Source organism: Lipophrys pholis (genome assembly GCF_963383615.2).
Source record: "Lipophrys pholis genome assembly, chromosome: 19".
Lineage (NCBI taxonomy): Eukaryota > Metazoa > Chordata > Actinopteri > Blenniiformes > Blenniidae > Lipophrys > Lipophrys pholis.
The window spans coordinates 19154224-19276791 of record NC_137647.1 but is presented as its reverse complement, the minus strand read 5'-3'; the positions used below and the strand labels follow the sequence as shown (position 1 = coordinate 19276791).

Below are 122568 nucleotides of genomic sequence, written 5' to 3'. Positions count from 1 at the left end.
ACTGAATGACAATGACTTTCTTGAGGAAGAATCTTTTGAGAACTCTGATTAGTCTGAAGCAGAAGACGTCCCTTTGCCAGGCCCCACCTCCACTGGACGCTTCAAGCGTGTGAGAGAGAGGATCCGTAGGGCCTTCAAGAGGATCCAGACCACATTCTGTTGTTGTTTCAAGAGTCAAACCGACTAATTCTTTCTTTTTCCACGATTTTTTTTTAGAGCTTATTTTTTCTATCCTGGGTTGGTTCTCCAGCCTATTGGGTACAGGTATGTCCACGTCCTGGTTTCATCCTCACTACCTGGCTCCATGTTGATCAGTTCTTCAGCTCTTCTGTGTTTCCTCCTCAGAGTCCCGGAGGTTTATCTTGGCCTCCCTTTCACCGAGGCCATCGATGTGTGGGAGGTGGGCTGCGTCCTGGCCTACCTCTACCTTGCCGACAACCTTTTCCCAATGTGCTGCGAATATCAGATGGTAGGTCTGCTTGTTCCAACATGTATCCCAAAGAAGCTTGAAACCTTTTAAGAACTGATGTGTCTGTGAAACAAGGGTGCAGACAAGGCTGTGCAATCTCACCCCTCCTTTCTAATTTAATAATAGAAACACTGGGTCAATCAATAAGACAAAATCTAAATTTTAATAGTATTTCACTGTCAGGAGTTGAACACAAGGTGGTGATGTTCACTGACGATGTGCTGATCAGCCTGGGGAGCCAGGGAGTTCATTCACTTAATTAATGTCTACCTTGAGTGATTTCGGAAAGCTATCTGGCTACAAAGTCAACATTTCAAAACCTCAGGTGATGACCCATAACTACACACCCCCTGCCACTTTATGTAAGGAATTCAAGGTAAACTGGGAAAATGAGAATATTAGATATTTAGGGATTCACCTGACCTCTCAAGGCTCTCCCCGGCAAGCTATGAGCCAATATCCTCAAAATAAAAGCAGATTTATACAGATGGACTTTGATCCCCTTTCTGAGCCTAAGTGATTGGATAGGTGCAGTCAGGATGAATGTGTTGCCACACCAACCTTACCTTTTTAGGAACCTGCCCATACATGTGTTGCCATGCCTACTTTACTTTATTAGAGAAAGTAATTACCAATTCAGGTAGTGGGACAAATGGATCTCTAGAGTTATTTGGCAGGTTTCGGTGGTTGTGCAGTCTGAACACAGGCAGGAAAACAGGCAGCAGCAGCTCTCAGTAGCTCTCTGGCCATCATTAGCTTCCACAGCTGAATCCGCTTGGCCTTTATCAGCCAGTCTGAAAGCGACATGGGCGGGTCTAAACAATGGGCGTGACCTGCACACACAGGAGGAGAGGGAGGAGCAACTGGAGGTACACACAGACCTTCCCAACCAGGAACACAGGCCTGGAGAGCCAGGGCCATGACAGTTCTTAAATCGACTTTTCAGGAACCTGTGCATTCATTTTTACTTTACTCCATATATTTTTACACAGACCTCTGTTCTTTCTATTACTTCCAGTTTTCTAACTGGTTTTTCACTTGTTTTCGCCTTAATTGATGAGCATTCGTTACAGTGAAAGGGTATATGCAGCTCACTGTATAACAGTCATCTACACTGAAGCTGCGGAAGTTGACATAGTCAGTGAAGGGATATTAATATGCCTAGCAAGGAATTAATAGTGTTGTTTTATATGAAGTCCAGCCAGATTGTTAGGTTTGTTTGAAAAAATTATTTAATTTCAACTCAAAAATGTGATACAAGTTGATTGACAGTAGGTGACAGATTCCTGCAAGATAAGATAGTTTAATTTAACTCTTTTTAAAAACCTGACTAAAAGGAATATTGATCATTTAGCACTATAACCTGTAAAATGACTCCGATAGCAAAGTAAGTTATGAATGAGAATGGTTGACTTCCTGCTGTTTTTCAGTGTGAGTGGTCTAATGTTAGTCCAGGGTACAATGACATTTTAAAGCTTTCCGTGATGCTCCATGTTGTCATTTGTTGTCCATTAAAAAAGGTGCAAATTCTGCTCCTTTTCGCCTGTTTCAGGCTGCTGTTTTTAAAATTGGCTTGGAATTGCAAGTTGTGTTGGAAGATAATGCACACTTATGTCACTTCATGAGAAGGGAAAGCTTGTTGAAGAAACATGTAACTCACTGCTTTACTCAGCGATTCTTGTGCCTGCCTAAGAAGCAAGGCAGCAAAGATTCCTATCCTTGATGGCCATTTAATTTTATTACTATTTTTCTTCCCTTACTTTCAACGTGAACCTAGTCCCGCACCGTTGGGAGCACGGACACAAAAAGCACATCAGAACGTGTGGAACGTTCAGGATAGGTAGCTATGGCTTTTGTTAAAGATTTGGCTAACCATTTCCAAATAAATCGCACAAAACGGTGAAAAATTTACCACACAAAATAGATGGGAGAGACACCTCATGGAGGAGCTCAAATAGATCAAAGGAGTTCAAAGGAGATCAAATGTTAATGATGTCACATAACAACCCCACTAAACAAAGACCTAGTTAGTTGGCAGCAAGAGGCAGCCACAGACTTTTCTCTGGAATTTTCTAGTGAACTCCTTCCATTCGGTTTTAACCACTACGACCACTCAAGCAATTGACAAGCGCTTGTAAAACTGAAAGTCAATTACCGTTTCACCTTTCGTTGCCATTGGGAAGCTTGTATTTTCTTTTTTTGAGAAGAGAACATTGTCTACAGCATGAGGTAAGATCCATGTGTTTAATGTTTTCTATTCATTGTCATTACCATTTAATGATGATGTCTTTTGTTAGTTATTGTTGATGCCATTTTTAGGTATCTGCTTCTAGAGTTCGGGTATCCATGAGATTACATTTGACCAATATCAATGTCTTAAAATTGTTTTGCAAACTGCTAGTCGGGGAAGTCAGGGAGCATCTTAAGTCAGCGCTTGGTTTATGTTGGCCAAGCAAAATTGCAAAACATTATACCAAGGTTTATACTCAATTTGTTCTCATTTGTTTTAGTTCCAGTAGACTGGCGTCAACTGTTCGTGTTGCTCACCCTGAACAACACAGAGTGAGGATGTCCTTCAGGACATTTCCACCTACAGAGAATGGTATGTTGCTGCAGAATGTTTTTGAAAGTTGGTTGTCGTGGGAATTATATTCCAAACAAGCACATCTTTTTGTGTGTTTAATGTTCATTCAATTTTGAATTGATCATTTATGGTTCTGCCCTAAAGTTTAAGCTAATGAGCTTTGGCTATTCATTTTGTAGGAGCTGTTTGTGTTAATTAATATTGTTTATTGTGATGCGACAACTAAATTATCTATCAATCTATCTATCAATCATTTGCTGGGTATGTTAAATAATTTCTTTTTCTTGTATTTTGCGAACAGCAGTGTGCAAGGTCTGGATTGTCGGGGACAGTTACATCCGGCGTGGTGCACAGGAGGCAACTCAGACCATGGGGAACAATCTGGGTGTGAACTGCCAGATCCAGTGGTTCGGCAAGGGAGGCATGCGTTGGGCTGACTTCCTGCCCTTCTTTTACAACTGCCTTGGAGGAAGAAGCGCTCCAGATGTCCTTGTCATTCATTGCGGTGGCAATGACCTCGGACAAGCGAAAAGTGGTCCGCTAATCAACACAATGAAGAGAGACCTGGGAGACCTCCATGTGGAATTTCCTCACATGAAAATTATACTTTCCTCCATTAATCAGAGGCGCCACTGGAGATATGCTCCACCAGTGAAGGTGGAGAAAGAGAGGAAGTTGGTCAACCGTGCCATGGCTAATTTTGTTGTTCGTGTCAAAGGGAGCATTATTTCTCATCCAGAAATAATGTTCAACAAGCGTGAACTATTTCTGAGGGATAAAGTTCACTTGAGCCCTCAGGGATATCGTCTCTTTTTGAGCAACATTGCTCATTGTCTGAGAGTCCAGATCGATGCCACCAGATCCAACCGCTGACAATAAAAACTTTCCTCTGGCTTACTGATGTGATGACATTGTGTTTATTGATAAGACCATTGTGAATGTTAAACTCCCCAAAAGGCACAACTGCTTTTTCTTTGTTTGGCAACTTTATTTGCCCCGGAGCTAGATATTTTTTAGATTTTCATTCCGTTACAATCCACGCTCCACACACTACAACTTTCAACTGGCGTAAAACAGATTTGTGTCGTGCTGCTTGTCGCGGGGTCCACCCAACAACCTTCCCAAAATGGGAAAAACGATGGCGTAGTCGTCAGCCGTGTTGTTTTTTCTAATTTATTTTTCAGGCCTCTCCAAAACAGTGAATCATAATATTCACAAAGTGCAAAGCAAATGGAAAAAAAATACCCAAATAGGAAAATAAACAAAGCAAAGAAAACTCTATATACAAATCTGTACAGGTTATACAGGTACTTCTCAAAAAATTAGCATATTGTGATAAAGTTCATTATTTTCCATAATGTAATGATAAAAATTAGACTTTCATATATGTTAGATTCATTACACACAACTGAAGTAGTTCAAGCCTTTTATTGATTTAATATAGATGATTTTGGCAAAAAAGTAAAGAAAAACCAAAAATCCCCATCTCAAAAAATTAGCATATCATGAAAAGGTACTCTAAATAAGATATTAACCTAATCATCTGGAGCACCACACCCACCCTTGAATCAACGAATTAACTCTAAACACCTGCAAAAGATTCCTGAGGCTTTTAAAACCTCCCACCTGTTTCATTACTCAAACCCGCAATCATGGGTAAGACTGCCGACCTGACTGCTGTCCACGGCCATCATTGACACCCTCAAGCAAGAGGGTAAGACACAAAAAGAAATTTCTGAGCGAATAGGCTGTTCCCAGAGTGCTGTATCAAGGCACCTCAGTGGAAAGTCTGTGGGAAGAGAAAAGTGTGGCAGAAAACGCTGCACAACCAGTAGAGGTGACCGGACCCTGAGGAAGATTGTGGAGAAGGACCGATTCCAGACCTTGGGGGACCTGCGGAAGCAGTGGACTGAGTCTGGAGTGGAAACATCCAGAGCCACCGTGCAGAGGCGTGTGCAGGAAATGGGCTACAGGTGCCGCATTCCCCAGGTCAAGCCACTTTTGAACAAGAAACAGCGGCAGAAGCGCCTGACCTGGGCTACAGAGAAGCAGCACTGGACTGTTGCTCAGTGGTCCAAAGTACTTTTTTCGGATGAAAGCAAATTTTGCATGTCATTCGGAATTAAAGGTTCCAGAGTCTGGAGGAAGACTGGGGAGAAGGACATGCCAAAATGCCTGAAGTCCAGTGTCAAGTACCCACAGTCAGTGATGGTCTGGGGTGCCATGTCAGCTGCTGGTGTTGGTCCACTTTGTTTTATCAAGGGCAGGGTCAATGCAGCTAGCTATCAGGAGATTTTGGAGCACTTCATGCTTCCATCTGCTGAAAAGCTTTATGGAGATGAAGATTTCCTTTTTCAGCATGACCTGGCACCTGCTCACAGTGCCAAAACCACTGGCAAATGGTTTACTGACCATGGTATTACTGTGCTTGATTGGCCCGCCAACTCTCCTGACCTGAACCCCATTGAGAATATGTGGGATATTGTGAAGAGGAAGTTGAGAGGCACCAGACCCAACACTGTGGATGAGCTTAAGGCCGCTATCAAAGCATCCTGGGCCTCCAGAACACCTGAGCAGTGCCACCGGCTGATTGACTCCATGATACGCCGCATTGAAGCAGTCATTTCTGCAAAAGGATTCCCGACCAAGTATTGAATGCATAACTGAACATAATTATTTGAAGGTTGACTTTTTTTTCAATTAAAAACACTTTTCTTTTATTGGTCAGATGAAATATGCTAATTTTTTGAGATGGGGATTTTTGGTTTTTCTTTACTTTTTTGCCAAAATCATCTATATTAAATCAATAAAAGGCTTGAACTACTTCAGTTGTGTGTAATGAATCTAAAATATATGAAAGTCTAATTTTTATCATTACATTATGGAAAATAATGAACTTTATCACAATATGCTAATTTTTTGAGAAGTACCTGTATACATAAGAGTTAATCCTCAACTTCAGGATATAAGAATAATGCTCAACAGGTCAGTACTTGTCACCACCTCTCTAACCAGAGTCCAACTTCCCCCATCAGGCCCAGCGAGGCCCGTTTTATCCGCTTAGCCCCTCCCACTGGGCGTAACCTTTTGCGGACAAAAGTTATTATTTTTTCTGAAACCCAAATCCTAATATATAAGTAAATATATTTTCTATAATTTATCTTAGCAATAATTAACTATAAATTACCCCTTACTGACAGGATTTATGCATTCTTACCATAACCCCTCAGTAACCCCGGCAATAAAGTTTTAAAGAAAATAAATAATAATAGTGTTCACGTGACTGCGAAACCTTCCGGGCCCACACCATTTAAGCTGACTGGTGGTATGACCCGGGTTCGCCAGTCACACTGCAGGCGCGTCACTGCCGGCTGCCCTCCGCTACACCGGGAGGCGAGTGAAGGTGTGTGTGTGTGTGTGAATGTATGCGAGAGAAATCGTAACGCTACAAGTGTGCACCCTTGGTCACGATACTGACAAAAGAGGGAAACTGGCTTGTATGTGAGTGCAGGTTATTGCAGAGTAGGTAAGTGAGTGGGTGTCCGTGTGTGTGTGTCCGGGTGTGGGTGTGTGTGCGTGCGTGTGCGTGCATTACGCGGCGGGTGCGCCGCGATGATATGCGCCACGTCAGCGCGCGTGATGGAGCCGCTCCATCACACTGCTGCAATCAAAAAAAATATGTTTCCTAATATTTTTATCTTAGGTTATTAAAGAAACAAGATATTTACAAATGAATCCAAATAAAATAATATTTTCTATATTTCCAGGTCGCAACATAAATGTATGCCTGCATCATTTCTGGAGGAAGAGAGAATGCTGTTGTGATTTTCATTTTGAGACTTCATCAGCAGGGTGGTACTGTGTGAAGTCCTGAGAGGTCTGCATTTTTGTTTGACCCCAAATTTATTGAGGCAGTAGGCAATTATGTACATTCATACTTTCAGCTTAAATCAACACCAATCAATAAAAAATAGAAAAGAAAAAAAAACCTGGCCCACCAACGTACCTACATTTTCATCAGTCTGTTCTCTCTCGCTTCCCTCAAGCCTCAGGTTTTCCTGTCACATCGTTACAAGCAACCCACTATTGTTGAATACAGCACATGAAAACAATAAGCATATTCTAAACTGCCAACATTTTACCATTTCGGTAAGATGGATCAAATATATGATTGTTTATTTAACGTTCAAAGGTTTGAAATGTTGAAATATTCTATAAAAGACTAATCTTTGTGTAACCCTCTCACCATAGGCTCGTACTGAGAGGAAATCTTTACAATTAAACTGATAACGTGATTGCCCCTTTAAATAAACACTTCTAACTCAATGGTGAAAGGGACATCTCAATGTAATGTAACGTGTCTAGGGTAATGTAGCTGGATATACAAATAATATCACAACCACAAGAAAGAAAATCAAACTCAGTATTGAACACAAAAAACAACAATGATTTGAATGAGAATAAACACTTTGAATGAACCAATAATAAATGAGTGAAAATAAAATAGACCCTGGATTTATCAGATACTAGTTTGTCAACCAAGGTGCACTCTCGGGAGGTTTAATGTTCGTTGGCGCGCTTTTTGTTGGAGCTCATGGAGAGAAAAGATGACCTGAGCACAGTTTCAGAACTGGGCAAGTCCTACTGCAAATGTAGACTCCCTGTCAGCAGGCTGGCCTCCCTCGTGGCAGGACGACCCCAGCTGACAGGCAACTCTGACACACCTGCAGGCAGACGTTCCTGGACACAGGCAGCCTCCCTGTTGCCTTGCAGTTGTTCCCAGCTCTCGTGCCGACTGGAGATCCCCACGTGCGTCCTGTCCTTGTGGCTCCGGTGAGCTAAGCTAACGTGGCTAGCTTGCAACTCAGAGACAAAGACGTCCACAATTGGCTCCGTGAACAATGTATGATCAGTGTGATAGTGCGGGTGGATAGAAAACCTCTTTCACAGGAGTAAAGAATTAAGAAGGCCACAAACTCTGAAAAGACCTGAAACTATCTTTCTCCCCTTGTCGTGTGTCTTCTCCGGCTCGTATCTCTTTTTCTTTTTTTTCGGCCGTGCTCACCGTATCCCTCCGCACTCCCCTTAAAACAACAAAGTAGTCCCTTCCTGTTTTGTCATCAGGAACAGATAAACAACAGATAATCTTTACCTGGTAAAAATAACATATACAAACTAATAGTAACAAATAAACTGATTTTATCAGGTTATTACATTTGTTTTTACCAGTTTATGCCAATGCAATATTTTGCTAGAGGAATTTTGCCTTGGTTGCCCTCACAGTTTTGTTTCAATCTGTAATCTGTGAAAAAGTTAGAACACAACTTGTAAATACACTTTTCCATAGATTTTTGTTGCGCTTGACTTACAATATCTCGGTGGGGATTTCTGTTGTTCACTGAAGAGTAATGCAGTTTTTGAACAATGTGTTTCATTTGGAGTGTCCTTTTGTAATTAAACACATTTATTAAAATGCTAACGGAAAGAGAAGAGGTAGAAAGAGAGAAAGGTACAAGTAGAGAAATGAAAGGCAAGTAGAATAAATCATGAAGGTTGGGATTCCTTCCTCAGTTCACATGAGCATGAAAGCCTCAAGTTTCTTCTGGATCAAAATAATCCTGAGTCTGTTTTTAATTAAATTTACTGTTGAGAAACTTCTCATATATTGGAAGTAATGCTTGATTGTTAACACACTGTTCCAACAGCTCACCTGTTCCTTCCATAGTGACGGGATCAATCCCATCATCACACATGGGTCTGCTTCTCACACTAAATCACTTTTTAAAAATGATCTAAATTCTCACGACAAATCTCCCTTTTTATGAAGTTCTGCTCAGTTTCATTAATGTAGAGCTGAATCATCTAGAATCTCAGGACATTTCTCATGCAGCAGGTCTCCATCCTACTCTTCATTATATTGAATATAATAATATGATCTCTCCTGAGATCAGTTCTTCCTGCTTGGTGCTGCTGGATCTGGTTTCCGAGGAACCAAAAGACAAAGTTTCCCAGTTATCTGGCGTTGAATCGTACTATTTTTCAAATGATATCATTTTTATGTTATATGCCACAATGCCACAGAATTCATTGACTTGATAATTAAATTGAACAATGGTGTGGATGTAAAGTTAAACATCTTACCCGTTCCATTGTCATTTGTTGTTTCTCACCATGAGGCTGGTTTTAATGAACAAGTTGCCAATCTTAGCACATTTAGTTGCATCAGTTTCCAGAACTTTCCTCTTTTTAATTCTAGCCTTCTCTGCTCCACCTTGTTCTTTCTATCCATCTTTCAAACACCACTGACCGAGTGCACAGACGTGTTGCGTCATTTGCAAGTGGCAAACTTTAAATAAAGACGTATTTTACTTTTGTTTTGCTGGAAAGTTGTTGTTGTACTCATTGAACCTTGACATCTTCATCAGGATGAGACTCACTAGTAAAATAAATGTGACATTAACGTACAATAAATCTTAACATGGGAGTAAGTCTGCGATTGAATGTCTTCATAAAAAAAGAGGCTTCCAGTCAGAAGGCCAACCTGAATCTAACAAAGATGCTTTGGAATGAGTTCAGAGAGCTTTTCACAGCAGACGTCTTAAGAATGTGACTGAACTGAAGCAGTTCTGTAAAGAATAATGGCTCAAAATTCCTCTTCGGAGTTGTACAGCTCCGATCAGCAGCTACTGGAAGCACTTATTTGAAGTCATTGTTGTCAAAAGAGGTTCAAGTAGTTATTAATTCCAGGATCTACTTACAGTATGTCTCCGGCTTCATGTCTGTATTATCTAAAGACATGAAGTACTGTATTTGAAATGTCTGCATGATATCAGATTGTCTTGATATAAACTTGTGATTGGATGCAGATCAGGATCTAAAAACATATTAATGCTGAACAGAATCAAACTAAAAGACAGTTTTGATAATTATAGGAATAATTCCCAGCCATTGGTTAATCATAACAGACTATAGGCGTTATAAAATTCAAGCGATGCATTCCAGCACCGGAAAAATAATGATTTTGCACCTGGAGTTTAAATTTTTTGCCATTTTAAGTTGTACAAGCCAATACCCTTTAGCCATTCACTATGAGGTGAACGTAATACAGTGCTGATTTGCTGTGATGTATTAACATGCCAATAGGTTACTCTATGTTTGGCGGGGTCCATAAATTCAGCAGATTTCCACAATGTATTTGGATGAGTGGAGCCACCGGGCTTTACCTCGGTTTGACGGGAGACGCTCCAGCTCTGTGGCTTGAATGACAAGGACCTGAAGGACCTGAAGGGACGTAAACAGGTGATCGGGATGCGTATTGTGTAAAGAGAGATATGCGCTGGTGCCCGCGAGAAAATTTGTTGAATTAAGGAAAAAAAACAACAACAGCACAAGAACTACGGATAAAACATGCAAGTGAATACATATTTTTGCTTTACAGAGAAGAATTGGTGTAAATGGGCCAAGATATATCACATGGACTAGGAACATAAGCAAGCACATGCACACACACCAGCGAGTGTTTATTTAGTCTCTGTGTCGAGGATTTCCAGGACATTAGGAGCCAGACTTGGAAGCCGGTTGAGTGGATGTGACCTTCGCGAACAAGGTTACGGCCTTTGATCACAGCCAGCATGAGGGGATGGAAATGTAGGAGAGCTACACACTGACACACACACACACACACACACACACACACACACACACACACACACACACACACACACACACACACACACACACACACACACGCAAAAGTCCTGCAATCAAATCAAGATGAGGAAATACCAAGCTGCGCATACAATCCAGCATGAACAAATAGTGATTACAGTAATTAAGGCCTTCATTACTCTGTATTATTTGATTGTATTGAGCTGTTTGTGGAAGTCCAGAGCTCTGGAAGATCCCATTCTGGAGGTAAAGGATGTTCGGAGGAAGGTAGAGGAAGAGGATCAGGTTTTATATGATTGCTATTCAATATCTTCCATCCAGCTAATCGTATTACTTCTCTATTCGGTGGCTGGCTGTCAATACACATCCTCGGGTTGCTCCGGGTAAACAGTTCACTTTTTTTTCTTTCCCAGCACAGTCTATTTGCAAGTTCTTTACTGTTTTAACACTCTTTTTTTATTGGTTTAGAGCTTCCTCTGGGCTTTTGGTGTGAGGCTCTTCCTGCACTTGGTGTTTGCTCAAACATCCGTCACCTTTACGATCCCGGGGCGATTCTTTTAGAGACAAAACAAAGTCCGAAAATGACGTGAGTCTTCTTTGATCCCACGACAAAACGTGCGCGGGGGACTTGATTTCTGGCTGCATCATCTGCAGATGGAAAGCCATTTCCAAGGAAAGGATGTATTTACTGTCTGAAGTGCACGCTCTCGAAGAGCAGGGATTCCAGTCTGCAAACATTCAAAATAAAATAAATCAACAACGCTATCAATATTCCATCACTGTCCCTTTGACTGAAGCAGCACATTCATTTGGATGATTATAGTGGTTAGAGAGGAAGTGTGAAGAGGATGGAGAGACGCAGGTGTGAAAGTGGATAAGAACTACTCTCTTTACAGTAGATCACAGGATGATCTTATCTCTGGGAAGAGGCTTCGCTTCATTTCAAGGAGAATAGAGGGAGAGGAATAAGGGAAGCGCTATTACTTGCTGGATGAAAAGCCACTTGAAACCCCTTTTCCAAATTTGTCATTTACTGTCATTTTCACCATTACAATCACTCAAAACGCCAACGGGAGACAACTAAATTTGAAGCTCCCATGTGGACAGATGGAGAGAAGATGTGTGTATTCAGAAAGTGTAGTTTGAACTCCAGACACTCACAAACACAACGCACAAATAGATGATTTGAGGAATGTGTTTAAATGACGTTGTACTGAAGAAATAGTTGTATTAACAAACTGGATACATTAAAAAAATTGCTAAGAAATTACACATATTAATGTACTTTCTTGACTTATTTGAGGTTTCACAAAACTAACTGCAGAGCCAAAAGGTGTCTTATTAAATTATATTAATCTATTCTGGTTGAGATTGTTTTTGAAACTTAAATAGTTGAGGAAAAATGATTAATCAAAACTTAAATATTGGAAAAAGTGAAGATACCAGATTAAATAACCCACATACTCCCTATGGTATCACATTTCTAAAATGAGATGAGATTAGATGAGATTATTGCACAGTTAAAAGAATAATATATTTTGCTCACAATAAAACAGTGAAGGACATCAAAATGTAATATTATAAGCATAGAACCACTTTATTACAGAAGTAGTATTTTTTTGTGTGCGAGGTATAATATAATGTCGATTGACCCATCCATCCATCCATCCATCCATCCATCCATCCATCCATCCATCCATCCATCCATCCACCCATCCATCCATCCATCCATCCATCCATCCATCCATCCATCCATCCATCCATCCATCCATCCATCCATAGAATGAAGTCACTTTTGGCTAAGTTACCGATCAACCCTTTAACGTTTTTGAATTGTGGCAGGAAGCCTTAGTGCCCACAGAAAACCCAAATTAACCGTTTTTAAACAATTTTACGTTTGTGTCAAAGGTCCAGAAGCATTGTATACAAAGTGTCTTTCCCCAATTCCAGCCTTGGTCCTAAATTTGAACGCATCTAAAAGTCCCTCTCGTGGGCTCCGCTCAGAACAGACTGTTTCGGTGTCTGTACCTTTAAATGTTAATGAGGTGTGCCTGTCCACATCTAGTCCATATCTGTTTGCAAGGAGAAAACCGGAGGGTGGGAGGGTCAAAGGGAGAGTCCAGGGTTATTCCATCAATTGATGTCATGAAGTGACAATCCGTGATTTGCCTGTATGAACACACCTTCATTAAAAAGTGGAGCAAGCAAGTGAGGGAGATGACCGACTTTCTTCACTTCTGGGGCCTCGTACGCAGGCTATAGGGACACACATTACTGTTCGAGAACCATTTTAAAAGGGAACGTTGCATAATATTGAATCTTTAATAAAAACATTCAGTTTTTCTTTTCCTTCCTCTTGGAGTATTTTAAAGTAACTTCAGTATTTTGTAGACTTGAACCACTAACTTTCCTTTCTATACATTGCCCTGGACAGTAAATGTTGAACGGCAGATGCTCAGCATATGTGGCTCTTTGTCCTGACTGCAAACTGGAATCGGCAGCATGCGCTTGAACCCCTGAATGTTAAAATTAGCCGTTCATCTGTAAAGAAAGTGGGAATCTATTCTAACTCTCACTGATTACCGCAGCTATAAAAGCCATCGTGTCCAAGGACCGGTTATCTAAAGCCTCGCCGATGACCGATCTGTATCTTCCTGCTGCTGTGGGGAAAGAAAGGAATTTTGTTTGTGTAACTCAAAGCCCTGAAAAAATAGAAGAAAAAAAGAAATTTGAACTTAAAATGACATTGTCTGTCCCAAAATAATATTTTGGTTTCTCCGTCTGAAATAATCCACTGACCTCACTGTGCACAGTTTGGCAGTTTTCACAGGCACTTTTTTTTTTTTTTTTTCAATCTTTGAAGGAAAGCAGTTCCAGCTTCAGGGTTAGCTTTGGGATTATTCTGTGGCAGCAGTCCATTGTTTCTGAAAGAACAAAATGTTTTTTCTCAGATTATATAAGACAAAAAAAAACAAAAAACTGTCTTATTACTCTGATGATCATGATATTACTGACCAAATATTCAGTTCTTTCATGATTTGTTCTGGGTAATTTGTTGCTTATTCCCTTAACAAAGGTGAATGTTGGATTATGTTCCCTGTTTTAAAGTGTGAGGACCTTTTGTCCAGGTACGTCTGTTCATCCCACTCTCTAAAACCATGGCACACACACATATATACGTACAGCAATACACACGTCTAAGAAATACATTCTATTAAAATGACTTTTAAAAAGGTAACTAGCAAACCAATCACATCTGTCCACCCTTCTGGTTTAAGTATCTAATTATGGAATGCTGCACAGTTTCAGTTTTCCTATATGTCAAAAAACAGTTGGTATGTTTTATGAAACTCGCCACACAAGCGTCTCATCTTCTACAGATGGAAGAAACTCGTATCATCTGCAGCCCACTGGAGCTTCCTGTCTCCACAGCACAAGTATAGGACACAATTCTTTCAAAAAAAGGTTAAAAAAATAAAAATAAAACAATGGCTTTGCAATAATATGGAGTTTGCAGGCAATTTATGTTAAAATGTCTCACATTGAAGGCACACACATATATATATATATTTATAGTGTATTGAAAAACATATTAAGCCAATAATTTGTATATTGCCTCCCTCTCCTTTTTAAATATGTTTTCTGCATAATGATATTGGATTTTCTTCAATATTCAAAATAAATAAAGTTCTTTCATTGATTTATTTTTCAGATTTGCAGGTGGAAGCTCCTTGACAGTCTCCCCTTGTTTCCAGAGATGTTCCATTCAAACTGTAAATATTGGTTTTAAACCTAAACATGGGAATGAAATGACTTGTTAAGCATCTTTGCAGTGAATGTGTCAGCTGCCGGAGCGTCACCTGTATAAATACAACCTGTCTGGTTCCCAGGTACATCTGGGTCACCTGTTGTCAGAGGTCACATGTTTTACAGCCCCCGACTGTACGCAGTGACAGCGGGAGATCTGACGGGGAAAAATCTGGACGTAAGCACGCCGGGACCACCAGGTGCGCCGAGACCGAGACAGGAAAACGTCTTTTATTTCCTATTTTTTACGATTGCTTATAAATGCACCAGGGCACCTGCTCAGTGATAGTCTCTCCCTGAACGTCCTGTGCTTACTTTGACCAGATATAAAAAAGGCTTGCTGTTTAGTAGCTGTGCGTGTCGGGTCACCGTAAAGACAGTGACCCGCCGCAGGAGCAACAATAAGACACGGGCTCAGATGTTTTACTGCTCGTCTGCTGCATCCTGTGGTACTCGAGAAAGAAAAAAAAGCCTATACTCTCTCATGAAATATAAGCTTTCTGACAAGATATCAAGGTTATATGTTGTGCTCGGAGGGTTGTGATATTACTGAAACTAACAAATGAATCATTGCCCACCTAAAAGGATTTATTACTGGCGTATAATACAGCTTTCAGATTTGAATACTTGAAAACTTTATTTGACTCCAGTGAAGCGTATGTGGACCTTTGAAATGTGCTTGTTTCTGCACTAATGTGCATCAAAATCACAAATACCGACGATATGCTGGAATTGAACTGAATTTAGTTGAATAAAGTTTCACTCTACTGGAGCATACAAAACAGGGCCTGTAACAGCAAGGCAGCACCAAATTCTGATGATACCGCCACCTTGCTTGCTTTTTAGGTCTGTGCCATTCATATTGTCAAACAATGACTATGTAATACTAGTTTTAGATCATAAAAATATCTATTTTCAGACATTGATTGTTACTAAATGTTTTAAAGGTTTCATGTAAGAGGAAAACTTGAAAGGGTTCGCACACTTTTTCTCTCTATTCAACGTCTTTTGTCTGGATTTATTTAATGAAACAGTTTGTTTGTCCGCATGCTGAAATCTTTCTTATTGTCTGGAATCGCACAGGAAGTGACATAATGAGGTTTAAATGAAACCTTTGCCCGACATGAAGCGAACCTAACAAAATGATTGACTATTTCCTCTCCGGGGTTTGTTTGCTACTTTTATTCAAACATTACTGCTCATGAGTTTTTAGTTATTTAAAAAGGGGCATTTGAGATATCAGTGATGCTGTCGTGAAAACTAGCAGTTTGTAAAAATATGCATACAAAATGCAGCAATTAAAGATGTTTGTTAGTTTTTTTTTTAAAGACATTTCACTGTATCATTAACATTGGCCTTCTGTTGAGACTACAGTAAGTTTTGCAACTAACTATAAAAAAAAAAAATACACACTTTTTCAAAATGTATACTCTGTGCTACAGCAAAGAAAAACTTTAACATTTGAATTTAAAGGTTATTATAGGACTATTTTACCAGCCACTCAGGATGAAATTGGGTTGTACGTGGACCCCTGAACTAAAATGTGTTTGACATTCCGGACTTTCATCTTTATTAGACATTGCAGACCTAAAACACAGAGTCTGTTTGAAAACTAATCCAGACGAAAATCCTCTTTCATGAGTGTTGATGATTGCTACAAACAAAACACTTCACTATCAGAAAAGTTGGGTGCAAAATATACTGTTCGCTCCGTAACAGATCAATTGTTTCATACAAAGAATAACCTCTGGAGACCTGGTGTGCAGTTCTGCTGCAGCAATGGATCTTTTCCCTCTGATCTTTAAAGACGGGGGAACTTCTAATAAAAAACATTTGAACAGAAAACACATAAACAGACATTAATATTGTCTCTCATCAAAACCAGATTTTAATGAGCCTGCATGGTCCCCACAACGTTGCAGATTTACTGTATCAAAAAAAGAAAAAAAAAAAAAAAGCCATGGTCCTAATAAAGTCCACACATGAGGAGCTCTCTAAAAAGAAAGACAAATAGTATAAGCATGCCAGATCCTCTGAGAGAAGAAATTGTCTTTAGACTACTCGTTAACTTTCTAATCACTCCCCCGATCTGACATTTACGCCAATCTCGTATCAGGATTATCCAGCTGTTTGGAAGTGTTAAAATAAACTTTTCTCTGCAGCTTGTTTCTTTTCTTATGCAACTATTTCTCTGCACAGCCAAGAAGCGCATATGTTTTCCTGGAGATGCTGTCTCTGTGCAGCGTTATCCACATTTTGAAATGATATCACGTCTCTGCAGAGGCGAGCTGCTCGGCCTTTGACAGAGACCATTTGGAAGAGCTACAAACACTTTCTCTCTCATGCAGACGACACATGCAATAACCAAAAAGCTCTCCACATGACCGTTACTGGTCATTTGTTCTGCTGTCAAGAATGGCTGACAAGAATGTGTTCAGTCTTTTGCACAGTGGCGAGCCTCCAAATACATACTTGATGTGCTGCGAATGACTTTGTCAGATGAAGGTAAAGCATTATGAAGTGGTGTAAATGATATATCGGTTTTTAAATATGTAAGACAAAGATATCAGTGTGTTTGTTTCTGTTTAAAAGAGATGAACTGCTACTTTTCTTTTTCAATAAAAGAAGCTGTTGTTCCTAATCTGTCCACCGGGGGTCAAACTGTTTTCGTACGGGAAGACAAATCCTGACAAAGACACCCGAAACTGGCCTTCTTGTGACTGAAGACTGCATCCTAAATATGGATGGATAAATGCGGAAATTGATAGTACAGTAATAATATTAGTAGTATATATCTTAGTATATGATTAGCATTAGCATCTAAACCAAGGGGAAGTTTGCATACATTGTGTGTTATTATGAGAAGATACAGAATTCCACCATCGTTAATCCATTTTAAAATGAAGGACTTGTTTATACATCTTTGCTCTAAAATAAAGGACATGTTGGGACTTCTTATTTATAATCTTTTGTCCCTGATATACAAAGTCATCATCATGAGATGAACTAACGGGAATCACTGGAAAACACTGCACGGTGACAGCAATTTGTGATTAAGGCCCCATTTGCACAACATTGTTTCAATCCAAAATACATCCTTTTTGCGTTTTCGTTTCAGAAAGGTTTCGCGTTTACATGCCAATGGGCGCAGAGGCGCTAAAAACATGAGCAATGGCGAGTACACAAACATTCATATGAACGGATGACGACCTGCCCCACTATTGATTGTTAGTAAGTTAATTGAAAGCCTCTTGTATTTCTCCGTGGCTTAGATAAAGTCGAATTTCTGGAGTTTTGTGCAAAATAATATGCAACCAAATCTCCTTCACCTCTCCTGTCTGCCTCGAACTTGGCGTCCGGTGCAGACTGTTGGCTGCAGGTCTGCTCTCCTGCTCTGCACCGTGGTACGTTCAATGGAAGCACACAGCTGAGAGCCACGCTTTGAACATCCGAGCACAACAGATGGGAGAGAAAATGCAAAAAGCAAAGTCGCCGCATTCTTACTCTGAGCTTTGATTTTTTGCAAGCCTTGTGTGTTTCCAATATTTAGGTGGGTTTTTTTTTTGTCTCAAACTCTGGGAGAAGAATCCGGCTTTGTAAAAATGCTTAGTAAACACTAGTCGCTGAAGCCCATTACCCCGGGGGGACTGTTCCTCTCACAAACAAGCTCACATTCAGACATGAGTGTCCCCCTCCTCGTGAGACTAACAGATGGAGAGAGAGAGAGGTTCATCCCGCTCTGTGGATTCACAATGCGGTGGCAGTCATTCATCAACCACCGACTGTGATTAACAGAGGACTAACTTTACCTTAAGATAGTCACCTAGCTCTGCTAAAAAGCTCATTCATGTGGAACATCTAAAGTCTTCATCACACTGGGCTGCAAACGCATCGCTAACCCTTCTCAATTTAGACCTCAGGATGTCCTTGTGGTCTTCAACCAGATTGGGATCCTCAACGCTTAGATCTGCGATCAAATACCATCATTTTTCAGTAAAAACGGACAGTTTTCGTTGTGTTTTGGGTGTCCGTTTCTATGACAACCGTGCTCGGAGCCCCTGAAAATACAGCTTTTTGAAAACTGATCCTAAGGTGGAACTTTTTGAAAATGCTGCGACTCCATACCTGTGAAAATGGTGGGGACAATGTAACTTTTTGAAAACTCTCCAACTGTCTTTGTGTAGATGGAGGAAAAAGCTACTTTTCTTAAATGCTGCTACGGCACATAGATGGACAATTGATGTTGATTGACTGATTTCGATTTTTTTCATACACAAAAAGTAAAATAAAAAAAAATCAACACAAATGAAAAACAATCTTTGATACATAGTTTTCTGTTTTTACATGATCGAAAAGGAGTAGGAAGGAGTATTAACTTATTTTATCTTACCCCTTTAACTCTCAGTCCATGTTCTCCTGGGACTTGGTAGTTTTATAGTTGACAGTCACTGTAATAACAATCCAACTAGGTCGTCTGGCCATACACATGTCCGTGTAATTGCCATTGTTAATGTTTATAGTATATTGTTCTCTTTGCGCCTGTGTGGGTGGTTTCATTACAAAAACGACCAACAGCAGCCACTAGTGGCCCTACCGGAAAACTACATTGTTGGATTTGTTTGGATAATTAATAGTGTTTTGCCTTCATACAGTATGAAACCATACTTCGAGAACAACTACATGCTGTATATATTACATTTTTCCATGCTATATAAAGTCTTCTAATTATACAAGAGTGTATCTGAGTACATAATTTGGCCTTGAAGACGTAAATGTGACATGAGTGTAAGATGTGGATCTTTACTTATTTTCTGGCCTGGTGTGGTGGAAGTGCGTGGAATATGATTTTTGATAGATGTTGTTTGTTAATGAAAGGATGAATAAAGAAGGATTTGTTAACTGTCACTACCAGAAATCTGTAATTTACCCAACAAATGTTGGACATATTCTAGTAAGCATGTCTTGAGTGGGTGAATGCAGAATGTGTGTATGTCTGTGTGTTGTTTTTTAGAATAGACCACAAAAAAAACTTTTTTACAAGCATTTACACAGATACATAAAGTACATGTACATTAAAATAATAATAAAAAAAAACCCAGTTTGATTAGACCCCTAACTGCTAATAATTGTTATATTCACTCACATTTTGTGTCTCCGACTTTTCACAAGTTGTGCGACTTGGTGAAACATGGGCTTTAAACCAGCCTGTAAAATGTATGAAGGAGCGAGCAGGCTTCATTTTTCTATATATATTATCAGGAAATGTTTATTTTCGGGAAACCACAGAAAAGCGAAACCACTGCATGCAAGCCATTGATTACAGTTTTGGGGCAGACTGCTTAAAAATAAAGCAGACACTGAGAGATGAAAACGTTTGGCTGGTTTTTACTGTATCTGCTTTACATAAATATAAAGTGATATATGGGAACATTTTGGGGAGAGTAAATCTCAAGGTTCCGCACCGATGCTGTAACAAAGGCTGTTAAAATTCTCTGATAGCTTTAGAATCCACGTCTATTTTCTTCTTTTGAACCTCTGATATTTGAGTGCATTGCTCAGGACGTGGCCAATCCTTCAGAGTTAAAGTGAAGCAAGGAGAGGAATAAAGAACCACCGCGAGGTTGACAGCGTAAAGACAGCCTGCCGGGAGGGAAAGTCTACGTCTGGCGGGGCTCCGGCTTTCGCCGCGTACTTTTTTGCGGTTTCTATTTGCAAACGATTTGTGAAGGGTGAAAGCATCTCCTCCTCTGTGCCGAATCACAACTATAATTCTTGTTTTCAGATCCGTAATCAGTCACAGGTGATGGACTATCCCCCACTTGGCAGTGGGCTCACAACATGTGGTGTCCACCCCCTCCTCCCCGATCTCAGCACATGCTGGGCCTTAAGGTTTTTACAGTGGCCATCCAACGCTTATATCTGCCCCGACCTGTCACCACAGCAGCACCGAGATAAGAAATCACTGTGTGGTTGTAGCATCACACCGGGGTCACGCCGGCTTTAAAGAGGAGCAGAAGAGAGCTCATGTCTTGACCAGACTTATCTGTGCCCTAAAAAGCACAGCATCTGTGTTTTATATCCACCGATGTGCGAAGAATACATTCCTGTAGTATGAACACGCTGTCTGTCCTTCAGATCTCCGGCCATGTCTTCACCGAGGCGACGTTAACCTAAGTGCTATTTATCTTATGGCTCTGCAATCAGGATGTGAACTAACGCCAAGAAGTGATGAACGACTCGGGTCGCTTTCATGCTACACCCTCCACCATGTTCTGATTGACCGGAACGAATCCTTACAGGTGACACAAATCAAACAGACTTCTTCTTACATGCAAAATGTGGTTTCGATGCAGGTTTTGAGACTTCTTGAACATACAGAGAGCTCATTTTGATTTTCTACCATCAGATTTAGAGTTCCGAAGGTCATCCAGCCTGTAAGCGTCTCTGTATCCTTCCAAACACATGCAGACCACCACTGCCCCGCCACCAAGCGGCTGATTGATATCACTTGTGCCATAATATTCTCTACAGCATCTCATTTGTTTGTTTTTTAAATCCATCACATGTGTGCAAGGGGATTTCATCAAAGGGTACCAGTGGTGGATCAACCAATTCCTGTGTCCTATGGAAAATGCCAATCAAGCAGCTCACTACAAGACGTTCAGTAAACTCTTTTCACAGATGAGTAACCTTCTTTCTGTGCAGCTCTCCTCTGCATTCAACCCAAGGAGGAATTAAATCAGCTGAATTGGACTTGGTCACGAATCTTTGAGGATATTTTTCCATTTATCGAGAGGATTCATCAATTCAAAGTGTTCAGTTGACAAGGCTGACTTTTCAACGTATGTCTTTCAAGACTTCTGACCAAGTCCAATTCACATGATTCAATTGCTTTGACATGCCTCCTACCTGGACGAATGAGGATATACTACCCAATTAAGGAAGCAGTAGTGTGTAACCAGAGAGCATCGAGGTGTTTAGGGACCCACTATAAGATTAAAGTGGAGACAAGCTTTCAGTTTTGCCCAGATTTATTTTGCTGGTCCAGAGGTTGAAAACTTTTGTTCACAATTTCCAAGTATTGATGCACCATAATGAACCATCTGTGTAATGTGTGTAGGATCCAGGTAGCTCACCAGGGTCGATAGTTGTGACAAGTCAAATACAAAACAAGTGACAACGATGGAGGAATTTCCGTGGTCTTCACCTGTAAAACCATTCCTGCAGTTGGGGCCATTGATATAATTTACACCAACATTAGCTGAAACTGACTAATAACCCCTGACCAGATTATTAACCCAGAAGATTGACTACATCCTGTACTCTTAGGAAAAAAGTGTTCCCTCAGATTTCTTTTCTTTTTGAAACCACTGCTTGTCCTTGGGACTTTCGCTCAAGTCATGTTCATCAAGATTATATCTTATTTGTGACCTTGCAGCTTGATGTGACATTTCCTTTGTGCTGACCAATCACCGTATGGATGAAATGCGATACGACCCGGGAAAAAAACACACGTATCCTCCTCCCGAAGGCTTCGTCAGCACATATTAATCCATCCATAACACTACTAATAGAACACACATCCAGAGGACTTATTTCTATTTCCGGCTGTTGCGCGGATACATTTCATTGGAGAGTTGTAGAACATCTTTGTTACACTGTTGGTAAAATCAGACAGGCTCAACAACGGGGCTGAACACTCTTGAATTATTTGGATTTATTTGACCTGTCGGTGGCAGCAGCACATTCATGAGTCGCCCCAAAGAGTGAAACCATGAATATAATATCAGAAATGACAATAGTGATGAAGAGGAGTGCTGTCAAAGTCATGTGAATGGGGAACAGTCATAGGTGCTACAGGGGGGGAGAGAATCTCAAAGGAGGATGTAGGAAGTGGGAAAATTGATGTGTCCCAAGATCAATACTGGAGAGCTTTCGGATCTCAGCGGTGTAACTGAATCGCCCTGCGGCTGCTGCTGCTGCCACTTCAGAAACAGCGTCCCCCTGAGCTGGCGATTGGCGTGAAAAAGGAGGCCAGGTCAGGAGGATTGTACATGATGAGATTTGGAAAAAAAACAAAAAAAAACAAATATCCACGGCAGATAAAGCAGTTTTTTGGTGACTACAAACTGCTTCATTGCCACATTGTCTTGGATCAATATCCATCAGCGCTGGTTTCTCCTTGAGTGTAAAGGCTAAGTACCTCAATGAGCATCAAACTCAATTACACTGCTTATGCACGCATTAGTGGTTTTGGAGTGGACTCACCAAATTTGGTGTCATCTTGAGTTAAAAAAAAAAAAAAAGGCTTAATGGATTAATGTGATACAAACTTCAACAAACCTCAAAATGCTCAGCAGGTTTCCAAACAGGAGCCTCAAAACCCAACTTTAATAGTCTCTAATGGATGTCAGATAACATGATAGCGTACTATTTGCTCAAAATGCAGGACTGAACGGATACCACTGACTGTCATAAGATTTGAAGTCAATGTAAAGAAGGGTGTGCTTTGCTGTGATGGATGGAAAAGATTCGTACCACCACCTGTGCATGCCTCTTTCTGTTTAACTGCAGCAGGGAGGCATAAACATTTAAGGAAAGCTTCTCCACCAATAAGCAAAACACAAAATACAGTAAAGAAATCTGGTACACAGGACCACAACACAGACTAAAAGACCATTAGAATGAACACCATGACGGAACTATACAATAAAACATCCACACTGTCCACAACTGACCATTAAAAAGTTTTAAAATCATTAATGATGATGAGTTCCTGTAATTTTTGTGACTTTTGAAGAATATTCCAAGAAAGCTCAGTCCATGTTCAGGGGATCGAGGCGGATAAGATGTCTGTATGATGGATTTGATCATCAAGTGACATATATGCAGAAGCATGACGGGAGCAGACCTATAACTGCTTATAAATGAAGGTGTCTGCCATCCTACCGTGGCGTACAGAGTACAGTGATGAGTGAGTGATTTATAGCCGATAACGAATCTTAAGGCATGAGTGGCATCAAACGTCATCATCAAAAGGTCAACATTTAATGCAAGTCTCAAAGTCAGAAGTTGGTCTTCTCGGTTCCAAGTGCTCACCAACACAGTGTCCCCTAAACAATACATGGCAGTATCATCTGCATAAACAAAGAAGTTTACAATTTGGACCCAATACAGAGCCCTGCGGCACCCCCTTCAGGACAGAGATGTCAGAAAAGCAACTATAAACTTTTACACACTGAGTCTTTTTTGATAGAGAACTATCATTGACATGATCACAGGTAGTAAATTACAGCTAATGATGACTGCTTTTCAGAGGTTATGTACAATGGAAACTTAAAGTCACCTTAACTTTTCAATAAGGTGTTGCATTTAATTTTTTCTGCATTATAACATTTAAGCTTGACTATGAAATGAAGTTAGGATGCGGTTTTAAAACTCTGTTGTTTCATTTGGCGGTATGACGGTATGGCGGTTAGCGTTGTTGCCTCATAGCAAGAAAGTCATGACTTCCTGTGTAGGCCGAGTTTTGCATGTTCTCCCTACGCAGGTGTGGGATATTCCAGTCCAGAAATGTGCATGTGAAGTTCATTGGTAATACTTAAAAATGCCCTAAGGTGTAAATCTGTGTCATGGTCTTCTGTTTCTCTGGGTTTGGAGTGTGATGGATGGATGACGTGTGTCCAGGTGCCTACCACATTTGTCAAAAAACAAAATTTTCTACACCTCGTCTAAATGCATGTGCTGCATGGAGAGCGCACAAGTGACCGAACTATAATATCACTTCACAAATGATGTATTTGTCAGAAATCCCCTTTTACGCTGACACCACCCTTTATGAATACACACAGCACCACATTGTTCTGTGGAGACACTTGAGGTTTAAATTCAATAGAGCCTCTCCAGAGTGGAGCACATATCTTGCTGAAAACGCTCCTCTTTAGGGAAGAAGAACATCTTTCACTGTTAAACTTGAGATCAGCACATAAAGAGCTGCTGCTGCTGCTGCTGAAGTGAGCTCAGCTGAGTCGCCCTCTTGTGGCACATAATGGTAATACACTTTCAAAGTGGTTAGTGGGCTGATATGATTTTTTTAACTTGCAGGAGCAATTGTGACACAAGATTTCAGATAAATACTAAATGCTGCTCAGTTATTTTCCTTAGACAATGAGAAACTGGTCTTTTCTGTCTTGATTATGTGCCAATTTCTGAGACTTTGTAGTAAGGGCTGCTTTGGATTTCATGAAACACAAACATGTTTCTAATATCGTGACCGCCTCATTTGCATGTGGAGGAATTATAAACAAGTTTCAGCAGGATGTGATGGAGCACCACAACAATGCATACTGCAGCTTCAGGACAAACTGCGGCAGAACAGATGAAAGAGACACAATTTAACGTGGATTTTCCACAGGTCACACTGATCGAGTTTTTCTACTTCAGACTGAGACAATACTTAGTTGCTGGATCTGGATTTTCACTTATTCAGCAGTGAATCATAATAATCCACAACTTGCAAGCTTCACAGTAATGTCTGAACTATGACCACAGAGATGGTATATTTAATTTAAGTTCATTCTAGTAGTGGGGATATCAGTTCGGATCCCCCCGCCCCCCCCACACTTTCTGACTGTAAATTGCTTAAATTTTGTTTGTGCAGGATTTACTTTTCTTTCACCCTCTGATAGCTTGAATCCAATGATAGAAAAGGGTAAAATAAAAAAATGTTTTGCAGCGGATAGTATAGGTAATGAGAGGTCTGTAATGAGACATCACGTGAGTTTTAAACAGGAGAGAGACGGAGTGGGTGAGGGAGGGATGGATTGAGTGAGGGAGGGATGGAGGGGGGGCAGGGAGAGGAGCAGGTTGTACTGCAGGAGTATCAGGGGGTAATAAACTGTAGGGTGGACGTGCCCCTCTCTCCTCTTCTCTCTCGCCTCCTCCGCAGTGCTCTTGCAGCTGAGCAGGACTCCGGGGCAGGACGGTCTCTTCTTCTTCTCCTCCACCTCCTATTCCTCCTCCTCCTCCTCCTCCTCCTCTTCTTCTCCTGTGCGTGTTTTGGTGAGGCAGTGCGTAACAGTGGCAGCGGGAGAAGCACCGGCTCCTGCGCAGAGGTCCCGGGTTGACGCGTGATGGTGCGGCGGACTCATTCATAAAAAAAGGCAAAAAAAAAAAGAGAGAGGGAGGGAGAGGGAGAGAGAGAGAGAGAGAGAGAGAGAGAGAGAGAGAGAGAGAGAGAGAGAGAGAGAGAGAGAGAGAGAGAGAGCGAGAGAGAGAGAGAGAGAGAGAGCGAGATCTGTGCCGCTGGAATTAAAATGAGCACTCCTGCTGAGCGTCTCTCCTCCTCCACGTAGCGCTGCCGTCTCTAGCACACGCTCAGTTTCCCGTGAGTCCGAGCACACCGAGCAGGATGACTGCCACCTTACCGCTGCTGGTTCTGTGCGCTCTGGTAAGTTCACCGCATCTCCCGGAAACTCCCCCCTTTCCCTTCACACCTCCGCGAATCCACGCAACACTTTTCACTGATCTCCAGCACTTTTCCATCATTCCACTTTGACATGTCTATTTGGCAAAATATCATCACCACAGATTCATTTCCAAATTTACGCATCATTGGATTTACCCAATCCAAACCAAAATAACCACGTAGGGACGTCTTTGCATTTTTCACACGTTTATTTTTAATTTTTTTTTGCCTCATATTTCTTTTATATCATGAATGCAGTTTTAATACGCACTTAAAAGTGCCACACTGAAGGACTTACGGTACTTGTTTGTGCACTTGGAAGTTGCATGTAGCAACACACCAGCTGATTTCTCATATTTCTTGAATCAGCTATACACATGCACACACACGCACACACACGTCCGTGCACACGCACTCCCATTCCCATGCATGTACAACTTAAGCCTCCCTTGTTGGTTTTCAGCCAAGCAGGAAAAGTTAAGACAGCGCCGCTGGGATTTGTTTCTGGAAAATTGAGATTCCTGCTTCACATTTGACTGCACCCAGACATCCAAGAATATAGGAACCACCTCCCCAAACTCACATTGACCCGGACCTTATTAGAATCAACAACCAGAAGTAATGTATTCCCACTCTTCAGCACACTTTGAGAGTATTTTGGCTATAGATGCTGCAAGCAAATGGACTTATTATACATGTGGACCCAGCGAGAGGTTAAATTATCATCTTGATTCTTACATTAAACATGAGGCTCTTGTGAAAACATGACAAAAGTTGATTTTGGAGCTTGGTGGTAATAAGTCTCGGAGCAGAGGGCACATCCTCCCAGCAGGCTGGTATGTCCACAGCAGCTGGTCTAATTGGTGTGTGTGTGTGTGTGTGTGTGTGTGTGTGCATGTGTGCGTGTGTGCGTGTCTCAGTCATCATGTGAACAGGCCCGGGATGTGAGGGGACACTCTGTTATGACAGCTGCTTTGAAGGGTGGCGGTGCACTTTGGGCAGAATTAAATTTAGAAATAAACTCCCAAATCAAGCGCGAAATTGTGGAGAGTACAAACCAAGCATGTCACAGCTGTGTCACTGTATGTTGTGCATATGCATGAGTTCTGCTGAAACCGAGCCTTAATATGTGCTCGAGCTAAGTGATATTCCAGGGAGATGTCAAAGGAAAGTGAGCCAGGGACATGAATCATGTGGGAATGCATCCAAAGGTCGGAGTCTGCAAGACTCTAAATGCAATAACATGCTTGAAGATAACAGGCTGCAAAGTTATTAGAAATCATAATGAGGAGAGATGAGCCTCAACAGACAGGAATGAAATGGAGAGAGAAAGTGAGAGAAAGTGAGAGGGATGGATGCGATCTGCTCAGTACATCTGTTTCTGAATGAAAACGCAGGGACAGCAGAGAGGGGAGGGAGGGAGAGAGAGAGAGAGAGAGGGAGAGAGAGAGACAACAGAAGTGATGTTTCGGCAAATGTGAATTAAGTGGAAATGAGCTTTCTGCTTGTTGCATAACAAAAAACCCACAGGACATGAAAGCGAGTCAGTGTAATGATATTCTTTGTTGTGAACCGTGTGGATGTAAATTTTTTATTTTTTTTACTTTCCTCTGATTCAACATCGTTGTAGACACACGGGCAGCAGTTTTCACCAGCGAGGCTGCGTAGTGCATGTAACAGAGAGGACTGAGAGAAGGCAACAAGAGAGGGAGGCAGAGAGCAGCTGATCAGACAGGCGCATGTCAGAATATAAAACTGAACTCCATTTTCTATAAATGCTTTTATCAAAGTGTCACGGCGAGCTGCAGCCGGTCTCAGCAGACTGTGTGTGTGTGAAGGCTTTTGTGCACCATCACAGGGCAATCACAGAGAGACAGACAGCCAAACACACTATTGTTCATACATATGCTCTATTTAGAGGAGGGGCCCACATACAGCTAAAAATGTCATCTTGAGTGGGCCAGACAAGTAAAATAGTGGCATAATAACTTCAAATTTAAACTTTAAAGGTTTTCTTTGTTGTGGCACAGAGTGTGCGTGATGAAAAAAACCAAACAATTATGACTGAAAATGACAACATAAAAGCAATTTTAATGACATCTTCTGGCGCAAAATACAGTGAAATGTCAAGAATTTCTCCTATAGCTGTTTTGCTAGTTTGTCATAATGATCTATGGGTGTCAGTGTCGTTTTGTATTTGCTACTCCTGAAAAATTTGTTTAAAAAAGAAAAATTCTTGAAAATTTTTACGATTTGTGGTTTGGCCAGATCAAACTTAAATGCAGGGTTCTTTTGGACTGTGTGCCGAAACTGAAATACCCAAAGAGAAAAACTACAAAATGCACAAGGAGAACATGCAAACCCGGACTCAAATGCCCACTAATAAATTGACAAAATATGCAAATTATCATTATTATGATTATTATTATCTCATATGTTCATAATGAGATTTTTGTTGAACCACATTGAAAATCACTTCACATTGTCCCATTATATCCCATAATGAAAAGCAAACCACCACAAAGTGAATCTGACATTCCGTGTGCATCACCCATATTTTTCTACCACTTTGAGATTGGAGTTGTTTTCCAAAAGGGAATTGGACTTGTTGGAATTTTTTCACAGTATTTTATTTCAATATTTCATGAAAACTCCGAAGCAGTTCTTCGCCCTCTTAAAGAGCGAGCGATGAAGCTTACATGTGGCGGGTGAGGGTGGAACATTTTTGTGAACCAAACCAGAAAACCTTGGTTTAAATGAACTTGGTTTGGAAAGTCACTTTGTCTTCGCAAAGCCCCTGCCCACACCAAATCACGCACTTCCATGGCAGCTGTGCGCAAAGATTCTGGGTTCCCTGTTAAAATCGAAAGAGGATAGAATTCGTCATTAAAGCGCACATACTTTAGCATCTATATAGTGGCGACAGTAGTGGCCAGTAGATCCTCCCTTCTGCTTAAATATCTTATAACAGGGTGGATTGTACATCTCTCTCAGTTTTTATAACTACCAGTACCAGTAACTACCAGTCTGCTCTGTTATTTTTCCATTTTGTGAAATAAAAAAGCAAGTTTTTCAGTGTTACTGTAGCAGCATTCGGTTGCCATACACCGCCATCTAGTGGCACCAGTACGCAATGGTATGTTTTGAGATATGTAGGAGAAATTTTTTTACAGATATTCTAGAAAATACTGTATTTCTACCAAACATGTTTTTTCAATCTTTAAATAGAGTTTCCAACTCTTATCAAAGGAGAAACCTGTGCTTAAAACTTTACAAGGATTTTCTCAATTGAAATCACAGTAAATGATTTTTTAACAGCTGTTGGACTCCAGAGACAAAATCAGACAGTTATTAGAAACATATGACAAAGTGTGTCGCAAACGGTTGGTGAAGCAAGCTGCTACACCCCCAGTAGTGGGTGAAGGGAGACGTCAGTGGAAAGGGTATTCACTGTTGTATGTGTGTGTATAAATGAGTATCTATGGGCTTCTAAGGTGGAGGGGATGTCTGCTTGATTACACACTGATTTATGGGAAATCATGTCACTGTTGGGACCAAAATGCCTGGAGTGTTTCAAGGTAGGTTGAGGATTAGTTTAGACTATTTGTATTTCCCTGGAAAGCATGGAAATGATGCATTTTAGTGTGTACATGTGTGTGTGTGCATGTGTGTGTGTATTCGTGTGTCACCACAGGTGATCGGAAGCAGAGGCTGACATCCACAGCAGTCCTCACCTGTAGACAGTAATTAGGACGGGCATGTGTGTAATGCTGCACACACATGATTTTACGGTTCCTGCCTCAGCTGCAGCGTGTCATAAGTTCACTATTAGAGCTGATGTGCCTTCAGGGGCAGTTATTAGGGCGGTTTAGACGACTGCCTCATTTCTAAGTGAGCCTAATCCCGGGGCCGAGACGACATGATTTATGATGAATCTTGATGGCGGCTGGTTTTAAAAGGTCCAGGTTGGACACCTGGCTGCAATTTTGCGGTGTCGTGTGTGTTTTTGCGTGTGTGTGTGAGTTCACTCTCTCTGAGTGTGTGTCGCTCTAATGAACGCCGTGCCGCTGTGACCAGGTGGCGTTGGTGTTGGCGTCCAAGACGGAGCGGGCGGTGGAGGTCCCCTGCGACTCGGGCCAGTTCACCAGCGGCGGGGAGTGCTGCATGGAGTGTCCACCTGGAGAGGGAGTGGTGAAGGAGTGCGGCAAAACCCAAACCGTCTGCGCCCAGTGTTTGGACAGTGAGTCAAGACCTTTGATTGATTTGTTGAGGAATTAGATTAATCAAACTATGATCTTACAGATACAAAAAGAATTAAACGAGGCACTCTTAATTAACTCAAATGATAAATCACCGTCTATATAAAGGCCTGTAAATGGCTTTCTTATTACCTAATGAATTATTAAATCGTGCTTTTTTTTTTAAGCTGTTAGTCTCCATTAATAATCTGCTGATGAAACGTTCAAATTCTATGCCTGCTTTATCCGAGTTGGGACCACTGGGGGGGGGCTGGAGCGGAGCCCACTCTGAGCACAGGGAGAACATGCAGACTGCAAACAGAAAGGCTCGAGACCAGAATCAAACACAGGTCTTCTATCTCACAACATTATAACATAGCAAATATCTGAGCCATCGTTTTCCTATTTATCCTACAGAAAAATCACTTTTTGTGAATAGCTGACACCTCGATAATCTTAGTAGTAGCTCAAGTTTGACGTCTCCTCGCCCTTCATCATGTCTTACTCCTGTGAAAAAAACAACCCTTTTATAAAAACAGAAGGTGTAAAAGGTGATAGAAAGATACCTTTTGTACAATCTCAGATATTTTCATATTCAGGCTTATCATTTGAACACTTAATTTTTACATTCTTCACTCAAAAACGCATCTAACTTTGAGAAATTGACTTTGAGAACACAAAATCACTAATCCCACTTTGTTCTCATTTACAATCCAACAACATGTTTTTTCTAGGGAAATACTATGTTTAAATGTTTGTTTTCTTTAAATTGGTTAGAGCTTTGGGCTTCTGGCCTATTTGTGGGGCTCAAAAACACAGTCAAGTTCCTTTTAACAAAATCCAACAACAATGAATGTTTACCACAAACCTCACTGTCAACAGTCTTCATCTTTGGTTGTCTGGTTTTAATGAATCAACCTCAAATGATGCTTTTATGCCAGTTGTTTTGGGCAAACCACGGCTAATGGATTTCTAGGCGTAACCCTAATTTATGAAAAAAAAAAAAAAAAAAAAGAAATCAACCCAAACTTGACTCTTCAGAAACAAGACTTCCTGCGACGGGTCAAAAGTAAGTGGATTAAAGGCAATCTGGAAACGATCAAATCAAATATAAATACATGCACAGCTGCAGAACTGCAAAACATGCATGTCGCCACCTCGTGCTACACGACCTGATTAATGCAAATCTTTTGCACTTGCCTAATCCTTGTTTCCACATGTGCATTCACTGGTGCCTTTCGGAGATGCTCCGACTCCGAAATCCAAACCAAAACGACTGTCACAAGCAAAGCAAACATCTCTTCAACAATTTACTCATTTGTATGAAGTGTATGATTTCAGGTTCCAAAGCAAACAGGACAGGAATTCTTATGTTTGATGCTCCTAAGTGGGTCCAAATGTGTTCGCTCGCAGCAAACACACTCGGGCTGTGAACCATTAGCCGCGCCAGCTGGGAGAGCTGCCAACAACACAACTGCAACACGAAGAAGAGACGGAGAGTCGGCGCTGCAAACAAACGCGCTCGTCTCGATATATAGAGGTCTCGCTGTATCTTGTCCCCGCAGCTCTCGCCCCCCTTGCCCTTTAAGATACAACGCCGTAGCTTTATCAGCGACGGCGAGTCAACGTCAAGGTATAGGTCACCAGCTTCGCTCGGGGGGAAAAAGCTGCTGGGATGGCAACTTGATGTAAACCTGCTGGAAAATCAAGTCGGTCAACAAGATCTGCTGTGTAAAAGGTTCTCCTGAATCAAACCCCCCGAGTATCAACTGGATGCCATTAAGAGGGAGATGCTCAACCTTTGGAGGAATGCCGGGAATTCTCTGCGTCCCATGGAAAGAGAACCTGTTTGCTTAACGGGTGCTAATCTCTGCGTTGTGCCATTTTTATTAACTGTCGCGTCTGGCGGCGTTCACCTCTTTGAAGTTACTATTTTCTCCATCCCCGGAGTATCTCAAGAGCTGCAGCGGTTGGGGACGAGGGCAGCGAGCCAATTCTCTCCATTTCGAGCGCGACAGAGCTACAGGGCAGCGTGAGTCAATTCCACATAAACCAACTCTGTCAAACTCGAGTCGACGTTAGAGGAGGGCTGGTGTGAAATTGAGAAAAAATAAATGAATAAATGGAGCACGGAAATAAAAGAGAAGTTCTGAAGTGTTTGCGTCATCGTCGCTGAAAGTGGAGCGCTAATAGACCTCATGAAACAAAGCGTCTGATAGGCTGGAGCGCCGGCGTCGCCCGGACTTTATCTTCGACGTCACGAGAGATGTGCGTGTTGTATTCCTCTTTCTTTTCCAGTCTGCAGACGGGGGCAGGCGATGCAGGGATGCTGAACTGCAGCCGCTCTGTTCTGTTCTAACGTGGGCCGGCCCTGACGACTGTCACTCTGATTGAAAAGCTGTTTTCTTTTTTTCACCCCGTCCTCCTCATCTGCTCATCTCCAACACCCCCCCCCCCCCCCCCCCCCCCCCCCCCACCACCACCACCACCATCTCTTGTCGTGTCTCCATTCTTATTCTGAACTCACTTTTCTCAAGCAGCATCTTTCCCTCCTTCTCCTCTTCCTCATCCTCCTCCTCCACCTCCTCCTTGTTGCTATGACTCATTCTCTGTATTAGCGGATAAAATGGTATTGGAGAACCAGGCACCAAAGGGCACGATCTGCTCATTTATCATGCATACTGTTAAATCAATGCCTCTTTACTCATTTGATCCAGCTAATTAAACCATATTGAAAAGTCTATTGTGTCGGCAACAGCGAACAATTATCTTGCTCCGCTGTACGGAAACAGTATTCACCGCTGATAAACACTCAACAATTAAGCTCAAATGCCCGAGAGGTTGGATTCAATTTCCGGTTGCGAGTGCATTTTCCTACATTTCAATATTGTACCGGTTTCAGACGATAAAAATCTTAATGGACCTGGTGGGCTAGTGAAGCACACGCACTGAAATAAGTGGGATTCATAAAGGTTAGAGGCTAAAACACTGACCTTACCTGGGAAGCTAATGCTATAAATACATTTTCCAAAGTGCAGCGGTGAATAATTGAAGAGCGAAGCCGAACACGTTCATTTCCTGTTTCATGGTAAATAAGAGCAAATCTGGAGCTACCACGACCACCCGTAATTTCCCACTTCCTCTCGACGTAACCCTTCCAAAGCCCTTCTCACCCCCCCCCCCCCTCCGCGGCCTCCCCATCCCAGCTTGGGATGAGTGCCAGCGTCAGCAGCACTGAAATATTTATCAGCCTCCTCCACTTTTCTCTGCTGTCATGGGAGACAAGACACCAGGGTCTGCCTCACTTAGTGAGCCATTCAGAAAAAGCAAAGTGACTTTAAGATCTGAAAGAGAGAAAGAGAGAGCGAGAGAGAGAGAGAGTGAGTGAGAGAGATAGAGAGAGAAAAGACAAAAAAAACGTCAGAAGCCTCATGAGTGAACTTAGGATTGACGACGAGGGTCCGCTGGCTGGATGGGCCGAGGCTCACCGGGGATTTAGAGAAGGAAGGAAAGTAGAAACACAGCCTCGCCTGGTGAGAGGCCAAAACTGAGCATCGGGGATCGCTTCCGACTCTGGATCACGAGGGATGAAAGAGGAGGAATGGAAATGTTCTCTCCTTGGCAGGTCTTCGAAGGCCAGTCAAACAGTCTGGTTTACTGTAATCAAATTACTTCAGCCTGAAACACAGAAATCAAACACTTTCCTATCGCAGATACTCATTAGTCACACAGCGTCTGATCATCTGCGTAACAGGGAGATCGGACTTGAGTTTCGTATACTATTTTGTTGCTTGGGGCATAATAGTTTGGCTTCTCATGTCATTACTTTGGCAGGAGTTCACACTGCAGGGAGCACGGAACTGTGAAAGAGTTACTACTGTTCAGACTGGAGCGATTTAATGTCATTGTGACATTTCGCTCTGCTCTTTCGGTCAATGTAACACACGTTGAATAGAACAGAAATATTAAATATGCACCATATAAGTGAAGCACATTGACTAGTTATGAATTACCTCAACTTTCATCTTTCATCTTCTTTAAATGTTAATTGCTCTTTTGTTTTCATGCGCTGTAATATTTTCCCCATATCATTGCATTACATAACCGTTCAACTATTTATCTCGTATTAAAATGGTACTTTCTTCATTACCATTGCTGTAGTATTGCGGGATAGAAAAGTGGAAAACTAAAAAGCATTACGTTTATATTCTTTTGTCTTTTCATTTCGCTGTGGTAATGTAAAAACCCAACTTTACCCACAACACAGAAGGCAAATAAAAACAATGATCTTGCTCTTATTATTCACTTTGCAGGAATATAATGCCAAAATATGGAAACTGCAATTATTTGGAATAAACATTATGGGGATCTTGAGTGAGATTCGTGCATATTTCCTTTGAGCTTTGTGGTTTTACTTGAGCTTAAACCAAAGATCTTTTGTATTTCCTCTAATTATGGGTGTTGATGGGTATTTTTATACGTGGGCATATGGACGGGTTAATGGTATGTTTGCAACTGGCAGTTAAGTGGAAGTTTTTCTCCAAAAGAAGTTGTGGAAAATTAAGAGTGTAATAAATTACTTTACCACAGGAAGTAACAAACTGAAGACATGCAATATTATTTTTCTTTGCAGATAATTGATAATTGCTTTTCTTTGAGCAATAGCCCCCGCAGCAACATTTGTTGTTGTTCTTAAACAATGACAATAAAGTAAATTCTGATTTCACACTGCTGAGAAATAATCTTGTGGGCGCAGCACCCCTACAAGGGAAAGCAGGCCGCTGCTACTTGCATAGGACGCAAGTTGATTGTTAAATTACAGCTTGCCTTCTTTGGTCTGCTAATAACAACTCTGGTAATATCCTAAAACACCTGTTTCAAATCTGTAGGGAAGCTAAGTAGACCAATGAAGCGGGGCGATAATTAGACACAGAAACATTTGGAGTTTCTGAAGACAAATAAAAGCTGTCACGCAGCTTCCCTCAATGTTTATAATTTGTCCACAGTCAGCAGAGGGTCAGTGGATAGGGTGGGAAGGAAACCCCTGCAGAAACGTGGACCCCGACATTGTGCGTGGGAGAAGCTAAAAGCTACACCTAAAGTGCTGATTGTGAAGATCATGAAGCCGTTTCAAGGCCATCCAGAGCTACATTATTGATGACACTAATGGGACTGAAACACATCAGTGTCGGGGGGGGGGGCTGAAGTGGCACTTTTCCACTGGTGGCCGGGTCTCCCTTTACTAACAAGCAGTTCAAACATGAAAACTGGAAATGCTGAGCTGCACTGATCATCACTCGACTGGGGACAATTAGAACGAAGCTCCTACATTTTTAAAGAACGCACTCCCCTCCTAATTCTTGATGGCCTTTAGCTTTCGTCTTTTAGCTGCCAGATGAAAGCACCGGCACGTAAATTAGACACACACACACACACACACACACACACACACACACACACACACACACACACACACACACACACACACACACACACACACACACACACACACACACACACACACACACACACACACACACACACACACACACACACACACACACACACACTTCAGTAGACTTACATTAATATCCTGTAGACTTACTCTATCATTAACCATAATTATCACTTGCCGAAACACCAACCTCAACCTACCTTTACTCCAACCGTGAAACTTGTCATTACCCTAAAGTGCAATGGATGATGTGTGAACTTGAACTCTCACCCTCAGATCTAAGGCTCCATTTACACATTTCCAAGTGAAAACAGAAAAAACTTTTGTTGCATTTTGGGTTAGGGTTAGTTTACATGACAACGGTGCTTAGAGCCACTGAAAATACAACGTGATTGTTTTTGTAATGAAATCACACACACATGCATGCACAGAATAATATGATAAAAAAATATTAACAAGGTCGAGTGCACAGACATTCGTATGGACAAACAACGAGGTGGGATTTCTATTACATGTGACTCTCGACTATAAAGTTGTCAAGTCTCAGAATCTGGACAAGGAGTCATGACACCCAGTTGGCTGCCATTGTTGTTATTGTCCATCTACTCCCATTGTGCAGAAGAATTATTGACTACAGCATGTGCAGTTGTAGCGTTCTCCTCCGTTTCCATAGAGACGGAGCATTTTCGTAAAGTTCCACCATGGGAGCCGTTTTTAAAAAGTCGCATTTTCAGTAGCTCTGAGCACCGGTGTTGTGTAAACAGACACCCAAAGCACGACAAAAATGTCTTATTCTATCCTCCATCACAGACATGGACATGGACCCCTATGACCCTTGTTTCTCAGTTCAAGAGCAAATTTTTAAAAGTGATTAAATGATTAGTTTGATGGCAAAACAGCCACTTAAAGTGAACTAGGTATCAATTGAAATCCCTGTGGAGTTAATTTCATGCTAAAAATATAAAATGTATTCATGGTAATTCAAACTACTCACATACAATCAGCCCGGGTCAATAAATCAGCTTCCATAATTCTCAAGAATCATTATAGTAGATATGCTTGGTCACATTTCAGACAATTTGCACCATAACTATTAAAAACTGCTAAACTTGAGTTTGGTCCCAACATCTCAAACAACCCCTCATAATATGAATGTGTTCAAGCATTTTGGTATTCACAATGTAGGTAGAACTCACCCACTCACACACACACACACACACACACACACACACACACACACACACACACACACACACACACACACACACACACACACACACACACACACACACACACACACACACACACACACACACACACACAGACGCACCTCTTGTGCGCCCGTTGAACACTCACTGCATATGGTCACGTTTAGACATGTTTACACGCGAGGGCGGCGGAAGGGCTCACGCATGCAAGTTGAAATTAGCGGGGAGGCCTGCGAGCTGTGGGATAATTGAAATGAATGAGGAGGAGGGCTTTGCCGGTCGAGCTTGAGCGCAAAGAAAAACAAAAAGCTTGGGGCTCCACGAATTCAAACCAGCGTTCACCTCGGAGATCTGTTGTTCGTCTGGTCCTGGACCCGTCAGAGTGTGTCACTCTCTCCTGTCACCGCAGCCTCCAGACGGCAATAAAAGAGCAGCGTGATGACAGATTCAAAGGAAAAAAGACTTTGGATCACCCCCCGTCACCCCCCCGACCCTCACCCTTCCAGCCGTGGATCAGCACTTCCTCAATACTTTGATCACTGAATCATGTTTTGGATTTGCACCAGACCACCCTCGCAGACCACTTCCGATTAGGCTGCTTCAGACAGTCTCCAGGTTCATTTGAGCCCATTGGAGCCGGTCGATCCACCTCTCGACCCGACCAACTACCTGCCCTCATAGCGCTCCTCCCACCTGCTCGCCTCAGTCTTGTGTGTATAATATGACGAGGCTTGTCGTCGGCGAGTTTGCCGTGCTGCTGTTTACAAGGTGTTTAGAGCTTCGGTTGGTGCCAGTGTTTACATGCCGGCGCCGTTTACAACGCAAAAAAAGCAAGTGGTGGGACTTTGCTGCAGGGTTTTTCACACTGACAGCACGCCGTTGCTCAACGACGCACCCGCCGAGCCTGTTCTCACAACAGTTAAAAAAAAAACACCCCAAAAGAAACAGAACAAACACACACATGTGGATGTTCAGATAAGAGTTGCGCAAACGGCCGGCACACCCACGCAGTCATGTGGCTTTATTTATTGTTTCAACCCAATCCCAACGTATTATTTCAGTTAAAAAAAAACTAAACATCTGTACCCATGAAGGAGGTTTTCAACCGGCGTAAACCAGCCACATGCTTCATTGTGTGTTATAGGTGGTCTCGAGCATAAACTAAACAATTTAAATTTGTGTATATATGCATTGTTATCTTAGAATATCATGTTAAGAAACTTTTGTTCTGAGCTTCCAGCTATGCCTGGCCACTCCTCTAATCTTCCGTGCATACGCCACTTATTGAAATGTCATGCTCAACTCTTACCTTCCAAGGTGACTGCTCTCATGTTAAGCCCATCACAGGAAAAAAACAACAACAACAAAAAACCCTGTATTTGAGAACAGTGAGGCTGCCTGTGTAACGAATATGAGCCATAGTTCACTCTCGCTCTCACACCATGCATAATTCAGCAGGCGTCCAATTATATCTGAAAATAATTCTATATGAACATGCAATATTAATAGATTACTCTGCGCCCCCCTGGAACTCTCACTGGAAGAATAAGTTAATTCCAGGTCCTCCAAATGATGAACTCTCTCAAATCCTCCTGACGCCAAATGTTCCTGGAGAGCAAATCTGAAGTGTTTGCAGTAATTGAAAAGCAGCAAGCAATTAGTTGCCACGGCTTTTACCTCGTTCTGTCCGACGGCTCGACTACGTTCTGCTCCTTTAGCCCTCAAAGAACAAATATGTACAACGCAAACATAATGCCTGCTTTTGGAGAGTTGCATTGATTTCTGAGGCCCTCGTAGTTATTTATTCTGTAGAAAGAGGACAAGGTTTCTGATACAAAGCGGCACGTTAATGCTGCTGAGATGGCCGTTCATTCTCTAAACTCTGCCTGAAGTATCTCAAAACCAGTTAATGGATGCATTTGAAGGATTACATGGGCAAATATGTGACTGTAATCACAGCATGTGCACATAAACTCACTTTTCTTTTGACAAATGTTGAAATAAATTACTTTGTTTTTAGCGTCAGCACCTCTGTGGATCTTATTATTTATATATTATTAGCATGAATCAAATGTTGACTTTGTATTTGGCCACTTTCAACAAAAAACATATACCAATTAAACAGTAGTGATCGTGACATCTGCAGCCCCGAACAGCTTTATGTTCACGATGTTCTCTGCTGTCAGAACACGCCCTCATGTCAAGGATAAGTTACATAATGCTGTCATTTGCATAAGTGCATCATGTCATGCTTTGCAGATGTACACATACCTTTTTGGTTTGGGTAAAAGTAGAGAAAATTAACCCACAAAATGCTGTGAGCAACAAAACACAATCATCTCTTCAAGTTTTTGCGTCATTAAAAATCAGAGAAAGCTCTTCCATTTGCAAGTAGATAGAATGAGCCTGTTTAATAGTGAAGCCTCTGCTTCAGTAGCAGTGAGTGTGTCAGGCCGCACTTCATTTCAACCCATCATGGGTTCACTGCTGTTGGCAGGTTTATTAGCTTCATTAGCAATCTGATGGAAATAATGACAACTGAAGCTTTCAAAAAACATTTTTTACTGGAATATTTGCAATGTGTCTGTTCAAGATCAGTCCATTACTGTTGTTACTATTTTAAAATGTAAAAATGAGTTCATAACATTGCGAGCACTACTGCTTATTTAAGAAACAGGAAAAGGTGGAAGAGTAGAAAGAATTATTTCGTTATACTCCGGTACAGTAGCAGTAGAAGATGAAACATGGACTTCTTTAAGTTCTGTCACTGAAAATTCACAGGATGGATATGATTGAAGTCCAGGTTATTAAACATCCCATTCAGTGAAATCTGTAATTCGGGGATAAAGAACAGTGAAAACGAAGAGATTTATACAAAGAAATCGAGACGCTTTTTCAGTTGACAAAAGGCCAGAGGTGTTGAGTTAAGGAAAAAAAAATGAAAAACACATTTTTTTCCCCCAATTTTTCACTAAAAATTAAGATAATACAGGAAGAAGAATTTTCCTGTATTTATTCTAACTGTGAATTATGATCTATTTATCAATTCATGACATCCAGATTCCAGAGCATCGGACAAGACCACGAGACTGATACTGATTGTGTCACATACTATTTGCTGGTCTGGACGTGTTACTGTTGTTAGATATTGTCAATGGCTGAATAACGGCAACGACTCAATATAAACCATTTTCTTTCTACAGTCGCTGCCATTGGCTTTCAAGCCTTGTTGGACACCAAAATGGGAACATGTGTGCAAAGTTTAGAGAAATGTTTTCCAAGCCTTCGGGAGATATTTTGAGAAAAGCCTAAAATTGAATGCTTTACACTTATTGCTTTTAATAGGCAGAGGCGTGAAAACATCACTGACGTGTTGCGCAGACTTCTGGTCTCTCTGGGCACCACGACTTCGTCCAAAATGACTAACAAGCTACCGCAGTTTTTCTGAACATTAATTAGTCAGAAGCAGGAACTGTTTAATGTTGTTGCTGTTCCTAATACATATTCAACTCGGTGTTCCAGAATGACTTTCTATTTACATACTTAGGGTTTAAAGTTTGAATAAATTGGTTGAAAATTCTTCCCACAGATTTATTTGAGGGATGTCAGCAACTCCGCAAAGTGGCCGCCTCGCTCTGAAAGCAAAAAACTGCCTTTGATTAAGTCCACACTCGGTAACTTTTGGAGACGGGTCTTCAGTGTAAGAGCTTCGGGGATGCACCTGCACGTTCCTCCCCGACAATGACTGAGATTAAAGCAGTTTACTCGGCGCAGCACAAACACGTTGGGATCGATATCGTAATGAGCGCAGCAGGCTTTTGACTTGCTCCCCAACAAGAGCACCTTTCTTGTCCCGGAGCACAAATCACTAAGAGCCCAGTGGATCAATGTGTCCTTCCTTCTAATGAATGTGCAGTAAACATGATTAATGTCATCAGACTCACGGTTTATCTTCCTGTTTATCCCCTCGTATTTCCTGCTCCTTCCATCTTCCAACCCTCTTCTCCCTTTGCCCTCCTTCTCCCATTTCCTCCTTCTCATTTTTTCCGCCTCATCTCCTTCACGACCTGTCCTCTGGTCCGCAGGTGAGACCTTCTCGGAGAACTACAGCCACACGGAGCAGTGCGCGCCATGCACCCACTGCACCGGCCTGATGCGGATGGAGACGCCCTGCACCGACTCCAACGACGCCAAGTGCGTCTGCAACTACAACTTCTTCTTCAGCGAGTTGACGGGCAGCTGCGAGCCGTGCACGGTGTGCCCGTGGGGGCAGGGCGTGTATACCCGCTGCGAGCACGGTCACGACACCGTGTGCGAGGAGTGTGTGGACGAGACCTTCTCCGACCGGGAAAGCTCCCTGGAGCCCTGCCTGCCCTGTACGATCTGCGAAGAGGAGACGGAGACACAGTTGGCCTCGTGCACGCCGATGAGTGACGCCGTCTGCCATAGTAAGTCTGACACATGCTTTTTAATGGTACCGCTAAAAGGCTTCACTGATAGATAGCATTTTTACTGCCTTACACACTTTACAATCGTTGCATATTCCCGCACACACTCGCACGCCAATGGCCGCCACACAAGGCGCGCGCAATTGAGAGTTAAGTTTACACGACAATGCTTTCTAGTGAAAACGCAAATGCTTCCATTGCGCTTTGGGTGAAGAACCGTGCTCGGAGACACTTTCTGATAACGCAACTTTATGAAGACGGCTCCCGAGGTGGCACGTTTTCCAAAACACTCTACTGCTGCCACTATGAGTAGATGCACAATGACAATTGCGGCCTCCAGAGTGTCATGACTCCCAGTCCATATTCTCCTGGTAGTTGGTAGTTTTATAGTTGAGAGTCGCCTGTAAGAACAATCCAACTTTGTCATCTGTCCACACAAATGTCAGTGTTCTCCCCATTGTTAATGTTTACAGCTTATTGTTCTCTGCATGCATCTGTATGTTGGTTTATATAAAAACAACCAACAGTTTTCAGTTTTTCTGCCATTTCCATGTAAGTGGACATCGTTTTCAAGACGAGAAACTTTTCCGAATGGAAAAATGCAATTTAAAACGCTGTCGTGTAAACATTCAGTGTCTTAACAAAGGTCGGGTTGAACAGAACCATTCACCTTTGGATTGATCCACTCTTTTGAAAATCACACTGATAATTCACAAAATAAGAACTATGAATTACAGTTAATTTGACAACTGGACCCAGGAAATGAAGGTACCTTACAACAGTTTTATTGGGAGAAAAAACAAACACTATATTGGTAAATCTTCTGGACTGTGAACATTAGTTACATTGGGTTTTACGTCATTGGTTGGGTAAGAAATTGACTGAAGTGCTACCTTTGCTTTCAGGTTATGGAGACACACAGCTACTATATATCTATAAAAGTGAACTCACTTGACAGATAGAGCATCTAAGAGATTTTTAAACGAGTCCGTGCAAACCCACATTAAAAGTGAACCGATAGAAAATATTCCTTCTGTCATCGTCCATTGGCAAATCTCCTTTTTTCCTGATCAAAATGGTGAAACAGTTATTCTTGAAAAAACAACAAAAAAAACATGCATCCGCTCAGCCTTATTAGTCAACTTGGGAAAATGGCTTTGCCTGCAAAAATAATGACCAATTGACAGACATGGGACAAAACAAAGCTCTTTTATTGTAATGCCATATTTCTGGTTCTACTTTCTTGTGTCTCATGGAGAGAGCCGGGGATTGTATAGGCCGGTTCTTTGAAGCAACATACGAATCATTTCTATTGAAAACTTTTTAAATCTCATCCAAGGTCATAAATGCACAGACCCGCAGCTCTGTGGTCAGCGCGTCTTTCATTTACGCCACAAACAAAAACAGTGTTTTTCTTGGGGTGCTTTCGGCTGAATCCGAACCTGGCTCATTTTCACCATTCATACAGATTGTTAAGGCACAGCAATTGTTCTTGGTCACAGACCAGAGCAACTGCATTGAGACTCTGCGGAGGAAGCGGTCAGTGTTCGTTCACTTATGAATTTCTGGATCTGGGGTTTGTTCGAGATGAGGCCTGTTAAGAGACCACCTACACTCAGGTTCTCTGGGACATAAACTCTATAGTTGGGAGTGTTTTCATTCCGTGATGTGCACAAGAGAAGCAGATAGTTTCTCACAGCTGTCCGGAGAAAGACTTAGGGTGTAATATGGAGTAACAGCAAAGACTGTTTCCTTTGTGATGCTTGCGCAGATAGGGCCTTGTTCTTGTGTTTGGGTTCTTACCAGACAAATCCAACTAATTTGCAGAGCCACCATTCGCATGTGGCTTTGATGATGCACTTTGGTTTTCTTTAATATCTTGTGTGTGAAAAGCCAGTTTTATTAAACCAGATGAGGCACTCTGGCTCTCTCTCCTCAATCTGTTGGGTGTGGTTGTTTGGCATGTACGAGGGCGAGAACCCAACAGGCGAAGGAAGCCGCCAGAGTTTGTTTGTGCCGCACCAAAACACATCAGCCGAGAACGCACCCCGAACCGGAGAGGAAGCGCAGCCCCAGACCACAAACTGCACAAACTAGTGCTGAGAGCATCATGTGTCTCAATCACATCTGAACAAGCCACCAGGGGGGACTTCCACATGTGTGTGTATGTGTGTGTGTGGGGGGGGGGGGGACCAGGCGTGTTCAGAGGTCGACCCAGGCCAGATTCTCAAACAGCAGGAACTTGAAAGTTTTAGCATTTAAAGGTCAAAGACGACTGCAGAGTCAACAGTGAGACAATGAATAATACGCTCTCCCACCAAACAGAAGCGAAGGGCGGAGGAGCAAAAAAAGTGGAGCTCCTTGTATAGGAGAGTAATGGCAGCTCACATCCAAGGAAGCTGTAAATTGTGTCGGGTCAGACAGGGCATGAAATTGACCTCATCAGGGGTTCTCAGGGCTGAAATCTAGTGGGTAAAAACTCGTAAGCGACATTTCTCTCCATTTTCTCCATAAAGATAATTTCTTTTTCTTTACAGCAATAACAAAAGGAGTGGCAGCAATAATGTAGGGCTTGACATTTTTAGTGCCCACAGCAAACAGCCTCCTCTCAGTAATGGACCCTGATTTCACTGAAAATTTGTGGTTCTGGTTTGTTCCTGGAAAAGGCTCTGCTCCTACCTTGTGGGATTTTTTAATGCAAACACTGACCAATCATCGTGCCTGTGTGGAGTTATTGAAATGCTTTTTAATAGATGACTCACAGACTAATGCAGGGAGGAAAATCTCTGACAACTTCTCATAAACGTTGGCACCTAGACTTCAGCTGTAATAATCCTCTTTGGAAGGATGAGTCGGTGGAGATTTCCTGGATTTCCTGGCCTCGGATACTGGCAGATTCTTTGGATCTGTTAAGTTAATGAGCCCTTAAAAAAAAAATAAAAAAATCCGTCAACACCCTGTTGTTGCACAGCGGATGTAAAAGTGTCCCATGGACGGTATACGTTACTGTTTTAATAGCCTGTAATGGCACTGACAGGCGGTGGAGAAATGGTCTGCGGAAAGATAAGAGTGGTAAAGGGAGATGAGGTGGAAGAGGGGCTAATAACATAGATGATGACTTTACACCCTGTCTTTCAATGCTAACAAACACCATCCAAGGTGCTGCATTTAGCTTTTTTTTTTTTTTACGATCAATAAATCCTCATCAGAGTGATTCTGAACACAAACAAGACGATTCAGAATGTGGCCTCTACTCAGCTCGTCACTGTATTACAACCTGAATTGCTATGAGGGTTTTTCTTTTCTGGAAATGTGGAGATGAACCTTTTAGATTTTGCCACACCGAGCAACCCACATCCACATTTCTCACAGACGGTGTGAGTACTTAAGAAAAACTCACTTTTCACTTTTTATCTTGCGCTTCAAACAGGTAAACTTTTGTGGCTTTGAGTAAAAGACGTCAACATTCTCAGATGAATTGCCTGAAACACTTTGATTGACTTTGGTAACCCTGTAACTTGTGGCACCGCCTCTTCAGAATTTCAATTTGTCCAGTACTTTGTGGTGAGAAAGCCAAATGGCATGTTAAAGCTAAGCTCACCCGACAGTGTTGTCATGCAAAAAGACAAAACTTAAGTTGTTTGATTTAGATTTAACTTGAACATAAACCCTGGTGTGCAACAATCAAGTGGGAGATCATGTCTCTTTCCACATCCGCATCATTTTCGGTTTAGTTTGAAGACACTAAGAATGCATCAGAAACCAGAGACATCTGAACCAAGTGAACACAGGATGTGACAACAGCAGGTCCTCGTGGGTCCATGAAATGAAGGGATTACAGTTTTGTTTTTATGTTTAACGGGCTCACAAATGGCTGCAGGACCACATCAATGATTCCACAAGTGCTTGTAGTTCAGAAAACTTCATTGTTGTGGAAAGTTTGGTTGCATTGTTGTCTGTTTACACTTTTAGCTGCCATGTTAAAACAGCAGTGTGAACATTAGTTTTCAGTTTAGATCTCCCCATTCTTTTCTCTTCTTCTTGTGTAGTCTATTCTTTGTTTTGCTGCCATCAGACCTTCTCGGGCAGAAATGAGCCCAACACTCTGTACGCCCTCCGACACTCAAATACATGCGACAAAATATCTGACATATAGTAGGCAACAATAAAGCCTTTTGGGAGCGCCCACCCAGACAGCTACACTTTGACCCGCCTTGTCCTGAGCGACGGCGCTACGGCAGCAGTGATGGTGGGGATCGCGGATGGCACGATAAGTGACCTTATGGGACGTCCGTTTGAAAGAAGAGCCCTGTAATAGCACCACTGGGCCCGCGGCCTCAGTCACGTGGTCGTGATGATGTTTCCAGGCCCTCCATGGTGGTCTCCAATGACTACAGATGCAGCAAACAGGAAGCTTGAATTTTCTTCTTTTCTCAGCATCTTTTTTTTTTTTTTTTCAGGAAACCCTTTTTTTTTTCATTCTTATCTTGTTGTTGATCCCAGTCGTACGGCTTCAGTATAGAAGTCACAATTGTATCGTTTTTTTTTTTTTAAATTCCCAAATCCCCAGTTCATATTCAGCTGTCACGTTGGTTCAATTACCCGACACTGAAGACAGAGGGACAAAGAGCGGCAGAGAGAGAGGAATAGAAATCAACGGCGGCAGAGAGAGGTGCAGCATCTGTGCTGTGCTGGTATTCTATGCAGAGGGGGTCGATATGAGTCCTGGGATTTCTTCTTCTCGTGCTCAGGTTTCGCTGAGTGACCTCTACCAAGCGCCCACACTTGACTGCGGGACTCGCGCACGCACACACACACACACACACACACACACACACACACACACACACACACACACACACACACACACACACACACACACACACACACACACACACACACACACACACACACACACACACACACACACACACACACACTCATCAGCCTCAGACATACAAGCACTTCTCATCAGCATCCAAAATCAATAGAAGTGATAGCAGGCTAACATGGCACATGCACACCGTTCCCCCTGCCAAGTTCGCCTCTCCATTTTTCGTTAAACTCCGAACACTGCACATGTGTGAGAACTCTTTTGATGTGAAATTGAAAACACCTCCTGCATCTTTTACTTGAAGGTCTCTGTCTGTTTTTTTTGCCCCCTCCTGGCGAGCCTCTCTGCAGTCTTTCTGCTCCTGCAGACTTCGGTTGAGCATTAAACATGACACGTTGAGCATCTGATTGTCCTCGAGAGGAAAGATTAAAAACACAAGATAAAAAATAAAAGAGGGGACCTCTTCTCTCTTTATCGGTCCCCTCTCATCGCCTCGTCTTCCCACAGTGGCCCTCGTGTGGTCGGGCCGGCGGTGCGGTGGAAGGTGGCCAGCGTGCATTCAGCGCCTTCACCGCTGCAGCATAATTACTCCTGCTAATCAGAGCACTTTACAGCGGCTCCTCTGTTCATCCGCACCCCTCCTCACTCTCTTCTAACACTCTCTCTCTCTGTCTGCCCCCCCCCCCCCCCCCACACACACACACACACACCACCCGCCATCCACTCTTCCTATTAACCCTCCCGGACAGAAGACAGAGCGCTCACTTGAATAATTTGCCCTACATGTGTGTTGGATGTGTGTGCACACCAGGCGATAGAGACAGAAGGAAGAGTGTTTGGGGGCTGATAAAGAGGTCATTGTGCATGTGCTGCGCCTGATAGCTGCTCATCTCCACCCCGGAGCTTCCAGCAGCCAAGTCTTCAACCTCTGCACGGGACCCCGGGGTTAACTTCACCATAAAGACCTCGATGGCTCATAAAAATTAAATCTTTTTTTCTTTTCCCTCCCCCCTCTTGTCCACACCCTGCTAATAAACACATTTCCCCACGCGCACGGCCCCGCTCTCGTAAAATCCCCGGCTAGTTTTATATTGTTTCACCAGTGTTTCAAGCCCACCGAAGCCAGAATGCCTTTAAGCTCCCATTCGGTTCTGGCTGAGATATGCTGACTCGCGGCCGTCGGTTATATCGTTTTGCTCTGCAGCCAGCTGTGTTCTCAGCCTCAACCTGGAGACAGAGGGAAAGATAGAGAGAGAGAGAGAGAGAGAGAGAGAGAGAGAGCGAGAGATAAAGACAGAAAACAGCAGGAGTTATAATAAGGACGCTGCATACTGTATTCTATGCTCTGTGTGTTGACTCACTGCTATGCGAGAGGTACTCTCATTAGAGCTGCGATCCCGCCACAGAAAGAGTATTTACGATGCATCCCGAGGTGTGACTGATGTAAGCGCCCGTCTGCGCGGCGAGGGGGAAAACTCACTGCACTAAAGAACACTTCTTACAGTAGCGCAGCATGACTGATTGCAGCTTCTCTGATGAGGCGTACGTGAGCCCAGACAGTCTGCACACTTTCCCTCACTTTCACACCTTCCATTCACAATTTATCCCATTTGCCAGCTCGTGTTGCATGGCTAATACCATTAGCAGCCCCCCGCATTAGCCCGGATGATGTATGGCAGAGCCGAGGAAACCTGACTACATCCAAAGGAAAGGTCAAGATATGCATGTAATACAGACACCCGTGTTCCACTCCTCCGAACGCTCACTCCTTTTTAGACGGATCCCAATCAATAGCGCCGCTTTAAATAGCCCCGTGCATCATCTCTGTGTTTCTAAGTCTGGCGCGCACATGTGCTGTGTTTTTTTCTGTCCCGCCTAAGATATTTTCCACCGTTTCAGTAAACCAATCTCACCCCCACACCAGGCCGGAGTGCCCCGTCATCGCTGTGCAGACGAGACGGACCAACGTGGACTCTTAACAACAAACAGTGATCTCTCAAATGCATCAGCATAGAGTTGCCTATCGCGATCACGACAAATCAACAGATCGGCTGTGTCAGTGGAAAAAAACGTGCGTGGCAGCGTTTGGCTGTGATGGTCCACTGAAAATCTTTTTTTATGGTCACAATAATCAGTTCATCATTTATTTTCCCCTCTCAGGATTATTTTTTGTTGTGCTCTTGGTCATCTGGTAAATTCTGATAAAACAAAAATGGTAACGGACCACTGAAACAGGTAAAAATGTCAAATGAAAATAGAAATAAAAAAATCTGAAAAATGTTTAAATGTTATAAAAAACAAATACTTGTTCAAGACAGAATTGAACAGAAAAAAGAACTAACAGAAAACAAACAAGCAGACAGATGGAACAATGCAACAAAAAAATAGCAACATCCAACAAACACTGTCAATCAAACCTGCCAAATACTCAATTATTTGATGATGGATGTCTAAAACAAATATTGCCATAATAGCCTTTAAATTTAAACTTGCAGAGTGTACGTGATGAAAATGTGTATATGTTCGTAAAACCCAAACAATCTCTACCAAAAATGACCACAACCTCAACTTAAAGCCATTTTTAATGAAACCTTCTGGTGCAAAATACAGTGAAATGCCCCCAAAACTCTTATAGCTGGTGCGTCATGCAGGTTTTCACAAACTCACACTGACAGCATGGCTTCGAGACGAATGCTAGTTTGCTCGCTGTGTTGTGTCCACCACTCTTAAGAAATTTGTCCCAAAAAAATCTATGTTTTCTTTGAAATTTTTACCATTTGCTCTGTGGTTTAGCTGGATTGAGGTCTGTCGTTTGCTGGTTTTGACTCACAGGCCTTATGTAAGACACCTCTGGTATAGAATATGTCAAAACATAAGGCCAAAATTGCCAGAGGGTCCTGCCACCACAACGTAAAAACGAAATTTAAGCCGTTCAAAAAGGAGAAAGTCAGGTTCCATTTTCACGCACAACAAAATTGAACGAGTTGATTTGTTTTGACTAAAAATTGCAGCGTTTTGAAATTTGACTTTGTAAATGTTAATTTTTTAGCTTCAGTTTATGATGCTCACATTTTACTTTTATGACCAACCTTTCATGAAAATGGCCTTTAAATGTGTGAGAACCGTGACTGACATCTATCTACAATACTAGACATGTGTTAAATCAACAGCTTCATGAAATTGATGTGAACTTCAGTTAGAAGTGCCTGGTAACAAATTGCCTCCCCAAATGAGTGAAGGAGAAATTGTCGTTGCCCCTCACAATGATCAAAGTTGCCCATCTCTGTTCTGCTCTGGCAGAGTTCATCGCAGTGCACACACAGAGGAACTCACACACTCACATTCAAATTTTCAATCAAAAGAATGCACAGGGAGAATATGCAAACTCCACACAGCTCTTAAAAGACGGCAGACATGGAGACACACATTTCAGAGGAGAATCTCTTGAGCACCAGTCAAATCAAATGATGAACATCGGCTGTTGCAGCCTAAACGCCAGCAGAGATGCATTAATAAGTAATAAAAAAAATGACTTATGGTGACCCTTTGAGCAATTTCCAGCTTATTAAGTCACTATATCTTTTAGATTGCTGTTACTTTCTTTGGCTGTTTATAACTTTTTAAAAGTGTCTGTGCTGTGAAACAAGCACCAAGAACCTTACATCGCCCATTTAACAATTTCAAGGCCTCTATTAATATTTAATAAACAGTTCTAATGCACTTATGTTGACCATTAATAAATCCTTCAGCAACTATTACTCTGCCGATGTCTTCTGAGTACACAGATAAACAGGGACAGTGTCGTAAAACTCAAGTTTGATATACATAGTGTATGATTAACACTAACCTAAAACACCTGTACATCTAGTTATAACTACATTTTAGTGTGTAATAAACATTTTATTGAGCGTTTAGACGGTTGTCATAAATGCTATACAGGGAAACTCCTAATAAAATTTAGAATATAGGATCATGATACCCGGGAGCTGAAACAATCCAAACATGTTTGAGACTAGATGACCCCTAAAGTATTTGGGAAAGTGTGTCCCTGGCTTTGGCCTTGAAGGAAGCCTCCGGGGGTCTCCGCAGGGTTAATCCTGTGAGCGCCGGTACAAAGCTAATGAGGAGCAGCCCGAGGTTCTGCTGGGAATTACAGGCTCAGATGTGAAGCAGGCAGCAGGGTCTCCGTCCCCACCAGGCTGCAGAGCTCAGGGGCGCCTGGGGTTTCTTTGGCTGGACGGACCCTCTGCAGCGAGGAATCGGCGGATTACCCTGTGAACATTTCTACCATCTGACTGCTTCTCGTAGAGCTTCCTCCGAAACAAAAGCCAGAAAAGTGGCAGATTTGATGAGTAATTTGCAGAACAAGTCGTGACCGTCTCAGAGAACAGGAAGGAAAACTACACAGAATAATTAATTAGAGGAGAACGATTTATAAAAATGACTTCTTTACAGGCTTGGCTATGATGGAAACCAGACCCACCCAGTAGCACAGTGCTTCGGGTTAAGGCTACACTCAAAGTGACGACCTTCTAAAGCTCCAGACTTTGTTCTGCGTGGATCCATATGGCCCCTGATGTCGTGCAACGAGCAGAAATCACACGGTCGGAGATTGAGGAGAGAGCAAAGACCTGGCTTTTACAGGGCCTAACCCCAGCGTGGGGTGCGTTGGTGTGTGGCAGATATCTGCCGTCCTCCCCCTCCTTAGCTGTGGAGCATTCCTTTTTTTTTTCCTTCCTGCGTGCAGCAACTGAGCCAGAACCCATCTGTCTATCAGAAACAGCTGCCGCATGAGTGCGGCGGCGCATCAGACATCTGGCTGGGGACTTGGTGACTGTGCACCAGCAAACACGTCTCCTGCAAATATACTTGTGTGTCCTCATGATAGAATTTCTTTTTAGCCACGCTTGACAGGAGGGAAATTTGGTTGAGATATCCACGATGCCCACAGCATAAATTCTAATCCCTTGATTTCCTTCGCGTCAACAGCAGGGTAAACTTCTCACTTTTACAGTCAGGTCGGGACCGATCAAGACGTCTAGTAACTATTGTTGTTTTCTGGTGCAAAACCGTGGGGTAGAAATGTGTGGTTTGGGAGTTAGCTGTATTCCTGCAGGAGGGATTTAATTTTGCGACAGATGTTCCACATTCCCTCGGGATGGATCGCAAATAACTTTGGTTTAATTTCTCATCATTAATGAGGCTGCAATTTCAAAAATGTCTGTGTAACTAGAGACATCATGATTAGCCCTAGTTGACCCTCTTAACTATCGGCAAGAAAAAAACTGACTCTGAAAATGTTTGTGTCGTTTATGGTTGTTTCTGTTTTGACCATGAAGAATTCCCTCAGCTGGTCCCTCAAAACTTCCTCATTTAAATTGGCTTTATGATGATGTAGCATTCATTTTTCTTGCCAAATGCTCAGATTTGAAGAAATATACACATATGGCTCTGTTCTACCGTACTGTATGTGGACCCTGAACTTAAGTGTGTTTGAAACCAATGGCCGAGTTTGTGTTTTTTTTTATTGGCTTGTTGAGGTTTATTTTCCTTTATTTCTAGTGTATATTCGATAACTTCCTCCACCAACACGTCCAACTCCACTACGGTGATCATTTTCATGTAAACATGGAGTAGTTAAACATACAAACTACTCTTTGAGATGATTTTCTCCGTAATCACCCAGAAAACTGAGTTTTTGCTCTCTTCATGCAGGCTCCATATGTGTTGGCATTTATTTTAGAGAACCTGTGTAATCCTGTTTTACGAGCAATCTCTCCTCTCTTGCAGACCCTGACCTCCCCACCTACGTCACTCCCACCTCAGACATGGATCTGTTTTCGCCGTCGTTCCCTTACGACCTCTTCCCGGGGCGCTCCGACAGCCCGCTGCCCGGCGCAGAGACGACCACGTCCAGCGCCGGATCCCCTCGCTTCCTGGGCCACGGCCTCAACGAGAACCTCATCCCCATCTACTGCTCCATCCTGGCCGCCATGGTGGTGGGCCTGGTGGCGTACATCGTTTTTAAGAGGTCAGTGAGATGGAAGGAAAACGGGATGAAAAGCTGCTCTGCGGTTAAATACATTAGCACAATTGAGTTTTACGCCTCGGCCCCTATACAATCTAGGACAGAGAGGATGAATAGTGATGGAGACGGTGGCCTGGATGGAGCCGGCGGCGGTGGCGGCGCGTGTGCCTTTAACACAGATGTCGCTTCAGGCAACAACCAGCCTGTGAAAATAAAGCTATAAGGTAGCAGGAAAAGTATTTAGTCCTGTTGTGGTAAAAGAGGTTTTTGACCCACTTCTGGAGAAACACCCCGTAATGAGCTTTTCTTAAAGAACAACAACAACAACAGCAACACTTAATGCATCACAGAGGTCACACACACAAACACACATGCAAGCACTCAGACAGACAGATACCAGCCCGCGCTCACACACATCTGAAGCGAGTAAACAAGCTCATTAGAAGCATTGATTGTTTGAAAAGTGCCGACCGGACGAAATTCGAGTGCCATATTTATCAGCGTAGTCACGCACACATCTGCGTAGTGCTCCTCGTGTGCTTATTGCGGAGCACCTACGGGCTCTAAGTCATGTGTATTTCCAGCACTTTATAAGTAGAGGTGTTAACAGTACTGTTGCACTCAATACCTCATGAATATTTTAATCCTCGTTTCGTGAGTCATTTCTCTTCTGCTCGGGAAGCGAGAGGAGGGAGGCGTTAAGCTTCCTTCTGCTTTCTGAACATAAATACACAATGATGTGCAAGAAGCAAAAACCTAGTATCCTCACCAAGGCCAAGGAAGAACAGGGGTGGGCCACAAACAGCAGAATGACAACACAAAGGAGGAAAATTAGAAAGCTTTACTATAATGTTGTGCTTTTTCTAGTTAATTTACTGGTGACTTTAGTGTTTCAGTTAGAATAGTGAACATGACACAACACAGAGGCCGTATTTTTTAAAGTAGCAAGCTTTGAAAAGCTGCAAAATACCTAAAATCTAGGTTTTTGTGAATTTGGATTGCATTTTTTACTAGAAGATAGCACTCAATATGGGTTCATGCAAATAAATACTAGGTTCAGGTTCAGGTTTTTAGGAAAAACATATTGTATTGAATATGTGTGTTTGTACATCTACACAGGAAGACATTTGGAATTGTTAGAAAACTTTGATTTAAAAGCTTATTCATCATGTTCATCAGGGCTGCTCGTGTTAAATACATAATTATTCGAAGAGGAGCAATCTCTAGGGACCAAACTCTGATCAAGTATTAAGTATTTGTTAGGGTTAGGGTTAGGGTTAGGGTTTGAACACCAAAGTTGCATCAGTTGCTTGATGGTTCCTCTGCTACCATGACGGCTAGCAGACTGAATTGTTGTGTCTTCTGTACAATGCAATTGGAAATTGTGTGAAGATGAAGTCTTGCTTTGAGGAAATACTCGCCTTGAATTAGGCATCAGTGTCTGTTTCAATTGTAAAATATCGGCACTGAGTCTTTGAACACCTTCCTCCCAGTGGTGTCCATCCTCCTTGGACAAGTGACATGCAAGGCGACTCTTTTTAGTGAAAATCTCTCCATCGTATTTGCTCGTTGCCTTATAATTTTAGGGTAATTTGTTGGTTTGCAATATTTGCCTCATAATGACCCGCCCTGCTGTGTGTCTGATTGATAACCGTGCAGCCAGTACTAGCCAATTAGAGGCAGAGTAGGGTGGGTCATGGCTTCCTCGTCCTGCTGAGTGGTGCATCATGGGGGATTTGGAAGTGGGTGTTTTCTCGCGTATGTCCTGGACTACACCACCGCTTCCCGCCCCGCTACACAGATGTTCAACATTAGATCATGTTCAGAGTCCTTCCTGATGTTACTTAATGAGTTAATAGGTGTAAAATCGGATTTTGCATTCATGCTCTGTACTGTTTGTTCCTGTCTTACTAACTTGTTTGCGAAACAATGGGGCGAACGCACACGCTCTTTCATTCCCTTACTTTCATTTGAGTTTTTGTTCGCTTTGGTCGTAGACAGGCTGGAATAACAGTTGAAATATCCTCACAGACAGTTCAATAAAACGCAAACCTCGTTTTGAAAGCAATTGCCTTTTGAAATTTCCAGCCGACTTGTTTTCGTCTGGCTCACGACTTCCCCCGTGAAATCGAGCCGTCTAGACCTCGCTTAGGACGGCGTAACTGTCGGGTATCAGACCTCATCTGACGCGCCACTTCTCCACAGGTGGAATAGCTGCAAGCAGAACAAGCAGGCGGCTAATAACCGCGCAGCTACAAACAACCAGATGGTGACGCCGGAGGGAGAGAAGCTGCACAGCGACAGTGGGATCTCGGTGGACAGTCAGAGTCTGCAGGAGCAGCAGCAGCAGCAGCAGCAGCAGCAGCAGCAGCAGCAGCAACAGCAACAGCAACAGGCCCAGGCCGAAGTCCAGGCCCAGCCCGCACACTCACACTCACCCGAACAGATCGGTAAGAGCTCAAAACCAACAAATGATGCAGCTATGTCGGTGGCAGTGCAATTTTGGCCAATTTCTATAAAAGTATCATAATATTTGTTTAATCTCGATAGTGTAAAACACCTTCTATTTTTTTTTTTTGACCTTCACTCATTTCATGTGGGGAAGCGGTTTTTAGTTTAACTGCTTCATGTTTCCAGACCCAAATGTTCCACATTGGAGCTTTTTGGATTGGTTCCTCCCTCATGGGCAAAGCCTGGGAACCTCATTCCTGTGTGTGTTTTCTCAAATTATTCTCAATTTTCATTTCTTTCTGGGTTGAAAAATGAAGAAGTGGTTGGCACTGCTGGCTCAGAGTGAGAACATCCTCGGTTTGAGCTTTTTGGGGCTTTCTGTGCAGAGTTTGCATGTTCTCTTCATGTGTGCATGGATACATTTCAAACAATATATGCATTTAAGATTAATTGGTGACTCTCCATTGCCTGTAGATGTAAAGGAGTCGCTATTTAGCATGGCAGGTTTAGGATGAAGTTTGAAGCAGCATAGAAGACGCTTGGATGAATTTTTGTGTGTTTCTGTGTGGATCAGTGGTGCAGTGGTTGATACTGTTGGTAGTTTTATAGTTGACAGTCACAGTAATAATCCACCTTGGTCTGTCCATATCAATGTCTGTGTACGCCATTGTTAATGTTTATAGTGTATTGTTCTCTCCGACGTGTAAACTTGGCCTAATAAGAATGAGTGAATATATGTGTGGTTGCATATCTGGCAATTTGTATTCAAGCAAAGTAATAATTGTCGAGCTTAGCTTGTTAAAAAAAACAACCAAAAAACCCAAATCTCCTCAGCTCCAATCTCCAGTCGTTCCATGTGGCGAAGCTGGTTTTCATTTATGCGTTTGAGCCGCCCGGCGTTTCAGAAGCTCCATGCCTCCCAGGCAAAGACTGCACATTAGGTGTCAAAACCTCAGAAAATACCAATAAAACTGATCATTCTTCTGGTGCCTTTGAGCTTCTTCACCTTTTAATAACACCTTATTACATCACAGAAACTTTGCTTCAACTCTAGACTGGAGACATTCCTCCGTCACGCTGCGGTATCCCAACTGCCAAAGAAAGTCATTGTCAATTACATCAAAATAGTCTGCTGAGATGTGTGGTTGTGTGTTGTTTTTTTTTCTTTTTTTTTCCCCGCCTAAGAGCAAAGACACATTGCTGTGGATTGAGATCAAAAACAATATATCACCTCACAGCAGGAGCAACACCTCCGTGTCGCTGCCAAATCCTCCGTGCGTGCACGATATATTAGACTGCAGGAATGCACAGGTTGCGACTGTGGGAAACTGCAATAACACAAATATCAGGTAGATTTTAATGTGGCTGTATTCCTCCTAATCAAAATCAACCATTATAATGAGGCTGAGAGTTTCAGTGTTGACAGACACAGATTCTGTTCCAGCCAGTGCACATGAGGGAAGTAATGTACAAGCAGGGTATGCAGGCGCTTGTGTTTGATCTATATTTGCCTTTACTACCCTTACTACTCTTCTATATTTGACTCTGCAGACTCAGGAGGTATTTGGAGTGCAGGTCTGGAGGGCCAATTTTTGCTGCACGTTCTCACAGGCCAGACAAACTCTTAAAAGGTTTTTGTAAGATGAACTCGCTAAACGAAGTCTGGCCTGCAACCAACAATAAGCACTTAACAGATCTATCATAAAGCAATTTAGCATTTGCTTAATTTACTTCTTGTGGTTTAGTGCATTAAGAGGGAGAAACACAGATGAGGGTTTTGAGTGTTGTTTTTGTTGTTTGTTACAGTTACTGTGTCTTTCATTGTTGGAATGAAGCCGGGGTCATTCAGTGTCAAATCTGCCGGGTTCACAAAAGAAAAATAATTTTTTGAAAAACGTCTATAATCCGGTGTTTAAAATAGATATTCATCGGATATTCAAGATTCTATTCAGGATAATTCAGACACGAGTTATGAATTTGACGTGAAAAGTCAAAATCTCATGTGAAGCCGTTTAATGTCAGAAAAAACAAATAACATTTTGTATATAAAACCTTTAAAAGTATTTAAGAAATAGTTTTGTTTTCCCTCCATTCTGGTTGTAGTCCCTTTCTTGTTTCACGTTCCTTTTTGATTCAGCTTTTGATTGAGTTTGGATTTTATTTTTTGTTTCCTCTTGTGAAGGGAAGTTTTATCTTTGGAATAGGAATGATTTTTTAGGAGTCTCTTACGTTTTGGAAAGTCAGTCCTGCATTTGGATTCTCTGTCCGTGACAGAAAACACCCATGCACGAAGGGAGAACACACAACGTCTCGGTCCACTCGAGTCTGGGACGCTATTTTTATGACGGAAGATTGTTAACTATTACACCATTGTGCGGCCTTTAGTAAAATACCTTAAAACCTAAAAATAAAACCTACAAAAGAACTGGAAAAAGTCAAAACCATCAGCATGTTGAAATGCTCCAATAGGACATTAAGTCCACCAAGCAGAATGGACTGTGAGTCACACGGGAAAGCACTTTAGATTTTAGAGTTTAAGAGTCCTCGCACATTTTAGCTTTGTGGTTTTGGGATTTGAAGCTGAATATTCACATTTATTTATTTTATTGCAATGGTACTCTAAATTTAAATATTCCAACATCTCAGTGTTACCTATCAAGATTTTAATGCAAAAACAGCTCCAAAATTGAACATTTTTGGGCAAATCATAGCAAAGAAAAAAAAAGGTGTTTTCGGTGAGCTATTGAAGAAATTAAACATCTACTGGTTGGGAAATTCCATTGAAAATTTCAGGCATCCAGCACGAGTTCTATGACATTTGCTGTTTGCAACAAACTCACACAGCTGTTGTGTGGTGCATTATTGATGAAGTCAATCTAGGATGGTCAGTTGGAAGGCTTCTTCTGAGTTCACACTTATAATGGCCATTGAAGAAAAAGCTATAAATCGTTGGCAAATATACTTGAATGACTGAACCCCTGATCTTATCCAAAATGTCCCCAGAACAGACGTTTTCAAATTTAGTGAGCTGCAGCTGCAAAATGATCCAACCTAAGATAAATGGATGAGGGTCAAGGAAACATTCTGTGATTTCCATACTTTTGAAATAAACCAAAGAGCCTTGTAACGGTGACTCAGTGACATGCATGACATGACTCCTGTAGCGGAGGCAAAGCACATCAAACGTTTCTCTTTTTCTTTTTAGTCGTACCTTCTTGGAAAGGCTCTGCTTTCAGAGAGAGCAGAGTGTGGTACTGGCACAGGAAGTCCAGGGCACTTCTACTCCCTGTACGTTATATTAAACACATAAATCTTTCCAAAACAGTGCACAAATTGCAGTTGTTTTTATTAAGAGAGTCTCCAAATCAGCTGAAATCTAAGGTTTCTCGTTCATGTTTACTGTGCTGCAGGAAGTTGTGTTTGCATGGGGACTCATTCCGGTCGCAGTGAAATACACACTTGGTGCACAAATGAGTACTAAAGCTGTAGGACAGTGCACAATGGACTCAAAAAAAGATTTGTTTTTAATAGTGTTTGGAAAACAGAGGTACATTTTAGAAGAACGGTAATCACCATGGCTGGAGAAATGGTACTCAGTTAGGGGACCAGCAATAGGGAACAAAGGAAAACTACATGAGCACTACCTTTTTCAACTACACCAGCCTAACAAATCTGAAATAAAAAATAAAAAGATGCTGCTCTATTCACTCAATTAATACAAAATCCCACAACATTAAAATGTTTCTTCAGAAAGCATTAATTAGTTGAAGAAAAGTGTCCCTGACATGATCCCATAAGAGCTGATCTATTCATCAAACCATTACGTGAAATCAAGGTAAAACTGAAGGTCGTCTTCTTGTTTACACTCAATTTTAATACTTGAGCAAGAGCTTAAACCGTCACTTGGGAGGACAACAATGACTTTAGAATAAAAGATTTGCTCTACAAAGAACGAGAAGGGCTTTCAAAGTATCACAGTGTCGAGAAGTCTAGTCTGAAGTATCGTCAAGAACTTCAAGGAGAGCCACACAGTTACAGAACAAGCAAGGCAGAAAGGAGAGAGCCAACTAGTTTAAAGACTCTGGAAAGCCAAGTGAGAGATGTGTCTAAAGACCCTGGAACAACAGCCAAGACATCAGTGAACGACTCAGGAATGGACCTGGACTTCCGCAGGACAGACACCTTCCCGTTAAAGTGAAGTATTCTTTGGACGACCTGGAGAGAGATCGTGCAGACTGAAGCTCTTTGGCTATCAAGAGGAGCCTGGTGCTTAGAGAGAGAATGGACAGGCGGACAACCCAAAGCCATTAGTTTCCACTATGAAACGCCGCAATGGGAGTATTAAGCTGTGAGAAAGCTCTGGTAAATCTACAGTTTGGAATCTTGGAAAGGTGAAAGGGATTGTGAAGGAACGATTTGGGTTGATTTTTATAAGAAAACCTCAAAAACTCGCTGGCAAACACGAGAGTCAGTCACAACAATATGCCGCCCCCAGAAGTCAAAAAGTGAACATTATAGACCTGCCTGCACTAAACTTTGGCTAGAAAAAAATCTGTGGGGGAACTGTGATTGAAGGTCAAGGCCAGAAGAACATCCAACCTGGAGGAAGTGGGCCATATTGGCCAAGGAAGAACGCGTTGACATTTCTAAGGAGCGATGTCTGAGAACATCTGAAAACCACAACATATGACTGTAATATGCTATTTAGGAAAAGAGATACACGACTAGTGATGTTTGGCTGATGATAGTTTGAATCACATAGTTTTTGTCAAGAATTTTTTATTATTTTTTTCCTGTACTAAGTAATGAAACCATCCAGAATCGAAGGACATTTGGAAGCTTTATTTTATAATCCTTTGCTCTGTTGGGAAATTCCCTTTTCAAAGGATTTCCAACCTGATCTGTGAGATTAATATTTTTGGTCCCGTCTTCTTTGTATTAATTCATGTGATCTGAGCATTTGACTCACTGACGCTGGCTACAAACACAAAGGGTGTGGTCCCAGCGGCCCTGAGCGGCTGAAAACAAAGGAGTCTAACCTTTTACCAGCAGACGGGAGAGTAAAAGTAAGTGCAGCACGAACGAGAAGCGACCACTCGACAATGTACAGCCATGCGCTTCCATTCAATACTGGAACGGCACTTACATTAAATAGATGAACCCAGCTCCCTCGCTCGATCTTTACATCAACCTGAGAGGCTTTTTACCTGAACAATAAGAAGAAGTGTAGTCATGAGCTTGTAATTCAGTCAGCTGTTTTCTTTCCCCCTCCAAGCTTTCTCATCCTTGGGATGTCATTATATATTTTCTTTTTCATTCCTTCGAGGCTTATTATGCTAAGATTAAGAAATAGGCTTGTTAGCATAATATTATCCCCAAATAACCAACAGCTGACAAATCTTCCCTTGAATGATCCATGCCTCTGTGTTGTGTCTGTGATCGCCATTACAGTTTAATGAGGCTTGGGAAAAGCTCATTTTGTTTTTGTGCTTTACCTCTTCCCATTCTGCCACTCGACCAAATGCGAGGCCCGCTGTACGTCGGATAAAAGAAGGAATTTCCTTTGGGGAGCGGAGAAGCGGCTTGGCGTGGGTTCAGCGAGGGAACGGCCGCCTGGTTAACCCTGTCGCCTCCTCAACTGATCGGCTCATTAGCAGGTGTTACGAGATGGGATCCAGGCCCCGCTCAGAATCTGCTCGTAGCGTCAGTGTTTAGCACGTGCTAATTGGCATTAGCACCGACTGCCGGCTGCAGAAACCACTAAAAAAACAACTGTTGCTCTCATAGGGGGGACGGACAGTGGGGGGTGGATGGGGTTGTCATTTATTCCACAACCAACTGGGTCTGTTAAAAAACACACAAGGGCGAGAATATGCGGCATAAATCCACGCTGAACCAGTGAACCATATTTTTATTGGTTTCGAAAAGCAATGGGAGCAGCTTCATTCAAAACAAGTGAAATAAGCTTTAAAAAAAAGGGAGAGCTTCAGGAAAATAGAGCAGAAATTGTCTCCCCAGCTTTGACTGACAACATTGAAAGTGGGTGCTCCCCCTCGTATGAGTCACCGGCGGAGGGCCGAGAGCTTCTGCATGAAGGGTGCTCGGCCTCATTTCAGACCGCTCGTCTCGACTAAATGGAGGCATCTATCTGAAGCTCCCCTTCCACCCGTGACCCTCAACCAAGTTGTGCATACTGAATGTGTTTAAAATGTAAACAAGTCTCTAAACCATGGGTCACTTTGGCTAATCGAAGAACCCCTGTCCTGCGTTTGACCACACAAAAAGGAGTCAAAGCAGCCGTCAATCTGAACGCAAAGGGATCGTCAGAGGTTCTGAAAGAAATCTGGATTTGGCTGCTGAGGCTTAGCAAGTGAGTAGAACTGGTACAGCAGCAGGTGCACACTCTGGGATATAAATAATGCAGGCTGTTATTCATCAGAATCCAGAGGAAAATCACTTGCTTGGTTTTGATGTGAGATAGAAGAGGCCCGTCTGAAAGCCCCAGTGGGAAGAGACTCTTTATACAATCAACCTCTATCAAAAGGTTACTGTTGGGTTTAAGTCAACATTCATGAAGGAAACATTCTGTGTTGGGAGCCCGAGGCTCCTGCAGGAGATTCACAGTATATCACTCATTGTGCAGCGCCATACGACTGCAAGTTACAGATATGGAATTGCTGAGCCATGTAAAGAATTGCTCTCCAGTTAAAACAGCAGGGATGACTCACGACTGGCTGTCATCTTCCCACATGAGTACGTTTTGATAAGACTTATCTGGAAATTGCTTTGCCCCAGTTTTAAGAGTCTGACTGTGAAGGTGACAGTAGGAACGTTGCTGTGCATATGTCGAGGGTTCATTTGATGCAGAGAAGCAGCAGTCGTCACGTGAAAGGCTAATTAATTTTGATAATTGGCAGGATAAGCAGATTGTTGCTCGATCTGCTGGTCCACTGGTACAGAGGCGCTGAAAGCTACGTAGTGAGCATGCTTAAAACCAAACCATTTGTTCATTCATGTATCAGTGAATACTTTTCTACAATTCAACCTCAGTCGGCAAATTTACAGACTTTACTGTGGCTCAGAGTCCAATCAGGAGGGCCTAAATGTGTTCATTAGAAAAGAAAAGAGGTGGGTTACAAAGCTGTGCACAGATCAGGAGGTTACGTTTCAGAGAAGATCTGACTGAACAGTTTCAGGGCAAGACAGCTCGTATTGATTCTCGAGATGAGGTTGGAGTCTATAAAACACGGGAACAATGTTGCTGTTATTATCAGTGCTGCCTGTGAGATGAAACCCAAGCAGTTGGTTTGAAGCAAAAGTGCAGGTGCGTGTGTGCGTGTGCGTGTGTGTGTGTGTGTGTGTGTGTGTGTGTGTGTGTGTGTGTGTGTGTGTGTGTGTGTGTGTGTGTGTGTGTGTGTGCGTGTGTGTTACAGATGGCTGCTCGCTTACTGTCTCTCTGGTCTGTGTCATGGTCGATGCCTGTGGAGTGTCTGTTCAAAACAGGAAGGAAGAGCACGGAGAGCTACAGACTGTCACTGGACACAGTCAGCGTTGATACACAGACAAAGTAGAGAAGCCAGCTCCAGCGAGCTCAGCGCAGCTATGACACTAAAACGTTTGGAGGGAGGGTTTGAGGGGAGACAGGCGCAGTGGAGACAGAGGGCCGACAAAGGAAAACCCCCTCTCCCAAAGCTTTAAAATCAACTCTCTTGTATCACACTTGTGGGGCACAAGGATGCATTGATACAGAATGGAAAACACACAGCGGACTTGGGGGTCCTCTCAGGAACGCCTTTGCATTCCCCGGCCGTTTCCAAGGCTCCACTCAATTGACAGCAGGTTAAGAGGTTTGTGGGAAAAGCGAGCATTTGTCTCCCATCCTCATGCAGCTAATGACTCCAGTTGAACAGGTTCAGATGAGTGAGTGACACCACAGGGCCCCCTGCAGGGTAAAACTGCGATTATCAGGACATCCAGTGGATTGCCATTAAATCTTCTTACAGCACTACATGTCTTAGATTAACCTCTGCTCTTTTTGGATTTCTATATATTTGCCCAAATACACACATTCTTCACCCTTTCTCTAGTGTAAGTACAGGCACTGAACTGTAATCAGTGTATAAAAGCAAAAAGCAACCCTATAAAGCAGCTTTTTACTGGCTGTTTTGTGGCACATTGGTAAAGTGGTTTCTCTCCACATCAAGTTCCAGCCAAAGACATGCTTGTGAGGGTAATTGGTAATTCTAAGTTTTCTGTTTGTGTGAGCTTGTTTCTCTGTATCAGCCCTGCAGTGGTCGGCTGAACTGTTTACGTTTCAAGGATAGTGAGAGTCTATCCCAGCCAGTGTGGATGAAGCAGGGATAGATGATGTATGACTGGATGATTTCTATTCTTGGAGCAGACACCACATGATAATTCCTCATAGATGTCAGCTACGTTGCCAATCTCGACCTGCTCTGAATTCAGTGGCATTCATCTCACTTCCATACGTGTGGCTACTAGTTTTGTAGTATTCACATTCATAAATTTAAAGCAGGGCAATGAAGTCGTTCCTAAATTTGCATGTTCTTCCTGTACCTTTCTGACTTTTACTCCGGGTACTTCTCACAATCCTCCACAATCCAAGATACGTATGTAAAATCAACTGACGACTCTAATGTGGCTGCTGGAGGATTTACAGTGTGTGTGAGTGATGGTGGTGGCATTGCCTCCACCTCCCTCGGGATAAGATTTCATTCAAAACCATTTGGTGGGATTCCGGAGCCAAAACCCTTTATCATATGATTTCCCCACCAACAGCGTGGGTTGGAACTAGTGGAAACGCAAAGAGGCTGTGCAAAGGAGACTGATATTTAATCCAGTGTATTTAGTTTGAATCTGATGTATTTCTTTTTACTTCTCTCTCTGCAGTGGTGAGGGTGGACGGTGGGCCCCAGTCCGAGTCACCTCCCCCTGAAGTCTGAGGAAGAGGAGGAGGAAGAGGAGGGGTCCAAGCAGCAGACAGGGGAGAAGAGACCGGGGACTTGAACCGTGGACCAAAACGACAGAGATGAGGGAACGAGGGGCCATGCAGAGAACGTAAAGACTGACTCCGATTTTATGTCTGAAGTGGGCCGCAGAGCAAAACAGCTTCTCGACATTAACGGACCTCCCAGCACCCTCGGGCCACAGGCCGACTCTTCACCCCTGCATAAACAGTCACTCATTGTGCCTGGACACAACCTCTACGGCAATATCAACCACTATCTGACCCAGTTACGTAGATATATGCTGCTGCATTTCCTATTAACTGACTATTCCAGTACGTTGACACATGAAATAATTCTCAGTCATCTTCTGCCCTTTCCTAAGCATCCCGTTTTCTGTTCAAATCTCTGATCACTTGCCGTGAAACAACTGTGCCTGAGAGGTAAATAGGCAGAGAAGTACTCTTCGGAGAGATTGGGGGAGCTTCTTCCTCTGTGGTATCCCCCTCTCAGATAATCCAGCGCCTCTCTCTCTCTCCATAGGATTCACTCTATTAGACCCCCACCGTCAACAGCAGCGGGGGAACCGTGAGTCACTCCCAACTTCTGAAGTTTCTCCTTCCCGTTTCATTTTCGTCTCATGTAGCGCTTCAGCATGAAACGCCTGCGTCACTATTCTAGGCGGCCAGCATCATCCGATGAAGGTCAATTATGGCGTGGGCTGTTCGGCATTCGCTTGTTTATTCCTCCGTGCTAACAGCGGGACCCAGGGATTGTGTTTCGGTAATTCCATGCTCCGAAATGTAACACGCTCGAATGTGTCTCCTGTTTGTGGTTGAATGCTTTCATCTGGTGGCTTGGGTTTGGCGGCTGACTCAGCGGGGTGCCTCCACAGTCCTGAATGAGCAGCATGAGAGGAACATCTCCGGACCGTGGAGCTCTGCTGACTCATTGCACTGAGCCGAGGGGAAGGGGGGGGGGGGGGGGGGGGGGGGGGGGGGGGAAGACAGCAGCAGCTGTAACGTCATTCGACAAAAAATCCTGCAACCAGGAAGCCCATCTATAATAATTTCTCCTTGCTGAGCAAAGAATTGGGACAACCCTCAGAGGCACACTTTCCTCTAATGATCCTGACAAGCATCTCCGTCTCCACACACACACTCCCTCCCTTCTCAGCCTCGCATGCAGCTCCACCTGCGTCGCAGAGGCTGAAGCGCTGAGGTGCTAATGCTTTGTCAATGGCACCCGCGTCAACACAGGGTCCATTAGAGAGAGACGTCCTGACAGGCAGGTAGTAATTACCTCAGGGTTTCAGCTTTGTTTACCCTCTGCCTCCACTCTCATCAGAACTAAGGCCGTGGACAACAGAGGGGCTGTGTGGCGCTCGCCGAAGCCTCGCCGTGACATTACACATCCCTTATCCAACTTTGAAGCTGCTGACATTTACTACATCGCCAGGGTGATATAAAAGCACTTAGTCCAGGTCTACTTCTAAGGCTGGGTCGCACCTTTTATCACAAAGGACCACTTTTATGTTTGCCCCCCACCAATCCCCCCCCCCGCCCCCCCACCCCCACCCCCCCCCAATCCCACCCCGCTCTCCTGCTGCTTTCATTAACAGTAACAGCAGTCAATATAGATGCAATGCCAGAGAACCTTTCAGTAGTTTGAGCTTGACTGCAATGCATTATTTCATTTCAGTTCCTACAGGGGGCACAAACCTTCTCAGGGTACCTCTTGTGGAGAGACACGGCGAGAATCATAAAGAGATCTTCACAGGTTTTATGAGCTGGAAGGTAGACGGGCAACGATTAAAGGCAGAGGAGAAAGATGTGGGTGACGCGTAGTGTCAGATTCCAACATCATTTAGAAAATAATAAATCATTAAAGGACCTTATAGCTTTTAATATGTCTTGCAGAAACGTCATTAAATGTGTAACCTAACAATACACATAATCCGCTGTCCAAGTTGTTTATTCTTTCCATAAGTTTGGGTCTTAAACTGTTGAAATTCTCTATTTTGTTCTTCACTCAGACATTACCTGGCTGAAAAGCAGCTATCAAAATGATTTAGCACTTATAATTAACCTACAGTAATTGGTGTGTGCCTATTGCTCCAATTGTAGATAGTGTTTTCAGCCTAATTTAACAGTGAGAGCCGATAACGTAAAGTGTGTAAAGTGATCGCTGCTGAGGCAGGCGTAACTCTGCTCAGCTCTCCATCAAAGTGGCACTTCACTTAAATCAATCAGCTTTTTCATCTCACAAAAGGGTTTACTCGCTTTTCTATAGCAGCTCCCGCCATAACATTTGTTAAACTTTTTTGTTTTTTTGGTTGTTGTTTAAGATGCGAGCCAGTAAACAAACAATTGTTACCATATAGAAATGTATTACGTTAGAAATGTTTCATGTTTATGTAGTTTGATTTGCACTGACACAAAGTGTTTGATCGATCAATTCCCACAAGTATGCTTGTGTTAAATATGTAGACGAGACCGTCAAGGGTGAGATATTTTCATTCCATGTAAGATTACACACCATTTTCAAGTTTAAAGGTAGGTAAGAACATCTGGTTAGCTGACTTTAAACTCTAAAAAGAAGAACTCCACCGACCGGCAGCTTTATATCTGACCAATAAACACATCACTGCTCATTTGTTTCATCCTGAACTAAAATGGAAAGAAGGCATGGGGTTTTACTATTGAGTTATGCAATCATCCCCATACGATTTGGTATTAGTCCTTTTATCCAACACCCAACAGGAGTGCAGAATAAAACGATTACCTTTAAAAGAAAATAAGATGTGTTTACTTGTTAGTGAAGCTGGTAAAGCGAGTGCAGGATGGATAGAAAGTGTCACAAAGAGGGGAAGTAGGCAGAGAATGTGAGTCATTATATCTGGTGCGATGCCGCACACAGGTCGATCACATGGTCACCAACATCTCGAGACAATTAAACTTTCTGGCCTCTTCTCCTCTTGTGATTCATGAATCACGGCAGCATAATGAATGGGAACGGACAAAAGTGGTAAAAGAAAAAAGAAGAGAGAAATAGAAAAAAAAGAGCTCCTCTGCTGATGTGGTGTGGGCATGTGAGCAGACACACACACACACGCACACACACACACACACACACACACACACACACACACACACACACACACACACACACACACACACACACACACACACACACACACACACACACACACACACACACACACACACACACACAGAGAAAGTGTATGATTCACTCCTCTGGTGAGAGGGTCGGTATGATTCATCCGGATCCTAGCTGTGGCGGTGACATTAAAGCAGCCGCTGTTACAGTGTGAGTGACCAGAGTGTTGATTTAGAGGAAAGAGAAAAAAAGAAGAAAAAAAAACACCCCTGGACGCCATCTCCCGAGACCCAATCAGCCCTCCAGCAGCGCACTCGTCTACCCTGAACTGACTCACTCCGTTCCTCTGACAGCGTCTGAAGGGAGACGCTACAATATAAGAATGTACAACCTGATTATCAACAGAAAATTATGCAAGACACATTCAGAAAACAAGTTTGCCCTAACTTTTGGTTGTGAGTGCTTTATTTTTGTCTTTGCATTTTCCTGTTGGTTTATATTAGGAATAGTATTACACTTTTTGAAATCAGTATTTTTTCTAACTGACGTTATTTTGTAGCACTTATTAGATGTAATCTGGATGCGCTCAAAGAGTGCACCACAGTTCAAGTGCCTGTGTACAGTGTTCAGTGTGTCTTTGAGTTCAAACTTATTTTATTGTTTTGCATTGTTTTCCACTTATTGTTGGGTTTTTATGTGCATTTCTTCTTCTTTTGTTTTTTTTATATTTTGAGAGCTAATGAAGGTTTTTAGTCGATACAAGTCAGCACTAGAATTGAACCTTGGAGACGCAAGCAAACTGTATAAACTTTGCACCGATATCGAGACTTACAGTGGGCTACACAAAGGTTGCCAGTGATCACATACTGTATGTTAACATGCTATAAATACAGGCAACCGATAGGGTGATGTAGCATTCTGAAAACATATACATGCCAACTACAACTTCTATTCTGAAACGTACATAGGCTTTGTCGATAGAAATCAGCTCTACTGTGCAGATGTTTTGCATGTACAGTACGTTTTTTTCACATACCTCCATGCCAGAGGCAACGGGACATGTAACCTGCAGTGCTGTGGAAACTATGGGGGAGGTTCACTGTGATTCTCCGTGACGACATTACTTGATCCAGACAGATCAGGAGCTGGTCCCCAGAACAAATGAATGTCATCTGTAGTTACCGACTAATGTAAAAATGCATTGTGTAAATGTGAATTTCTTAGAGTTGATACGAGATATAAAAATAAAATGTAAAAAAAAAAACCAATGCGTGCAAGTAAATCTATAACAAAATAAACAGAGATGTCATTGCATCATGTGTTCCGTGTCTACCTCTTCTTACCCTAACTGAGCCGGATGCAGGCACTGGAAGAACAGAACAACTTGTGAAATCAGGCCATTGTGCTGCTCTTTAAATCTAATAAACATCCATCAGTCTTATTGTCACAAAATCACATGGACTAATTGCAAGTGGGGTCATCCTGGGCAGGTCGCTGTTTCTGGTTTAACCCATTTCTGTCGGGCCATATGTGAATTATTCAATTAAAAATCTTTTCACCACAATCATCTCTATCCACCGGTGTTTGCCAGGGCTATGTCCTCCGTCCTATTCTTTTCATTGTTTGCCCCCCCCCCCCCCCCCCCCCCTTTACTACTTGTTTCATGTATATGCAGTTTCAATGTTATGCAGATGACAAGCAACTCTATCACAGTACCTCCCCGACTTGCCCACCCACTTCCACGGTCAACAAGAAATTAAGTCATGCTTCCCATTGAACTGGCACCTATTGAGGTTTTCCTTAAAGGCACCAAATCTATAATCACCAACTTCTCCAGTTTTGCTCTGACTCCCCAAATGAACTCGGTTTTCCCACCTCACCTCAGGTCAGTTTACACGACAACGCTTTCAAGTGAAAATGGAAACTTTCATGGAGTCTGTTCACAGCAACAGAACCAGGGCAGGAATGTCTTGTCTCATTTCTTTGTAGAAGAATAAGTTACATCCCCCTCCAGAAATAGATGTGAAAGACAGCGATCCTCAAATTCAGGGTATCATGTTCAGTTCGTTCTGACCTCTACGAGGAGTGTGAAATGAAAAGAATCTTGTCTTCATATCGGAGAGATGGAAAGCGAGAGGTGGTGGATGTTAGAAATGGGCTGAAGACACTGAGTGAGCGAAAGTGACCAACAACCAGTAATAACATTATTGAACCATGAACACTTTACTTGGTCTGCATATTATAGCACTTGTTCATTAGGATTAAAAATAAGACTTGCATTTTGCATTTATCTAGTTGCCACAAAATATGGTATAACATTTTAGGGCTGAGGGCACAAGTCATAGGAAATAAAACCTTGGGATGTGATTAGAATTTGACCATGTTTGCTTTGCAGTTTATACTTTAAATAAAACTGTATGTAACCATAAAAAGTTGTTCTCTGTCCATTTCCTAATACTTCCCCAAACAGCCGTCTGATTCCATGTGATTTTAGTATCTTTGGTCTATGAAAGAAAACTCAAGTCTTCATTATGAAAACAACATTCAGTCTGTTAAAAACTTTTCTTTTTTCACATATGAGCCTCATGAAAAGGCGGATCATCTTATATTTGGATCAATAACAGTCTGGGACTTTTCTCAAATTTGCTGTCAGCTCTACTTTTCGTTTTCGGTTGTGGTTCCTATTAGCGGCGCCGCAGCTCCAAGCCAGTACTGCTTAACATCCCTCCTGTGTCCAGTGATTTGTGTCTATGTGTGTATTTAGGCCAATGAGCAACGGGTGTTTGGAAAAAGTGAAAGCAATAACATGTGATATAAATGTTTGCATTAATCAATTAATGTTTCGAGTTCTGACGCGCTTTATGTCGGAGGAAATAAAACAAGATTAAAGAAATAATTCTGTGTAGCTGTGCCTATAAATCGAGGCACATGTGAGTGAAAAAGGCAGTTCAAAGCTTCATATCAACAGAAGAGTAACGTCAGACTCAAGGTCATGCTGCTGTAATGAACAACAGGACAATTGTAATTATCTTCCACTGAATCACTCTAATACTCAGGAGGAGAGAAATCTCTCTCCAGGGATGTTGCTCAATTATTATGTTCACATTTACCAAGACTTTTTTAATCAAACTAAATAGTGAAGAAATCGCAAAACATCAAATATATAATTTTTTTTGTCTTGATCTTAAAAAAAAAAATCCCATAATTGTTGAGATTTCTGAGATTTGATCGATTTAAGATCAGCTTGTCATGAGAGGGCTGGCAAAAACCTCACTGAGATTACCGTTTGATAGAGAAACATTAAATGATTTCTTCCCACAGCATAAAGAATAGAGTTTAAAAAGTCCAGATGTCAAGTCACATCGATGTAAGAAATTCAGTTTTGGGTTTCACAAAAACACCCAAAACCATTTGTGAAAATGACCTCAAGCAAATGAAAATAAAATGCTCAAACCAGAAAGTATGGAGAGTTGGACTGGCAGCCAAACCACAGTAAAAAGCAGGAACATATGTGAGTGTGGCTGTTGAGTCTTATCATCACTTAAACATTCGGGGGTCCGGTGGGATTTCCCTCCTGCTACGAGATTAGTCCAGTGATGAATCCTTCATTGTAACAAAAAAAAGAAAGAAAGACGCAGGACAAGACTGAGAAAACTACAGTGAATGCTATGAGAGTCGCCTCCAAGAAAGGGTGATGAAATGTTTCTCCACAGGTTTTTCTCCTTCTTCACTGAGTCGTATAGGAGGCCCCTGAATGCAGCAAATCAGACCAAGATGAGGTCCAACGATAAACTGAAAAAAGTTCATTCAATCAGCAGGGAATCATTTATAAGAAGACACAAATCAAGATTAATCAAGACTGCGACTTGGCTGAAATGACAGCGACAGAGAGAGAGAGAAAAAGAAAAACGCCATAAAGAGATAAAAGGAAACAGACACGCCAGGACGTTCGAACATCCTCAGGGCGAAACAAGTCAAACATGTGACATAAAGAAGACATGGACACACCTTCAGCTCATACACATCCGAGCTGCTGTTTTGGCTCCAGGGGCTTTTAAACGCAACACGTTTTCGCCAAGAGCTCCGATAAGTTTCATTTGCATACGCAGCAGCTCAGCTCCCTCGGTGCAGTATGTATATCTGTGTCGCCCTGATGCTGCGCTGCATGTCTAATAGATTTCTGACAGAGAAACAGATTTCCTGTAATGGAAAACAAAGACATCAGAAGAACGATCTCTTTCGGGGTCTTGAATACTAACCATGTGTATGCTTTAGTAGGGACTGTGAGACACATGGCCCCTTATGTTTCTGCTTAACCCAAAGTCTGCTGATCACGTAAATGACAAAAAAAAAAAAAAAAGAATCACCATAGACACCAAGTAGACAAAGACCACTGCTATCAGCTTTAACAATAGCAGATGCTCGCTATATTGTTGTTGACCTATTAAAATGCAAAGAAATGCGGAGTTTGTGAAGAGACCTTGACATGGAGAACTGATGTTTTTTTTACATGATAGTGTGTAATAAATACATACAGTGAATACTTTAGCATCTATTCACCATCAGCTATGATTTGTGAAGACTTAATTCCCAATTACTCAAAGCATAAAAGTCTTCAAGATTGCGCTTGAATACAAATGTAGCGCCGACATTTTGCAGTTGGTTCATGAAGAACAACACGACTGACGTCTCGCTCAAGCAGGTACATTCAGAAAGGGTCCTACGAAGACGATCTGCTTTTGCTTGGACTCACCAGGGAGGGATCGCTGGGCCACCACAGGCACAAGAATGTGTTGGTGCAGAGCAAACAGTGCTGAATTTGGGGGTTAAAAAAACATGCAATCTAAGGCCTTGTTTATATGACAACCTTTCAAGTGAAAATGCACAGTCTTGTAGTTTTTGTTTTGGAAACGTTTACTCTGGAGGCCGCCATTGTTGTGATTGTCCATCTACTGAGCACGTGCAAAAGAACTATCGACCACGGCCGTGGTGCACATGAGCAGGAGCATTGTTTCCGACTTTTACATAAAAACAGAGCATAAAGGGTCTCAAAAAGTTGCATTTTCCGCTGTTTACACTGAGACCGCCTTATGGGCTCCAAGCAACGTTGTCATGTAAACGCACCTTAAAATTAATGAGATGCTTTGATAAAGTCAAAGATTAAGATAGCTAGATAGATAGCGAGATAGATAGATAGATAGCTAGCTAGCTAGCTAGATAGATAGATATATTTTCCATAAAATTCTATCTATCAGCAAACAAAAGTCATGGAGGGCCAGTTGAGCAAAAAGCATCACACTGGAATAACGACGGCGTTTCTGCTGAGGACTGACACCTTTTTTACTCGCTATTAAAACATAACTTCACGTTGTAAAGGATTCTATTATCATGTATTCCTCGCCATGTTTTGCGGAATCTGCAGCACACATTAGATATTTTATATTCACAAAGACAAACATGGGGAATCAATAGTGTATCACGTCAACGTTTTTATACACACGGTCCTTTAGTACATCAGGCCTAAGTGTACTGACTGCTAAAACCCCCCAAATTTATGGATCAATGTTTTTACTTCTATGCTCACAATCTTCAACAATTTATTTGTGTTTACTCTAGTCAGGTGATTGATGACACCTTTCCATCATTTGATTCCAGGCCAGCTCATCACTGCTCACGCTAAAGAGCGGTATTGCAAGTGACGTGTGGATCTGTGAAAAATGCTAAGTATCAGGTTCCAATTGTCTGTTTTAGGAAAAAAAAAAGTTTACAGATGAAAGATATTATCCCGTTTACATAACCTTTTTCTACGAATTACTTTTTTTAATAAAATGAAATTCAGTTTCTTTTAAATAGCTGCAATTATAACAGTCATCTCATGGCACTTAACGTTCAAATAAAAAATAACAACTCTACATGGGCACGATGTGGAGAGGAAAAACTCTCTATTTGCCAGGAAGAAACATCCAGCAGAACCAAAATGTAGAGGAGGCAGCTTTTTGCTTGTTGTGGTTGTGGCAAAAGGATCATATGTGGGAAAACAAAATGCAAAGAACAACAACAACCAAACTCGTCTTTCAAAGTAGCATGAAGTACACAGGTGGAGCCGATGGCAGTGAAACGTTAAAAACAGTCATTAATGAAGTGGCTGCTCTGAATCACGATGACAGACTATATTCTTAATACACTACTTTTTAGTTTCCTTCCTCGAGAAAGTTTTGGTCCTTGCAATAGAAGCCTTGCACGTACCTGGAATGGGATCAAAATGAAACCCACTGGACTCGACACGTTAAAACCACAGAGAGGAATTGTCAGGGATATATTTTTTCATTTTTCTGTTCTCCATGTATTATCACAAATTAGTTTCAACCCTCTCAGTATTGTTCTCTTTCCATTCTGTCAGAGGGTTGAAAGTAAGATGATATTTCTTACATCAACAGGGTCACAGTGGACTTTTCTCTCCGGTAACAGAGAGTTTCACGAGCTAAATAGTAAAAGTTTGACTTTAGTCGTCCTTCCAAAGTTCTATTTTTGGGCTACCGAGTTTATGATGTGCTAAATACTGTCCGCTACCAGTCAGCTAGTGAGCTTAATACATGCTTAACCCGAACCTGAATAAATCTTTAATAACGTCACATTGAGCTTGTATGAATAATATTGGTCTCTATGTAGAGGTGAGACGTCATAGAATTTATTTCCAGTGACGGTATTGACAAATAAAGCTGTGTGCGTCAAGGATAAGCAATAAATGGGCAAATGTCCAGCTGTAGACCTCATAGGTTTTTTTTTTAATTTTCTAACACTTCTTGAAGCTTTTATTGACATCTGTGCCAAGAGTGTCCGAGTCATTTCAGTTGAGAGGCCACATGGAGCTGCATTTAATCAACTGAGCCAGACCAATGAAATGGCAGCATAAAAAAAACAAACTAAAAATAACATGAAGCTCTTTTGGTTTTCGGCTGCTTTTACACGACATTTCACAGGTGCCCGGCCAGAAGAGAGTCTCAATGCGTTCATTACTTGGTTCATTGAAAGGCTTTAATTAGACGTTTGAGAACGAGGGAAAAAATAGCTGCACCTTTCTGTGCTGATTAAAAAACTGAAGTGGCCCTTCTGAGAGTGTCCCTGAGCCCTTTAGAGTCTGAGACCCCGGACTTTAGAAACAGGAACAAGGAGAAGTGTGCAGATGGTGTTGTGTTTTACCTCATTCTGTTGGGGATTTGTCCATTTACATGAAAATGGAAAACAGACATTGTTTACGTCTCTGTGACATTGAAAACGATATCGTCAGCATGCAAGGCCGCGAGTTGACGGTGTTTGTTTGTTTTTTGTAATAAAACCACACACACACACTCACACACACACACACACACACACACACACACACACACACACACACACACACACACACACACACACACACACACACAGAACAATATGTCGTATCATAATAAACGATAAACATTAACAACAATAAAACTACCAAGTCCCAGGAGAAAATGGACTGGAAGTCATGACGCTCTGGAGGCACACATTATTGTTATTGTTCATCTATTCGCGCATGTGCAGAGGAACGATTTATTACATCCGTGGTGCCCAATAGCAGTATTTCAGAAAAGTTGCATTTGTCGCCCATTTCTATGGCGACGGAACCAAACTGTTTTGAGAAAGTTGTGTTTTCAGCCACTCAGACCACGGCTGTTGTCTAAACTGACCTACACAATACAATTGAAGTTTGCTGTTTTCACTTGAATCCCTCGACAAGTCTGCCTTGTCATTTGTCCCCCGTCCCGTTTGTGTGTGTGTGTGTGTGTGTGTGTGTGTGTGTGTGTGTGTGTGTGTGTGTGTGTGTGTGTGTGTGTGTGTGTGTGTCGCCCCTCGTGATTCCAATTATCCAATCGTCCTTTCCTGTGTGTCCATTAACTCTTATGCGCTGCACCTGTGTTCCTCCCTACTTAAACTCCTCTCTGCGCTTGTCTGCTGGCTCGATTGTCCTGATTCCTCGTGCGGTGACATCCTGCGCGTCTCCTCATCTTTGTTTCGGATGATGGAAAAAAAAAATCTTGTTTGTCTCCACACGATCTCTACAGCCTTTATCAGAATTGTTCAGAATATTCTCCACCACAGTAGAGATCTTACGTCGGTGACAGCTTTCACTTCAGCAAGTCATTATAATAGTGTCGTCTGCAAATTGTATTGAAACCGCGAGACACACGGGGCACACAGTTAATGTCTCCTTTGTCATTTTTACACATGCAAGGTCATCCTATAATCAGCCCCTCGGTCAAACTATAAAACTTCTGCACTTCGAGTACTCACACATGTTAAAAAAAAAAGAACATATAACACCAGTTTCAGCATCTCTGCAGGTTGTCAGATCCTTTTTATAGTTTATAAAGCACTTTATGGATTAGCACACTCATACTGCCTGACAAAACACACTAAACCTGCACTTTAAGATCAGCTTAAGGAACTTTATTAAACTTTCCCATGAAGAAAGACGGGTGAGGCTGTATTCTGGCTTTAAGCACCAGGAATGTGGAATTCTTTTCCACCACATGTTTTAAAAAGCAGCCTAAAAATAATTTCAGCTGCATTGTACGTGTGAAATTTGTTATTTAAATAAAGTTGGTATGGTCTGAGGACCCGATTGGAGCCTCTTGTGTTATAATTATTTTTCGTCACAAATAAACAATTTTTTTAGGTCCGTAAAATGCTTAAAATTGCACCGCACATTAGACCAGGCAAAACTATTTAGATTTAGGGGCAAATACATGTGAGTGGCAAAATAGCTCAAAAGCGTAACATGCAAAATCCTGCAAATTAGGGTCGCCGAATCACGTTTGACCTAAAGCTATGAAATTATGTACACATATGTAACCCGCCAAGATGCACAAAAAAGTCTCTCGCACACATCCGGAAAATTCAAAAGGATGTCGGTCTTTTTGAAATGTATTGCAGATTTTGCCCCAAGTTGAGTAAATTTCAAGGGTGGACTCAACCTAAGAGGTAATTCCAATTTTTTTTTTTTAATTCCACCAGTTTATAGAACAGACATTGGTGAGCAAAAGTCATCAAATCAAATGTTTGCAAAAATCTAACTTTGATTTTGGCCATGAAACAGGAAGTGCAGTGGAAATAGCCTGAACATGGTCTGATCAGACTCAAACTTTACTGGTTGCATCAGAGTCCAGGCCTGCTGACAGTAATGTGATGGTATCCACACCATTGTGCCGCCTGCTGGAAACAGGAAGTGGAGTCTACATGACCTGTAAATGCTCCGATCGCTCATCATATTCTGACCCTGATGACATACGCATAGCCACTGACAGGCTCAGCTGGAGTTCCATAATTGGCGAGGACCCGACCAATGCTGCTTGCAGCTTTAATTATTTTTAAATATTTGATGTTTAGCACCATCCAGAGTCAAAACTTCTTTACTTGCTGTGAGACAACACTGCTAACCAATGAACCACCTGTGAAGTACTCAAGTGTTTCAATTATAGAAGGAAAATATACAACAAAGGGAACTATTAGCTCACTTTTGTGAGACGTTTTAATGGTTTGCAATGTATATATCTGCATCCCATCCTCAACCGACTGGCCACTTCTTCACCACTGCCTCCTTAAGAACTTAGAAAATCACAAGCTGAGCATTTACTGAGACATTTTTCAGCTGTGGAACAAAATGCGAACGCCTACTCTGTAAACCACAGGCCTGTAACACAGCTTTTTTACAAGTTTCTCTCTGTGTGTTTTCACATACGATGACACAATTTTTGATTGTATAATTCATGCTACATCCGACTTTATTGCATTTCTAATAGTCTACCCAGCATGTTTTATGTTGCAGAGTGTCACCCCATATGAATGCATATTAGTTCTCCCTTCTTTTACATTTGTGAGTGACTAAGCAACCATAAGGACGTGGTAGATTTAATTTATCTCCTGAGACGGGAAAAGCCACGGGGAGGGAAATGTGCCTTTCATTTTTCAAACATTAAGCGCCACTCGCCGTGCTTCGCTCCGTCTCTCCGAGATCCACATTACATCCAGAGGAGGTTGGAGGGAAATCAAAACGCTTAAACCTTAAAACACATCTGCACAGAGAGGGTTTTTTTTTTGTTTTTTTTTTTTGGTCTGACAGTCAATCTACATCTGCAAACAATGTGAGCTGCCATGGCTGATTTTCTTTTCTTTTTTTTTGCCACTCAGAGAAGGAAGCTGTGAGAATGTGAGGGGCTTTTAACAGGATCCAAGTAGCTTGAACTCATCACTACGTAGTAGAAACACCTGACTGATAAACGTACAACACGCTGGAACCAAACACAAACACATAAACACACGCAGCTGCAACAAAGCTGGAAACACACAAAGCCCGAGATCTGTCATGTTATTTATCAGTGTTTTGGTTCCACGTCTCCGCAGGGTGAGAGGTCTGTGTGGGAGAGCTTGGCTGCACGCCTCAATGCTCCGCGTGCATGTGTGGGGGCACATGAGGAAGCCATCCGGCGCAGCAGCAGTTAACACATAAGCAAATCAGCCGGTCCCACCCATGGCCTCTCCCATCTGCCTCCCTCCTACGTAAAAATGAAGGGGAGAGGAGGGGGACCACCCTGTCCCAAGTCAACTCAGCTTCAGGCCAAGAATAATTAGACAAAAGTATTATCTTTTTTTTTTTTTTTTTTTTTTTTAAGTTTGGATTGGAGGTGGAAGAAGCCGGCGTGAAAGTGATGGCAGCCAGCTGTGGGAGCCCCATCCTGTAACACCTCGCTCGGGGTGGATAACCAATGTCAAACACGTCCCACCGCAGACCCTCATCAGTCAGACCCAGTTGAATTGATCACATTGCACTTGTTGCTTGTGGGACTTGTGAGACATGTCATGTGGAAACAAAAGGAAGGAGTGTTTTCTCTCTGTCTCGAAATACGACCCTGTGGGAATCACGCCGCACCACATAGATCCTTCGCTTTGCTCATAAATCAAACATATATGGACCCCTGGTACTATTTACACCTTTGCATATATAGAGGGTAAACATGCAGTCAGCTCTGCTGTATTAAGTTTCCGTCTTTCGCTGACAAATAATCAAACAGACCATTTTCTCGGATAAATATCTTCTTTCTCCCCTGCCGATTTAACTCTAATTTTGGATTAACTGAGGAAACATTCACCTCTGCAGAATGCTGATGGAGCAGCTCAATGGATCCTCATGTGTGGATGTGGTTTTGCTGATTTCCCGCGCCACTACAAAGTAGATCGGACAACATAGTTGACTAATGCAACATTAGAGGGAGACTCAGCAGGATTTGTTGCGCCCACATCCATAATTTGACTGTCGCCTCACATCAGGATGGAGATGAATTATTTTATGGTCGTTGGGGGCGGGGGCGGGGGGGGGGCTAGCTGTGTCTCCTTTCTTTGTTTTAAAGGGGGAGATGGAAACATGCCCAACACTGTATTGCAGGCCGTGTTGCTTTCTTTTGGTGCATGTTGGTGGATATTTGATCCGACTATAAGCAGAGAAGAAAGCAGATTTTCTTTAAAAAACAAACAAAAAAGAAGTAGAAAGTCTAATATATCCGTACAAATGTAAAAGAAGAATGAGGTGATACAAGCAGGATGCTAATTTTTCTTAATTATTTTTATCACAGGCGATGGAAACTAGGTTCAAAAGAAACTTGAAGTTTCTTTTGAATCAAACCCTTTGACCTAACCTAAACAGCATATTTCATTAAATTTGCAATGTGTTTGGTGTAATTTTTCATTCCGAGTACAAAATTATTTACAGTGTTTTTGGTGAATGCTGATGAAATCATGTCAAAGAAAATCCGTCCACTTAACCTAACTCTGGGTATGAAGAAGCGACAGTACACATTGAGTCCATTAGGTACAAAACTGTTGAGGTATGAAATTCACATAGGGTACCTATTGACGGCACCCAACCTAAATAGAGCCCATCTCTGACAAATCAGGCATGAAATCAAATACACTCCCTATTTGCACTGTCAAATTAAATATATATATATTAAAAAAAAACACCATTCACACTGATTGACATCCTTCAATTTTGGAAAGTGTTGAAAAAAAGTTATTCCTTTCGTGCTCGTGTGAAGCAGCTGAGAACCTGATCCAGACCGACGTGGTTGGATTTCAACACTCACAGCGTGTGATGGAGGTTTGGGAAATTGTGAAGTCTGACTGAAGTTTAACACAAACTCTCTCTCTCACACACACACACACACACACACACACACACACACACACACACACACACACACACACACACACACACACACACACACACACACACACACACACACACACACACACACACACACACACACACACACACACACACACACACACACACACACGCGCAAGTATAGAGTGCATTTATTGACATTTAACCAAAACACGGCTTTGTCGGTCTCGTGTAATGAAGGCCTGCACTTTGTATGCCCCACGTCTTGTCCAATCCACTCTACATGACTTCTGTGTTGTACAAATATATATATATTTATATAGAAAAATGTATCGCTTACTTCATTTGAAATAATATTGGCCTGCGAACATTTCCCAGACGGCCTGCTTTTCTCCGGGAGTTTGTGTTGGAGGTGGATGAAAGCAGCGTTTTCAAGAAATCAAAATAAACATGAAACTATGTGTTTTATGTGATTTCTATTACATGTATTATTTGGGACCTGAGATCCAAAACACCTCGGTATATTTGAGCTTTAGTTCATTGATGAGTGACTTAGCACATTGGTGCATTTTCTCTCCCCTTATCCAATAGGGATCCTGCAAGATATAACAAAAATATTAAGTTGACGAACTTGATGAAGTCTGAATAAGACGAATTAAAAATGTTTCTTTTTATTTGTGTCTTTTTTTGCCTTTAGGCTTTCCACTTGGACCGGTAAAAGCTCAGGTGTTACTAAAACAATGGAAGTTCAGTATTTGTCATCAGATGTTTCAACAAGTAAAACGTTACTCATTCTAGATACATTTAATAAAAGTGGAATTAAATCACAAAAACATCTGATATTTATACTTCCGGTGTGAGAGATTTTCTCCTTTTAGAGGTTATATTGAGCAAAATTCTGGACTCTGCCAAAGTCGTACTTTGTTGCCCCTTCTGATGTTGATTTTCATGGACGGGGTGTCGAGGTGCAATCGGAGGCTCGATGTGCTTCCTGTTGGGGGCGGAGTCTGGCGTGTCTGCTTTCTGATGACGATGATCCTGTTGGCATCGTCACATGAGGGCCTCCAGCGTCCACTGGAATAGTCTGTTGCTGAGTGCGAAGCGGTTGGGTGGCAGATCAGCACCTCCAAATCTGAGTCTATTGTTTTCTCATGGGAAAGGACGACATGCTTTCTCCAAGCAGGGCGGGAGCGCCTTACCCAGGTGGTGGAGATTAAGTACACCGGGGTCTTATTCACTGCTGATTTGTGGAATCCATTTACCATTTACTGCAATCACCAGGAATACTCCAATAAAAAAAGTGGAGAGACTCCCAATCAAAGGCTGTTAATGTCCATGTGTCTACAGTCAGTGAGGATCTGTGCTGTCGTGTCCTCAGCTGCTCCAAAGTCAAATCTGAAGCCACTGAAAGCATCTGCCAGCAGGTTTAAGAAGACTTGGAGGTGCTGATTTTCTTTTCCAGCAGGACTCTCACTTGTCCACAGTGTCATGAACTTGTCCCGACCTGAACCCTGCGGAGAACCTGTGGGCTGTCAAAGAGGAAGCTGAGACATCAGCGCGACTATCCAGATGAGCTGAACGCCACAAGATTAACCCGAGCTTCAGAACACCTCCACAGGTCTGCAGACTAATCACATCCAGGCCACTGAGCACGGAGTCATGCAAATAGGAGTACAGACATTCTGTAACGGAATCACAATCATGAAATGCCTGACATGGTAACAATTACTGAAGTTTGTCGTAACATTTGGAAAGTCGCAGTCTCTTTTTTTTTTTTTTTTTGTGCCCCTCATTTAACCCACTGTGATCTTTAGCTGCTGAAAATGAAAAGCAACTCTTTCACTATTTTAGCCTATAGAGCACCTGGGTATTGTGAGGTGAGGGATAAAGGATCGGAAGCTTAAGAGGACAAAATGCACTGAAAGTAGGAAGCTGCAAGGTTAATTATTCAATTCAGTCGGATCTTCCTTATCCAAAAAGCAACGGAATCAGCGCGGGACAATCCCTCCACAAACGGTGAAAACACATGAAACAATCTTCTCTGTGCTCACATGTGTAGCCGTCAAACTCTCTTTTCCTCCCACCTCCCTTCCTGCTCTGACTTATAGACCATTAGACCTTCATCCAACATGATACCGGTGTGACTCTGGAGCAGAGAAATCAGGTGAATTTTCACACCTACGTGAAGAATCCCTGAGCAGCTAGGGGGTCAGGGAGTCACAGTGGCTTCTCGCCAGTAGGATTCAAACCACCAAACGTCTATTTGCAAATCAATGCAGTTTAAATATAGGGAGGGTAAACTTCTCAAGTACGTCGCTTAGTTCGTATTTGCATTTACTTCTACTAATACTTCATCTGCTGTCTAATAAAGCAACTGTGCTTTACTTGAATTGTAATCCCAAATTATACTTGTAAATTCTATTTATTGTCCCCTCAGCATGCATAATCTTTTTTCTTTGATGGAATTTGGTCTACTGGTGAGCCCACAGAGCCGACTTTGTGCTGTAGGTGATACCAAAAGAAGCAAAACCAATAAACAAAGCTATTAAAGAAACTAAAACTACCCCATAATCCGCCTCTTTGTTTCTGTGTATTCACCCAAACAACAAGAACATTACAACACCATGTGTTTATCTGCAACACCCACAGGTATATAACTTCCCACAAAAACCTTCTCACTTCATAAATATTTAGAAAGACCTGGTTTCCAACAGTAAAGTCTGGATGTGATTTGTGCTTTCCCCATCGATAGCACGTATAGCCTCGCTTGTCAGGAGTTTTGACTCCTCGCTTCGTGTTCCGGACTTATCTTTAATAGCCAGAAGACAGAGGCAATCAGTCCAAACACACAGATTGCGTTATATTTTGTGACACACCTTCTCCTCCCTTTGATTGCGAGACGAGGCCTAATTTCCCCTCCCTAATCATCTCGGCTTTTCATCCTGGACTCCGTGTTTGACGAAAAGATAAACAGCTTGCGAACCCGGGCATACTTTTTGCACTGCTAAATTAAGTCCTTTTCTCTCCTGTATACAAACAACTACATCAGCCTCGGTTGCCAACATGGCTGATGAGTAAACTACCTTCGCCTTGCTGCGAGTGATCCTGCTGATATTGGAGAGAGAGAGAGAGTCGAGGGCGAGAGCGACCTCGCGTCATTACACGAGCCCGACTTAACAGGACAATGTTGATATCCGTTACATGAAGCAGAATGCTGAGAGCAGCCTGTGTCCGGCTTTGGCGGCCCCTCTCTTAACCAAACCAGGACCGACTGGGAAGATATGACTTTCATTTTTGGGGGGAAATCTCACAATCAGGTTTTTCTCATTACTCTGCCATTCTCACCTTGTAATGGACTCTGTTTCTGTCAACAACGATACAGTCAGAGCCGGCTGTGCTTTTTTTTTTTTTTTTTATATTTTTTCCTGCTTGGGCTGGTGCTGCAGCTGCAATGCCCAGATGCTTCCAGCTCTTTGCCACATACTAAATACTAAATATCCAGTGCATGCATTATAAAAAAAAAGAAAAAAAAGGTGGAATCCCTTGAGTTTTAATACAGGAGGGCTGCGAGGAACCTGTGTGGGCAAGTCAGCCACCAGTGTGACGGATATGGAGTAAAACTGCAAGAGTGTGAGCTAAGAAAGACACTGAAATGCTAAGAAGGAATATATTTGGGTGAAAGCAAAAAGAAACAATTGGGATGTCTGTTGAGTACCCAGGACACGTCTTGCTGCATCTGCACTGAGCTCTGTGTGTGTGTGTGTGTGTGTAGCAGGCCAGCTCGCTCTGCTCCACAGCACACCTCGGCGCAGCGAACGGACCTGAAAATCAGTTTTTATGACACAGCATTATCTCCTGCATGTGTTAGGGGCCCAGAGACCATTACGCCTGGGCTATAAAGCATCGCTGTCTCGCAGCAAAAGGAATTATTTCCATTTCTCCCCGCTCTTCACTGAATAAACTCTTTTGAGGAAAGGCACTATTTATAGAGGGAGAGGGTGAGGGGTTGGCTGACTCGTACCAATTCCTCTCACCTGTAAAATATCCACATCGTCAGGAGCTAATCCCAGGTCGTCAGTTCTTCACAGGACAGACAGTCACTTTCACACCGATTTTCCTCATTATTATTTCATCAATTAGCTGCAAATGGATGTTTTGGGACCGTGAGATGATACTAGAGAAAACTGGAGTCAAACCTGTGATGTATTTGCTGTGTGGGGAGGGTGCTAACCCCCCCCCCCCCCCCCCCCAAAAAAAAAGTAGTGGTAGTTGAGCAGGTCACAGTCCTTTAGTATTTCTGTCCTGATCCACTGTAGTTAAATCTTTGAACCCAAATAATGCTCTTCCATTATCCGTCGTCAGTTTCACGGAAAAGAGGAGAACCACAGGAAGATGAAGTTATCCACGGTGAGATTTTAGGGGTCCTTGAAATAACCTTCGGGCTTTCATCTCTTCTCAATGCTTCTTATTTGCTCAGAGTTTTATCCCTGACACCCTTTTTCTCATTCCCCTAATCTTCAGCTGCCTTTGTTTTATCGAATTATTAAATATATTTAAAAGAGGTGACATCAAACGCTTGACTTTGGGGTTGCCAATGTCGATCAGTGTGTTAATCCGTTTACTTGCCTTCAGACTGAAATGGCTCCACTGAAATTGGATAGGTTGGCATTCAAATTTTTACATTTTGGAAATGGAGAAACTGAATTTGAATGAACGTGAAGGAGAAAGTTATGGCAGAAACAAGAACAACTAACTTGGACAAAGTGAAGTTCTGCAGCGAGGATAACATGGTAATACCTTTCCACCTCAGAGAAACGATGTCCCAGGCCTTTCATTTAGGCCCTAGTTTAGACATTTCAAGGGCAAAAGCATATTCTTTGCATTTTCGTTTCAAAGGAGTTTCACTTTTACGCAGCAAAATATTGAAAATGTGGTCCGTTTCCACGGGAATGGCAGAAATGCTTAAAACAATGTAGTTAGCATACCAGGCCATGAGTTGGCACCATTGGTTAATTTTGTAATGAAACCATGAAATAATCTATAAACATTAACAATGGCAAGTACACAGACATTCATATGAACAGATGTCGAAGATGGGTTGCTATTATGGTGACTCTCACGTATAAAACTACCAAGACCAGGAAGAATGTGGACTGGGAGTCATATGTGCAGAAGAACTATTTCCTATGGCAGTTGTGTGCCTGCTTCAGAAAAGTTACGCTTCTACAGAGACAAGTCGTAAGATTTTGAAAAAGTTGAGCCTTTACCCTTTTCAAAGGAGTCGGCGGGTTTTTGGGAAAGTTCTTCCTTGGGAGTCATGATCAAAAAGCACCGTTGTCGTGTGAACGGAGCCCAAAAATGCAAAAAAAAAAATTCTGTTTTCACTTGAAAATGTTGTCAGGTAAACATGGCTTTAGAGGACCTGCATGCTCCTTCTGCACATGTAGATTTTCTCCAGCGACTGTTGCTTCTATCCATGTTGGAATAAGAGAAGACTAGAATTGGCCGTAGTTTTTTTTTTTTTGAGGTTGCCTCTGTATGCGCTAAGCCTGTGACCAACTAGTGGAATAGGAACGATTCCAGTTCCAGGCTGAAGCTCCAGTCATGATAAAAGAAATAAAGCTCATGTATGCGCAAACACACACAGACTTGAAGAGACTGGGAAAATGAAGTGCAGCAAGAAGAAGAAACACAAGTAATAACAGCAGATAGAGCAAACAAAAATCAAACATGAGGAGTCACTGCCAATACTAGAACACATCTGGAGATCTGGAGGAGCCTTGCTGACTTTGATTTTCTCTTACTTTTTCCTGCAGCACCACCGCAGAGTCTGCAGTTGTGGTTTCAAGCAGTGTTTCCAATCCTCCAACCCTGGGAACCCAATTTCACGTCTGTTTCTGCGGCTTTGCCACACCTGATTCAAATGACCGCCCGGTGATCAGAAGGCTGATAACCATCCGTTCATTTGAATCAGGGGGTACTGGTGCAGAGAGACATCGGATGCATGCAGGCGCAGCGTTCCCCATTGACCCGGACTGGGAAACAGTGGAAAATGTCTCAGCAGTCATGGGACGGATTATCATGACATGTGGTGCACATGCTCATGTTCCGCCCAGGATTAATTGTCATCAGTTTATCGTTTCATCTTGCGCTCGCCATCTGGTCCGAGTTTTAATTTGTTCAATACTTTGTTTTATGACTGAATACTTAAAACTAATGACATTCATCAGTCTCCACTGTACTTTGTGCTTAGCGCTAAAAACGCCAACAGGTCCAAAAGCCGCGTTAAAAGTGGCCCCTGGACTTCGTTTCTTGTTATTGCTCTGTCTCCTGTCGAAAGTTGAGAGAGGCAATCTGGGTTTTTCCCAGGATGTCCTGCTGAAAGGATGCTGTGTACTGGACTTACACACTCACTAAGAGTTTCCCTTTCACTCAGCCTGCGTGCTCGTGGCCTGCGGGAAGAAACCCATGCAGACAAACGATCCACAGGATGCTCACTGGAAACAGAAATGCCCCTTTCAAACCCATGCGTTTGCAGAGTGGCGGCAGGTTGATAAAGCAGCAGCAAATACTGATTGGTGGGAGAAAATGGACAAAGATGGACAAATAAGTACAAAGAGTAACTGGATGATTAAAAGAAACCTATTCTTCTGTTTGCTCCTGGATCTGCTGAAAATGGAGTCAATATTAACCTTTCAAGTGTAAATGTAAAAGGTGATTTCAAGAATAATTGTTTCCATTTGCCAGTTATTCAATTCCCGGCCTTTCCTTCTGGATAAATAGGACGGATGATAGAGGTGGCATGAAATCTGAATGTTACTGCCAATAGAGCAAAGTAAAAATGAAAAAGCATCCAAACACCTTTTGCAGAAGGACAAAAGTCCTGGTAGGGTCCATTTTCTCTGATACTTAATTTCATGTCTGCGTTCGTCCTACAGTTTCACCCTCAAACCACAACATACTTCCTCTAGCCGTTCGCTCAAACCAGTCACCAGCCACTTCTTATGTTTGGCTACGAGAAGTAGTCCCTCTGCTGCTGGGACACAAAAGAGTCAAAGTCCCTGCAGTTCTTCCACATTTTGCTCACAGCACATGCAATTACTACGGTGCAGCAGCAGCAGCATCATAAAAACCAAACCTGCAGGAAACAGCTGACCACAATATCACAAATATCTGCAGGAAACTGCTCTTATGCTTCTGCGATTGGGGAGACATTTTCTTAGCCGATCCCGCTATCAGGTGTCAGGTCTGATGCTGCTCTGAGTACTCATACCCCTACTTGTAAAAGATCCCCTGTGTGTGACGACATCCTTCAGTAACATCAGAAGCAGGTGGACGAGAGAGGACGAGCGATAATGTAAGTCTACAAGATGAATGTTAGGGTAGATACTGTACATTGTTAATAAATCTGAAACTAATTCCCAGTCTGTAACAATAGTAAAACATTGGAACCCAGGAAGACAATTTTCAAAGAAACTAATAATGTAGACATTTCTACCGATTAGCTTGTATTTGGATGCTGCTTCCAAGCAACTTAGGAATTAACCGTCGTAAAAGCATCCTTTAAAAGGCAGATCTGGAATTTGACTCCTAACATTTGTTTTTGGGGTCTGGGATTTCTTTGTGGCGTGCACATTGAATTTCATACATTTTGCACAGCTCTGCAGCCAATAAACGACATGTGACCAGTCCACATGTGCACGGCTGACCAGTGAATATAACATCCAGAACCGGGACTGTGCATGTTGCCAATATTTCTAGCTTTGTTGATTAGGATATGAAGGAAAAAAAAGAAACCTCCCGCTGCTCTTCAGCTAACCAGGAATGCATGACAAAAGATGTAATAGAGCTTGCTCAGCGGTATATCAAACCCACAAAAAGGACAGAAAATCACAATAGCTTCAAGAATAAAAATTTATGATCGGCTTTGAAAAATGTTGGGATTTATTATAAGTGAAAAAGTATCCACTGCAGGTCTCTTCATTGATAAAGAGCCATTTGGAACTGAAGCCACATGGATCCAGTTAATCGATCCAAAGTGACTCCACCTTCACTTAGGACATGTATGAATACTCATTACCTGTTATTATAAGTGGACTTTCAGGAAAAACAAGTGTCTCAGACTTGCATTTCACCTGACCACTTGCAGTACATCTAATAGATGTGACACATCTAATGGATAATTACTTCTCCTGGAAGAAAACCGCACGCGAACCACAAGGGGCTTTTATTGTTCTGAGAAGCCGAGCTGAAACAATGCTACGCTTCACAGCACACTTGGCATATTACATCCACCCATGAAGAAAAAAACAACAAAAAAGCTTAATTTTACCCCTTAAAATGCTCTGCTGACCAGCGGCTGATTGCTGACTCGTCTTAATGAGTGATAAAGTGGTGATTAAAACAAAGATGGGCCACAGGATCCATTACAAGACGAGCGGGAGGGGAAAAAAAAGTCTTTGTGGAAATCTTTTACTGAAAGGAATGGGGAAGAAAAAAGCACTCACACCCTTACGGCAGGAAATAAGAGGCTCCTCTCAGAGGACACCCACATACTGTGGATGAACCCCTGAGTGTAGGTGCAGTCATCAATCAGAGCTCTTGCGTGGACGGTGAGGGGGGGTAGGGGGGTGTGCCGGGATGCGGTGGAGCTGCACGGTCATGCACAGCCTCTCCCTCAACAAAACCCCGTCGAGTCAAACGTGGGACTCCTTCTGAGTATTTACAGCCTGCTAAGCGCCGAGCAGAATAATGAAGTTGTCCCCGTGTTCACCACATGCTGCGAGGCCAGAGGTCGAGGCTTCACGGAGATCGGGTAACAACGCCCGGTGCTCGGCGGACAGGTAATAAACGCTTTAAGGTATTAGAGCGAGTGCGGCAGGATGAAAAGTTGACACAAAGTGTGTCATGTTAACTCCCCGATGAGGCCATCAATCAGCGCCGTGGAGTAGGGAGGTCTGACAGCTGCTAATTTAGCAGGAGGCATAAAGGGATAGTCTGAAAGAGAATATCACTGAGCTGCAACTGAGACTCGGCAGACAGCAGAAGAAAGACGGGTTTTACTCTCCATTTGCTCCTATTCTGGCCCTCCAGCCCCACTTGTGCCATTTTCCCCTTCCTCCTCTGCCGCCTCTCACAGCTTTTCCTTCTGAGGTCTTATCAACACATCTGTCTGGAGCAGTTAGCGTTCCCATCCGTTTTTACACCGTGTTTTCCTAAAGTGTCACCGGATCCCCGAGCAGTCGCACTCGTTCTCTTTTTCCCTCCAGGCCTCCCCGAGAAAAACTGTGTGAAACTAAAGATTCTGAAACGGCCACTGGCTAACGTTGACCTGCGGCGTCCCCGCTGAACCCGGCGGGTCGCAGTATGGAAACTAATGAAGATTGGACATGTTGCGGCAGCTTTCGCTGGAGCGTACCTCACTTTGCGTGGACAGGGTGATCTATAAATAAGATCAGTGAACATCTGTTAAGTCGCGGTCCCTTGTTAAAGTGTGTCACTCTTTTTGTGGGCTCTCTTAAACAAAAACTCTCTGGAACAGATGGAAAGGTAATGGTTTCCAAATGGCATGACGCCATCAGATAGTCGACAATGAAACTGCACTGGTAAAGATTTGTAGTGGTGAATATATGCATTATACAAAGCGATAACTTTGCCCATGTTCATGAAGGGGAAGCCTTCCTTGACGCTTGTCAACAGACGTGTAACACTTCAACCTGGAAAAAAAAACAAGAAACGTTGTGCTGTGGTCCGCAAGCTAAAACTGACCCGCAGCAAGCTCCAACCCGGCCCGCCAAACAGCCAAGCAAATTATTAAAAAAATGCAAAGAATCCATTGACTTTTGAACATATTTCACAACATTGAGACTCAAGCTATCAGATATCAGTGATGCGGCCATAAATATTTCTATCAAACTCGCACTAACCTCAAAGCCAAGCTGTCTGGGTGAATTAGTAAAAACATGCGTAATTCAACAGCTATAGAAGAAGTTTTTTGGGGGGAATTTTCACCCAATCTTGCACAAGAAAGTACAATTAAATTGTCTATATTTTGAGATTGTAGTATTTTTTTGTTTTAATTGTGAAATATTTAGCAATAACATACACTATTTCAAAACCTAAAACGCCACAACAAAGAAAACCTTTAAAATTGAAATTGCAGGTCATTATGGTGCTATTTTACTGTTCTGGGCCACTCAAGGTTATATTGGGCTGAATGTCGCCCCTGAACTAAAATTATTTTGACACCCCTGCCCTACAGCTTTAGCCACATTAGCATTAGCATGTTAGCTCACAAATCAGGTGGTTTCATTATTCTTTTCTGAGAGAACACAAATTGTGAAATCGCTATAAACTTCAAGTATCACGCATGTTTGTCACTCATGTCAAGTACAGTTTTCAAATATTTCCAAGACTTCAAATGACCCTTAAAGCATGTTGAGAATCTTGTTCAAGTTTTATCTTTAAATGGATAAGAGACACGTTTTAATGGATCAAAGACGGTGCAATTGAAAAGAAAGATGTGAGCAAAAACCTGGATTTGATTAGGAATTTGGCTCCAGATTAAAGTGGCAACACAGTATATTAATTACATTGATTGATTTATTTATGTTTTGTTCTGTGATATCATGCTAATATCCTAACCGTTTAGTGTTTTCTGGTATATTCAGGTATTGATTTACGCTATGCAGGCATTAGAATGTTACAGTAAAACTACAAAAGCTGTATGTTTATAAGTTAAATAGACACCGTGTATTCTAGTCTTTTAAATCCAAGCTGTAAAAGTCATAAATCATTTCCGTCTTTTTAACTGTTTCATGCTACATGAATAGATTCAACAGGGCGATCTGAAAAAATAATCTGGCTCACCAAAGCACTATTCAGAAACGACCTGATTCAACAAACAACTTTCGTACATGATTCGAGTCCTTGAGATGCTTTGCAAAGATAAGTTGATCCTTGCATAACGTTACAAAGGACGTCATGATCTCAATGTCTGGTTAGTGTTGTTCAACATTTGAGTTGTAGTCTGTTTTGTTTTGGTTCCTGCTGGTACTCCCCAGTAACTCCTCTCTCCTTTATTTCCTGGTCTGACTCAGCCACTGCCCCCCTTCGTCTCCTCTGATTGTGTCTTGTGTAGCTTTCTGATAGTGTCATTCTGGTTTGGCCCGTAGTCTGTCCTCGTGTCTCTGATCTCTATCGTCTGCTCACCAAACCACTTCTCGCTTGTCACCTAAATAAACTGTGTTAACCTTCACCTGCCTCCTGTGACAAGGTTCAGGTCTTCTCCCTGATCCTTGATGAAAAATACACAACGAGCTTTATATTTAGTACAAATTGTAATGCCAGGAATGTAAATATTCCCTTTTCTGCTCTATAAGATAAGTCAATTTTTTTCCCCAAACATTTTTTTTTCAAAGGCTCTCAAATTGCTGAAAACATATGGATGTTTTGATGGATGCTGTGGAGCCCATCTCCTCATCTGTGTATCTGTTCTGGACATTGATGTTGACTGTTGATCATCAAAGATTTGCAGCCTTTTCTCGCCTCAATGAAATAAATGATTAATCAAACTGGAACATTTTAGTTTGTATTAATAAATGTCAAAAAATGGTTTGGAAATATATGTGTAACACGATTTGATCTTTCATCATAAAGTTGAATAAACTGCTTTCTTTGTGCTTTTTTTTGGAATAGTTTTCTGTTATTTTCAGTGTTGCACGAAATGCAATTGCCACGTTAACGGGTCTCGTTGTATCCATGTCTACGACTTGTGCATTTGTTCCACCGTCCAACATTTGAGCTTTCCACTCTGGAACAACGCCGTCTGATTCAAGTAACACATCTCGCCACACGATGCGCGAGCCAAAGACGTCCTTGGAAGGTTCACCATCGAACACTGCGTGAATACATTAGTTTGATACATCGATACCGAATGTCATCTGAAAATAATCCTCATGGTTTTTCTACCCGGTAGAGAAACAAAAAAAAAAAAAAAACCCAGAGCATTTGCAAGCTAAGCAGGCCTGAGGAAGCACTCACTCACTGTCAACACAATCATTTTCTACTGAGCAGAGGGAACGGGTACATTTGCAGATGCAGCTGTGCATCAGCCCACGTGGATCCACTCACCATCTTTATGGAAATGCAGCCACTAAATTGTATTATATTAGAGTCAGTGTGTCGCCCCCCCCCCCCCCCCCCCCCCCCCCCCCCCCCACCCGCTTCCTCTGTTGTCTGATTTTCTTCAAACTTGTAGAGAGGAGCCCCGAGTCGAGGATCAGCGGATAGCATTTCATGCCTCTGGTCATGTATGTAGGGAGGGAGGCAGGACTCCGGATCAAGCCCAGTGTAATTAATGGTTGTAAGGGCTTGTAGGGACAAAATGGATGTGCTCCTCTGGAACAGTAAATATGCTCAAATACCCAGAGGTCCTGTTCACAGCACACGAGACATACAGTTAAGTTGTGCTTGGAGAGAGAGTCATTAAAACTGCATTATTCCACTAAGTGCTGCGAGGAGAGTAACTAAATGAGCACTTGTTAGCTTTATGGCACTGGCGGTATCGGCTCGCAGTCTGCAAGCAACAGCGACGTAGGCTGCACCGGCCACAGGCTTTTATTCCAAAAACGCGGTCACCGAGGTCGGGTTGAACCCTCTCCGGGTGAGGCGAAGCAAAGTTAGCATCGGCAGAGTATTTTTATCCCGATTTCAAAGAATGTGCAAAGTGTTTTCAAAAGCTCCGCAGACGACAATTGGATTGAAATAATCGCGTTCGAATGTCTCAAGTAAAGACTTCAAGATGTTGCAAATCACCCAGGGCTTGTTTTAGCCACTCAATACATTTCATTTTCACAAGACAAAAAGATGTGCAGCATCAAAACGCCTTTCTAGAAATTTCGGAACAAATGATGAGGTAACTTTTTCCCGATCACAGCGTGAAAGAACACAGGAGTGACGGAGCAACGCAGCAGATTAGAAATCAAAGGATGAAGGAAAAACAGAAACATATTGGTGGGGGTCTGAGAAAGATGAACACTGTCGCCGGAGCTTGTTATTTTCATGCTGTGTTTTCAGAACATGAAACAACTGGTGGCTCATCTTCATGGGAGAAACTCGGCCGGCCCGAAATGTGTCGCATCAAGGCACGAGCGAAGAAGACACTTTAAAAACAGGGGTGTCAAACTCATTTTAGTTCATGTACAGTGACATTCCAGATGTTTCCTTTATGCAAAAGCAAAAAGCCCCTAAAAACCAAACACAATATTTGTGGCCGGAGCATTTTAGTAGCAAATATTGTAACATATTATTTTCATATTTTGAAATGTCCAAAAAGGCTAAACAATTGGAAAGACTCTCCATTAAATTGTTTCTGTTTCGGCTAATCTTGGCCAGATCCCGACTTTTTTCAAAAATTCACCTTCATAGTATGTTAATGCAATTTTGCTGGCAACAAGAGAGCAACTTGTTATGTTTGTAACACTGACAACCCCAGTGGAGAACTCAGAAATTGCGCCCCCCGATAAAAAATAAATTGCTTTATTATTATTATTATTATTGTTATTATTAAGATAATTAATATTTGTAAGATCATCTAGAATCCCAGATGCTGAGTGGATTTTGGCCGACAGGCCATGCGTTTGACAGTCCTGCTTTATAGATGCAAATACATAAAGTAGGAAAGAAACAGTCGAGCAGACGCTAAGCAGCTACAATGAAAGTAGTTATGCCAGAAAATCTGAATCCAAAAACTTTTATTGGCAAGTACTATAAAAACAATTCACATTTTACAGTAGGACGAAATTGTTTTGGTGTGTGGTACAAAGCACTTTGGAGGTTGGAATTGTCCATCTTGTCGCAAATGTGCAGAAGAACTATGTACTGTGGCATTTACAGAGTGTCATGACTCACAATCCAGATTCTCCTGGGACTTGGTAGTTTTATAATTCAGAGTCACCTGTAATAACAATCCAACTTGGTCAGCTGTCCATATGGATGTGGGTGTACTCGCCATTATTAACGTTTATTGTGTATTGTTCTCCGCAGACCTGTGGTTTCAACACACAAAAAAACCAACAGCACCAACTCGAGCCCTGACATGCTAACGACATTGTTTTCAGCCTTTTCTGTGTAAACAGACAATCGTTTTCAAAAACCTCATGTAAACGGGGCCTGAATGCAGCAGCTCAACACTTCTAACATGTATAGGTAAAGTTTAATATGACTGGAAAGGGTTAAATTCAGAGAACTAACTTCCTCAAAAGGATCATTAAATTATATTTCCTTTTCTTTCCATTGGGGGTATTTTCACTGTATTTGTGCAGTAGTTCTCCATGCTGTGGTTTATTTAATTGCGTTGAGCCTTGTGTATTTGCATTGTGGCTTTTTGGATTTGTGTGGTAGCTTTTGCACTGTGGTGACCTTTTTTGGCCACCATACATCTAAACATCTGACATGCGACAGCTTTTCCGGGTAGTCCTTTTCATATACAATATATCCTTTTGTTGTTGAGACACCAAAAGTTTTATGTAGTAGATATTTGTATGGAGGATTCATTTATGCCTTAATATCAATAACATACAATTCTGGGAATGTTGGAGAAGTAGTTTAGCTGTCCTGTTCTGCAGTCTGACATGCTTTAAAAATCTTAAGTGCATTGTTGAGGTGAACCTTCAAACCATGGAAGCTTTTTACTGGTAGAGTCAAATAAAAAAAACAAAAAAGAAAAAGTTGTGCACCTCAAGCTGCCAACCATTTAAACTTGATTTGTATTCAGCGCAAACTACAATAACATTACGTGCTAAGAGCAACATAATGCCCCGCTAATGCACAACATCACAATAACAGTAATATGTTAGTGCCTGGCTTTAAATATGTCTGTGTGGAGATGGGGAGCTTAATGTACTAAAGAGTCACGTTGTGCGAGTCGGGACTGCAGGGCCAGATTTTACCATCAGCCTCGACATGAAATATGACGTGACTCATCTATGAGTGCATCTGTTGAAAGAAGTGACTTAATGCATCAGCCGGTCAAATGTTGTAGGGGGGGAGGGGGGTGGATTAAAAATAAAGACCTGCCTGCAGGGCCCATCCAGCAGACTGGACAGCATGTTCATCCCAAATGCCACCCCTCAAGATATCACTCAAACGGATCACAACTTCAGATGGCTCGCCGTCTCTGTTCTGAGCTTAGATGTAAATGCAAACAGCGCATTAATGGGTTCAGATGAAAGCATCGTTTGGAGAGATAGTGCTCTCTATTTCTGTCCATAATGAGCTCACTGATAGCAAAGTTAAGAACGCCGCCAATGCAAACTGCGCTTTTTTTCTGAGTGGCGTCTTTCAGCTGTTTGTTGCCTACAATTAGGCTGCGCCAGACGTTTGATCGGTAAAAGGGAAAAGGTCGCACAGGATTTGGAGTAATAAACTTTAAACCATCTAAAGTTAACAAAGCTGATATTATGCTTTTAAAATAACATCCAGCCTCCTGCGTGGAGCATGTGTGGCACACGCGTGTGATGTTCCGTGATCCAAGCGTTTCAGCGTCCGCTGCTGTCGTCAGTGTTGTCTGAGGCTTTACAGACAGCAGATGCTCTCCTCGGCATGGCGCCTTCGGCAGGGGGGCGAGCTCATCTTCACCTTCATCCATCTACTGACGCCGCCCGGCCAGGCTCGTCCACCTGTAAGCCAAACATTATCCAGGTCAGCCGGACAGAGGTCATCGAGTGGCACTGATACGACACGTCATTAAAAAGTAGTTTGGATGCTCAGACCTTTGCGAAAAAAAAAAAGCCTTTTTAATATATTAAGGAAATGATGGATGGAGGCATTACACGAGAAATGGAGCTGCAGCTCTCACCGAGTATTGCAGTTCTGTAGATAATTTAAAGTTGGGAAAGAAGTTAGTGGGAAAACTTTTGCATGCCAGCGTTTTGCAATCCTGCTCCTTTAGAGACCTGTCGTGTATATTTGAGATGTTTTGCATGCACCTGAATCAAACAAATAGCTCATCGTGTTCTGAACAGGCTATTCATGAGCCTCCGTCAGCTCACAGCCTGTTTTTGTCATAATTATGTTAATAGTTTTGTTATTTTACAGCTTATTCTCTTTTAAATCACAATGTGATTTGCTGCTTTTATGCAAATTTATGGAAATTGACAGGGGGAAAAAAAAGATTTTCTTTTGAAGCTACTGTCTTCAAAATGAGATGTTTAAACACTTGTTTTTATATTCAGCATAATTTTGCCAAACATGCAATTTGCCTCGAAACATAAGTTCCAATCATGTTTCAACAGCAGCAACTTTGAAAGATTATTTCCATCATTATTGTTTTCCTTCAAAAAGTCAAACATGTGCACCACATTTTCTGAAAATTAACATCAAGTTGCTACATTGGCGATCAATTGATGCTTTCGATGAAAAGCGAGGACAGTTTGTATTCATCCATAATATTTCACCCACTAAGATGCAAAACAAAAGAAAATGCTTCTCTTTTTATATACTTTTTGCCAGCGGATGAGAGCATTTCCTCGTAATATAATGCAAAATGAGGCAATGTCCTGATTCTTCTCAAAGGTTTTGATTATAGAAAGAATGCAGGCCGACACGAGACACTGCAGATATTCAATGAATTTCTGTCATCACAGTTTTCTGGAGAATGTGGATCACATGTGTTGGAATGTTGGGGGGGGGGGGGGGACTAAACATTGGTTTCGTAGGGCCAGGTTTGGGAAACACAGCTCTGATACATCTGATACCAGAGAAATGACATGTATGCTTTGAAAACGTTTGGAAACTAGCCTGTTTACTATCCATCTCTATTAAACAACGTGTTCAAACATCCTTAGAAATGTTAGAGTTGTGCTTCCCAATCTATGGTCCACAGATGGTGTTGGTGAGAATTTGCTTTGAAGCGGTGAACATACTGTATATCCATGTTTACACTATGTGTACTAGTGAACACAGGAGACTTTGGTTTTGTTGTGGCTGTTCGTTCACGTGACAACAACGTTTTCACTTTCGTTGCGTTTTGGAGTCCCGTTTACAATCATGCACGGAGCCACTGAAATCGTAACTTTTTGCTGGCTTTCAAGTTCGACATTTTAGAAAATACTCTGACTCTGTCTCCGTGAAAAAAAGGGGAAAACACCTTCTTTCTGAAAAGCTGCGTTCATAGTAAGTCGTTCTTCTGCACATTCGAAAGTAAATGGACAATAACATCAATGGTGACCTCCAAAGTGTCATGAGTCCATATTCTCCTGGGACTTGATGGCTTTGGAGTTGAGAGTCACTGTAATAAGACTCCAACTTCTGTCCACACAAATGTCCGTGTTCATGTTTATGGTGTGTTGTTCTATGTATGCTTGTGTGCATGTTTTTATTTTTTACAAAGTCAACCATCAGCACCAACTCGTGGCCTGGCAGGTTAACTATATTGTTTTCAGCATTTCTGTCATCTCCCTCTAAACGGACATCATTTTCAACACATTGTCGTATAGACGCAAAACTTTTCTGAAACATTTTCATTTCAAACATTTTGTAAACAAGGACCTAAGAAAACAACATTTTAGAAAATGGTTCAATTCCAGCGCCTTAAGAGTAGGAAACATCAGCTTCACTCAGTCCAATGGCCTGTACTGAATGAATTGACCTTTAGCTCCACCCTGTCCCCAAACACAAACAAACTAGTAGCATTCAACTACCAACTGTCCGTAAAATCTGACTTGGATATTCTCAGTCGAGAAGCATTACAGATGGAGACGCTTGTTGTTTTCTGTGCTATTTAAGTCATTTGAGATGCAAAAATGGTCGAACAATGTCCCTGGGCCACATGCGGCTGCGATATGAGGTGTTCTGAAAAGAAAAGCAACGCGGTTTATTTTATCCCATTTTGAAAAACCCAAACATGGACAAACGTCTCCTGTGGATTAAGCTGCGTGGCAGAGCACATTTGTGACATTTGTTCGAAAGTAAATCATTGTCTTGCATATGTTTTAGCAATCTAGTTATTTAATATCAATCACATAACGCTTGCAGCGATGAGCTTCCTTAAGCTAGCCACCTAGCTTACATGATGGACACAGAAAATCAGTGTCTCTTACTTCAGCGTTTTCTCATCGACGCCCAGTTTAAAATCCTACGCATATAGGCCATCCATTACATAATGCCAACGTTCGTTGGCATTGTCTCGGGCCTGTCGTGGTGTAGTTTTGACACTGACAGCTGCCATCGTAAAACATCGTCAGCTGCGACGGCTTGTCCAAGTTAGCTACAGTAGCTAAGGGGGGGCGGGGCTTAGCCAAAGGTCAATTGGATCTAAAAAGTAAACATGCAGCGAAGGATTCATCACAGTTAAGACGACCGCTGCTACGAAGTTGTGGCTTTCATTAAAGGAGAAATACCTCTGAGAGTGAAATAGCAACAAGGATTACAGAGAAGGTGGTTGAATTCATTGCGCTGAACAAGCAGTCCAGCAACGTGATAGAAAACGATGGTTTATGCCAGCTTTTTACTGTCTCAGCATTCTTCTTTTTTTTCAAACATTATTATTGTATTGGAGCCGTAAACAAAGTTTATGCCAAGATACAAGAAACTTGAAAACAAGAAGTGACTATTAGTTTTACTACAGGCATGTGGAGCGGTTAAGTGATCCAGCAGTGTTTCGTACACAACAGCTTCACTGGTGATGAACAAAGAAGTTCATGTCATTTTGTATGTCATCAAACTAGTCGGCATGTCAATATACAAAGAAAATTTAAGCATTGGGTTCAGCAGATAGTGAAATTCCAAAAATTAGATCGCAGTTATAAGTATTATCACTGTTCTTCTCTTCGGGTTTGATTTTGAGACATACCTTTCGCATGGAGATAAGGAAGCGAGGCCCGAGGATGATGAACAGAGGAGCCTGACGGAGATGATGGACAGCAAGGGGCGTGGCCGATCTATCAAAATGGACAGGTTGGTCACGCCTCTATAACATGAGCTGATAAAAGACACGTCATCCTCCACCACCGTCTCTGACAAAGACGGGAGCATCAAATCGTAACATGTCAAAGATTTGTCGCGAAAGTCTACTTCCCCGAAGAGAAGAAAAGTGAAAATACTTATAATTCTATGTTATTTCTACAGTGCCAAATACAACACAGTCAATTCAAGGCACTTTTGCAAAGAAAAAAACCAACCATTCCACATGAGCAGGAAGAGAGGAAGTTGGAAAGGAAAAATACTTCCTTTTAACACGAAGTAACTTGCAGTTCTGCTGTATTGTTGGGGCTCTGGGATAAAAGGAGAGAAAAAGGAAAGGAAAGGCAGATTTGGGGGAAGGATTCAATCTCTGGTTCGGTTAGTGAGCAGGATATAAACAAAGGAATGGCATAATGAACTTAACCGAACTACCAGATCAGCATTACAGGCCAACAATTCCGATCAGGACATATTTATTCAGCAAATCAAATTTCCTGGAAGCAATCTGTAAAGACTCCTGTGACAAAATGTAGGGAGCTGATGCTTTTCAGAACGCAAATTAAATCTACTTCAGCTGAACAGATCTACTGCCGCTTGAGACACCTTTTTGAGTTACGAAGAGGGATTTTGAAAGTCTTGTGTGCATCTGTCAGAGGTTAAGCTTTGAAACCGCCCTATAGGTTCATTGCAGTTGTCCACGCTTGCAAGTATTCAACTTGAAATGTTACCATGCAGATGTTTTAAAAGATGGGCTGTAAAAAAAAAAAAAGTTACATTACATATAATGACAGTGGGAAACGTCCCCTAAATGTGGCGGCAGTGCATGCATTACATACCAGAAACTGAGCCGTTAAAGGTCAAGGTCTTACTTTTCCTTTGATTACCACGTGGACCTTTAATCCAACCGTGCTCATAAGCAGCATTGTATTTAGATAAAAAGTGAAAATGGAAGGTTTGTCATGAGTTATGGGTTTCATTATTTCCCCAGTTTAACACCACATTAAACACAATAAAATCTCCATGACGCTTCTCTTCAAAGGTGCAACAACTGTGAACCGGCCTGGATGTAATTTCAGCAAAATAGTTTCCGGATCATAAAGTGGAAATCTGGTCGAAAACATTTGCGGGGTTAGATTAGGTGCGTTCAAAGCTGACGGCTAACCGCAGCCCTTTCAACTGGTCTGGAGGTAGATTCCTCGCTGACGGCAGATGGGGGAATAATTTGTGATCCTGCAAACATCTGCACGGAGATGTTTTTTTTTACTGTTAGGAGGCAAACTGAAGGAGCACGGAGGCTGGAGGCGCTCTTCGGATGTTCCGATTTTTATCTTTATTACCAGGCTTTACTCTGTAAACCGCATTCTTTCTTCTCCCCTTTACACCATCTTTTCCTTTTCACATCATCCCACACCTGTTGCTCGTTCTTTTCTTGTTTCAGAGGATCAATTGTGTTGTGAGGTGAGTCCAAATTATGCCGGAGTAGCTTCCAGATGCCCCGGATTAGCTCGTCACAGGCGGGAGACAGAAAGCGAAGCGGGACACTACTGTTTTGGATGTTCTAGTAAAAGGTTGGGTAGTTGACAAATAACATATCTGCAGCCAGCACATGTGTTTCCCAGCGCAGACGGAAGGTCACGCACTGGTGAGAGGTATTTGACATGAAATTAGCAGACAGGCCCTCAGTGTCTGCGGTGTGGCGATGGTTGAACCCTCAGTTGGTGTTTGGATGAATGGACGTGAGAACCGAACTCCACACAGTCACAGCAGGTGTTTCAGCTCCAGTTTGTGCTGGTGGTGGCGGGGGGGTTGAGGGTATCCCCCGCCCCCAAAAAAACAAACAAAAAAAACCATGTCAGGTGTCAACTGCAGGATGGACTCCAAATACCTTCATTTCTCCTCCCTGGTTCCTGAGAGGTCTTCACAGGTCCTTCTCCTGCTCCCATTCTGAAGCTGTCTGAAGTGATTACACAGCAGCTATGAATAGGCACCAGCTGTAGGGAGAAATCAGGACATAATCAAGCTTTTTAAAAGGGAGTTATTTGAAAGGATGCTCACAATCAGGTTTTTAATGAGTTTCAAGCACCTTTGCTCCTTTTCTCTTCATTTTCAGTTCCTTGTTTTATTTGTTATTTTCTCAAGCCGCATACCTCTCGTCTTGTTCGGCTTGGACCTATTTTTAGAGTGAGGTGATGAACATCCACAACAACATCCACCCCTCTCCTTCTCTCTCTCTCTCTCTCTCTCTCTCTCTCTCTCTCTCTCTTCTCTCTCTCTCTCTCTCCTGCCTCACAAATTGGAAAATCGCTGTATCTCATCGGGCCCGCAGTGCAGAAACCCATCCGCGCGTTGTCATTGTGGTTTTGTTTGCGAGACGGTACGGAGGCTGGAGGTTATTTTCTCAGCGTAGACATACTCTCGGCCCTGCGGAGGGGGAAACGCAGCGGCGTGGAATGGAGAGCTTTTTAAAAGCCTGTGAATAAAAGCTTTGACATCCCCTCTGCCCCACCACCGCCGCCGCCGCCGCCGCCGCCGCCGTGCCCCTCCAGCCTCTCCTGTCTTCTGTTTCCTCCGGCCGGCCCTCGCGCCACTGTTTTCTGCTGGAGCATGTTGAGCTGCAGTGAACACAATTAAGCCAGATGTAATGAAATCACACTGCTCTGGTTAATGGAGATGCTGGTGAATGGGGTCACAGAGTGGACTCTGTGTGTGTGTGTGTGTGTGTGTGTGTGTGCACGCAACAAATTGAGGCAGCTGTCAGACTTTCCTTTTATGTTGTCCAATGGACCACCAGGCTTGCCTCTCTCAATAAAAAAGTCTCCAAATCAAAGATTAAGGACCAAGATATTTAGTTAAAGTGTATAAAAACCCCTATAAAATCCTCCCTCTTAGATATGTTATCACATCAATATAAAGTATTTATTTGGCAGAGATATTACAGCAGATAAGAATGTCTCTGTGCCACACTTTCCTGATTAACCTAATAAAGAATAGTGGAGTGTTTAGTCTGGCTGATGGGCAAAGTGAAGTGATTATATCTCCACATCATGAATCCAGCCAAGAATGGCAGTTAGTGAATTACTTCAAATATAACGGTTAAATCACGGCCCCTTAATGAAGGTAAAAATTTATTCTCCCACTGCACATGGAATAATAATTTTCAAGGAAAACAAAACAAGGACGGCACACTACAAAGCACATTTCACGAAATCTAACGCATCATTACACTCCGGGCGACCTTATCCGGAAACACCTTGGCGCAGAATCAAATATATTAAACAGTCATTGACATTTAATTCCTGGATCACCTCATAAGAAGCTGGTGACCCCTAAATGTTGCGGCATGAGTCAAATTGCAACCTTAAACTCATACTGTACGGTAGATATCAAGCTCTGAACGGAGAAGCAAACTCTTTCTTCCATGTCGGAGGGCATTCAAGTGGCTCTCGAACACGAGGGATCCTGAGCAGTAAATCAGGCAGATAATGAAAAAGGTCCATACGGGCGGCAGCAGAGGCAGAAAACCGGATTAATGTACGTAATGAGGTAGATATGTAGCACAGTGGCGCTGAGCCAGTGGCTGCACGCAGCAACAGAGACGTAAGGTCATTTTGTGTGTTTCACTCTGATAAGCATCAGTGTGTTACACCCCGGTGTTACAGTAGCAACAATTGACGGCTAATCCACCACACGCCCTTATTATGGTGAGCATAAACCAACAATTGAGTGGTCTCTTTTATTTGGCAGCTTGCTACTGAGTTGGAGGAAGCTATCCATTCACAACAAAACCTTTTTTTTTTTTTTTTTCTTCTTATGAATGAATTCAATTCTCCCACAGACAGGATTTCTATCCATTGTCCATGATTACAAGCCAGAGACACGGATACATTCACTGTGGGGTTTTATAATGTGAAGGCATCTGGTCCTCAGTCATATTGAACAATTTATTGAATGGTGACGAGTAAACTGGATAACAAGTGAACATGAAATCAGCATGAGTTGGTTTACACCCATTTCATTCAGTCATGGAAGGGTGACAAGAACAATTGAGGCCCCCAGAGCGCCATGACTCCCGGTCCATATTCTCCCGAGACTTGGCAGTTTTATAGTCATCCGTAATAGCAATTCAACTTTGTCGTCTGTCCATACAAATGTCTGCGTACTCGCTATCATGGGTATTTTATAGCATATTGTTCTCTACACCCTTGTGTGTGGTTTCATTTCAAAACCAAACAACAGCAGCCGCTAATGGCCAATTATGAAAACCACAGAGTTTTCAGCATTTCTGTTAAAAAAATGCAAATAAGTTTATTTGCTTTGCTATGACGGGGAGGAATTACCCAGGAGTGAGTTAAATCACTTGTTCAGTGATTGGCACAGTTTTCCAAGTTTCTGGTGCTTGTTGACCATAAGACACATGCTCTAATGTAAAATATCGAATCAAATCTAGAACGGTTCTGTGGGGGGGGGGGGGGGGGGGGGGGGGGTGAACTGGGTGAACTGGTGAAGCCACTTGGATAAGGGAAAGACATGCCTTCCAAGACAAACAACCAAGTCCAGTTGACCTGATTCAATTTGCTTTGCGATCTTTTTAAGGCAATAAAATACAAATCCTTATCCATTTGTGAAACAAAAAAAAAAAGTCTGTAAAGTACAGTAGTGTGTTTGACCTGTAATTCGCCGGTCCTATTTGGCTATTTATTAAAAACTGCCTTACTCGAAACACATTAAAGCCTCCAAAACCATAAGTGAGTTTTATGTACTTATTATGTTGTACTATAAGAAAGTCAAATCTCCTGAGCTCGTTGTAATCAAACAAGCAAAAAAAAAAGAAAAGAAAAGTTCATTCATCTGTGAGCTTCAGGGGTCAATCGTGTGTTCTACATTTCCATACGTATCTGTTCTGTTTGAATAGCTTGCAGCAAAGATTTATTTGAATTTGTACTGCTACAACTGATGGTGAGGGGTTTACAATAGAGCGGAGTGCTGCATGAAGAAGGAAACACACCACTTCAGTCCTTTTAGCCTCTCTGCTCTTTCCTTACAATTACTGACGTTCAGAAGAGGTGCTGCTATTTGTGCGCTGCCTCATAAGTGCGCTGTGTTACTATGACAAAACACAGAGCCCGGCAGTGTTTAGCTCTGCAGTTACAGTTTATGTTCGAGCGCTTGTTGTTTTTACAAGCACAAATTTTATTAACTTTTGCATGTGTGTCGGGTGATGTACTGTAAGCTCGCTGCTTGGGTCTTTATATCTGCCCCCTCTTCACCTTCTTATACAACAGTATTGGTAAAAGGCTGACTGTCGGTTACTGGGTCCTCTGGGGGTATTAATCAGCTGACTGGCTGCTATGAAAGTGGGCATGGCTTCTTACAGTGATGCACAGGCTTTTTTGATGAAAACTTCCTGCACAGATTGCAATGAGACTGAGATTAAATTAGATTTCTGACTCAAAGTCTTGAAGCCAGTGTTGGTCTCCTGCCACAAACGCACATACAAGAGGAACGCAAAAACATGTTAGACATATTGGCTCGCACTGACAGCTGCATGAAGCCTTTATGAAACATTAATATCAACTTTCGTTCACCCAACAAGCCACACGGATTGTTCCTCTCAGGTCTCTGCACTGAGAACCCCGCTGGGAATAGAGCGGCCCTCTATAACAGTTTACTGAAGCTCAGGTGCGTAATGCAGACATCCATCTAACGGCTCCTTCGCTGCACACGCTGGCTCCGGCCCAACGGCGTTATTACAGCCTTTACATTTAAAGCCGCACATGTGGCTTCAACATAGGAATGATTTGCGAGTCCGGCACTTTCACACCTCAGGAACTCCGAGGAAAATCTTCCAGAAACACAAACCTGGGGAATTGATCCGAGGGGCTCCGCGAACACATGACACCCGAGAAGCCGCATGAAGGGCAGGGTAATCACGAGATATGTGAGAGGTGCAAGAAAACCTATCTGACAGCATTTGCATCATGGTGTTTGCTGCGTGGGTCAAATAGTAATATAAAACAGTTGGATCGCATTCATTTTACGGCCTTTTCTGGAGGGAAGCACCAGATTTTGAAAGGTAAATTGACATTAGCAGACAAGTGGGAGAATAAACCGTGTTTTTGGTTCCCCTCGTCCAACCCTACACATATCTGGCACTCAAGCGGGCTTGCATAAACTACGAAAAAGTGTTTCCAAACGCAATGTCACCAGCTCTTGTGTGTGCCGTCGAAGCTCATCTGCAGTCCATTAAATGACCTGTTTGGGTGGTGCACTTAAATTTCACAGAGAGATCCTCTGTCAGAGCTCAGTTGCTGTAAACTGACTATTTCCTCTAAAGAATTTTACAAATTTTCTCTAAGTACACTGAGCTCATTTGAGGTATTAAAATGAGGACAGTGGCCACACATACAACAAAGCAAAAGGGAATAAAAAGGGTCAAAACCAAATTAGGGGAGAATTTAATCTGTGGGATAGAAGCTCTTTGTGCTGTGATGGCGATGGCACTTAAACAGAGGGAAATGAAAGAGTGACTGAAGGAGAGGTAACACAGGAGGAGGGAACAGTTTAAGAACAATGGCATAGAAGGGATGGTTCTGTCTCTTTGGTGGATTGCTCCAGATGAATCATTGGGCTGGATGAAACGCTGTCCAGTTTAAACTAATGGGGAGGGAATTTATGGTAACACTTAAAGAATGAGATCAATAGGAGCAGCGCTTCCAGTAGGGAGGAGAAGAAGGAGCTCACTGGATCCGAGGAGTCAATATCAGGCAAACAGGATCGGTTACAGTGGAATCTAAATGGAAAGGCTGCAGGCAAAGAAAGCCAAAGGGTCAATACTGGTTACCTGTTGCCCTGAGAATGTCTTGTAAATTAAATATGCAAGCACTTTTTAGAAAAGATGTCACCTTTGATTCATCACTTACAAAAAGCTACAGACACTTTCAAACAATATCCAAATGACCTTTTATGGAGCTGAGCGACTTCGCCATTTATTTCCAATGTGAAGGATACGTTCCAGTCTGGTTTTCACAAATCACGCTCTGAAGAAACTGCTTCACTTAAAGTTCCCCATGACATTTTGATGGCAGCAGATTTCGGGGAGTATAGAGTTGTAGTTCTACTGGATTTCTCCTCTGTCTTTGTCACAGTATCAGGATTAACAGGTTTAAGGGCTTGTTTGAGATTAGGGTTGATGTTTTAAAATGGTTTACAACCTCTCTAACCAAGAGGTCTTTTAGTGTTGATCAAAATGTCTGATGCAACAAACCTGCCCTGTGGGGTACCCCAGGAATCTGTCCTGGGTCCAATTCTCTTCTTGCTCTACATATTTCTTCTTCGATAAATTATTAGACGTTACAATACTACAATAGTAAAAAAATTTTTTTTAATTATTCTACTAATTTGTTTCAATTCTTGGAGTTTTGTTGGTAGAACTGTGGCTTCGCTTTCTACAGAAAGTGATGAATGATCTATAAAGTTAAATGATCACTCCTGGTTCTGGAGAAACATAGTAGTGCAAGTTTTTAATGTGTTCCTGCACCAACACACCTGAACTTAAAGAATGTGCTTCATATTGAGCTTGTCATTACACATTAACCAATGAAAAGGTTCAGTGCAGAGGTCATGAAAAAAAAGTGTTTTCTTACAGACAAACATCTCAGCTTTCCCTTTTGAAGCCAACAACTTCATGTCAAGGCTTAAGTGTGTTTCAACAAAACATTTTATGCAGATTCCATTTGAAAATCATCAGGTTTTGTTTCATTTCTGTTGTTTCTCAGCAACGACCACCTCAGCTGCCAAACCTAGAAATACTAGAAAATACAAATTATTTAAATCGTGTAAATAAATGGCATCATATCATCAGAGCAATTAAGTGTAAAGCATAAGGGCAGCAATCCCTTTTCTTTATTCTGTTTCCATGTTACACTTATAATAGTGTTTGTACACAGGACCAGCTGTGTCCTGCATTAAAAGTCCCATCACATAATTCTCAGTAAGTAACACATCTAAATGAATTGACATTGTTCAATAATTTAAATTCAGCACCGTGTCACATAGTACAAGTGATTGTGTAAGTGTAAAATTACTGATTGATTAAAAAGTGTAACCATTTCAACAATTTATTCACGGCATATTAAAGCCAAACATGAAGAGAGTGTGGCGATAACTAACCTATAAGCCACAGGGTACAAACTGCGTTTTCGCTTTGTTCTTTTTTTGTCTTCATGGCTGATGTTCAACTGGAGGAATCAAACAGTCCATACCTGCTTCACCTGCTCCAGCAACACTTCAGACTTTGGGCAGGGTCCACCACTGACAGGTCGCCAGCCCATCACAGGCACGCAGTCACCCTTGGTTTCCACCAGCACTGCAGTTTTGTTCATCACAGACTGCAGCATTTTAGATGCAGAACATTTGTTGACTTCACTGTTTTGTCCCCCCTCCCCCCCCCGTTTCATTGCTGTTTTTTGTGCCTGTGACCTCTGGCCTGGTGCTACTAGGTGTGGCATAATGTTGAATTGACAAAGTGAACTGTGAGTAGCTGTCAACACGAGCTCTTTCATACTGCATTCACAATGTGTTTTGGGTGGGGATTTCCTGGCTTCAGCCCATCTGCACAACCTTTAGTTTGTTAACACATTTTGTCTTCTTTTTCTCATTTGTGAAGCCTTTACCAACGTTTTTATAGGATGACTTCCTTGAGAGAGTTTTGGTAGCATCTAATCCAGAGGTGTCAGATATGTGACCGTTTATCTGCATTGCCATTATAAAAACAAAATAAAAACATTAAATGCGATCTTTCATCAAAGGTATACTGAATATGTCCACTTCATCAAATTAGCAGAAATAAGACAACAACATTGAGACCCAGGATTGAAGAAGCTGTTTGCAGCAAGATGCCGCAGTGAAAAAACAAACATTTCTTCTAACAAAATGATATTGGCGTCCAGTTCATACTGGACTGCTGAAATTGTGCAACTTGAGAAGTGATGGGCTTTTGCCAATATTAGTCTGAAGGCTTTCATATTTCACTTTTAAAAGAAGTAATTCAAGGTTCTCAGTTAGCTTTAAAAAAAAAAAAGGATTACAGGTATTATTTTCAGATTTTACTGGTACTTCTTTGAGCTGAAACAGCTCGATTGACAGTCATTCTTCACTTAATGTTGATCAAGCTGATTTTCATATGACCCCTGAATTAAAATGAATTAGACACCTATCCTGCACATTATTTTATTGTTGTAACATTATGTGTAAAATAAAGGCCACTCTTGTCTGTTGGGGCCAGGTTGTGAATGTTTCTCCAGGTGGGTTTGAGGGTTTTGAGCTCTCCTTCCACGATCTGACGCCAGGTGTTCTTTCGGCGTCCCCGTTTTGTGTTTCGCTTCAGGGGCCCAATGTAAAGCCATGCTCTCTTGTAACATGTCCAGTCCATCTCCATCGCCTTCACACGATGACGGTCTTCATGTTCTCTCGGTTTTATCGGGTGAGAAGTTCCTGGTTGGAGATGGTCTCAATGGGGGTTTTTTTGTATGGAAGGTGTGTGGAGTACTTCTATAGGTCACATTCTGTCTTCCTTCAGCAATCAGGAGGATTGCCTATTTCATCACAAATCGGCATGGCTTTGCCTAATGGAAGAAAGACTGAAAAACCTTGTGGGTTCAGAAAGAACATGATACATGTAATATCATCACATTATCAATAAACCACAAATGTGTCTGCATAATTTTGAACATTTTTGTTATAGTTTCTAAAGTCTTGTAACCCCACATAGAACTGTTCCAGTCCAGAATCCAGGCATTTGTTGCTGAAGTCAACAGAGCTATCCACTTCACCACCATGCTGCCTTTCAGGGCAACCATTTAATAAAATGTGATTACATTTTAAGAGGAGCTTATTGGTCAAAGGGTTCGAGTCAAAAGAGCTCACGAAGCAGTAAAATGTACATCAGGTAAAGTGTTACCAAATGTCGCCTATCAGAAATGACTCCCACCACCGGGGTATGAATAATGAAAAATGCATGCCGAAGTGGATTTCACCACGTCAGAAGGCATTTGCAGCCCTTCGAAGAAATATTGCAGCATTTCACTGTTTTTACGAGAGCCACAGAAATTTCCAGACGGCCGGCACACAGAGCCGAAACAAAGTTAAAACCATGAAGTTTTCCCTTTAAAATGCTGAGTTTATATAATTGCCTTATAAAAGTGGCAGACGGGCAAACATGTAGCCAGTGGTTACAAGAGTGCTAAACCTCAGCCGGAGGCTTTAACCTGCTTCATGTTGGGTTCCTCTGTCCACCCCCCACCAGAGGAGACTCGTCTTTACGGAGTCAGGCTTCCTGGTGACCCCGGATAGTTTAAATGGTGCTACAAGACCATTCAGATTCGAGTGGGCAGAGGAATAAATCCTCTTATTTAGAACAGTAGTGAGCGGTGGCGTTCTCGCCCTGCTTCGTCCTGACTCATTCAAGGTGTTTGTTTTCATATTCACAGTGAACATGTCTTTTGATTTAGTGTGTTGGTTTACAGTTAATATTGCATTTACTTTTCTTTCAAGACATCAGACTGTGACATTTAAACAGCGGGAGCTAAATGCTTTGGACATGAATGAGCAGCTCTGGTTTTAATTTTTTATCTTCTCTCTTTCCCACATTGGTACTTTCCCTCCTCTTTCTTGTTTCTGTCTCAACACAGATGAAGAAAAAAAATCTGAACTTATCAACATGATGGCTCACATCCTGATTGAACACATTGGATTCATCACAACGCGAGGATTTCCATCCAAAATAAACCATCTCTGCATTATCTCGCTCCCCTGACAGTTGGAGTTACAACACAGGCTCGGATCCAAGCTCCCTTTGACTCGACTCCCATCTCTTTTCAGTCATTTATGCTTTTTGGACTCAGTTTGAGTCCTGGGTGAGACCAGTAACATTGAAAAACTTCATAAACTGACTATATAAGGTTAAATTAGAAAATGGCTATGAATTCAGACAGCTGTCAGACAGGAACCCCCACCCCCACCCCCACCCCCACGCTTTCCCAAACCACCATTGCCTTTCATTTAAGTAATCTTACTGGTATTTTTTGGAGGGGTAATCTCCAGCTGTGGATGTTGAAACTCATGTCCAACATCGTAGAGCCAGAGAGCAAGCATGCTATGTTCAGGTTTGAACAACTTTAATCATGTCGAAGTTGAAACTTGTGGCTATTATAACACCAATTTTGATAAAAGAATTAATGGTATTTACAGGAACAGTTCATAAACGCAAGGTCACTTTCCTTTGAGGCAGGTCTTTTGATACTTTCAGATCACTTTGATTTTGAATTGCAATATGATACACACATGGAAAATGGCAGTTTTGTGCCACCAACAATATTAGTGGTCTGGAAACGTGTTAGAAGAAAGAACACGAGGTAAAAGGTGTGAAGCAGGAAAGATGGAAACAGCATGGTCGCTTATTTCTTCAGGTTTCAGGACTAAACTGGACCCAAGGTCATTATTGGAGTGCTGCACATTTGGCTTGGTTTATTATGATTGAGTTTTTTCTTTTTTTTTTCAATATATAAATGATTTTAATAAGCACAATTTTTTCTGGTATAGTCTTTAAGTTTGCTTCTGATCTGAAGGAAACCCTTTAATTTATGGGGTAGTTTGATGAGAGGTCAATGCTTTCCATGCACAGACGCAGTAAAGAGTCTAATAAAGTCCGGTATACATTTATATGGAAAAGCATTGCAGGCGAAACACTTTTGGAAACAAGACGACATGTGCTGCGTTTCAGAGAGAGGTTACCTGTCCGTCTCTCTGCAGGCTGCCATGTGTTTGGCTTTAGTTGGGGAAGACTGGGACCTGCTGTCGAGGTGATGGAGTGTGTTGAACTCCGAGGGAGGAGAGGGTGATGACAGTGTTAAATCCCTCTCTGTGGCACAGGCCTGCTGTCCACCTCGCCACTCCTACGTTAAAACAAAAAAAGAGGATAAATCACACTGAACTCTTAACCTTGATGGGACGTAGGCGACTACGATTGGGACGCCGGAACCGGAGAACATGGGAGTGACCGTCATGCATGTGGAGGTAGAAACACATCGGAGTGGATATTTGGACAGACACCAAGGTTTATGTTCTCTCGAGCAGCATCTTGACATATTCCTCTACACCTCCTGCAGTACCTTCTGTATTACTGCTTGGTAAATCCGAGGGATCCCTGGCTTTGCTCCGCGCGGCTGTACGACACTGTGCCCAGCTGGGGGTATGGCACGTCTGTTTTATTTTAAAATCCAAACCTCTTATTGCACAAGCATGAGCCACTCTGGAAAAGCCATTAGGAGGTGTGCCTGAGCTGAGCCAGCGTCCGTGTGGTTACAGTAGTGCAGGGCTCGGTCTAATGACTGGAGTGGCCCGTCTATGCACTACAATGGAGCAAGAGCTACTTAATCTTCAACCTGACTTTATAAGGTGGGTTTTCAACCCTGCATGAGCTAGGTTAAGTGCAACAATTCTGCGACAAAGCCCTATAAAGACCTGCAATTGTCTTTGCCTGACTGCACCAAACTCAGCTTATGTGCAACACCCGACTCTTCAGTCTGGGTCAGACTGCTTGTGCCTGATCTTATGAAAAGTACCTGTTTAATTGTTGCACAACATGTTGCATTCCAACAGTGATCGGGCTACAAATCCGGCGATGATTGGAGAAATGGGTGCAGCAGGGAGAGGTGGAAAAGCCTGGGAAGGGGTGAGGTGTAATTAGACCGGTGGGAGACCACCGGGGTGGCTGCAGCTCAAGCTTTAAGCCACCATGCATCTGAAGAATTCCCCCAAAAATTGCAGCAGCGCCAACAGTGACAGTGAGTGAAGGAGGCAGATTGCAATTGGAGTCGTACAAACATTTTTGGGTGGCGGCGATAATCTGGAGACAGAAATAATCTTAATGGCTGAGGTGAGAGACAGAGGTGATAGCTATTTTACAGCAAATGATGTTGTCAGTACAGAACAATACTCAATTAGAAAGTGACTTCAGCTCTGTTTACTGTTATTTAGACTTTGGTGTGCCAAAACCTCCAACAATCCTTTTGTTGATATGAGCCACTTTCAAACACAAATCTTAATTGGCTTAATCTTAATCACGGGATCATTAAACTCAGTTTTTATCCTTGAGTTCCACGGCAATCCAGCTGACAGATGGGGCAGCTATTTCAGTTTTCACCAAGGTGAACACCAGCCAACCAAAATAGTGGCAATGCCATCTCCATGTGTTTGTATTATGAGCGTGTGTTTCTGTGTAGAATCTCTTCCGTGTGATCGCCTGTTCAACATGAACAATATACATGTCGACGTTAGAAAGACCGTTTTCTGATTTCCAGAAGGAACACATTCCCCGCCACCAAGTTATTTTAATGATACTTACAGAGACAATTGAACTACAGACATTGCTTATTATGTTCAAAGCCAAAAACAGAGTTTCACCAGAAAACCTGCAAAAGTTATTTATTTACTTCCGAAGACAAAAATCACTGGAAAACTGATTTAAAGCGGAATTCCCAATTACAGGATTTAAAAGGTTGTACAGATTTTAATTGATTTGAATAAAAATTTAAAGATGCAGAAAACATTGTCATGTACTTGAAATTTAAACTCGATGTTGATCAATTGTTTTTGAACTTTTGAATTTTCTCGGCTGTTTGCAGTGAAAAATGTAAAATTATTTCGTCAGCTGCAGTGAAAAACTACATTTTGTGGACAGATCACAAGCAGTACATCTCTGATGTCTGCTCCTTCGGTTTCTGAGCACAGTGAATCAGAAATCACATTACATGCAACAAAGCGCAGTATCATCTGCAAAACACCAGCACATCTAAGTATATGTTTGTGGCTTTTAAAACATTTTAAACTGAAAAAAATAAAAATAAACCTGTCACACCCAGACAAAATATGAAAATAACACATCTGGGTAAAAATGGATGTTTGTTAACACGAGACAACAATATAGAAGGAATTAGAAGAGTACTAATGTGTATCTGTTTTACTACAAAATTCAAAGCCTTTATATAATTGGCAATATTTTAGCAACCAACACTGCAAGAGGCACAGGGAAGAAATATGTTCAGAATTATTTGATACATTGTTCCTATTGCACTCAGTTCCAAGTAAAAGTACAGTTATGACTACTAACACAATTGTGATTGGAGCGGAATGAAAGAATAAGGAACAAAGTACCAGATATGTATTGGTAGCAATCATTATGGTATTGCACATTGCAATTAAAAACACTGAAATAGAAGTACAAAATAGTAAAAAGCTTTACTACCAAGTATTAGTTTGCAGTGATTATTAGGCATTTTTAGTTTTTTACAAGTTCAATGTCAATAGCAGGCATTCAAGTCAATTTACCTGTACAAAATATCTAAACTCATACTAAATTTGTCATAGAATATTTTAGATTTGGAAACAAATGTCAATATATAAGATGTACACAAGAAAGCACGCATGTATGTGATTTGTAGAATCTTTAACAGAGTGTCAGTACACGTTTGCAAGATGCATGCAGCCTGTTGCGTTGACTCCGTTTTCTTTTTCGCTTCTTGCATAATTCTATTATCATTATTTTGTTCACGACAACACATAGGCTTCAAGTAAGATATGAATATGGGGTATAAAGTAAATAGATTAAGTACATGTATCTGTACTGATCATCGACAACCAGCTAAAGGTTAGTTCTTGTACTAGCAGGTAGTACTTTAATAAAAGTGATACATGTGCATTCTTACTAGCTCAATATTCTTAGTTACAAATCATATGGTGGAAATCACACTTAAATATGAGTAAGAATACATAATTGAAACTGCCACAAAATACTTCTTAAACAAAGTAATGGAAGCAAGATTCTATGATGTCAAATTTCTGGCTAAAAAAATATATTTTTGGCCTTTCTCACGCCTCCAGGCTCTCCAGCAGCATAGCAGAGCGACTGTAACAACATCAGAAACAGAAAACGTCACATGAAAGCTGGTGTAAATGGTTCTCCGGCTTGATATGAAACAGACACCTCAGCTACCGAAAGTCTTCTGGGAATCATTGCCATTATAACCTGTCGTTTCCTGCCTCCATGGAAGTAAACCTCTGTCCTCTGTCGTCTGTACAGCCATGTCTCCTCTAATGATGTTCACGCTGCTTGTTTAACTAATCAGTTTTCTTTTTTTTGTGTGTGATGGTAACACGACCCTCAGTCTGACTTTCCTGCAGGGCTTCATCAAGACAGCCAGAATCTAAAACAATTAATATGTTTACTCAAAGCACGGAGCGCTGATTGATACTCTGATTGATTGAGTCGGAGGCCAATTACATGAATCAAAAGATCAGCTCTGGCCAAACAGTGTAAACAAGCCATTACCTGTGAGCCTTTCCTTCCTTGTAAACATCAAGTACAAATACAGGTAGAGCTCCCTCTCACATTTGCGAATGATATCCTGTTGCGGTGCAATTGGTCAAAAGTCTCGCCCGTGGCTGGCAGGCAGCCCCCGTAATGACCCGGGGTGACCTTTGTAATGGGCCAGAAGGCGCTTGAGGAATGGACGTGGCCTGTGGTTTTCCATCATGACAGAGAAAATAAAGAGGAAGGAAGTGACAACCCGGAGGGAGTTGATGCTTCCCATATGTCTGTGTCAGCGGGACTTGGTTCTAATCATGAAATGGCCGTGAGACGTACACGGTTAGACAAACTTTAAAATAAACCAATCACGGGTATGATTCCCGTGACAGCGACTAATACACACGGGGAAAATGGTGATGGAGAAATGATGAGCGCAAGAGACGTCGGGGGTGACGTCTGACCCTCGGGGGAGAGAAATGAGACTTAATACTGTTGTAATTTTAAATAGCCACAAAAAGAAGCAACCTGGGGGCATTTTCACCCTCGAGACAATCAGCCAAAGGAGCGATTGTCTGACATGTAAAGGAAGTCAAGCTTCCCACAATGTATGTGTGTGTTCATGCCTTTCACAGTGAAACACATCAAATTATGGAGGCGTCCGTCTTGTCAAACACACCCAGGAGCATCCGAGTGACGGAGCTTAACCGAGCGTGCAGATTTTGTATAAGCGGTAACCCAACGTTGTCATTAGCTTCGTCTGCTTCTCTCCGATTTCTTTCACGACACTGGAAACTCTTGTTGTGAGCATATTTTCACAGATTCGATTTGCGCTGCGGCAAATCAGAAACAAAAATAAAACAAGATCCCATTTAATAAGAAGCTACTTAGAGGACATGAGTGAGTGATCCATAGGAAACATCTCCTCGCTGACATGGGGACTTAATAGAAACAAATAAATTAGGTTCACATGTAATATCGCTGCGCTGCTTCAGCAGCCATATGGTGTGTGCCGGGGCAGCCATTCTTCACTGTCAATAAGCCCGTATACGTAGCTCACGCAGCCATCCCAAATCAATTACAAGCGATATGAGGCTGAACACATGTTGTATAGCTTACACACTCTGCTTAAAGCTGGATATCAGTCAAAAGAAAATGCACAGTTCGCTGATTCGCTTCAGGACTGTGAGTACCAGCAGCAGGCACCTGCATGGTTTACGCTCGCTGGGCTGCATTAACACTCACTCGGTGGGTCAGGAGACTATTTCCGGGGACTCAGAAGCCATCAAACCTCACCTGTCTGCCGGCGGAGTGAGAAAACCCTTTTAGGCCGGACCTCAAGCTGTCAGAGAGGATTATGCAGTCTGTGTGTCTGACAGGCGTGGGACAGCCCCCCGCCCACCTACCAAAGCCGGGGTAATGGTTTCTCATCCAGGCTTGGTTTTCTGACTCATCAGCTGCCTGCCAGCGTGCATCCACGATGATTCAACGCTGCTCGCACAGCTTTCTTATTCGCAATCCTACGACTACTACAAATACACTTTAGTTACACCAGAGCAAGCTTAATAAAAAGAAGGGAGAAAAAAAAAGTAATTCAGAAAATATCAACCTTCATCGTATTCAAAATAAAAGTTAAGATTGATACATTTGACGTTTCTGATGTTCTCTAGTCAAATAACACACCAACTACCCACAAATCAATTCCATTCAGACCAAAAAAGTCTCAAAATTGAGGGAAGAATACTTGATGCGGTGAATAATTGGACAATGACTCATTTACAGTATTAAAATAATGAAAAAAAACAAACAATCACCAGTACTTGTAGTTAGCCTGCAGTGATACTTATATTGTGTTTTTCTTATCAAGGTCTTGTTATTATCATTGCTAATATACTTGAGTTACACCAGATGAAGCTTAAATTCAAGGTAAGGAAGTTGTTAATTCAATAAATACTTAAAATAGTACACATATCATAAAAAGATCCCTTAAAAGCTATTTCAATAATTTACTGGTGTTACATTGGTTGCTAAGTCTTTGCTAGAAAGTGTATATATAGTAAAAACAGCAGGTTAAACTCCACAATTAAATTCAAAGTCAAACTGGACATGTGGTCCATTTCTCAGAATTCTGAATTATACAAATGCTTGTTACTTATACAAGAGAAACCTAAATCAAAAGAGTGGGAAACACAATATCAGCAGCAAAAATATTTAATATGTCACATATATCTTTCACAGGCTGAAACACTAATAATGTACCAGGACATCCACAAAGGGTAGTAAAGTTACACCATATAGAATTAAGTATAACACTTCTACATGTAGAAGGCCTTATGTGAATTAACTGTTGTAGAGTCCAGTGAGCACAGACTCCTCAGCAGCATTGTCAAAGTTGGAATCTCAGCCTGTCATGTAGAGGCATTCATGTATGAACCTGCTCCAATCTATCATCATTGTGTACTGCCAGATATTCTCCACAATGTCCATGCTCGTCCTCTTCATTAGTTTTGACTTGAAACAGGTAAATGGGGCCTCTCGCTGCAGTCAAACGATCATTGTATTGGCAGTCTGCAAACCCCTCCAACTGTATGATTTTATTTGTGTAACCTTGTGAGACAGCGAAAAAATGTGGCGTATACTCGTTCACTTACTCCAGGCAAATGTCAGACTTGTAATTCAGTTCTCATTGCAGGATCATACCACAATTTCAAAGGACACAGTTTAATATGCACCAGACGAATCTAAACATTATTAATCTGTGAATACGGCTTCACAGTCTGAAGATGATTGAAAAGAATAGTTGATTATATAATCCAGCAGGTAAAACTCTTCGCTCACTGTCCACTGACAGTATTGACTTTTATGATGTGGTTAGTTTGGGATGCTTGATTCAGAAAGAAATTGCCAAAGTGCAAGCCAAATTCTTACGTCTGGCCTCAATCATGATTGATTTGAATCTCTTGTTTGGATCAAAGCTGCAACAAGATAAAAGTTCACAATTCAGGCAGCCATTGTTTAGGTATTTTTAACATCAGACCAAAGAATGTAAACAAATGTCATATTGAATACTTCCATAATGTAGAATATCCAGCAGAACTTTCCTAGTGTCCACAACAATGCTTACATGCCGGGAAGAATCTACTTGTGGGATTTTTGTGGTTGTTTTTTTTTTTTTTTTTTTTTTACCAGCTAAGAGCTCGAAAATGGCTTATAGAGGCTCAAAAGAGTGAGAACAGCAGCATGAAATCATTTGGAGCAAATATGAATGGAGGTCTGCTGCAAGGAGACGGTGGTGGAGCCCCCCTGTCACCTCCTGTGTTTGGTTGGATAGGATGCCTTTGGTCTGTGCTGCTACATTCAGACATCAATTGAACCACACCACAGTTGATTTAGAGGCAGATCCTGGGTATTTTGTCGCTGAGCCTCTCTGTGTGCTGGTTTGCTGCAGTGGGAAAGCACAGGAGTTTGGTTCAGTGAACTCCTGATTCAAAGAAACAAGTTGTCAAGCTGCCCGATAACAAGTCATTCTCTGGAAATAAGTGACCGCAGATTGAAAACACATATCAACCCGAAATGGTTAATATTCAGTTTCTGTTATTCTGATCACGTTTTCGCCCCATTCTTGTTGGCTCCAAAGTCGTATTTGACAATTTCTTGGCCTAATCGAGGAAGACCTTGAGTTTAAATTATGTTTTTTCAGTTGTTGTTCTCCAAGATCAAAGCTGATCTGTCACATCTTTTGGCCGGGACTGTTTGCATTATCAATATTATTCATTACTGGTGTTCTCCTGGACAAGGTGCTGCAGCTTCCTTCAGCACCCGACCGGCTCCCGATGGTCTTACAATTCGTTCTTTACTCTCCTGATCTCCTGTTCATGTGTGTTTAGATAAAGAAGACTGAAGTGCGTGTCTCTTGATTGAACCCCAGTGCCACTTTTCATCTGTTGCCAGCAGTAAACTAAACGTCTGAAAATGTGTTGTTCCCATTTTTAAATGACGAGATGTCTTCCATCTGCTGGATGACCAATAACTATAAATACTTTTTAAATGTAGCGCTGTCAAATGGAACAAACAGGGCTGGTCCATTTGTCCTTCCAGAACAATTTACATTGCTGTTTGACTTTTGTGAGACATTCTTCAAAGAAATATTTTATAACTGTGCGATTGTTCGGTATATCTGACCCCTCCTTGGATAGAAGTGTCTCAGTCTGGAGCGGCGGTTCCATCAATCCCACAGCTGCCGGCGAAGCTCAGAAAAAGTCCAGTAACTGGGATGTAAGTTTATCAGTCAGAGCATGGAAGGTGCCAGAAGGAATAAACATGTCATCACTGGCACACGCACATTGTGTAACACCTGAGAGATTGCCATTTAATAGCCCGACGTGAGTCATAAAGACGTTCTGGGTGACTTCTGATTCATCTGGCTGTTTGTCAGTTACTGCAGTGCACTGAAAGCTGACGTTCTGATGGCTTCGTCTCGGGGTCGGAGTACTCAGGAGAGCCCAGTGAATGGCCCTTCCCACAGCGCCGGCGTTTAATGGCAACAGTGGGAGAGGCACACCTGGGACACCATCCAGAAGGACAACCTCCACTTATAATAACTGTAAAAAAAAAGAAAAAAAAAAGAAGGTCTTTGGGGGTTTAGACGTGTGTCAGTGTTTTACACCAGTGTGTCGCTGCTCTTGATGCTTCTTCAAGAGCAAACCATCCATGAACCAGTTGAACTGGCCTTCGTGTTGATGGATGTGACGCATCGCTTCTGCATGGCCAAGCGTCGTCACGTATTTAGACTTGAAGGCAAAGATGATGGTTAGTTTGATAGATGTTTATTTCATCAACGCCGTGGGCATACCACTGCACGCCATGTGTGTTTATCACATTTGGACCCAAGCAGCAATGATGGGCAAATTACACAGCGCTCTCATTTGCAAACATACACACACGACGGAAAGAAAAAGACTCTCACACATGCCACGCTGCTGTTCTTTCGTCAGTATTTGGTTGCAGTTGTGTCATCTCTGGCGAATCCGAATAGAATAAAAAAAAGAAAAGACTGGGCCACACGGCCATGCAGTGGTGAGCGCTCTCATCTCATAGCAAGAAGATCTTGTTTGATGGATGATTAGGAGACACAACTGGCCTGGAATTGTTAATCAATGTTTGTAAATGTGAGCAAATCACTTCAAAGAGTGTAACACCAATCGGATTTACTGCCTCAATAAACTCCACTCACAATAAACTGGACCCACCTTGTTTTTAAAGTTGTTTCCAGAGACATAACTTCATTGAATACTAGCAACGGTAATTAGAAACCAAAAGAAGGCCAGAAAACACCCGACATAGGTAAAATATCAGACATCTAGACATAAAGACGTTAGAACAACCTTTCTGAACACGTCTGTCTAAATTGACCTACATGACAAAAATCTTTTATGGGATTAATGGGGGTTTGATTGATGGCTCCCATGAGATTCACTCTTCTCCTTCCTTTATGGGCAGGCCAAAGGTCAGAATTAGCCCAGATCCAGACAGTTGTGTGTGTTAATGGATGGATTTGCCAATGTCAAGTGTACGTTCACTTAGAGATTAGTTTGGGGTGTCCATAAATTTTGACAGCGTGACACTGGTGTCCCATTAACCCACTGGAACCCATGGAGGGGTAGAAGTGAGGTAATAAAAGTAAAAATACAGCTTTACCCATGGGTGACATATATTATATTAAAAAGTCCAGTTCCAGGCACTCAACTGGTTCAACTGAATAATTAATGACGAAAAAGTCTTGGCTTAATATGAATGCGTATGGGCTGAGGAACTTATATTCGGACATACTATAATTGAAAAGGTTTCAGAAAAGGTTTGTGTTTATCTTGCAGTGTTTTGAAATCAATGTCCATTTACATGAAAACGATGGAAACATTGAACATGTAGTTAGCATGCCAAGCCACGAGTTGGCGCTGTTTAGAACCAATTTATGGAATTTCAGAAACAACATTACCTGGGATGATCTTCCCACATTTTATCACATCAAAAGTCTCAAAGCACTTTACACTGATTGTCACAATCTACCGTTCACACACCTGCTCACACACCAATGGCAACAGCTGCCATCCAAGATGCTCCACCTCCATTGGGACCAATTCCAGGCTTAGTGTCTCGGCCAAGGACACTCATACTTGGAACAACTATGGATTAGAAAACAATCTGCTCTACCTATTGAAGCACGGCCCAACCATTTACCTCTAATTGAGTATTTGTATTCTAGAAAGCTAAAAAATATTAAACAATTCAACTCAACTAATCTAACCTTTTCAAATTTGTTAAACTTTTATTCTTGCATCCAGTTCATTTGTCTGCGTCTCAAATGTTGTTCCCTGAAATCTAACAGTTAATCTTATACGTCAAACAATGGTAAATCCTCATTTAAAAAATAGTTTTTCAAGTGTTCACTTGATTCATTCAAAAGTACAATTTCTTTGCGTCATACAGTGTGGAGTTTACTCGTGTCAATGAATCACTGTTTTGGCTTGTCGGATGCACGATGACCAACTGAAAGAGAACAAGATGAACTTAACTCATCACATTCTCTTGCCAGGCCGAGACACACTCATACTGTCCCTGAGACAGTTCTCTGTGCATGTTCTGTTCAATTAAGTCTTAATACCATTTCCACAACCACCACCTCCAACCGCTCTCCTCCCCAGTAACTCAGTCTAGACCTGCAGTCCCAACAGAAACTTACCTGGGCCGCTCACGTCCCTAAGAGAGTCTCTTCAACAGTTGACTTGCTCTGGAAGCACACTTTACAGCTTTTGTGTTGGACTGAACTTTTATAGACCATCACGTAGCGGAGGTCACACACTGTGAGGGTTTATAGAAACTATTAGGCCTTATAAACTGTGTCAGGCATTAGTCCCAGATGAATGAGTGAAATATGGAGTGTCCATAACACAGGTTCTCTTAAAGTAAGGCACAAAAGGTCTCTGAAGTTTCTACCTTTTAAAGGAGTTTTTTTCAATAATTCACAAAGATAACGCCGCTACTTTTGTTTGCTATCATTCAGGAATTGATCGATTTAAAGCATTTTCAGTAACCTTGTTCCATTTTTCTGCCTCTTTAAGAGGCAAGGGGCTAAGATTACGATCCTGGGTGCCTGTTTTTATAAAATCGTTTTCTTCCGCCGGGTTTCGACGTGTAACTCGTCCCACACCGTTGGGAACACGGACACAAAAAGCACATTAAAAAAAAGTGCAGAAATTAATGGGATAGTGTGCTTTCACTTTAGCTAACGATTTGGCAAACTGTCTCTTCAAAAATCACTAAACATTTGCCAGTCAAAGCGAATGGGATTTTGGCGATGAACACAAATCGGAGGGGATCCTAGTCAGCAGTGAGCAGCAGACACTCACAAAATTTCATCTGAAATGTTTCATCTGAAATTGTGTCGTTACTTGTTACTGTTGTCACAGGTGAAAGCAGTTGGAAAGCCGCAGGACTTCTGCCTCTCACTGTTCGAACAATTAACTTTAGTGTAATGAGAAGCAGGGTCTCCTACAAAAAGCAGCAGTATTACTATTTCACTAAAGTTCTCTTTATTAGCAGACTTTCTCATTGATCCTGTATAAATTCAGCCAGCTGTCCTAACAGTTATTCTAGGTAGCAATGAGATCCGTTTGGATCTGCAGTAGCTGTGATGCATGAAATGAGGTGTTATTCCAGGTTTTTCATGACAGTTAAAAATTGGATCACCCTCCTCACTGCAGGGCACTTGGTTAAGGGTGTAACTTCCAACAAACTGGTGTAACTTCAACTGAACTTAATCAATCATCAGGCCCACCCACACAGCTGACAGCTCAGCAACACTGCAATACTACAACAGCGTGCACAATATTGAAACAGACCTAACTCAGGGAGATAATTAGTGATAACACAAGTGTTACTTCACTAAGTAGTGAAGTAAGCAGCAAGTGTCTCTACTCCTGGGAACTGAAGGCAAATCCAAAAGACATAATTCAGTGATTTGTATATATATATATTAGGCTTAGTTTCTTAAGTCTTTAATGTGGTTTGTGAGAACAGGTTCATGTATGTTAGAATGATCAAATTAAGGCTCCAACGCATTGTTTTGCGTTTTCATTTCAGAAATGTTTGACATTTGCACAGCAATGATTTGAAAACGATGTCCGTCGACACAGAAATGGCGGAAATGCTGAAAACGATGTGCTTCGCATGTGCAGTAGCATCATTTAAAAAAAAAAAATCTCATTTTCTGCTGATTACACAGAGTTTAAAGTGTTTTTACATTCTCATTTCCAGTGGCTCCGAGCACCGTGGAAATGTTTACCATTTTCAATGGAAAGGTTTTTGTGTAAATTTGTCCTGAAACACTATTTCCTGAAGTAATAAAAAATAATATTACCTCAAGAATGTCTGCCTACTTAGAAACTGTTTGTTTAGGTCCATCATTTCAACTGTATTAAAAAGGTAGAATCCAGTCTGCTTTCATATCTAAGAAAGGTTAGAAGCAACGACTCTATTACAAAAAAGGTATTTGACGCCATGTCAGTAATAAAGATTTTCATTGCCATATCTTCATTAAAAACACTAATTTAAAATAAAGCCTCCATCTTCAGTAGCAATTGAGAGGCGCTGACATGCAAAGAGCAGGTACAATCTGTAAAAAAACTATTCGAAAGAAAGAAATTCTTGAGAGTCAAGTTGGTGCCCTCTGCATTACAGTTTAAAAGAAAAGACGGCACAAGTTCTCAAGGCTGTCTGAGGCTCAAGTTGAAGGAAACCACAAAAGGTGATTAATAGAAAGAAACATTTTTTTTTATCAAGCACAGAGACGACCTGCTGAACTTCATCAGCAATTCGCTGCACACCCTCTGGGACTTCAGGCTGCGCCGCACTGTGTGCTACAGATTTCAAAAGATGATTGCAGATGGCCCGGCTCGCACCGAGACATGGAGTGAGCTCACACAATCACTGTTGCTTCACAGTCTGCAGGCGGTGTGAGACGAGGTGCGGGATCAGACCGCCGGGGCCGACTGACGCAGGTCTTCACGGGCGGCTTGCTCCTCGTCTTATCTGGAAAAAGGTCGCAGACGAACAAGGTCAAAGGTGAGGGTGTTTGAACTGTGAGAGTGGCAGCAAATTGTGAGGTCATAAAACAGAGAGTTGTCTGTTTTGACTTACAACCGGCCATCCTGGATACTGTTTTATCAGCGCAAACAGATCAGAGCTTTCATTGTGTTAATTTGCATGTTCTCTCCAGTCCTTCAATATGTCTTCCAGGTTAA

General features: G+C 42.1%; 1 protein-coding gene across 1 annotated transcript; it reads left to right on the top strand.

The window, feature by feature from the left end:
• Positions 1 to 25732: 25732 nt before the first annotated feature.
• Positions 25733 to 68056, top strand: ngfra (nerve growth factor receptor a (TNFR superfamily, member 16)). The gene is made up of 6 exons (XM_080487979.1): positions 25733 to 25977; positions 30073 to 30235; positions 40982 to 41344; positions 51969 to 52209; positions 54412 to 54656; positions 63568 to 68056. Exons 1-6 carry the CDS (start codon positions 25939 to 25941, stop codon positions 63618 to 63620), a joined length of 1104 nt encoding a protein of 367 aa, XP_080344105.1. The 5' UTR covers positions 25733 to 25938; the 3' UTR covers positions 63621 to 68056.
• The last annotated feature ends 54512 nt before the right edge of the window (positions 68057 to 122568 follow it).

Coding starts and splice junctions, on each gene's coding strand:
- ngfra (XM_080487979.1), top strand. CDS start 25,939: ATGACTGCCACCTTACCGCTGCTGGTTCTGTGCGCTCTG. Junction 52,210..54,411: donor GCGTACATCGTTTTTAAGAG/GTCAGTGAGATG, acceptor ACTTCTCCACAG/GTGGAATAGCTGCAAGCAGA. Junction 54,657..63,567: donor ACACTCACCCGAACAGATCG/GTAAGAGCTCAA, acceptor CTCTCTCTGCAG/TGGTGAGGGTGGACGGTGGG.